We start from the raw sequence: 144179 nt of genomic DNA, 5'->3' as shown, positions 1-144179 counted from the left end.
ATAACATTACAGACAAACAAACGTGACAGTTTGACCACATTCATTGTAAACGATCATCGATCCATTACAACACATCCGCTATCCCCTGGATATAACTCCAACTAGCATTCTCAAAAGACAAAAGAAATATTTCCTCATCATCTACCTATAAACTGATATGCGTGCATTTTAAATTTAGCATGAATCTTACATTTATTTCTAAAACAAACGCCGTTTTATGCATAAAATAATGTGAATACTCGCAGTTGTTTTAATTCACATTTGTAGGATTCTCGTACTGACTGCATTGCTTTTATATGGCCCAAAGTCACCCCTAAAAAGAGTTATTTGCACTACAGCTCGAATTAATAAGTTTTTCATGCAAAATAGCATACAAAACCAAGAAAACTAATATTACTTCTCAAAACAACTACTCAATATATCTCTCTCTCTCTTCTTGGCGTAACGTCCTCACTGGAACAAAGCCTGCTTCTCAGCTTAGTGTTCTATGAGCACTTCCACAGTTATTAACTGAGAGCTTCCTCTGCCAATGACCATTTTGCATGTGTATATCGTGTGGCAGGCACGAAGATACTCTATGCCCAAGGAAGTCAAGGAAATTTCCTTTACGAAAAGATCCTGGACCGACCGGGAATCGAACCCGTCACCCTCAGCATGGTCATGCTGAATACCCGTGCGTTTACCGCCTCGGCTATATGGACCCTCAACTACTCAATATATCTACTGATAATAATGAAACAGCAGTTCATTACATATCCGATGTTCAGCTGTTTTCTAATGGGCATTTTAAAACAACGATTTTGTACAGTACGCTTAACCATGATATTCACATCACGTTTTCTTAATGGAAAATTACCAAAATGTGACATTTTTCTACAGCGGATGATCAACGCAAGTTATATTTACCATATGGTATCAGCTTTTTGATAATCACTTCATTAATGTTAGTATTTTGAGCGAAACATCTCGGCACCAACATTTCAAAAGGGCGTAACTGCATTTGGAAGTACTACCTTCTTTCAAAGCTGTAGGTCGTACTGCTTCCCTTACACTCAAACCACCGTGGTTGTTGGAAAGAGGAGAGTTTTTCCCATCTGGTACTTGTTGTGAAAAACGTGGAAATCATAACACATGATCCACAGCTTTAAAAGAAGGTGATGATTCCAAAAGCAGTTACGCCCTTTTGAAATGTTGGTGTCGATCTTTCTTGATTTTTGGCCCAAACTTACCCCCCAGGCCCAATGTCACCCCGACTGGCGGTACTCAAAAAAAAGGCAAAGAAATTTCCGATCCCGTCACTCTTAGCAAGGTCATTTTCTGTCATTCTGAATATTGCGGATTTTTTTAAAAATTTCCACTTTGCGGTAGCCGCCGAGTTCTACCGCAGCTGTCAAAGTCCTACCGCAGCCATGAAAATCATCATATCATTGAAACAGATGGCCTAATCAAAGTATGCTTGCAATGTAAATTGCTCTGGAAAGCAACAACAAACAATGATCATCGGCGTCGTATCCAAGGCATCCTTGACCCGATTGATGATAACTCGGTGAAAATCAGTAGTTTGACAGCTGCGGTAGCTTTTTCAATCTTCCGTAAAACGGAAATTTTTCTCTAAATTAGCAATACCCCATTTACTGTTTAGCTGGATAAAGCCTAGTTTCGTATTGAGGAGATCGAAGCAAGCCGTGGTGGCGTTCGGACGTGTTTTCGCTGCACCTGACGTGTAGCTATCGTTTTAATTGAAAAGCAAGTATGTAATTCTAGAAAAGCATCCAGAAAAGAAATGTTTCCTGTTGGCTGTCCTGTTCACTGCTGGGGATCTGAAACCGCCTTTCCTGGTTTTCCGGGATCAAAACTGTCGGAGGAAGTCCTGAAAAGCCGAGCATTTATTGCAGTCGGCTCCTGCACGCTACCACCGTGACGATTCAGGAAGACTTTCTCGAGCAAGGAAAAGCACCACGTTAAGGCTTTTTACGGCATCATCAGCATCGGCAGCCATGTTGGATATGAGCCTCAAAATTTCAAAGTGATAATTCTCTGCCACCAAAGCGAATATTCGTATGAAAAAGTATCATCCTATATGCTCACTCGCAGTGATTACGATGATACTTTTTCTGCTGCGTTGCTGCAGAATTGACAGTTTTTTATCACTTCAAAAATGCGAGGCAAACAATCATTGAAAAGCAAAAAGTCAATGATTCGTTTGCAAACTTAGTGATGCAGTAAGACACCTTAAGATAAGTATCTAATTCCATTACATATGTTTAAAAGGGGAAAGAAAAAGATATTGTTAACCGCAGCCAAACGTATAACGTAAAAAATTTCCTCGTATTCCACCCGTTAAGATTCTGGTTCTTAAAAGCTGTTTAGACTCAGTGTTAATACAGTATGGATCCGATTTTGTCAGCTACATTTTGCGATGCACTCAAGGACGCACTTCTTGAATCGAGTCTCCGTTTCTTGTGATTCGGCAGAATAATTACTTGAGATTACGCTACCCGGAATGCAATTCGCGAGTGAATATACAGTTTCATATCATTTTATGGGTAATAACGCATTTGAAATACGAATCGAGCTTGACACGATTTTTTGCGTGCGGTTCCCATGTTATCTTGGCAGATGGTTCATCATCTGTAGTGTGGAGTCTAGTGGGAAGGATGTTGCATGTTTCGTGATAGGTAGTGCTTTTTATGCTAGGGTAATTGTTCCTTTCGTTGTGGTAGTACCTAATGTTGCGGTAATGGCAATTAAGCATTTTTTGGACTGAAATGTTACCAAAAGGTGTTAATTTGTGTGCTTAAGATTTGCCCAAAAACCTATTAAAAAATATTTTCCTCAATATGTTTGCTGCTGTGTTCCTATTGTTGCGGTAGTGTTCCTTATGTTGCGGTATTCCTTATGATTTCAATGGGATACCGCAACAATAGGAACAAATGCCGCAACATTAGGAACACAATGTTCTTTTAGATAAAACCGAATAACATGCTCATAACAACCTCAAAGTGGCGATATTTTATTATTTTCCCGAAGATAAAGGATAGATTTTATTATTTTCAATTCAATCCATGTAAACAGTTTGCTTGAGGCAATACAATTGTGGTTTAAATATGAACCCTATGCTTAACTCCTCCATAATCGGATCAATTACCCTAGTGTCGGTTTGATCAACTCCAGTTTCTTGTTGGAAAACGCTGAAAAATTATAAGGTGTTTGCAGGTTCGACGAAGTGGTTCGCAGACATTTGAGGTAGTATTGGGTCAATTATTATGACAGGACATGTGGTGGTTTGGAAGGTTACGATAATGTTGGTGTGGAGATGCTGTGCACGAGTTTTAGTTTGGTCGGATCGGATGCGTTTTTTTTCATTGAGATGTGGCCTCGTGTATTACTATTGACCAATATGGATCCGATTATCAACATTCGGCCACGGGACGTTTTAGATTTCATTCCTCAAACGAAACCACGACGGCGGTGAGTGGGGAGAACGTTTCATGCTTATATCCGTTTACACAACATCTAATTCAGTCGCATAGCTTAATCATACTGCATTGCATACCATTCCCGTCCCAAAATCCTTTCTCCTTTCTATTTACGAGGGCGTCGGTGAGTCGCTGGCATCTCGATAAATAGAGAGCATCCCTTCCCTATTATCCCCTCCCATCCACATAACGTGTTTCTTATCGTTTCAGAGAGCGAGCAATGGCGCTTAAGCCTAGGCTTGTTAGCCAAGACACATGGTCCAAATGCCTGTGCCCCATCCCTGAAGTAAAATGGCCCATGGAGTGACAAAATCTCTTAGCTACGTCACTCCCAACGTTGGTGTTTAAATATAATAAAACACTTACACTCACACCAACACATCTACATGATCTACTCAAGTACACTTACACAATATGAATCTTGCCGCATCACTCGCTTATAGTGATTTCCCAATCATCCCATTCCAAATATCCAATTCCTTGACACTTATGGGGGCGTCGGTGAGTCGCTGACCTCACCTAAAGTAGGTGTCATATCATCACATCCTTTCCTATCCTCGTAACGGAGAAGATGGGCGTGGCCGGCAATGGAAGTTTTCATGTCTTTTTACTTCAACCTCTGATTGGATAGCTGTTCCTTCCCAAATAGCATTCCATAAGCAATCGGAATAGAAGTGTTAAGATATAACATGACAACTTTCAGTATGCAATCTACGAATTACTCCGTTACCACGCAACGCAACGCAACGCAACGCAATAAAGCCTAGTTTCGTATTGAAAATTAATCGCTCAAGAAAATTCTTGACCAATTCATATCAGAAACTTCCTACAGTGTCTGTCATCTGAGTTGTCATTTCTCAACAACCGCGTAGGGGAGATTGAGGAGACTTGATCCCTGGGGAGACTTGTTCCCCCCATTTTTTTTCGAAATCAAAACCAGATTTCTTCTAGCATATTTTTTTCAAAATTACTTTTGGACAAAGGACTTTGTTTAAGCTACAAGTTATTTTGTTTGCGCATTGCATTATTTTATAATGACTGATGGTTGGCTTTCAGTCCTTCAGAAATCTTTTTTGTGCAACTTGGCACTATAATATTGCATTTTATGGTTGCCGTTTTACTGCCACTACGGCCTACTTTTCCTTAAAAGCTAATTGCATTATGATTCATTATGATACTGATGGAAAAGATCATATTACAGTGATTATTTTTTCGCATTGCAAAATAGTCATTTATGTAACGAGTTGCAAAAAGTTGATTTTTTCAGCATGAGTCGTACATTTATCCAACGAGGTTTGCCGAGTTGGATTATAAAAAACACGGACAACGTCCTCAGCTTTCGGCTGTACAGACTGTTTTAAACTTAACATTAGACAACGGACAACGGAGCATGCACCAGTGGAAACGGGGAAGAAAATATTCTTACGAAAAGCTTCAACGCCCGAAGCGGGAATCGAACGCTCACCCCATAGCATGATGCGATTATAAGCTTGGTGACCCCAACCGCACGGCTACGAGGCTCCACTAAATAAATACGAAGAGTGCTGAAAAAATCGAGTTTTGTAACGAGTTCCATACAAAATGTTATGTAATGATTTTTTTCATAATACAACCCATTTGAGTTGCATAATGTTCATAATGCAACTCAAATGAGTTGCGTTATGAACATTAAACAACTATTTTTTATTATGCAACTCATTTTAGTTGCATAATGAACCCGTTCGGAAAAATGTGCCATTATGATACCAAAATGAGTTATATAAAATATAAATTATGATACTGAATTGCATAAAATGTTGTATGCAACTCGTTGCAAACTCGATTTTTACAACACTCGTCAATTTATCCAAAAATCATCATTTTGCAACTCGTTACATAAATAACTATTAGTCAATTCCGAAAAATCTTAAAAACTTTGTGAAAATTGAACCAAATCGTACCAAAATTTCACAGCACATAGTTCAAACAAAATACTATCAAACATGTTTGTCCAAATAAGGTTGTTATAAGAATGTTTTAAATAATGCCGCTTAGTGTACACAACAGTGACATGGGGAGACTTTATCCATTGAGAATTACACACACACACATTATATAGGGTAGAAGCTTCAGTTTTGGCCAGCCCGGAGTTTGGCCATAGTGCGGTATTCAGCCTGTTACGATCTAAATCGGCATAAATTTATTTTTTACTAGTAGATTCCAATATAATAGATGATTACAGCTGTGAAAACCATACATTATGATTAAAATCTGGAAGAAAAAAATAATTGTCCTTAAAAAATGAGCTCCCATATATCTATTTTGGCCAGGGTGCTTCTAATTTGGCCACTCCCATAAGAAATACACGTGATTGGCCAAAATAGAAACCAAAGCTGAGAATATGGCCAAAACTGCGGCAATGCTTCTATTTTGGCCAGTGCCACTTTTAATACAAAAATCAAGTATTAGCTTGATTTCTGCATTTTTCTAATAAAGTATAGATCGAAACCTTTCATATAACACATTGGTAGTTTTCATTGGATTTTTTGTTATTTTTATAAAAATGATTTCCCTTAGACTGGCCAAAACCGATGCTCGCACCCTATACGAAAAATAAAATTCCATTCGCAAGCCTCTGTTTGCTTGGAATTCTATTATAATCAGGGTGCGTAATTTTCATTTCAGTGATACGAAATATTTACGCTATTCTTACGCTAGCGAGATAGTTTATTTTCACTTTTTTGCATGAGGAACACTTTTTACTGAAAATAACTTCAACCAGAAGTGAGTGGACAATTCTTTTTCGTTCAGCCAAATTTTCACTCACAAAATTCTCACGAGAAGATTTTTAAAGCAAATTAACAAAATTGTGGTCACTACGGGATTTGAACCTGGAACATGAGACTAAAATCAAACGCGACACGCGCACTCTAACCACACTACCACGCTAACTACACAGAAGAGGGATAAAATTTGATCCATTAAAGCTACCATCGTTGTCGTCATAGGAGCTAAGAAAAAACACATGATCGAGCAATCGAAGCAATCGAAAATCTCGCAGCTCTGGGAGTGAGTGAAAATGTTTTTTCGTTCACCTCTTCGTATGGGAGACCAATTTTTTGCTGAAAACAGGCGTGAGGGAGGATTCGATTTATGTGAGGATGAGTGAGCATTACGAACGCTGATTATAATCAATGATAAAAAGCGTCAAATAATTATTACTTTAATACACATTATGAAAATGGAGATCAAGTCTCCCCATTTTCAAAATATTGCATATGTATTCTTACATATCTTATCAATTTGAAATACACTATATTCATCAAAAATCAAGAAGACTTGAATAAAAAATGAATAGCAAGCCTCTCAAGTTGTTTTCTCTTTAAATAAATTATATACTCAAAAGGGGATCAAGTGTGACCCAATTTTTAAAATACATCATAAGACATGCCTCCATTAAAACGAAATTTTCAAAACCTTAGCAATAATTTAAAGTCTTTCTGTTGTATATACAGTTGACTCTCCAGCTGTCGATATTGAAAGGACCAACGAGATAGGGAGAGATCGAACTGCAGAATCAATTTGTAATGCACACTTGATTGAAAAAATCTCCGTTGCTAGGAAAAACCAACAACTAACAGATGTCACTCTGCCTTCCCATCATGCTTTGCACCTACGAAACGAGGTCTAGTAACCTGTGAAAATGGGCATATCGGAGAGAGAATCTAGAACAAAAACGATCGAGATCGCATCGAGATAAGATGATATCGAGATAAGGAGATATCGAGATAAGGAGATATCGACATGTAGAGAGGAAAAATGTACGCAGACTGAAGGAACCAACGAGATAGGGAGAGATATCGAGTTGTAGAACATCGAGACAAGGAGAGTCGACTGTAAACTTGCAATAGATGTTAACCTACCATTCTGTGCAAAAAACGAGTCTAATTTTGAGTTTTACTCAAAGTTACAGGCAAGTTAAGAAAAAGGGATCAAGTCTACCCAATCTGCCCTACTGCGATCGAAGAAAAACGACTTTGTGAGCGTTTCCTAAGAGGAATTTCCCAAGCATCAAGGAAGGCCGAGAAATTCTTTTTGAACTGCAAACATCCTTGGGAAGAGGAAAGCAGCAAGACTTCCGTTCAATAATGGTATCCACATAGCGGTGTAGCCACTATAGACCACGAAGGGTTTCGGGAAATGACGTATGTACTTCCGGATACGTCCGAGATTCACTTTCCTTTACCTGAGGCTTCAAAGACCCGGTCATTTTGAGCGTGATAGCTCAAATAGTGTAGCAAAAGTAAGTTCGTGTACCAATAATGTAGTTAAACAGTTTATTTTTTGAGTTTCGTTCCATAGTGAATCAGAAAGAGTGTGCGTAGATATCTGTGTGCGATTGTGAAAAGTAGGAAGCTCAAGACAAGGTGAAAAATCGTGCTCTTGATGTGCTCGTTGTGCTGTCCCGCCAGCTGGGGATCTTCGCGCCCAAGTGCGACTAGTTTTTTTCCCCAACGGACGAAGAATCTCCGACAATCGCTAAGCAGCCGAAAGCGGACGGATCCGTTACCATATCGGTTCGAGAAGGCCCGGGCTTCAGAAGGACGTAGTCTGCAAGCTGGTCAACGGACCAGCCGGCCATCATCAATTGCCAGAATCCGCCATCGCATAGGGTAGAAATCTTTTTCGTCATATGCGCTGATTTCCGTCATATCAGACGGGAAATAGCCAATTATTACATCCAACTCACCTATGCCAATTGTCCATCAGATGGAAGCAAAAAGATGTTCTGTTTTCACTTGTTGAACCAACCTTCAATTCGCGCCCCACAAAAGCTCTGTGGCACAACAAAGCTGGCTTTCACTGCTGCAGAATGCAGAAAATGCTGTTTATTTATTACATCACTTTTTTTTGCCGTCAGTAAAATGTAAACAACAAGTTGCCTTCGTCTAGGAAGGATGCAAGAAAATGTGCATTAGGGTGACCCATACTTATATGAAAAACAAAAATTTAGAAAAATGTCAAGTCTTACTTCCTGAATCGGTTGTTTTGGACTCCCAGAATCTATGTTCAAAGTTTGAGCAAAATCGATTAAGCCTAAGGGGGCACTCAAAACGCTTGAAGTTTGTATGAATAAACTTGTTTGTGGAAGACCATATTTGTCTAAAAATCATTTGAAGGCGCTGAATGCATCTTTCCTCGTAAATCTGGTTCGTGGACCACTGTGCAGTGTCATACGGAAACTTGGTCCGTCGAGGATTAGCCAGCTAGCTTCTTTTCACTTGGAATTCTATTTTATTCAATGATTAAAGATGCCAGATTATGTTTGTTTCAGAACGGTAGAATTACGGCATTCTTTGAAATTTATGATAATTGCCTATCTTAAGGTGTTAATAGTGGTTGTTTTTTTTTTAATTTCTTTTTATTCGTCAATTTTAGATAATTTGTGTAAAAAAGTGTGAAAAAGCGGTTTAAAATATATTGAATCCAAAATAAAGAACATAACTTGTTATTTTTCAAATAAGACTACTGTGCTGAAAACGAATATTGTTCACTTGTATGATCAATGTTACCCCAGACCAACCTAATCGTAAATTTATTTAAAAAGCCTGAAATACAAACCCCTTTCAACCTGCTGAGCTTTGCCTATAAATCTTTCTATGCTGGCGCCCAAAACTGTCATCGAACCAAAAGAAGATGTAATAATTCACAACGGAAGCTTCCCAGACCCACCTTCTACATGTCCTACCGATTTATTTATTTATTTATGTTTGCAAGCCACCGAACAAATTAAAAATCGATAAAAATGATCAATGAGCTGGCTTGTTCTATTCCAAAACCCTACTTGGTGCTGCTGATATCTGATCGAAGGGACAAATGATAAACCATCCCATTTCCCATTCTTGTTCGTTCGATTTACAACCTTCTAAAGTGTGATTTATCACTGCTTTTCCTTTCGTTTGAAACCGAAATTCTTCGAACACCAAGCAACAGAAGTGAATCACGCTGCTCATGATGATCGAGAAAATAATCACATCGAATTTCATCGCTTTCGCGCTGCACTCGATGCCTACATTCAGGCGCATCCAGCAGGCCCTGATGGTGTTGATCGATTCTTTTTCATCGCATTTTCCTTGGCTGTACTGAGCGAAGCCACGCCTCTTTCTTCCACGTCACGTTTCCGACGCGACGCGTCGTCCATGATGATCGCCGAATCCCACGTTGTATCTAGCTAGATATGAATTAAGTCGGAGAAGTAGAATCTCACTTTTCTAATACTAAGCGATGAGACCACTACTCCACTTATTTCATATCGTGATTATTGATGGAGTTTTGTGAGCTGTAGGCTCCATGATGGATTTCCGCTGAAGTGGTTGCAACAGCCAAGCCACAGTTGTTGGGTATTAGTTAGATCTGACAGATTGACGTGTGTTCGAAACTACTTAAACAATACTGGGGAACAGCGCATTCAATCAATTTACTATGCCAAGGATCTAAAATACCCAGAACTGGAGCTGACTTCAGAGGTTCGCGTTCACAAGCGTCAAGCACCCATTTCCTGTTTGCTCAAAGCGCACACACTTGCCGTCGTCGATGAAACATTCAATTTCACAATCCGTAATCACTCATCGTATCACATCGTCAGGTGATAAAGTCATTTGCAACGCACATGTCTCATAAATGAGGCAATAAAAAAATCTACAAGTCACTTATTCACTGCTTCTAAAAAATAACATGTGTTCTCGAATTCTAATCTTGATCTGAATGTGCATTCACCGAATCACGATCGCAGTAATCCATGAGCCACGTTGTCACCACTTTTCGCCTACTTTGTCACGGATTTGATCACCGAATTTTGACCTCCATTTCTGAGCTGAATATTTCTTCTATAGTTAACTCCATCCGCACAACTGGGACACCTTCCGTCACGTACCGATCGATACTAATTAATAAAGAAAGTTTAAATTTGTCACTGCTTTTTATAACGAGTAAGGTACATCGCACTATCACATAACCGCCCCATTCGGCGGGGCGGACGTTGCCTAAATAGCAAGGTGTGGGGCATCGGAAAACGACCGCAGTCTTATCAATCTTCGACCGGCCGTATTTGGTTCGATTCCGTACGGCGCACCAATACCAAATCACACGCGCAACTGCCTCTCTAAGCTGTAGTCCAACCAGTCCAACGCAGCGCAGCGCGTCAAAGGTGAACTCGATTCTTCCAAACTGATATGATAGATAAGGATTCTTCGGTCTCTCGTTCGATATTTATACTCGTGTGTGCAACAATACCCGCCGCCGCCAGCCCAGCACACATTGACGTCGTCGGCCTACTGATAACGGAAATCCATCCAAGTAGACTGCGACCAACACACCTCTACGGGGCCAGTTTATTCTAACCAATTTCGACGAATTTCGATAAACTATCAATGATAAGTAAGCACACGGATCAGAGCTTCCCAATGATTTAGGTTGTTACGATTCATTATAGTTATTTATGCAACAAGTTACAAAATGATGATTTTTTCAGCACGAGTTGTACGTTTATCCAACGAGGCTTGCCGAGTTGGATAAATACGACGAGTGCTGAAAAAATCGAGTTTTGCAACGCGTTGCATACAAAGTTTTTTGTAATTGCAAAAATACCCGTATGGTATAATCTCTCTAGCCACACAAACGTGTATCAGCAGCAACCACGTGCGAGCCTCCATGCGCGACAGGACGTAGTGCATAGTATTTTCTTTGATCAGGTAGGCTATGGTAGGCTAACTGTCGCAAGTTTTTAAGCTCCCGTCGTCGTCATGCAGCATCATAAGCAAAAGCAAAAGTAGGTTCAGTTTATGTTTTTACGCCTGATTGGCAGTTCAAATCAGAATCTGAATCGTCCTGATTCGGATTCGAACTGCTCAGTGCATGTAGAAGCAGCAACTGTATCTACGGAAGTAGCGATACTTAACAAAAAGTGTGTGCTGGCAAAAGTGCCGAAAAGTACTACTTTTCAGCACTCTAAAGAGTGCCGAAAAGTACAACTTTTCGGCACCTTTGCTTAAGTGAAGAAAAGTAGGCCGTTTTAACATTGTTTTCGCGAGTGAAAAGTAGGGGAATTCGCAACGCAATTACAAAAAATCCTTTTTGCATCCCATTTTATGGATAATATTTTAATGCAATTCATTGCGTAGAACCCAAGGTACAACCGGCCCTTGGACACCGCAATTCGAATTTTAGCGTAAGTTTCTCCAATATTTGGTCGAGCACCTGATTGAACCAATCTATCGTCCAGCGTGGAGGTGCGCAGTTGAATTTGACTGGGTTAGTGGGTTGGCGTCAGGCCCTGCGAGTCAGCCGTAAAAAGCACCGAAAAATCAACAAGAGAAGGATGCGAACCGATACCAATGGCGACGACCTCAGCGACGAAAAGGGACTTGCGATTGGAAGCTCGGAACGTGGAACTGGAGATCTCTCAACTTCATCGGGAGCACCCGCATACTCGCCGATATACTGAAGGACCGCGGGTTCGGAGGTGTGGTGTGTTGGACAGGATCTATGGTGCGAACGTTTAGAGGTAATCATAGCATCTACCACAGTTGCGGCAACACATGTGAGCTGGGAACAGTTTTTATAGTGATGGGCGACATGGGGAGGCGCGTGATCGGTTGGTGGCCGATCGACGAAGGAATGTGCAGGTTGAGGATCAAGGGCCGATTCTTCAACATCAGCATAATAAACGTGCACAGCCCTCACTCCGGAAGCACTGATGATGACAAGGACGCATTTTACGCGCAGCTCGAACGCGAGTACGACCGCTGCCCAAACCACGACGTCAAGATCATCATAGGGGATCTAAACGCTCAGGTAGGCCAGGAGGAGGAATTCAGACCGACGATTGGAAAGTTCAGCGCCCACCAGCTGACGAACGAAAATGGCCTACGCCTCATCGATTTCGCCGCCTCCAAGAACATGGCCATTCGTAGCACCTTCTTCCAGCACAGCCTCCCGTATCGTTACACCTGGAGATCACCACAACAAACGGAATCGCAAATCGACCACGTTCTGATTGATGGACGGCATTTCTCCGACATTATCGACGTCAGGACCTATCGTGGCGCTAATATCGACTCTGATCACTACCTGGTGATGGTCAAACTGCGCCCAAAACTCTCCGTCATCAACAATGTACGGTACCGGCGACCGCCACGGTACAACCTAGAGCGACTGAAGCAATCGGATGTCGCCTCAGCATACGCGCAGAATCTCGAGGCAGCGTTGCCGGACGAGGGTGTGCTCGATATGGCCCCTCTAGAGGACTGCTGGGGTACAGTCAAAGCAGCCATCAACGACGCATCAGAGGGCACCATCGGGTACGTAGAACGGAGTCGACGAAACGATTGGTTCGACGAGGAGTGCAGAGCGGTTCTGGAGGAGAAGGATGCAGCGCGGGCGGTAATGCTGCAGCATGGAACCCGACAGAATGTGGAGCGATACAGGCAGAAGCGGAAGCAGCAGACCCGTCTCTTCCGGGAGGAAAATCGCCGCCTGGAAGAAGCAGAGTGCGAGGAAATGGAACTGCTGTGCCGTTCACAGGAAACACGCAAGTTCTACCAGAAGCTCAACGCATCCCGCAAAGGCTACGTGCCGCAAGCCGAAATCTGCAGGGATAAAGACGGGAGCCTCCTGACGGACAAACGTGAGGTGATCGAAAGGTGGAAGCAGCACTTCGACGAGCACCTGAATGGCGAAGAGAATGTAGGCACGGAGGACCAAGGCAGCGGAGGAAATGACTATGTTGGTGCAGCAGAGGACGGGAACGAACCAACTCCCACGCTGAGGGAAGTTAAGGATGCCATCCACCAGCTCAAAAACAACAAAGCGGCTGGTAAGGACGATATCGCAGCGGAACTCATCAAGATGGGCCCGGAAAAGTTGGCCACCTGTCTGCACCAGTTAGTTGTCAAGATCTGGGAAACCGAACAGCTACCGGAGGAGTGGAAGGAAGAGATAATCTGTCCCATCCACAAGAAAGGCGACAAGTGGATGTGTGAGAACTTCAGGGCGATCACTATTTTGAATGCCGCCTACAAAGTGCTATCCCAGATCATCTTCCGTCGTCTTTCACCTAAAGTAAATAAGTTCGTGGGAAGTTATCAAGCCGGCTTCATCGACGGCCGGTCGACAACGGACCAGATCTTCACCGTACGGCAAATCCTCCAGAAATGCCGTGAATACCAGGTCCCAACGCATCACCTGTTCATCGACTTCAAAGCGGCATACGACAGTATCGACCGCGCAGAGCTATGAAGAATCATGGACGAAAACGGCTTTCCTGGGAAGCTGACTAGACTGATAAGAGCAACGATGGACAGTGTGCAGAACAGCGTAAGGATTTCAGGTGAACTATCCAGTTCATTCGAATCTCGACGGGGACTACGAAAAGGTGATGGACTTTCCTGCCTACTATTCAATATCGCCCTGGAAGGTGTTATGCGACGAGAAGGCTAAACAGCCGGGGTACGATTTTAACGAAATCCGGCCAATTTGTGTGCTTTGCGGACGACATGGACTGTTGGGAATTGAGCGTTTGGGCGGTTCGGATCGCTTTTGAGCGAACTTCGTTTTTTAGTTTTGAAAGTTGCTAAAAGCTGTATAGTTTTATTAATATTCATTTCATGAAAAAACAAGTAATATCTACTTACATCGAGTCTAACCTCGCTCTTGTTCTCATCCCAACAAATCTTCTTGCTGTATATAAATCCTACAACCTTCAATGCATGATCATTAGTATAATTCCAGTAGTAGTTTAATAAGTTTTACTCACTATTCTTAAGGCAAACTTAGTTCAGTAAGTTCAGCATTTTAATTCACCGTAGAATATAAGTTTTAATCCTATTTTAGATTGTAGTTTTAAGTAGAAAATTCAATTTTTAATACTCTTCTATAGAACGTGTTTCTGTTTTTCTCCTGTCCAAACAATACGTTGCATCTCCCTATTCTTTATCAAATCCCTATGACCACGAGAGTGTAAATGATTAACGCTAGGTAGTCCCACATAGCGGTCGTTGTGAGTCAATCGGGGCGTATCGCTCAGTGATTCCCAAGTCGGCAACATTCCCCGGCCCGTAACTTGGTCCGGAACTGTTCTGGCCAACGTTACCTCCATCGATGTCCAGTCTTGCTAGTTTCGCCACCGGTCGACGAACTACTCCAGCAGATGTTTGCAGGATCGCCTGCCGTACTCTTCCATCGGATCCCTGAATCACTTCAAGGACCTTACCTCTTGTCCATCCATTCCGAGCTGCCTCGGTTACGATGATCACCAAATCTCCAACGTGTATCGGCTTCACATCTTTAAACCATCTAGTTCTCCGGGCAATCGTGGGTAGGTACTCGCGTATCCAACGGCGCCAGAACGAGTCCACCATGACCCGACATAGATTCCAGCTGCTCCTGCACGCCTGGGTGGCCTCCTCCAAAGCCTTCGCCGGCTGTGTTGCTCCGCTCGAACTCATCAACAAAAAATGATTTGGCGTTAAAGCCTCTTGCTGTCCTGGATCAACCGGGATGAAAGTGAGTGGGCGCGAGTTTACGACGGCTTCAGCTTCGACGATCAGTGTTGCGAAGGTTTCTTCATCCGGATTCCTTGTAGTGTACATAGCTTCCAGAGCCGTCTTGATAGATCGTACTAATCTCTCCCACGACCCGCCCATGTGAGGCGCTGCAGGCGGAATGAAACACCATTTCGTATTGGTGTTGGTGAACGTTTCTGCGAGTTCAGCGCTAGTGTTCTCCATTTCTCGTCGAAGTTCATTATTGGCACCAACAAAGTTGGTGCCATTGTCGCTGTGTATTTCCACTGGAGCGCCACGCCGGGCTACAAAACGACGAATGGCCATCTTGCAGGATTCCGTACTGAGAGAGTGGACTACTTCCAGGTGGACTGCCCGGATAGTCAAGCACGTAAACAGAGCAATCCACCTTTTCGCCGTCGCTCTGCCTACGCGCACCGCCAATGGACCGAAATAGTCCAGGCCTACGTAGGAAAAAGGTCGAACGTAAGCTTGGAGTCTTGCTGTTGGAAGCGGTGCCATTCGTGGTACAACGGGAGCAGCATTCCGAATCCGACATCGATTGCAGCGTTTCGTAATAGTACGTATCAGCGTTCGATGACCGGGAATGTGGAACCGCTGTCGCATCTCATTTAGCACCGTCTCGCCGTTCGCATGGAGGTATTTCCTATGATACGATTCCACGAGTAGCACTGTAACCGGGTTATCCTTGGGAAGTATTATGGGACACCTGGTGTCATATGACGCAAAATACGCCTTCTGAATGCGGCTCTCTGAGCGCAATACACCCGCGGCATCCAGGAAAGGCGATAGCTGACGTAGCTTGCTGTTCCGTTCCAATCGTGCTCGTACATTTTCTCGCTTCGCAGTCTCCAGTACTCGAAGTTCTTCTCCATAGGCTGCCTCTTGTACCTGTCGCCAAATGCAGGTTTCTGAAGCAATCAGCTCCTCTTGCGTCAACGTTCCGTATTGTAGAGGTTCGCCACGCACTTTCTTCCGCAGGTTGCTCAGGAATCTTTGCACGTACGCCACACTTCGCCACAGCCGCTTCCAGTTTGAAAAACGACTCCATTCGATCGTTTCCGTATTAGTGTCTTCCCGATGAACCAGGCATGCCCGAATTTCTTCCGATGTCTCATATTTGACTTGGTTGTCTACCGGCCATTCTTTTTCCGACCGGTACAGGAATTCAGGTCCTCGGAACCACCGACAAGCTGGCGAAAAGCAGGGTCCATTTCCCCACTTCGTAGCGTCATCCGCAACGTTTTCCTTCGTCGGAATCCAGCGCCATTCTCTCTCATTCGACTCGGTCAGTATCTCCCCGATCCTGACGGCCACGTACTGTCGATAGTTTCGGTGATCCGAGTTTATCCAGGCTAATACATTCTTGGAGTCCGTGTGGTAGAAACATTCGTCGATTGGTAAACTGTGCGCTTCGCGAATCATCTTCTTCAACCGTACACCCAGTATTGCGGCCTGCAACTCCAAACGAGGGATGGACAGGGACTTCAACGGTGCCACCTTGGATTTTGCCGCAACCAGCGCACATTCCACCTTTCCGCTGTACACAGCCCTGAAGTACGCTACGCAGGCGTAGGCTCCTTCACTCGCGTCTACAAAAACGTGAAGTTGTAGCGATTCTAAGTCTCCAGGACCACGATCCGGGAAATAACAACGGCCAATGCGAACACAGTTTAGCTGTTCACATAGCTTCGTCCACTGGAACCATCTTCGACATAATCTCTCCGGGATTGGCTCGTCCCAGTCCGTTTTTGCCCTCCAAATATCCTGTATGAGCACCTTGCCGTGGATGACAAAGAATGACATCAATCCTAATGGGTCAAACAGACTCATGACCGCTCGTAGAACTATGCGCTTAGTCGGTGGATGTGTGGTCACTTCCAAGGTCGTGGAGTAGGTAAATTCATCTTTATCGGGACACCACAGCATTCCCAGAATACGTTCCGTTACGCCGCTTTTATCCAGGGTCAGATGCTTTTTCGTAGCCGTACTGGGTTCCCCGACCCGTCGAAGAACTTCCTCTGAATTGGACATCCAGTTCCTGATATGGAAACCTCCTCTGGAATGAACGATTCGCACTTCCTCAGCCTTCTGCACTGCTTCGTCGATAGTGTCCGCGCTGTCCAGATAATCGTCGACATAATGTTTCTTGATAACAGCCTCCGCTGCCGCCGGAAACTCCGCTGCATGTTCGACAGCATTGATGTTTTTTACATACTGTGCCGAACAAGGGGAGCAGGTAGAACCGAAGGTAGCGACGTCCATAATGTAAACTGCTGGATCTTTGTCCGGGGAATCACGCCACAACAGTCGCTGAGCGTGCCGGTCTTCTTTCTTGATTCGGATCTGATGGAACATCTCCTTGATGTCGGCACAGAGGGCGTAGCGTCTCTCTCGGAACCCGAATAGAACGGCGGACAGAGAGCTCAGGAGATCTGGCCCCTTCAAAAGCATGGAGTTCAAAGATACTCCATCTACCATAGCCGCAGCATCACAGAATATTCGGATCTTCTCCGGTTTCTTGGGATTTAAGGCTACTCCTAAAGGGAGATACCAAGTCCTCCTTGGATCCGCTTCCTTCAATTCCGCTTCTGTCGCCCGGTGGATGTATCCTTTTTCCTGGTATTCGACCATCTGCTTCCTCACGCTTTCTCCTATAGTCGCATTCTTCGCCATGCGCCGCTCAAGACACACCATTCGTTTTACGGCCATCTGATAGCTATCCGGAAACTCAAACACGTCGAACCTCCAAAGCAAGCCGGTCTCGTAGCGCTGCCCGATCCGCTTCGTCGAACTCTCCAGTATGCGATTTGCCCTCTGGATCTCTCGTGACTGTGGACCGTCGACAATCTTCACCCCGAGGCTTTCCACAGAAAAATATTGCTTCACCAGCTCGTGAAGCGATGAATCCGATTCGCAGCTGCAGATGTGGAAGCTCAATGCGTTCTCACTGCTGCCTGGCACCGATCCGTAGATGGTCCACCCCAGACGTGTTTTTGCGGCGATGGGTTCTTGAGGATTGCCTTCGCGGATCTTCAACACGGCTGCAAGATGGGAATTATCGTTACCGATGAGGATCTTAGGAACAGCGTCTTCATAATCCTTGATTGGTAGTCCGCCCAAATAAGGGTACTTCTTCACCATTTCCGTGTAGCGGATTGACTGTCGAGGAAGGTCTAGACGGTTCACTGTTCGGACATCGACCAGCTGGTAGAGATGCTTCTTCTGTTCTCCGGAAATCTCCAGGCTAACCTTCATCGATTTTTTCTCGATTCTCTTAACATTCGCTGTCCACTGCAAGCACAGTGGATTCACTTCCCCTTCGTTTCCCAGGTACTTTACGACATCCTCTTCAATCAGGGTCCTCGACGATCCGTCGTCAAGGAAGGCGTACACCATGATAGAGCGGTTGTTGGCATACAGCGTCACCGGTAGAATTCGGAAAAGACTCGAACGATCAACGAAGTGGTGATTGGTGATTCCGTGCGCAGTTTCTGGTTCCCCTTGGTTACCATGTGTATGAAGGAGAGAATGATGTCTCGCTTGACACCCGTCCACGTCACACAGTTTCTTGGACTTGCATGGTCGTTTTCCGTGCGCGCCAATGCATGTTCGGCAAAGTGAATGGGTTTGAACAGCTTTCCAGCGATTCTCCACGGTCATGTCCGCAAACTTTTTGCATTCCCTAACCTTGTGGCCAGGTTCCTTGCACACGAGGCACGTAACGAAATTCTCCGACCGAGTTGACTGGCCTACAGGAACGTCTGACTTTGTAGGATACTCCGTTCTTCTCGCTCCGCTGTGTGCTCCCAAAAAATTCTTTTCCCTCGATTTCTCCGGCTTTCCACGCTGCGTCGTTCTCGGATCCATGTGGAGCGTAACATCTGCCGCAGCAGTTACCAGCCTTGACATAAACTGCGCAAATGTTCGCAAGTTGGTGATCGGAGCTTGCTGCTTGAACATCGCCCAATCCAGCTTCAAATTGGCCGGTAGCTTGTCCACCAGCTCGTACAGAAGAGTAGGGTTGTTGAGGTGTGCCACTTGTTGTCCCATCTCCACGTGATCGCACAGGTTTTGCACTGCCATTCCGAAGCCGATCAGGGTCTCCAGCTTGTCCGGTCTCGGTGCTGGAACTTCTCGAACCTTTTTGAGTAGCATGAAAATCAGGTGTTCCGGCTTCCCATACAATGTCTCCAAAGTAGCGATTACATGGGGAACTGCCGCAGGAAACAGTAAGCGACTTTTAACAGCCTCCAACGCTGGTCCCTTGAGACATCGCTGCAAACGTATTAAGTTTTCAGCGTCCGTATATCCACAGGCCTGGGAAGAGTTGGCGAACGAGCTGATGAATACTGGCCAATCTTCCGGGTTCCCAGAAAACATCGGCAAATCTCTTGGCATTACTTGCCGGGCTGCTAGCTGAGTTGAAGAAGGCCCGTCGACTTGATGACGTATGCTGGATTGAACATGTGTCGCTGGTTGCCTCTCGGGATGGCTGGATGTGACGAACGACGATGATCCCTGTCCCGCACTGGCATTCTGACTTGGCTGTTGAACTTCAAAGCTGTTCCCCCATTGTGAATCGCTCATCGGTGGGTCCGATCTCATCCCCGGAAGTCCTAGAGATGAACCGCACGCTGTGTGCTGTGCTGGTATCACCGGCGCTGGTCGAATCGTCGTCACCGTTTCGGGTCCAAATCCTGCCTCGCCAACGAGAAACTCATTACGGTACCGTTCAGGAACAACTTGATTGGGCTGCGAAGTTACAATCACTGCTTCACCACATACACTTGTATCAAACATCACTCGCGGTGGCTTCGGCCGGGCGATTGTATGGCCGAGCGTTGACTGTCGCCAAGAAACGATCGGACGCGAAAAACAAATTGACATGGGTTCCCCCAAATCATTTGAAGGGCGAGAGGAACCTTCAACACAATGTGGTAGAGAAGCAAATGTGCTTTCCAAGGGGCGTGTATGCAATGATTGGGTTTGTCTAACCGTGTTTGAAGAGAGAGGAGGGAATTTGCTCTGAGGAACGCCTAAACCTGACTCTGATCTGGTGGTTACAAAGCTATTGTGACCTGGCCTGCTAGTCCCTACACTGAAGCTATCGTGGGCTGATACAGCTATTGTAGTATGCGGGTTTACCACTCCAGAGGGGTTCATTTGCTTTGCACTTACCGGAGCCGCCGGAGGGGGTGGGAAAGAGTTTACCGTTTCGCCTTTGTGTGCGCTGTTCGATGGCTGCTTGCGAACCGTCCCGATTCCGGAACCCGTTGCCATCCTCGCTACTGAGTGCGTCGCTGTTTCAATGCCAGAGTCGCCGGCTGGTTGCCTACCGCTGGTTTCACCACCGGTGCCGCTTACCGTAGTAATGCGTACCACAGATGTCGTAGTAGTCGTCGTCGTGGCAGTCGGTGCTTCACGATCGCCCAGAACCTCGTTCGCTGCAGGGGATTGCATCGTCGAACAGGCTCCGCCGAGTTGCACTTGACTTCTCCACTGTCGTACCTTACTATTACTGCTCTGCTGGGAACGTAGACTTCTATCAGCAGCATCAAGCAGCTCTTCCTCCATCAGACGTAGCTTCTCTTCCTCGTAATCTCGTTGTATCTCCAGTTTCCTGCGTTCCAATTCTCCCTCCTTCTGCATGCGGGCGAGTTCGAGCTTCCTCTCTTGTTCCCGTAGCTCCAGGTTAAGCATTTTCTCGGCGAGAACTTTCCTAACTTCGAGCCTCTCTAGATTTAGCCGAGCTCGAGCGCTCGCATTCGAGATCGACGACCTTTTGGATGACACAGACATGGTATCGATGGGTGGTAATCGCAAATCCTCATTATGATGCGGCGGCGGTGGTGGGGGAGTAGTGTTGAAGCATTTCGTGCAGATGAAGCTCTTCTCGCTGATGCTGTCACTCACTCCGACGCACCCGAAGTGCCACCAAGAATCGCATCGGTCACACTGGACCAAGGAATCGTCCGTCTGATTACCGCATGCCTCACACGTGTCCATTTCGTGGTCGAAATTGATCGATTCGCCTCGATCTTTTAGATTGTTGGGAATTGAGCGTTTGGGCGGTTCGGATCGCTTTTGAGCGAACTTCGTTTTTTAGTTTTGAAAGTTGCTAAAAGCTGTATAGTTTTATTAATATTCATTTCATGAAAAAAACAAGTAATATCTACTTACATCGAGTCTAACCTCGCTCTTGTTCTCATCCCAACAAATCTTCTTGCTGTATATAAATCCTACAACCTTCAATGCATGATCATTAGTATAATTCCAGTAGTAGTTTAATAAGTTTTACTCACTATTCTTAAGGCAAACTTAGTTCAGTAAGTTCAGCATTTTAATTCACCGTAGAATATAAGTTTTAATCCTATTTTAGATTGTAGTTTTAAGTAGAAAATTCAATTTTTAATACTCTTCTATAGAACGTGTTTCTGTTTTTCTCCTGTCCAAACAATACGTTGCATCTCCCTATTCTTTATCAAATCCCTATGACCACGAGAGTGTAAATGATTAACGCTAGGTAGTCCCACATAGCGGTCGTTGTGAGTCAATCGGGGCGTATCGCTCAGTGATTCCCAAGTCGGCAACATGGACATTATCGCTACATTTGGAACGGCGGCAGAACTGTACACTCGCCTGAAACGCGAAGCAGCAAAGGTCGGACTGGTGCTGAATGCGGCTAAGACAAAGTGCATGCTGGTAGGTGGGATTGAGCGAGACAGGATAAGCCTTGGCAGCAATGTTACGATAGACGGGGATACTTTCGAGGTGGTAGAAGAATTTGTCTACCTCGGTTCCTTGCTAACTGCTGACAATAACGTGAGCCGTGAAATACAAAGGCGCATCGTTAGTGGAAGTCGTGCCTACTACGAGCTCCAGAAGAAATTGCGGTCAAAAAAGATTCACCCCGCACCAAATGTACCATGTACAAGACGCTAATAAGACCAGTGGTTCTCTACGGACACGAGACATGGACGATGCTCGTGGAGGACCTGCAGGCACTCGGAGCTTTCGAGGGACGGGTGCTAAGGACGATCTTCGGCGGCGTGCAGGAGAACGGTGTGTGGCGGAGAAGGATGAACCACGAGCTCGCTGCACTCTACGGTGAACCCAACATCCTGAAAGTGGCCAAAGCTGGACGGATACGGTGGGCAGGGCATGTTGCAAGAATGCCGGACAACAGCTCTGCAAAGTTGGTGTTTGCTAACCATCTGGTTGGTACACGAAGACGTGGGGCGCAGAGAGTACGATGAGTGGACCAGGTGGAGCGTGATCTGGCGAGCGTTGGGCGTGACCGACGTTGGAGAGCTGCAGTTGCATATCGAGTATTAAAGGGTGATACGGTCAAAATTTGGTCACACATTTTTATTCATAACTTTAGACTGCGTACACCAAAACAGCTGATTTTTGGACCAGTAATGCTACATTATATGTAGCTTATACCATAAAATTTTCATCAAAATCGATTGAGTATTGGTTGATATATAGACAAAACCATCGACCTACCTTTTAAAAATTTTGTACAAAGGCGCTCCATAGTAAATTTCAGAAATTTAAGGTCAATAAAGCACAATTTTGATTATAGAACTACCAATACTGCTCCGATTTTTATCAAAATTTTACAGTATAGTACTATTATGCAAATACGTTCTTAGTAAAATTTTGAGCCATTTTGTATGAATACTTTCAAAGTTGTAGCAGTTTGAATATGAAAAAAACTGACCGGGTGCCACTTAAGCAAATATAACTTTGTAACGGCTGGATCAAATTGAATGAAATTTTTACACAACATTTTGATATGCATACTTCGCATACAGAAAAGTTTTCATTGAAATCGGTTCAGTATTTCTGGTTCTATAAAAAAAAAGAGTAAAAATGTGTTCTTATTTTTTAATCCTCTTTGTACAAAATTTTAAAATTGCAGTTTTCAGGATTCACAATATCTCCGCAAATACTAAACCGATTTTGATAAAAAATTTATGGTATAAGCTACATATAATGTACCATTACTGGTCAAAAACTCAGCTGTTTTGGTGTACGCAGTCTCAAGTTATGTAACAAATTGTGTGACCAAATTTTGACCGTATCACCCTTTATGGCGGCAATATGTTGATTCGGTCTTATCATGAATTTGATGTTGAACGAAATAAAACAAAAATTGTGGCGCGATATCACAGTGGTTAAGGTTAATTTGTACTACCTACCGGACATCGCCTGTTTGAACGCTGGACACTTTGGGCCACCAGTGCAGTGGTCCCTGCGCCCCTCATTTTCACTGCTGATACACTTCGGTGGCTTCTTCCTGTCTTGTGCTTTATGGCCACCCTCTCCGCATCTCCTGCACAGTTTCAATCTATCTGGTCCCCGGCAGTTTCGTGGTAGATGTCAAAACTACACGTAGTGAACATACTGAAAACCCGAACTTCACTTTGCCAACTCGCAATGCCTTGTTGGCTGCATCCACCCGGAGCTTGATAACCGCATCCTGCGTCCCGCAAGGTCCCTTTCGCAGTCGGACAGATATTCCCACATCTTTTATCTCCATCTGCTCCATTATTTCAGTTTGTACTTCTTCCGCCGTAGTGATCTCATCTACATAGGTCGACGCATTGAAGAACCTCTTCCGGCGTCACAGCTCGGACCTTCACCGTGTCTCCCACGACCTTCTCTGTAAGCTCTTTATACGAAGAGCTCCTGTTCTTCGAGTTCTTTTTCAACTCGAAGATCATTTCTCCAGACCGTGTACGCCTGACTCCTTGTACGTCCACGCCAAAGTCCTTCAGTTCCGGAGCCGTTCGTATGGTACGTAGAACCTCAAGGTAGCCTTCCTCGTTGGTCTTTATCACAATGGCTTCACCCTTCTTATTGATGCTTCTCTTAACAGATTCCGTTCTTCCGCCTGCGTTCGTCTGCTTATTCTTTGTACAGTCTGCCACTGGGTCTCTCTGTCATCGGCCTGCCGTGCCTAAGCAGCGGCCATTCGCTTACGCAGAATGTCTCTCTGCGTTTTAGAGCCTCCTGGCCATTCATCTCCTGGCGAGGATTTGTGTCTCTTTGTCGCAGAGATCTGCGTATTTTACGTCAGCGCTAGTTCTTTCTTCTTGCCGATGTTTCCCGGGACTGCTGTAGGTGTTTGCTGTTGCAGTGTTTTAGCAGCAAAGGCGTGTTTCGTCGATGCCGATTCGCTTTCAGCTATTTCCACTCTCTGTAACACTTTGGGCCACTCTTTAACGACTGATCCGAGAGCTCTCCGGATCTTCAACACCAGCTCCCTGTACTTGTGCACATTGTGCTTCTTGTGACGAATTCGTGGAGCTCGTCCACCCAGTTCTTTGCCGCTTGAACCTTCGGCTGTTGCTAGGACACGCTCCATCCACTATTCGTCAGCAGCTGCTGCAGCATTCCTTCACGCTGCTGTTGCACTTGGCCACTTGGGCCACAATTTGCTGCTGGTGCTGTTGCTTTTGTTGTACACTGTGGTTATGTTCGTGTACCGCGCTTCGCTGCTTCTTGTTGCTGTTCTGCTTCTTCTGTTGGCTAAGGTGGAGACCTCATCAATCCTCTTCTGGCGAACGGATTCGTCACCTTTTCGCTGTTATTTTCGATTTCTCCCTCCATGTTGTTGGGTGCCCCCTCCAAGCCGCTGCAGTGTAGACTGTACGAAATCGTTTTCGTTATAATCTTGGTTGTCTATAAATCAGGAAAGCCAAGCGAGGGTTGAATACGTACCTTCATGGGGCTCGTGTCCAGAGCTAGATCAGCGTAAGTCGGGAATGTTACATCCGAGCCTAGTACGCATCACAGTTGATGAACAGATGATGAACGTATCCGGAGGCCTGTCAAGGTTTTACCGGGACGGAAGCAGACGCGCCATTAGCCCACTTGCCGTTTCAAGTAAGTGTCACCCTTCCTTACTCATAGAGCAGAATGGAACAAGTGTCAGCCCATCGTCGAAATCCGATCAGTATTCCGTTATCGTTCGCGTTGACCAGTATGCAATAATCAGGATGTTACTGGCATCGATGCTGAAGTGCCGGGTGGTTGGGCTAAGGCACTTTGGAAGCGGTACCAGGTCGCTTGTACGGAATTGCTTGCAGATATGTGGCTTTAATGGGAATCCAACAGAGCCTACTGTTTAAACCCCGCCACATCCTAGGCATCCTCTGCTTGAACTGACTAGAAACCAGAAGTTCCGTCACTTCCCGAAGGAAGAGTCGAAGGTGGTAATCTACACGGATGTGTGAACGGTTTTCACTCAGGAAGGATTCTCAAGCTTCCACCTGTTTCGCAGAGGAACGAGGGGGGGGGGGGGGTTCGTCAAGCCCCTGTCCCTGCTGACCCGTTGTGCACATGTGATTGTGTGTATGTGTGGACAAGAAAACTGCCCATGATCGCATATGAGTCCCATCTTTGCTGGGTTTCCTATTCATATGGGACAATTATGCGATCATAGGCAGAAAACTCTCAGGGGCCATCCATTAAGTACGTCACGGTCCTAGGGAGGAGGGGGGGGTTTGTGAAAGTGTGACAAGCAATGTATTAAGTATAGAAAAAACCCGTACGAAGGGGGGAGGGGGGGTCGAAAATTCCCAATTTTAGCGTGACGTACTTAATGGATGCTCCCTCATCACTTTTTTGGACCGGTATCCCAGGAAGGGGTTAGATATGAAAACGCTACAAACCCATGCATGCGACATATCAAACCACGGCAGTGTTCTGGGACCGGTTCCAGGTGTCCCGCTGGAAGTGGTCAAATACAAAATTGAACCAAACCCATACATACGACACATAAAATGGCTGCTCTTCAGGTAACCTGATGAGCGGTGAGCAAGAAAATAGTTTCAGACCATATTTGGGACAACCGATAGTGTTCCGGAACCGGTTCCGGGTATCCTTCCGGAAGTTGTCAAATGTAGAAGGAAACCAAACCCATGCATGCAGGACATTAAATAGTGGCTGTTGCGGTAACGTGATGAACGGTCAGCAACAAAATAGGCTCAGACCACATTTAAGACTACCGGTAGTCCGATTCCGGTTGTCCCACCGGAATTGGTCGAATGCAAAAATGAACCAAACCCATGCATGCGACATATCAAACCGCGGCATTTTCAATAACCTGATGAACGACTAGCAGGAAAACAGTCTCAGACCATATGAACCGGTTGTGTTCCGGAGCCGGTTCCGGGTCTCCCACCGGAAGTGGCCAAATATAAAAGTGAACCAAACCCATGCATGTGACCCATCAAATTGCGCCTTTCTCGATAACCTGATGAACGGTTAGCAAGAAAATAGGCTCAGACCACATTAGAAACTACCGGTAGCGTTCCGGAACCGATTCCGGGTGTCCCGTCGTGACCAAGTATAAAGTGAACCAAACCCATACATGCGACACATCAAAGCGCGGCTCTTTACGTAATCTGATATACGGTTAGTAAGAAAAAAAGTTTCAGACCATATTTGGGACAACCAATAATGTTCCGGGACCTGTTTCGGAAGTAATCAAATGTAGAAGGGAACAAAACTACATATGCATGCGGCAAATTAAATAGCGGTTTTTCGGTAACGTGATGAACGGTTAGCAAGAAAATTGGCTCAGAGACCACATTTAAAACTACCGGTAGTATTCCAGAATTCGGTGTCCCACCAAAAGTGACCGCATACAAAAGTAAACAAAACCCATGCATGCGACACATCAAACTGCGGCTTTTTGATAACCTGAGGAACGATTAGCAAGAAAATAGGCACCGACCATATTAGAGATTACTGGTATTGATGCAGAACAAGCGATGGGTGCTTCTCCGGAACTACGAAAGTGAACAAAATCAATGTAAGCGATAAATATTAGCGTGGGTCATCGGAACCGTTTTCTCAGATCAAAGCTTATTTGGTTCCGTTTCGGGTTCTGAGTATCTGTGCAAAATTTGAGCACGATTGGTTGCGTCTACACTTTGCGCATTGCAATTGAAATTTGTATGGGATTTTGTATGGGAAAACATACTTTTTTTGCATTTTTGTCATAAGTTGAAAAAGTTTGTCTGAAACTTTTTAACCGATACTGTAAAATTATAGCCTAGGATGTTCTGAAAAACTTTGTTTAAGACCGCAAAGCGATCCGATGCTTGTGAAAATAGTTATAACCAACGAACCACATGCATGTGTTTATGTTTTAACATGTGAAGGAATAACAATAGCAACAAAATCATGCTGTTTCGCCAAGCAATTCCAACGCTATAACTTCTTTAATAAGCATCAGATCACTTCGCGGTCTTCGACAAAGTTTTTCAGGACATCCTAAGCTATGTTCTCCTTTTATCGGTTAAATGGTTTTAGTAAAATTCAAGCTTGTTATGAGAGAAATGCAAAAAAGGGTGTTTTCCCATGTAAAACCCCATACAAACTTCAAACGCGATGCGCAAAACGTAGACATAACCGATCCTGCCCAAATTTTGTACACATATTTGGGTCCTGAAATGGGATCGAAAAAGCTTTGATCTGATGGGATACCATTGAATTTTTCATTTTTCCATATAAACGATGACCCACTCTAAAAACATGTGTAAGAAAACAAAATCTTGACAAAACTTAAGCCTCATACACACAAACGCGCTCTACTCACTACTCTACTCGTTTTTGTTTTCAACGGTTGATTATTCGGTACATATTCGACGAGAAAGGCATTATCGCCACTAGATGGATTAATCTGTTTTTTTTTTCAATTTATTATTTTTGCATAAGATTCTCAAACGGTAAATCATTTGTCAAAAATATCTCCGCCAACAACCCACCTTTTTTGTAAAATTTGAATGGCAAAAATGAACGCATTCTTTTCGAATTCAGCCTTTTTAGTTTGGGAACCCCTGTCCTAGCCCAAAATGATTAGGGTGAGTGACACCAGCCATCCACCTAAAAAAAAATCTATCGGCGCAAAGTATGGATTGGGGCTGTGCCGTCGTTCTTCCATTGCGAAAGAGGCTTATCTATTTGCCACGGTGGAACTGCGTCCAAAACTCTGCGCCCCAAGCTGTGTATCGAAGCTTCCATGTGATTGTTAATCCCCAACCACCTCCGCTACACTGTTGCCCCTTCTTCGGAACACGTTTTCAGTGTAAATTCTCATTTTCTTCGAAAATTAAAAGATTTCAAATTCCTGGGAATTTATGGGATAGGTACCGAAGTAAGCCACCACACACCATCATCGCATCACAGCCTGCTTGGGTTGGGAAAATTTTATGACCAAACAGCAAGCGCAGGATTAGGTTCCTACGATGATGGCGGAATTTGATGTTGTTGCACAATCATCTTCGCATCAGCGTTCAGGAGGTGACACGTCTACATTGGGTACTGTGCGGTGATATGATGGTAACGTGGAATTCGAGGCCCGTTATCAGGTGGCAAATTAGGTTCGGGTACAGGTGATTCTAGCGGTGGCTTACGCGCGATTTCGGGGGATTTTCAGCCAGTATAAATGGGCTTGTGCAATTGTTTACTCTGCAGTCCAGTTGGATCTGAAATCAATCACGTTATGGGAGCAGGTTGTTGAGGTGATTCTCACATGATTGTTTGAGAATAGGTTTCATAGAAGTTGAGTAGGGTGTTCAAGGTAGGCCTTTTCGGGAGAGGTTCTGATTTAGAGATTTCGAATTATAAGACAGCCAATTGAAAACAAATGATATGATTTTTTGAATACGACCATATACAGATATTCTGTGTAAGCAAGTCGTGCAAATTCGAAGGTAGTGCAGTCCGAGACCACTGTTAAGATAATTGCCTCCTTCCCGTCCATTACCAAAGCACAGAGATTTGGAACTTATCATTGACTCTAAGACAAGATTAACGCAATCCTCCAATGGCTGAGTTCTGTCCTGGCCACGTCCTTGCGACAGCTGAGGGATGAGAAAGGAAGATTATTTGGACAGCTATGAAAGGTATGCAGAGACCTCTACGTTTGACGGCTGTTCGGGTTCGTTTGGAAGTTGACCATCAATGTTAACTTCTTTTCCCGATCAGCCTAGATAGCTGTGTAGTGTCGGTAGCGGTTGTCTCAATTGGCTAAGAATAACACTACGGATCGCCTGATCCAGTGGTAAGAGTCCACTAAACAGGTGACCCCTAATTCATGGTGTTATGCGGCTTTATGCTTACCGTGCCAAAGAATGAATGGTTAGGGGGGTCTAATAAAAACCTAACCACAAACGGAGCCTGTGGAGAATTGGGGCGTCCTCCACAGTATTACGCCCTTACTGCGCTAACCGGAGCAATGGTGCAGTGGACCTTGCGTTTCTCTGAGATAATCAGTTGCCCTTCTTAAGTTTCAAATTTGAGGCTAAATAAGGGCGGGGTTATTCAAATGTTGTTAATTAGCTTACATTACTGCCTATATGGGTTCGCTTAATGCGTTTTCGCCATTGGCGTTTTTCAATTGACCACAATTTGGTTCGTCGTTGATGTTTCCTTTTTGTGCTGTGATTGTGAAGTGCGTTATCCTGTCTAGTTTGGGTAGTGGCTACGGCAAGGAAACCTCAGATCAATTTTCAGCGTAAAAAGCGTATGTAGCCCAAGTGGATCTACTTCAAAAAGTTTATTTTCGTAGGGTAACTTCTGTTTAGGTTACCTTGTGAACCCAGCTTTGCTTTTTTCATTATAGATGAACTGTCGTGCCTCGAGCATGCTCTATTTTAGAATAACGTTAACAGTATGTTTCAACCTTTCCTTATGGATGCCTTCAAGCAAGCTCTTGTTTTCAGCATCTTTTCGCTGATATTTAGCATCTGAAGTAGCTCAAACATTGATTTGAGATGCTTCAGTTTGATGTAATACTTAGGTAGTACAGTTCATGGTTAACTTAACATAGAATTGCACCTAACCCAACTCTGCATGAGCAGAATTTGTCATGAGTTGACTAATTGGCATGTGTCAGATGAGGACTCTCTATTTGACCTTTTTGCACTTTGGAGTGTTCCTTCGCAAACTTTGCGTATTCAGGCGTCCCTGCTCAACAAGCTAGGGAACCTGTAATAATTGATTGCGATCACATTTTATGGATAACTCGCTTCCATTGCTACTCCAAGAGAGTTTCATTATGGTTTTGTTATTTATTTATTTTTATTTTATTTATTTATTGTTTCTCTTCATCTGATCTACTTGGATCTCAATGAAGTGTGGCTGGGAAAAGCCTTAACCAGGCATAAAAACCCGCATCTTTTGAAGTAGTACATGACAAATCATTACAATTAATTACATATACGGCACGACTTATCTAACTAATGCTAACATTATAAAAGAACAAAAAAAAATCTAACGAAACACATCAATGAAAGTCGAACTGTTCAAATACATTGTTAAAATTTAAAATCATAAACCTAATGGGATCATGTTGTCCGTATCGACTATTACGTGGATCCAAATGCAGGAAATTGCGGCGCCGTAGTGGTCGTTCTGGAACATATATTCGGAGCTCTGACAGTAAAGAAGGAGCATCAATCTCACCGTTCAAAAGTTTCCCAATGAAATTGGATTGCATTGACGATCTCCTACTCGCTAAAGTTTATTACAACGCCCTTCATTTTGGTATACCATAGCTACTGCTTTGAAAGAAGCTTGTCCTCTGCGGTCTGTGCGGACCGCAAGAGGTATTCCTGAATGGAACTCGGACCTGTTCAAGTTCTAAATATCTTCGGATAAACCAGTCTTTTGTATAGCTACGAATCTTTAGCTTCTACCCCGAGGATTGTAGCTATAGAACCGATTTAGTGAGCACTAAAAAGCTCTGCTTACTTCAAATCTCCTGGAGCAAATGGGGCTTTATCCTATTTTTCTCCAGAGGGATTTGAGTTTTTCAAACATGTTTTGAACTCTTGTAGTTTTCTATTTGGTATTTTCATGGCATGAAATTACTCTGTAGTTTTATCCCGAAAGGGTGCGTGCGTTGTAAAAAGAAGGAATAAGTTTCAGTTTTATCTGGTTACGTCGTTCTTTCTGAAATGCTCGAAACGCATTGTCGATTATCACATCTGTGATGTTCGTCTGGCTAACATGCCTGTTCATGTGAACTCACATGTCTCCCAATTTGGGATGTCCACAGTGACTCTTTTACATAAAGTTGTATACGTTTTCAAGAAAGCACTCGCTCAAACGTAGTTTTTGCTTGGGTGATTTCTTGAATATTGAGGATGCTTTTGATGACGTGCCTTTCTATGTCATATTGAAAGTCGCATGACGTCGCAAGCTACCTCCAATGAGCTATAGGCTCTTTGTGCGCTTATGCGTTTTACAGTGTCCTTTTCAGGGCACTGATTAACCCCGTTGTGGTATGAGCTATGAGCTCTCGTTGCGCTTATGCGTTCATTCCCTCTTCTAGGGCACCCCTTCCTATTTCATCACCTTTCCCTTTCCCAATTCCCATCCCTTGTCCCATTCTCCCTCAGGTAAATGATGAAATAGGCTCATATGTATGGCGATGGCACAAATGTCCCAAATGGAGGATAACGTGCCTCTGGAGCCGGCCTTCTGATACCTGATACCTGAAGACAAGATTAACGCAATCCTCCAATGGCTGAGTTCTGTCCTGGCCACGTCCTTGCGACAGCTGAGGGATGAGAAAGGAAGATTATTTGGACAGCTATGAAAGGTATGCAGAGACCTCTACGTCCTCTCAGGCCTAGGTGTCACACGGCAATTTAGGTATGCATTGTAAGTCCAAGTATACGTTTGGTCAACGTTTAGGCGATGCGATTGTAACGATATATAGAAACAGACTCACCAAATTATACGAATTCCAGTACTCTCGAGGCGAAATTTTTGACTTCCATTTGCGTGTCCCGGACATCGAGCAGCCATATCACCAAAAAGTACGTATCATGCGAATTCCGGCGACCCGAAGGGCATAAGACAAACTCTCATAACAATCGCGTCGGGGATCAAGCACTTTTCGAGGCAAAATTTGCAACTCCACCCGTCTCTCAATTCGGCCGGTCATAATCAAAACAACGCGGAACAAACAAAACGTGTGACAGTTTCGAAAACGCAGCCACTTGCGCGCACAGGCTGCTACGATCTTTCCATATACAGATATTCTGTGTATCTATCTATATATATAAAAATGAGTTTGTAGCTTCTTTGAGGCAACAAAACTCACGAACGGCCGAACCGATCAGCATGACTCTTGCACGGTTCGATTCGTAATCGTGATGGCTGTGTTTATATGCATAAAAAGTTACGAAAATCAACTAAAAAAGCAAGAAAATTGATAAATAACTGATTTTTCATGAGCTGGGAAATCAACACGATCGAAATGAAAGCAATCTAGAGTGCGGTGAAATTATGAGCTCAACAGTTGTCAAACCACACCAGCTTGGCAAGACATAGTTTGCCGGGACAGCTAGTATTAATAAAAAAAACTGGTTCAACGACGTTCATATCACATTTTGTTATTAGGAGATTCATATTACATTCATGTACACTGCCTCACAATTGAGATAACACATAATCAACAAAGGTATTCCACAAAATTCGGTTTGTGGCTTGTGCTCGCCAAATCACTCTCCACCTGGTCCACCCATAGTGCTCTCTCTACTCCACGCTTTTGTGTGTCAACTGAATCAGTAGTGAGCTCCAACGTTGCAGGGTTGTTGTCCGGCATTCTTGCACCGCATCCTTTCGGCTTTGGTCACCTTGACGATGCTGGGCTCGCACACCGTTCTCTTGCACACTGCCCCTTGAAACACCTTAAAAACTCTTAGATTGTCTTCATGAAAGCGCTCAGAAACTTCCCCTGTCATTCCCGTAGACATCCCTCAAATTCTACTGAAACCCCCAGAAATACCCTGACACCACATGCAGCCTCTCGAAATGCTCTGACACGCCTCGGAGTTCCTCGTAGACTTCCCTTTAACTATACTGAACCCCCTGGAAAAGCCCAAATACCCCCAGCAATTTCTAGAAACGCCTTGAAACCCGCGTAACTTCCCTCAAACTCTACTGATGGCCCCTCAGGGCCCTGATAGCTCTTTGAACCTCCTGAAATCCCCTGAAACTTCACGAAACACCTAGAAGCGCCTTGAATGCTCTAGAAAAACGACCTGAGACTCGCGTAGATTTTCTTGAAATCTTAAACAAACTCATGAACAATGCTCTAATTACCTGGATTAAAAATTTCAAAAATTTTATTATTGCATTATAATCGAAGCGCTTTGCATTTTTTTAAGCATTTTGTCAGTCAGTCGGGAAAGGATAGGGATGTTTGAGTGTGAAGGAGAAGTGGCACAGTTCGCATGGTTGCATAACTTGTAGGCGTTATATGATAGTTTGACACTGTGCTGTGAATGTTTGAAGGAAGGGAAACGGCTTCATTCAACCCGTTTCTGTTCTAGCGATGGCTATGAACTTATGAATAAATATACATGCGTTGTATATGTAGAGAAGAGAAAGAGAGAAAATAGTTAGAAAGAAACAAAGTAGGAGGAAAGGAGCTGGCCCAGGATCTTCTGCATACGAATTAGAAGCGGTAGCCACTAGACCACCAATCTCGTCTACTATACACTACGGAAATATTCCCAATTTGTGTTATAAATATAGGGATTATTCTATTATAATAATTTATCATTTTCATTATGGTTTTTTCGTTTTAATTCAATTTATTTTTCAACATAAAAGGAGCAGCAGCAACAAAAGCTGACAAATTTATTATCGTTTTATCCTGCATTTGAAGATCTCTACAAGAAAGGAAGTGCAACAAGTTTTAAGAAAAATTCAACTTTCCAAGAGCATCTATGGATCAGCCACTTTGGTCTTATGGCGAATTTATGGTTTACAAGTGTAGAAGTAATCTTAAAACTCAATTTTGTTACTTGGGAGGCCTTAATCACCTACATAGACATGCCTTAAAAACCATCAGAAATATCTCCTGATGCCTCAGTAGACTACCCTCACTACTCTGCTAAAGCTACTGAAATACCTCTCGAAACGCCTTGAAGAGGCATAAGGGGCCTCAGGCTTGCTTAATGAGGTCTCAGGGGATCCCCGAAGCGATTCAAAAGGCCCCAGGGGGGTCCAGAGGTTCTCCAGGGCGCTTCAAGGGGTATCAGGGGGTTCCAATAGCGTTTCAAAGGGTCTCAGGGTAGTTCTAGGGGATTTACGGGGGTGTCAGGGGATACAAGGAACTCTCAAGTGTGTCTCAAGGGGGGCAATAGTGTTTCCGTGGGCACCAGAAGATCTGAGAGACGTTCCAGGGGGTGTTATGGAGCTTCGGGAGGTTTCAGGGTACTTCAGGGAAGTTCCATGTGGTCTCTGATGTGCTTTAGGGGTTTCAGAGACGTTCCAGGTGCATTTTACGGGGTGCTTCAGGGAGCCCGGGAAGTTCCAGAGACGTTCTAGGAGACCCTAGGGGGTTTCAGGGGGTCTTAAAGGTGCTTTGGGAAATTCATAGGGCTTCCAGGAGATCTCAGGGTCGTTTTTGAGGGGACTCCAACGGGTTTTAGAGGAGTATCTGGTGGTCAGGGGTGTTTGAAGCGGCCTTAGGGGGTACATGGAGGTCTCGGGGGCATAGTTCCAAGGCGCTTCAGGAAGTTTCAGGGGTGTTTTACGGAAGCTCAATGATGGTTCAGGGAGTCCGAGGGGGTTTCACGAGTAGCTGGTTTTTAGAAGATCTCTGGGTACTCCAGGGGGTACAGGGTAGTTTGAAGCGTTCGCAATGTGTTTTAGAGGGGTATCTGGAGGTCTCGGGGCCCCTGAAATGCCCGTATTATCTTTGCAATACCTTTGGACACCCTGCGATGGCTCCTGACATCCAATGAAACCCTCTGAAATGCCTTGAAATTACCTCAAAAGGTTCCTGAGCCCTCTTCAGCAAAGAAACCCTTGACACGCCCCTGAAATGTCTTGAAGCGCTCCTAAAACATCTATTATCCCATTAAAACGCTTTTAAATCCCCGTAATAAATTCGAAGGTTCTGTCACATTCACCCGAAAACCACACGCCCGAATTCCAAATGCCCGAATGACAAACGCCCGAAACGACCATTCACCCGAATGTAGCAAACGCCCGAAAACAATTTTAAAAACAATTTTCTCATATTTATTTTGCCTTTTGACTTGATACACCCCGGTCGAATGTAGTTTGGGTGAGATTAGATCCTTAAGTCAATGGGTGTAACGGTAACTTCTTTCATTATACAAAGCAACAATTTGTAATCTATCATGCCCAGTAAGTCTTCTGAAAGTTCAACAGACATTATCAGATCAGTCGAGGATATGGTCATCCAAACTGTTCTTGAAAATCTACGGATGTAACGGTAACTTCTTTCATTATACAAAGCTACGATTTGTAATCTATCATGTCCAGTAAGTCTTCTGACAGGTTAATGGACAATATCAGATCAGTCAGGATATCCTAGGTTATCCAAACTATTCTTGAGTTTACATCCTGAAGTCTACGGGTCTAACGATAACTTCTTTCATTATACAAAGCAACGATTTGTAATCTATCATGCCCAGTAAGTCTTCTGAAAGGTTAATAGACAATATCAGATCAGTCGGGATATCCTAGGTCATCCAAACTGTTCTTGAGTGTAGATCCTAAAGTCTGCAGGGATAACGGTAACTTCTTTCATTATACAATGCTACGATTTGTTATTTATCATGTCCAGTAATTCTTCTGAAAGGGCAGTAGACAATATCAGATCAGTCGGGATATCCCAGGTCATCCAAACTGTTCTTTAGATCCTAAAGTCTGCGGGTGTAACGGTAACTTTTTTATACAAAACTACTATTTGTAATCTATCATGTTCAGTAACTGTTCTGAAAGGGCAGTAGACAATATCATATAAGTCGGGATATCTCAGGTCATCCAAACTGTTCTTGAGTTTAGATCCTAAAGTCTACGAGTGCAACAGTAACTGTTTTATACAAAGCTGCGATTTGTAATCTATCATGTACAGTAAATCTTCTGAAAGTTACAGTGATTGTTTTCGTCAACTAAGCTTCATAACAGTAAGAAAGCCCATAATATCCCAAAAATGTATAACAATGCTTATTGTTCCTCTAACTGTATTGGCAAGCACAGTGGATCGATGTAATACTACTTAACATAGTGGCAAAAGCTATTATCACAAAAGTAGACCTAAAGCTATGGTCTTCGGAGTAGTGTTGTTGATCTGCAATATCTCAACACTATCTTGAAATGACTCATGATATACCAGGGGGATTACAGATTACAGTTTAAAGTTTATTGTGAGAATAACTACTGTTACTATAAAGAGCTAAACTTCAGGATAGTTTGGACGACCCTCCACGTCCCAAAGGTTCATAATAATATATAGTGGAATCCAGATTGGACCAGTCACCGCGATTGATTATGAAACGTTACTCAGTATGTCAGATATAGCTGATATTACGAGTGTAGACCTGAATTTCTGAACTCAATGGATGACCTGGAACATTTCCATATTGTCTCTAAATGACATTTGATATTACAAGAGCTTCGCGGATCCCAGCAGATTATGCAATACTATTATTTATGGCGAAAACACATATAGTTTTTTTTGTAGATTTGAAGGACTTCATTATAGAACAATTTGGACGACCCTGAATGTCCCAAAGGTTTATAATAAGATAGTAAACTTCAGATTGCTCCAGTAACTGCGGTTGATTATGCAACGTTACTCAGTATAACAGATATGGCTACTGTTACGAGTGTAGACCTGAAGTTCTGAACTCCAAAGTAGTTTGGCTGACCTGGAATATCCCTATGGTATCTATAAATGGCATTGTAGAAGTCAGGGGCTTCACGGATCCCAGTAGGTTATGCAATGCTATTATTTGTGGCGAAATACATAAAATCACCAATGTAGATTTGAAGGACTTCCCTATAGGACAGTTTGGAACACCTAGAACATCCCAGAATATAAAACACCTTTTGATATGCTTGACGAAGGCTAAATGAATACATATAAACGTAGCCCACATCCAAGTTCAGCTTTTAGAACAACTGGTATGTCAACTATTTCGTTTTTCCAAATTTTATGGTGTTCAGGATGTTCTAGGTTATCAATGAAGTCCCACCTGGAACACCGATGAAATCCCTCGAACGCCCCGGAAACTGCTTGAAAATGTGTCGAATACCTCTGAAGCTTACTGAAAATCTGAAAAACTGAAAAACTTGGCACAGAATGGTGATGGATTCGTGAATAAGGGAGTGTTCATGGTGTGGGCTCGGATTCGTTTTGGTTTTTTATTCCACAGAATCATTAGCTGTTCTGTAGCTTTGTTAGTTAAAGCACCGATGCAGTGAATACGGAGTCGTGAGTTCGAATCCCACTAGTTTCACAAATTCATCTTTCGATTTGTCAATTAACAACATTCTGGGCCTTCGAATCACAAGTTCTTCAATTGTTTCAGACATACCAGCAAATCTGGGAAATACCAGTAAAGGACGATGTACATCATTGCACCGCTGAAACCAAACCCCAACCCCCACCCCCCCAAGAACGCCCCTCATACCCCTGAAAAGCCCTTGCGACCCCTTGAAAACCCCTGGAATACCCTTTAAACCCCCCCCCCGGTACTCCCCTGAAATTTCCTAAAAACCCCCAGAAATCCCTTGGTACTCCTTGAAACGCTCAAGAGCGCATCCCAAACCTCTTGGATAACCTTGAAACCTCCTGGAATACCACTAGCACTCCTGGAACGCCACTGTAATCATCTAGAACAAGGGGTTCCGAACAAATTTTTAAGTGACAAGTAATCATAAATAATCCGAAGTAATCAATGGTAATCAGATGTAATCAATAATAATCAGATGTAATCAATGGTAATCAAATGTACTCAACTAGGTTATCAACAGTATAACCAAACAAAGTAATCATGAGTAATTAGTTATAATCATATGATAATCATTGGTAATCTGAGTAGTCAGTAGAAATCTTAAGTAATCAAAAGTAATCTTGGTAATCAATAAGTAATCATAAGTAATCAAGGTAATCACAAGTAATGATGGTTATCAGAAGTAGTCTTTAATAATCTGAGTAATCTTGAGTAATCAATAGTAATCTTGATAATCAATAAGTAATCATAAGTAATCAAGGTAATCGCAAGTAATCATGGTACTCAGAAGTAATCATTAATCACCTGAGTAATCTTGAGTAATCAATAGTAATCTCGGTAATCAATAAGTAATCATAAGTAATTAAGGGTATCACAAGTAATCATGGTAATCAGAAGTAATCAATGGTAATCAACGGGATAACCAAACAAAATAGGCATGAGAAATCATATAATAATCATAGGTAATCTGTGTAATCAGTAGTAATTTTGAGTAATCAATGGTAATCTTGGTAATCAATAAGTAATCACAAGTAATCAAGGTAATCACAAGTAATCATGGTAATCAGAAGTAATCTGAGTAATCTGTAGTAATCTTGAGTAATCAATAGTAATCACAGTAATCAATGTGACAAGTAATCAATTTAGTTGGAAACCCCAAGATCTAGAACGCCCAAAGTCGAGCACTCGACACTGAAAAAGTCTGTAAGTTGCAGACGAAATAGACCTAACTGTCCGAAGATAAGCAAAGTAAGGGAATTAAAAGGAATCTGTTCGTTCTTTTCTATTTTCAGTGGAATGCTTTGCTTGCTTTGATTGCTCTGATTGCTTTGCCTTGCTTTGCCTTGCTTTGCCTTGCTTTGCCTTGCTTTGCCTTGCTTTGCCTTGCTTTGCCTTGCTTTGCCTTGCTTTGCCTTGCTTTACCTTGCTTTGCCTTGCTTTGCCTTGCTTTGCCTTGCTTTGCCTTGCTTTGCCTTGCTTTGCCTTGCTTTGCCTTGCTTTGCCTTGCTTTGCCTTGCTTTGCCTTGCTTTGCCTTGCTTTGCCTTGCTTTGCCTTGCTTTGCCTTGCTTTGCCTTGCTTTGCCTTGCTTTGCCTTGCTTTGCCTTGCTTTGCCTTGCTTTGCCTTGCTTTGCCTTGCTTTGCCTTGCTTTGCCTTGCTTTGAAATGGCTTTGGATTGGCATTTGATAGGCTTTGGATTGACTTTGGATTGGCTTTGGATTGGATTTGAAATCGCTCTGGATTGGCTTTGGATTGGCATAAGATAAGCTTTGGATTGGCTTTTGATTGGTTTTTGATTTGCTTTGAATCAAGATTGACTTTGGATTTGCTTTGAATTTGCTTTGGATTGGCTATGGGCTGGCTTTGGATTGACTTTGGATTGGCTTTGGGTTGGCTTTGGATTGCCTTTGCATTGGCTTTGGATTGGCTTAGGATTGGCTTTGGATTGATTTTTAATTGGCCATGGATCGGCTTTGAATTGGCTTTGAATTGGCTTTGAATTGACTTTGAATTGGCTTTGTATTGGCTTTAGATTGGCTTTGGAATGGTTTTGGATTGGCTTTGGATTGCCTTTGCATTGGCTTTGGAATGGTTTTTGGAATGGCTTTGGATTGGCATTTGATAGGCTTTGGATTGACTTTGGATTGGCTTTGGATTGGCGTTGAAATGGCTCTGGATTTGCTTTGGATTGGCTCTAGATAAGGATTGGATTGACTTTTGATTGGTTTTTGATTGACTTTGAATTTGCTTTGGATTGACTTTGAATTGGCTTTGGGTTGGCTTTGGATTGCCTTTGCATTGGCTATGAATTGGCTTTGGATTGGCTTTGGATTGGCTTTGGATTGCCTTTGCATTGGCTTTGGATTGGCTTTGGATTGGCTTTGGATTGGCTTTGGATTGATTTTCAATTGGCCATGGATCGGCTTTGAATTGGCTTTGAATTGGCTTTGAATTGGCTTTGGATTGGCTTTGAAATGGCTCTGGATTTGCTTTGGATTGGCTCTAGATAAGGATTGGATTGACTTTTGATTGGTTTTAGATTGACTTTGAATTTGCTTTGGATTGACTTTGAATTGGCTTTGGATTGGCTTTGGATTGGCTTCGGATTGGTTTTGAATTGGCTTTGAAGTGGCTTTGAATTTGCTTTGAAGTGGCTATGCATTGTCTTTGGATTGGCTTTGGAATGGTTTTGAATTGGTTTTGAATTTGCTTTAAAGAGGCTCTAGATTAGTTTTGGATTAGCTTTGCATTGACTGTGGATTGGCTTTGAATTAGCTTGGATTTCATCTTTTAGCATAACGATTAAAAAACTTTCTTCTCGAAATAAAGCAAATTGTGTTTCAAACATACTTAGGATCATCATTCTACTTAACATCTGATCAACTTTTCATTTTTGCTTGCTTTGCTTGCTAATGTTATGAGTGAACGATCATTTCGCATATAAACTCAGTGAACTTTCAAGAAGAAACTACGTTCAGGGAGCTCTCTAGTTTTCTTCGCACGATTCTTCAAATTCCACAAAATCCTAAGCAAACGATCGATTTATGGTGAAACGGGACGCCGTGTTATTTTTCCTATCTTGCCTCTCTTTCTAACAATTTGCCTCGCGATTTTGAAGATGGTAATCTCGAGTTCTATCGCACTGAAGATGCTGAAAAACAATCAGCATATGCACTGCAAGTGAGCATACACAGTGATAGGTTTTTGTTGCAAAATATGAAGTAGAATCTGAGATTACCATCTTAGTAGCAACAGAGCAATGGCGGATATTTCCCCGACCGTCCCGTCCGCCCTTATGGTAGACCGCAATCGAGTGAAAGAAGAAGTTATGTCGAAATAGTGTCATCGAACGATCGAACCAAAAACGGAGGAAAGCCAAGCCGTAGAGGTTACGTTATCTGTGCTTTACCACATTCGGAGTCAATATTGATACAGAAAGAAAAGGAGGTTCGTCACCTCAACTATACCACGTCGCGTCGGTCTGACGAAATGGGAACACCGTCATCGATCGTCGGGCAAAGGGGGTGCAATAGTTTTTTGCGAAATCGGGTCAGAGAACTCCTAAACGCCACGCGGTTCATAAGTTTTCGCAACTCAGTAGGCGACTTGAATGAAGCTTGGTCGCATCAGACCCAGAAAATAGAATTCCCATCATCGCAGCCTACTTGATTCGGAGTCGAGCATTGATCGAGCCAAGAAGACTATCGAAAAAACAACACGTCTACTTTGATGGTGTTCTTGGTGTTACTGCTGTTGGTCGGTTCGCGTTCGGTACCGTTATAGTTGGTGGACAGATAAGATAGCAAGGGCCCACTTCTTCGCCTTCACCTTCGGCGCAGCTCCCATCATGTTCATGTAGATACCTAGTTCTGTGTGTTTGAGGAATTTCAAACCAAGAATCGATAGAGAGTGCGCTTCTGGTCTGGACTGTTCCCACGACGGGGCTTCTGGGACAGTCACTGCACAGCACAGGTAACCATGGTGCGGTAACGTGCGAATTACACCGATTGCTTTGTTTTTCACGCGCGGTCTCCAAAAATAATCAGCTTAGGCTTACGCTGGGTATGCGCAACCTTGTTTCGCTTATCAAGCTTAGTTATCTTGCTTTGCTGCTACACTGACTGTGGGGTTTCCGATAACAGTCGCAGCAGAACCACCGATTCGTTTGATGGATTTATGAACTGATTATAGATGAGATTTGTGTCACACGGAGACGATTTTTCTAGCAAATGAAATTGGCTTCTTCTTTTTGCTTTGTTGGGAGGGGTTACGTGTCTTAAGCCCCCGGGGCCCACCTAGAACCATGTAACTGTAACCAATGACGCAAAAGTAAGAGAAAGCGATAGATCACAATGGCCCACCCTAATCAACACTTGGCATGGAATGACACAACTCCTTCATGAATTGACGATCAGACGTACATAATTATTTCGTAGGTTTTGCCCATAATTCGAAACTCTGAAGAAGAATCGATAAGAGTCGGTATGGTTTACGAAACTATATATGTACAAATGCCGCAAGTGACGCTGACTAATAAGACGGATGATAAGGAAAGGCTTTTCTTCAAAATGAATGTGCAATCATGTCGAAATTCTGTCTGACTTTATTCAGATCCTATGGGAAACTACTCGACGGCAGATGTGTACAGCATCTTGCGAATCTTTGGCACGGTACTTTATAGTTGCGTCATGAAAATTACACTTCTCCTGCACTTTCAACTTGTACTTGGTACATTTACATCAAACATTTTACTTATCTAAGGTTGAGATAGCTCCTTCGCTGTTGTAATACTAGACTGTAGACATGGTTTAGGCATTTCAGCACTTACTCACTGGGATCCTTTGCGGTCCGGTTCCAAGAACCCTAGGCTTCTACTCTTCTTCAGTTCATCACTTCGTTCGTTGCTCTTGCGAAATCGATTGCATATCGCTTGTACGCTTCCCGACTTCTTGAGCGATTCGCCTCCTCCTCCTCCACCATCGCTCGAACTGTGTCCAAGATTCTGTGCACTGCCCATCTTGATCGCTTCGCCGCTTATGTCAACCATCAAACTCTGCCGGCACAGCGTCGAGATGGTTTGCATCTTGCTGAGATCCTTACTGCTTCTCCTCAATTTCACCTTCCTCAACTTGGATGCCAAATTCGACAGCCCGAACCGGCTGCTTTGAACACTTGTATTCCTCGACGATACTTCATCATCGCCCGCAACCGCCGACACAGTCAGTATGCACGGTGGCAGTGACTCGTACAGACTCTCCTGTTGGCTGTCTTCACCTTCTGCCGATCGACTATCGATCACCCCTGCACTTGCACTCTTCATTATCAGGTTATTGTCATCCGCGCTTGTCGCACTAGCCATGCTTATTTGACTGATCCGATTGTTCCACACCTGCTGCCGCTGCTCCACTCGAGCTGCCGACGAACTCTGCAGAAATTCCTCCTTTGCCTTCTTCAACTTCAAAGCCCGTTGACTCATTGGCAGCACTCCCTTGTCCTCCTCCAGCGGCGTAGTAGGCGCTGATCGAGGTGAGTCATGATCCACCACAATCTTCTTCCTTACAGTCAGTCGAGGACTCGGTGGTTTACCATGAACTCTCTTCACATCCTCCTCCTGTCCGCGATCGCTCACCATATCCTCTCCCGGCACGGAGCGACACCTCGTGTACTTCTCCCTCGGAACCTTCCTAATGGCTCCCTTACTCGCTCCTTGAGGAGAATCCGTCCGCTTCTTGTACAATCGCTGCTTCCTTAGCGTATCCATCTTCCCGGAACCCGACCCACTATCTTCCGCATCTCTCCTCTCCACGCGTGACAACGTGTCCTTCCTTCGTAAGCTATCATACGCCAAAAACGATATCTTTGGCGAATCGCTGTTATCTCCTTCATCCTCCACCGCTCCCTCGCTCATCTTCCTACCACCCTCGATCATCCCCGCGCTTGATGACTTCAAAACCTTCACACACCCATCCTCCACACCTTCTTCCTCCTCTCCACCCTCTCGCCGTTGCGACTTCTGAGCCGCCTCCAACTGCTTCAAAGACTTTCTCAAACTTCCTGCACTGGCCGACTTCGACAGCTGTATAGTTTCCTGATACTTTTCCGTTTGCTTCTTAACCCGCCGATCCAACACTGGCGATCGCCACGCCACGGGCGAACACGATCCCGAACTATGCGGCGAATTGCCGCTTCGTTCCGACGACAACCGCTGATTGTACTTGGCGATCATCAGCCGGATGTTGGGCGACAGTTCCTTCGTCGGAGCGGCCTTCTCCATTCGCCTTTGCATGCCGGGGGACTGCGGGAGTGGCGGCAGATTGGTGATGATCTTCTGGTCCGGTTTCACCGGTTGTTCCTGTTGATCGTTACGATCGGACGTGCTGGAGGATTCCACGTCACGGCTGACTACGAGCGAGGTGTTGTTTGCCGACGATTCGCCCTCCAGGGTGGTGAAGATCCTTCGTTTCGTCTTCACCAGAATGCTTGCGCTACAATTGTTGATGGAACCCGAGCTGCCTTGGTTCTCCAGCAGTTCCACGCAGGTTTCTGTTGGGGAAATGAGAACTTCTTCTGTTACGCTCACGGATGTCGAAGGTAGGGCAAGCGGTCGCTCCGGTTGCTCCGCCTTCTGTCCGGGTTTGATCTTCAACACGTAGACTACGTCCTCCGGTTGTTGGTGCGGCACCGTCGCCAGCTTCTCTGACGAGTCGGAAGGCTTCTTAGCTCGACTGGTTTTACGCTTCGTTTTGCGAGGTACTTCCAAGACGTAATTCGGTGGACTGTCATCGCTGTCGCTTTCCGTTTTGCTGTTCTGCCTGGAACCCATCCGCTTGATACGGGTCTTCTTCCGCGATCCGTTACTCAGATTACGTGCTACCTTCTTACTGTCCCTATCTTCAACTGGATTTCCACCAACATGCGCGGACGAATCCGGAGAGTGGGAGGACGTCAGTGGAACCGGATCCGATTCCGAGCTCATCGGAAAATGCCTAACTTGAGGAGTGTTTACCCGGACTGCGTTACACACGAAGGTCGGCGTAACATTGATCGTAGCCATGCTCCGCAGATTGTCGTTCGACTTCTGTATCGAACTGGTGGCCTGTGCGCCCATGGCCGGCGTAATACTTATCTTCGGGATGTCCTCCTCGTTACGCACCGCTGCCGTAGCGTACTTCATGTAGGAATGCAGCGATTTCTTCAGATCGGCTACCTGGCCGTTGATCGCCTGGACGTTTTCCAGAATATCCGGAGCGCCCTTCAGGGAGCCGTCTTCAAAGCGGATCAAATGCCGTTGGATATCCTGGGCGAGATCCTTCATGTAGGCGAAAAATGCAATACTATCACGGGAACCGGACTCCACGAACTCCGGCAGGGTCGCGACCAACGCGCGAAGAACGATCTTCAGCCGGCGAACCTCGTCCCGATCGACGGAGTCTTGCTCGCTCAGCCGGATCAGCAGCTTGGTGGAATCCTTCAGCAGGGTACTGCTGTTGCTCGAGGGACGTGAGCTGCGGTCAGGTCTAGAAAGAGAATAGAGTTTAGAAGATTTGAAAGATTCCAAGGTATAGATTTGTACATACTCTGCTTTGCTCTGACCACCGGACGGATCCACCTTCGGACCGACGGCCAACGGATTGGCCACCTCGTGGATGTCATCCTCGACTTCGACTAGCACGGCTCCGAGCTCGTCACGTTCAACGGACAGTTCCAGCTCCGGATTGGAGGAAACTCTCCGATTGGAAATGGTGTCCTTTTCGTTGTTTTTGCTGAGTTCATCGGCATCGTTCAGCGATAGACTGGACGGTTGATGTGAGATTGACGGTGCCGAAGGGTTCGGCGAAATGCTATCCATCGACAGTGATCGTACAAGACCGGGAGATTTTTCTCCTGTTGGGTAGAAAACGAAATAATTAAACATTACAATAACCGGCCCGGCTAAATGTGCCACTTGGCCAATCGTGCCACTTGGCCAATCGTGCCACTTGGCCAATCGTGCCACTTGGCCAATCGTGCCACTTGGCCAATCGTGCCACTTGGCCAATCGTGCCACTTGGCCAATCGTGCCACTTGGCCAATCGTGCCACTTGGCCAATCGTGCCACTTGGCCAATCGTGCCACTTGGCCAATCGTGCCACTTGGCCTATCGTGCCACTTGGCCAATCGTGCCACTTGGCCAATCGTGCCACTTGGCCAATCGTGCCACTTGGCCTATCGTGCCACTTGGCCAATCGTGCCACTTGGTCAATCGCGCCACTTGGCCAATCGTGGCACTTGGCCAATCGTGCCACTTGGCTAATCGTGCCACTTGGCTAATCGTGCCACTTGGTCAATCGCGCCACTTGGCCTATCGTGCCACTTGGTCAATCGTGCCACTTGGCCAATCGTGCCACTTGGCCAATTGAGTTTATACACTGTCACCAACTCACGTTTTGCTTCGAAAACATCGCCAGCGTTCTCGACGACCACCGGTGCGTATCCGGGATGCAGCAGCGCAATCGTTGACGCCTCCGGACCGATCCCCTTCGCCTTTTCCCACTCGAACAACCGTCGCGTGAACTTCCGGGAGATTCCTTCAAACTTGATGAACCCTTTCGTCGTCTGCACGACCAGTTCCTTCTTCGGTGGATCCGTGCTGACCAGCGCCTTCAACTTCGACAGCCCTTCGCCCGTCTTGTGACCTTCTCCTTTGTGAGCTTCGTGCGGTACATGACCAGGAGGTTTCTTGTGCTGTTGTCGCTTCATCGACGCTTCGCTCGCCGTCGAACATTGGGTGCTGTACGATGGAACCTTGTTCGCTGCCTTCATCTGTTTCCATTCAGCTGTTGAGAGATCAACATTAGAAAATTTCGTGATGAAGATCTAACGTACAACTTACATAGTTTCTTCTGGAAGTCCTCCGGTAAATCCTTAGCATTCGGCAACTGCGTGAGACCCTGACCTTCCAGTTTGACCTGACCCGTTTTCCACAGCTGCCAGTCGGTCACTGGCTTCTTCTTGCCATCTGTGGGAGAATCCTTCGACGATCCCGGTTGCGATTGATCCTTTTTCGATGGTGGCTGATGCTGTGAAGTAGGATCAGTTAATGCTGCGACAAGTCTTAAGGTACCGCATTTCACCTTACCTTGATTCGCCACTCATCCAGCTTCTTCTTGAAGTCCGGTGAAAGATTCTCCTCCACCACAATCTGCGACGGTTGGTCACGCTTCGGGCTGGCCGGGGAATCGTCCCTCAGAAACTGGTTTACTAGAAGGAAAACTTAAAAATATAATAAATTTTATATTCATACCCCTCTTGAGACTTACTTGGGCTGTTGGTGAGCAGTAGTGTCGCAGGCCTTATCCGTTCCCATTCCTGCTGCTTGGCGTCGAACTCCCGCTGGAGCTTCTTCTGCAGTTCCATGTAGCGCCGTTCGATGTCCTCCCTCTGGCGTAGAAGATGCTTGGTCTTCGGAGACGCTCTCCGATGAGGAGTGTTCTGATCTGAAACCTCCTCACTCGAGAAGTCCTCCAACTCTCCTCCGAAGAACTCGTACGGCTTACAGGGGCTTTCAGGAGCTGAAGTTTCATCGCCACCGTAGCTCTTCCGTTTCGGTGAGGACTTGGATTGCGATCCCGGTGACGACAACGAATGATCTCCGTAGGTTTCGACATCCAGGGCTTCTTGCCTTAGACTCAGAGGTTTCGGAGGAGACTTTCGGATGCGGGCTGTGGGCGGGGTATCGATAGGAACTCCCTCAGGTACGGACTCAATCTCAGGTATGTGTCTGCTTTTCCGGGAGCCCCAAATCCCTCCGGTATCCTTGGACGGTGGAAGTCCCCTTTCACCACTGCCACTTCGACCCAGCTTACACTCCGAAGGCTTCCACTCGTTATCGTCACTAGAGAAGATGGCCGGAAGTGACCCACAGGGTGAATTCGGACAGCTGTTGTTGTCCCCGGAAGGCAGGGCCAGTAGGGTCGGAGTATTATTCCTATGGCTGGGGGAAGTCTGGTTCGAGGAAAACGAATCCGATCGTTCCCGTTGAAGTTCGCAGGGTTCCATGGACTCGCAGGGACTGGCTTCACGGCTGCAGCCAACGCTGTTGGACGATTTGGCACTCCGTCGCTGGGATCCGTTGGACTTGAGCGATCCCCGGTGGTTCTTCACGATTCCCTTCACCTTACTCCACGCCGATTTGTTCTTGTTCTGGAAAGATGGAGATCGAGATAGCTGATCAGGTCATCTCCGGAACGAACCGGGACTAGATGAATTACCTTGTCCATTTGCCGGATCGGATCGAGAATGGCGTCTCCGTCCAGCGATTTGCTTCGTCGTGCTTCCTCATCGTAGACTCGCGGACGATCCGTACTCTTGACCGAGTCTCTTTTACCCGCTGGAAAGATAGAAGAGCGTGAAAAAGTTAGAATCATCTACTAGCCAGACACGTTACAGGAATTTCGCTAAAAATAGAGATTGGACTCGGATTGGTTTTGAATTGGCTTTGGAATGGCTTTGAATTAGCTTTGGATTGACCTTGAGCTGGCCTTTGATTGACTTTGGATTGGCATTGCATTGGCTTTGGATTAGCTTCGCATTGTCTTTGAATTGGTTTTTGATTGGCTTTGTACTGGTTTTGGATTGGCTTTGGGTTGGCTTTGGATTGGCTTTGGATTGCCTTAGGATTAGCTTTGTATTGGCTTTGAATTGGCTTTAGATTGGCTTTAGATTAGCTTTGGATTGGCTTTATATTGGATTTGGATGCACTTTGGATTGGTTTTATATTGGCTTAGGATTGATTATTGATTGGCTTTGGATTGGCTTTGGATTGGTTTTGGATTGTCTTTGGATTGGCATTGGATTGGCTTTAGATTGGCTTTGGATTGGCTTTGGGTTGGCTTTGGATTGGCTTTGGATTGGCTTTGGATTGGCTTTGGATTGGCTTTGGATTGGCTTTGGATTGGCTTTGGATTGGCTTTGGCTTGGCTTTGGATTGGCTTTGGATTGGCCCTGGATTGGCTTTGGATTTGCTTTTGATTGGCTTTGGATTGGCTTTGGATTGGCTTTGGATTGGCTTAAGATTGGTTTTGGATTGGCTTTGGATTGGCTTTGGATTGGCTTTAGATTGGCTTTAGATTGGTTTTCGATTGGCTTTGGATTGGCTTTGGATTGGCTTTGGATTGGCTTTGGATTGACTTTGGATTGGCTTCAGATTGACTTTGGATTGGCTTTAGATTAGCTTTGGATTGGCATTAGATTTGCTTTGGATTGGCTTTGAATTGGTTTTGGATGCGCTTTGGATGCGCTTTGGATTGGCTTTGGATTGGCTTTGGATTCGCTTTGGATTCGCTTTGGATTGGCTTTGGATTGACTTTGGATTGGCTTTGGATGGGCTTTGGATTGGCTTTAGGTTGGCTTTGCATTGGCTTTAGATAGGCTTTGGATTAGCTTTGGATTGGCTTTAGATTGGATTTGGATTCACTTTGGATTGGCTTTAGATTAGCTTTTGATTGGCTTTAGATTGGCTTTGGATTCACTTTGGATTGGTTCTCGATTGGCTTAGGATTGATTTTTGATTGGCTTTGGATTCACTTTGGATTGGCTTTGGATTAACTTTGGATTGGCTTTGGATTGGCTTTGGATTGGCTTTGGATTGGCTTTGGATTGGCTTTGGATTGGCTTTGGATTGGCTTTGGATTGGCTTTGGATTGGCTTTGGATTGGCTTTGGATTGGCTTTGGATTGGCTTTGGATTGGCTTTGGATTGGCTTTGGATTGGCTTTGGATTGGCTTCGGATTGGCTTTGGATTGGCTTTGGCTTGGCTTTAGATTGGCTTTGGATTGGCTCTGGATTGGCTTTGGTTTTGCTTTGGATTGGCTTTGGATTGGCTTTGGCTTTAGATTGGCTTTGGATTGGCTCTGGATTGGCTTTGGATTGGTTCTCGATTGGCTTAGGATTGGTTTTTGATTGGCTTTGGATTCACTTTGGATTGGCTTTGGATTGACTTTGGATTGGCTTTGGATTGGCTTTGGATTGGCTTTGGATTGGCTTTGGATTGGCTTTGGATTGGCTTTGGATTGGCTTTGGATTGGCTTTTGATTGGCTTTGGATTGGCTTTGGATTGGCTTTGGATTGGCTTAAGATTGGTTTTGGATTGGCTTTGGATTGGCTTTAGATTGGCTTTAGATTGGTTTTGGAGTGGCTTTGGATTGACTTTGGATTGGCTTTGAATTGGCTTTGGATAGGCTTTGGATTAGCTTTGGATTGGCTTTAGATTGGCTGTGGATTCACTTTGGATTGGTTTTCGATTGGCTTAGGATTGGTTTTGGATTGGCTTTAGATTGGCTTTGGATTCACTTTGGATTGATTTTGGATTGGCTTTGGATTGTCTTTGGATTGGCATTAGATTGGCTTTGGATTAGCATTGGATTGGCTTTGGAATAGCTTTGGATTGGCTTTTATTTGGCTTTGGATTATTATCTTTTAACAAATCGATGGAGAAACATTTTTCTCGAAATAAAGCAAATTGTGTTTCAAACATACTTAGGATCATCATTCTACTCAACATCTGATCAACATTTCAGACGTGCTGATGTTGCTGAAAATAAAATCGATAACCCCCGTGATGTTATTTTTAGACAAGATGCGATTGAAATATTTTCAATAAATTTCTCAAAATACACACACCTCTCCTCATTGGCACGTTCGAATACTTCTTGCTCTTGTGCACTTACGTACGACGACGTAACGCATCGCAACGTGCTCTCACGTGGCAAAGTCTCACACGTTTCAGTCAGTAACTAAGGCTACATATCTCTCGCTCATGGCACACTGCGTCGTGGTGGGTGGATCGCGTCTGACGACGTGTAGCTAGTTTTATTTCATTAAGAAGGTACTGCTGATTTGACGTCACGCAAGCTCCTTAAATCAAAGCAAGCTAATGTTACCGCTTGAATATCATGTAAATTGCTTGTAGTGTAGTGGTTCAGGTAGAATTAATCACACAGTAAAATTTTCAGTGTTAAACAACACAGCGGGAATTGGCAGTGTTCTATTTCAGGTTTTATGATGTTTCTTATGTTTTTCTTTTATGATTTGTTTACCATAACGTTCTCCTTCTGCTCATAGATTATATGTAGTACAAAAATTGTTCACGCAAATTTTTCAGAAGTCAATGGCCTACATAAACTGGCTAGTCAGCGAAGCGTCTGAACAATCTCACAAATCACCATGCGCCTACTTTCTCTCTCCAACACCGCCGTATATCAAGTCGTCCTAGGTTTACTTTGATCAGCTTACTAACAACGCAGTGACAGCCAAAACCAAAAGTCAGTATGTAGTGGGTGGGATGACAGAGTACGGTGTCAAATTGCATCTCAGCAGGCTGGAGCGAACATGTTGTCTTCCTACACAGCCAGCCGAGGCTTGGTAGACACTACCAGTATAGGGTCATCGTACGCCGATAGGGAACTCAGAAAGAACCTTCAAACTAGAAAATGGAACATTCACAACAGCCTCACATCACAGGAAGAATTATAAAGGCGACTTCAAGGTACATAAGTGAAGAAGGAGGCGCACGGTTGTTCATCTCCGTTGCGTAGTGAGCTGACATGGAAGTTCCGACACAGCCGGCTGCGATCGGAGCGTGAACAATGAACCTAGTCCTCCCTACAGGAGACAAACTCCTTCACAGCAGCCTGCTGCGTTTTTTTTGTCGTTCAGTTGTCACAAGTCATACTGATGCGAAACATGACGTTCTCATGCAAGACATCTGTAAACTAGAGAACCCACCGTAGACCGCCCGTCGCATCTAGATCTCACGTATGCAGTGACGATGAACAGGTGATTCAGCTTATTCCTGCGTTTGACACGCGGCCCGCGGGTAGCGTGTCGTTGTTGGGCCGCTGCTTTGGGTTTCCGAAGAAATGGGTCAACCCCATGGCTACCGCCACCTCCATCGCACCGGTAGAGTTCGCAGACATCTCCGCCGATGACGAACCGCGGCGGTTACGAAATCGCGCGGAGATCATTTTTGGTTCGCTGTTTCCGTAATGGGCGCACAAAACGCACGCGATTTGTTTATAGTTTCAAAGTTCGCTTTCCGTTCTAAGTGTGTGTCGATACAGTGACAGACACTCGTTTAGCCCATTACCCAAACATTTAAAAAATGCCGGATTTTTTTGTATAAAAAACCTTTAGTTAAATATTAGATCATATGTGATCTTGATTTACAGCATACATATACTAAAATGCACGGTGACGTCACAAAGAAATCGTTTTCTTTCTCTCCTAAAGAAAACTTGAACACAACAGCACCTTTCAAATTTGACAGGTACTGGTCCTGTTGTTTTCGAATTTTCTTAAGGAACGAAAGAGATAGATTTTCGCCTTATGCAAATCGTAGACCAGAAATCCTTCTGTCGTAGTATTACTCTCAACTGACTAACTCAAAAGTTAGGGTTAAAACCTTGGCACAAACCCTTCAGTAGGTATATTCGCGCTGTTCTATTTTTTTTTGCAATTTCTCATCGTAATAGGCTGTTTTACCTCACGCAAATCTGACAGGAAAAGGCCTACTTTCCCACACCAAACTAACAGTGCTGTAATGGTTCAATACAGCACTGATTGGCGTTGCGTAATGAACCATTACAGCACTGTTTTCAGTTTTGATCAACTTCTTGATGCTTTCTGGACGCAGTTTTGAAAAATTGTGACAACTGCACAGTATAACCTTCTATGATCAGATTTTCTTAAAATTAACTATGATCATCAGTGTGCAGTTAGATGCAAAAGTTTTGTTGAAAACTATCCTCAAGCGGTAATTTATGAACTTGCAAAAAACGTTGTACGCAACTCGGTGCAGAACTCGTCAGTCTGCACCTTGTTGCGTAAACTACTATTACAACACGTTCAAAAAAAACTTGGGATCTGTGTTAATAATTTTTTTCCGAAATGATGAACGGGACGCGAAGTGTTGTTTGCATCGTTCCAGACAGCAGATGACAGAAAATGGTACTGTAGCGGTCAGCAAAGGAGCAATGAATTGGTGAGCTCGTTTCATGCTATTTTATTGTGTGTAAATCTAAAAATGAATTTCTGTCTGTCTGATCTTCATAGATTCGGAAACTACTGAATCGATCGAAGTGAAATTTGGTAATGCGGGAGGGTTCTTAGCATAGTGTGAGACTCCTCCCCCCACAGGAAGCGGGGCTCCCACACGAATGAAGAAGCGGGGCACTAGTCTATGGAGCTTTATGTCAAAAAACACAGTAGGCAGGCAATACGATGTTTGCCGAGACAGCTAGTTTAAATATAAAAATGTCTACTGTGATGTTCGTAGATTTGGAACGTTCTTGCTATTATTAACAAACATTGTGCAGATCGTCACAACAATAGTCGGCATAGAAATGGGGTTTGTTGAACGCAATTTTTGAAATATTTTATACCTGCTTCTCTTACAATATTCCGTATCTCAGAAAATCTCTGATAGGAGAGACCGCCCAGAACCATAGTTTAAGAAATGAGGGGCCCTGAATCACAGGGGTGTAAGTGACCATTTTGTAGATTTTGAGCAGAGGATATCATAAAATTCTTCAGATTTCAAGCTTTCAGGAACTTTTTTAAGATTGTTTCTACGATAATTGGAAAAATTACAATAAAACAGAGAAAATTGGGTTGATTTTGAAACTCCATACATTTTGTATGGAATGAAAAATTGGTCAAAAACTTTAAACCTCATTTACTCGAAAGTGGGGTTTTGTCACTTACACCCCTTTGCTTCTAACCCCCTCAAATATTAGTGTGCTCTAGATTCGAGGTATGTCGCAGGTAGTCAAAAAAATCTTTTAGGAGTTTGAGAAAACATTTTTCCATCATTTATAAAGGAAATTAGAAAATCGGCCTACTGATCCGTTCGGCCTTATGAACTTCGGCCCGACATACTTTGTCCCAAAAACCTCATACTTGTAGGATCGTAGCAATCTGTTAATACTGAGTGCAATACCCTATTCTTTTCAACACTAAAGCATTATTACAATAGCCTATGAAGTCTACTGTTAAGAAGTTTCAGGTCGACAATAATATACAGATACTGAATATTTCAATGTAAAGTTGAGAAAGCAAAGAAAATTTTAATGGAAATTAGGACTTAAACAAATTCGTCAGCTTTCCATGGGTGTGGTTGATTGAGTTCGAAATGTGGGGTTCACGTACGTGAGAAAGTGTGCTGATTTATGGCTTCCTGGTGGCATCCCTCCAGGAAATCCTTTCGCGGTTGTGAAATTCCTCTAAGAGTACCTCGATATCTCCAGAAATTTGTTTTGAGATTGCCCCAGCAATGATTCATGTAGGTGTTTAGTTTATTCTGTTATTCTTCAGAAAGCTCCAACTGAGATTCTTCCAGGATTCTGAGGTTCCTTCTGAGACTTCAAGGGATTCATTCCGGAATTTCGCCATGAACTGTTTCCGAGATTTTCCTAATATCCTAATAGTTTTTTAAATGTCTTCAGAAGTTTTTTTTTTTCTGGATTCCCTGAAAGATTCATAAGGAATTACACTCCATCTCAGGAACAATCTGGGAAATTTAGAAAGTGGACTTCCGGAGGAATTTCAGAGTGATCTGCACGAATTCCAAAAGGATCACTTGGAAGTATCCAGAACAGAGTTCTTAAAAGAATCTTGGAAAAAGTTTCTGAAAAAGTGCCGTAATTGGTTTTTGAAACCAATTAGTTCCCAAAAATGAGTTCCCGGAGGAATTCCAGAAGAAGTTCCTTGTGGGATCCCTGAAGAGGTTCTTGGACGAATCCTGGAAAAACTTCCCGGAGGAATCCGAGAAGGAAGTTCTGGAGGAATCCCGCAAAGAGTTCTTGAAACAATACCGGCCAAGTCGGTGCTTGTAGGATTTGTTGCATATGAAATTCTCGAAGTTGTCCGGGGGAAGGAAACGGCATCTGAAATGTGAAAAGCTCTCTTTCAAGCCAAAGTTTGCTGAGAAAGCAATTGGCCCGGCTGCGCAAGAAGGAGGGAACGTCCATGCGAGCTCATTTCAATGTAATCGATGACCTAGTCCGGCAACTCAAGTCCACTGGAGCCCAGTTATTCCTCCCTCTACCCGATAGCTACGATCGCCTGGTGACGGCACCCAAGAATCTAGCGGAGAAGGACCTGAAGTTAAGGACAGTCAAGCAGCGGCTGCTGGCTGAAGAGAGCATGCGGTCAAAACGCCTGGATGACTCGGGTGAAGATATCGGAGCAGCGTTCGTAGGGGGTACTAAGAAGAACCCCTGGAAGAACCCAAAGAAGTTTGCTGGCTAGGCCTACCGGTGCAGTAAAACCGGGCACAAGAAGAAACCGCGGAAGGTAATGCAACTGCAACCTTGACTTGGGATGCAGCGATCACTGCGTGAACGATGGGAGTTATTTGAAGTCCATGCGAAAGTTGAAGGATTCATTCGTTATCGATGTGGTCGGGAAGTATGCCGGATAAATAAAAGGTATGTCGAACAAAGGAATCGAATTCCATATTCAGAACGTTTTGCGCCTACCGGATTTACGAGAAAACCTACTCTCGGTCACTGGTCGTGGAGGTCATAATCGCGCGGAGTTCGGGAAGGACGGAAGAAGTTGTGATCCGATCAACCAGATTTCCTCCGGTACTGAATCTACGAATCTGCGGGACACGCGGTGCTCCGATCTGGCCCAGGAAGACTGGCGGAAACTGAGCCATCGTTGTGCCACACGCCACGGGTACTGGTAACCGTAGTCATTGAAGTGAGGGCAATAGTGAGGTCCGGCTGGTTTACCCCGCTCACTATCACCCAAAATCCAATGTGTTGCCCGCCTTGTCCGCGAGTGCTCAGACGTCGGTTGATCAGTCATCGTTGACCCACTTGGCCAGTGAAATTTAGTCCTCCGAACGCCACTGGACAAGTCGAACACCAAGGACCCCCCTCCCAACACCGCCAGAAGCACAGGATTGTCCGACTCCCCAGTGGCCAACAATATCAAGTCCTCCAGACACCGTGTACAAAGTGCCGCCAACACATCATGTGCCCAGGAGTGCAAGGACTTCAGGACTACGACCGAACAAGCCTCATCAACCCGCCGTCAGGCCAGGTGAGCATCTCACGCACCAAAAACGTCCCACGTGGTTAGAAGTGCAGGACGCCAGATTACATACACAGTCAGGAGTTCCAAGCCAAGCTGCACGATCGGTGTTCAGGCCAGGTAGCCAGAGAAGCAGTTGAATCATTGGCGTAGCTAGAGGGTGGGCCTGGGGCCAGCCCCTCCCTCCCAGAATCCATCAGACCCCCCCCCCTAAAAGGAGAAATTCTAGAGCAATTATGGGAGCAATCACTGGAGAAATTTCTGAAGAATTCATTTGAGAAATCCCTAAAGGAGTTCCTACATAAATTTCTGGACGAATCATTGGAAGAGCTTCTGGACGAGTTCCAGGATCTAGGAATTCTTGGAGAAACCCCTGGAGGAATTTCTGAAAGTATACCCGGAAGAGTTCCTGGAGAAATCACTAGAGGAATTCTTGCAGGAATCCCTGGAGGAATTTCTGAAACAATATTTTGAGGGTTTCCTGGAGGCATCCTTGTAGAAATTCCTGGACGAATGCCTGGAGTAATCCCTGGATAAATTCCTAGATCAATCCCTAGTGGAATTTCTAGAGGACTTCTGGGAGGTAGAACTCCGGAGCAATCTCTATATGAAAAATTCCTAGAGAAATCTCTGGAGGAATTCCTGGTTGAATTCTTGGAGAATTCCCTAGAGGAAATCTGGGAGGAATCCCTGGAGAAATTTCAGAAGAAACCTCTTGAGGAATTCCTGGAGGAATCCTTAGAAAAATTTCTGAAGAAATTCTTGGAATTCTTGAGGGAATACATGGAAAAATTTCTGGAGAAATTCCTGGAGGAACCCCTGAAGCCATTCCTGAACGAATCTCAGGAGGAATGTCTGGAGGATCTTCTGGACAAATTCTGGCGGAACTCCAGGAGCAATTCCTGGAGAAATCCCTTGAGAAATTCTTGGAGAAATTCCGTGGAACTATCCCTGGAGGAAACCCTGAATGAATCTGGGAGGAATTCCAGGAGAAATCCCTGGGGAAATTTCTGAAAAAAAATCCTAAATAAATTTACTAGAGGATTTTGTGAAGGAATTTTTGGAGGAATTCCTGGAGGAATTCTTGGAGGTACTTCTGGAGGAATAATCGGAGATATTCCTGGAAGAATCTGTGGAAAATCCTAAGAGGAATCCCTAGAGAAATTTCTAAAGAAATTTCTGAAGGAATCTCTTGTAGAAAAAAAAATCGGATAAACTCCTGGAGGAAATCCTGGAAGAATTCACGGAGCAATCCCTGGAAAAATTTTAGCAGGAATCCCTGAATAAAATCCCGAAATAATTTCTGAAAGAATCCATGGAGGATTTCCCGTAGGTTTTTTTTTTTTTTGGAATTTCCGAGAGAATTCCTTGATAAATTTCTGGAGGAATATCTGAAGAAATACCTGGTGTTACCACCACCGCTGGGCACGTCGACGGTGAAATGTCATCGTTTGAGGTCGTCTGAGAACACTGCCACTGACAACCAAAATTAGAAGAAGATTTTGTTTATACTTGGTCAAAAAGAAGTGCAGATTATTAATCTACCACGTTTTGAATTATTCTAAGTGAATTTGTAATATTAAACCTATAATTCGATCATCCTAAATATTATAAAAGTAAAGATCACGTAAGTAAATATCTAGCTATTGCAGAAGGCTTGAATTGTGAATTTGTCTAGTTTACAGATCGGGTTGTAGTTGATTTCGCGGCGAATTGATTTGTTCCACCAAAGTCGAATTAAGAGAAAGTCATTGATGTAAGTAATCCTGTATTCCAAACATAAATCTAAAATTAAATAAATATATTTTGCAGTTTTCAGCTGTACGACTGATTCGTCTGCTGTGAAAAGACTTTTTACTTTTGGTGAGAACACCTGGGGTAATTCCTGATAGAACTCCAGGAGGAGTTCCTGGAGAATTTCCTGGACGAAATCATGGAGGAATGCCTGGAGGAAAACCTGGAATAATTCCTAGACAAATTCAGAGAGAAATTCCTGGGGGAATTTCTGAAGGATTTTTTGGAGGATTCCTGAAGAAACCCTTGAAGGAATTCCTGGAGGGATCTCGAGAGAAATTCATGCAGGAATCCCTGAATGAATTCTTGGAATAATTCTTGAATAAATTCCGGGAGAAATTTCTGAAGGAATCCTAAGAGGACTTCCTGGAGGAATTGTTGTAGTTATCTCTGAAAGAATTATTGGAGGAATATGTGAAGGAATTCCTGGAGTTATTCCTGGTGAAATTCTTGACTCCAGGAGGAGTCCCTTAATGAATTCCTAGAGGAATTCCTATATAAATCCCTGGAAGAACTCTTGGAGGAATGCCTGTAGGAATTCCTGGCAGAATCTCTAGATACTTGCCTTGAGAAATCTCTAGAGGAATTCCTGGAGAAATCACTGTATAAATTCCAAGAGGAATCCCTGGAGAAATCCCTAGAGAAGTCCCTGGACGAATCCCTGTAGGATCTTTTAGAGGAATCCACGCAGGAATTCCCAGAGTAATCCTGGATGAACTCCTGGAGGAATTTTTGGAAGAACCCCTGGAAGAATTCTTGGAGGAATCCCAGGAAGAATTCCTGAAATAATCCAAGGATCAATTTATGATGCAATTCCAGGAGAAGTTTCTGAAGAAATTCCACGAGGAAGTACTGAAGAAATTGAAACTATGAAGACCGTTAAAATTTCTGAGAAAATTCTGAAGGAAAGAGTACGTAGAGGAACTCTTGGAGGAATCCCTGTAGCAGTTCCTGAAGGGAGTGTAGAATTAGCAAACGTTAAAATACTCAAAAATAAAAATAAAAAAAAAAGTTCCTAAAGGAATCCCTGGATGAGTTCCTGAAAAAAAAACAGGAGGAATCTCGGAGGCAATCCCAAGATTATTTCTTAAGGGAATCTCCAAACAGTTCCTTGAAGAAGTCTTGGATTAATTCTTGAAGAAGTTTTTGAATGAATTCCAGGAGGAATTCTGAAGGAATCCCAAGAAGAGTTTTTGGATTCTTGAAGTTGTTCCTGAAAGAAGGAATTCCCGGGTGAATCCCTGGAGGAATTCTTGGAGGAATTTGCGATGAATCCTCATGATGAATCCCGGAAGCAATCCCAAGATGAATTCCATAGGGAATTTTAGGAGAGATTTCTTAGCGAATTCCTGGAAGAATTTCTGAAAAAGTCCCTGGATAAAAAATCTGAAGAAATCCATGTCTGCAATAATTTGTGGACGAATCATCGAAGGAATACTTGGATGGACTCCTAAAGGATTTTTGTACAACATTTTTAAGAAATTTCTGATTTAATTTTTGAAAAATCTCTAGTAAAATATGTAGCGGAATTCCCGAAGGAATATATGCAGAAATCCCTGAATAAATTCCTGAAGGAAACCTCGCAAACAGCATTTGAACAATCACTGGAGGAACCTCCAAAGATATCCCAGGACAAATCCCCAAATAAATGCGTGGTTGAATCCCTAGATAAATTCTTGAAGGAATCTCTGGAGGAATTCATGATGGAATCATTGCAGCAAGCTATGGAAAAATCATGGAGGAATTGTTCATACTCATATAGTTAACGAAACTAGAAACAAATCAAACCAATCATCCTCAAAACTTCAATGCCGATTTGCATATATACATATCGGGTGCCCATGCCGCTTAAAAGTCATCTCAAGTCAGACACCCCACCCCACCCCCCTGGCCCCCTCCAGAAAAAAAATCCTAGCTACGCCAATGCAATTGATCCGCATACATCGGGAGCGTAACTGGAAGATAGTCCGGAGACGGTGAAATAGATGGCAAGTAACCTCTAAATGTAAAGCGATACCTCTCTCTCCCTCACGCATGAAGTCTATACGCCCTATCAGGACCAAATGTTGCGTATCGGCCGCAGCGACTCCTCCTTTTCTCTTTGTAAAAAGTTAAGATAATAAAGATGTTTAAGCTTATTTGTATTGTTTTGTGCCACCTTATTTCATGGAGAACGTCCTTGGTTTCTCTCGTACTTGGTCAGTCCATTATATCGTTGGTTCCGTTGGGTAAAGGTGAGTGCCCCTGAGTAAGCAGCCGCCGACCCTCGAGAAGGTTTAGCCGTGGGGCTAGCCGTAATTGGCATTGGACAACTTGTGACATATGAAAAGCATGACGGAGAACCATTTGCTGCAAATCACCCACCGGTTCTCACTGACGCAACAGCTTTTTTTAGCACGGTTACGTGTTGACCCTCGGAAGTATCGTCCTTACGTCCAGGTCAGAACTACGTAGATCTTGTCTGAATCATCGGTATAGGAATGGCGCTGGGTACCCAGATCGCAGATGAGGCTACCAGATGGAGCACCCGTGCCATTTTTGATGTTCAGAATAAATGATATCCTGAACCAGATGTTTTCTGGAAACCGGTAAGTGAATAGACAACGATAGAAATGGTGGCTCCAGAGAGGATGATTGAACCAACGGAAGAATTTAAAACCTGTACCGTTGTCAATCGCTATTCATCCAAGCAATCTATCCCTTCAAAATCTCGCCTGACAACATTAACACGCTAAGTCTTTCGTATCGACAAAAACAGGTTTGTGGCGGATGACCCAGAAATTGGGGAGAGAAAATTTCTGTCTCAAAATCCGAACCTACGAACGAAAACGAAGGAATCCACGCCTAGCGATATCAGACTCATCAGCAAAATTCCGCTCCGTTGTAAAGAATACCATCAGATAGGATGAAATTGGGAGCACTTTGCCCTAGTGAAGATAACCGAAATGGTTCCAGAACCTAAAAAGATTCTACATATATTGCATACAGTTTTAAAACATGAGGATAAAAGTATTCGGCTAATCGAATGCTCACCACTGTACAGGAAAGCCAATTTCGAGATTCCATAAACAAACGCTAAATAAGTGATCGCGCGCGCAAAAATCGTCTCTGGAAAGTCTCAATTCACACTTTGCTTGCGCGCGCGCTCTCTCCGCTGATGCTGCAGGCAGGTTTCAGAGGGTTGGCTTGGCCGCTGCTGCTGCTACTCTTTCCCGGCGTTGATTAGAGAAATGGTCCATCCTTTCTGCAGTCGGTCGGGGAAAGATTATTGCCGCATAAAAGTAATAGTAAATAAAGGCTATTTTTAAACCCGCGGAAAAGGCATAACGTGCTCCATTTTGCAGCGCAGACGATGATGCTGCAGCAGCAGCAGATCTGTAACTTGCTTCGTGGCGAGTGGCGAAGTAGGCGGCGAATGGGAGACGCGATCAGGGTTGGCGGCGGCCGCCACCAGGAATAGAAAATCTTGGAGATCTTGTGTTCTTTGCGCCAGAGAGGGGCATAGCGCTGGAGTGCCATTTTATCGAAATGAAACATCTGCCGCTTTCAACAAAGATTTTGCCGCTTTGCAGCAGCAGATCAGGTATGTAGTATTTCATATGGGGATCGATAACATTTGGCTGTGGGAGAGGATTTGATGCTCCAATGAATGTCTGCTATTTTTATCATGCTTAAAAACGATCCTGTAGGGAACATGAGGGATAATAAATATAGGATAAGAATATAATCCTCTTTAAGAAACTATGCATAAGCAAATGCATCAAGGAGTAGAGATGATGTCAAGTCAATTGTGAAGACCATCATCGTCATCGAGAAAAGTTGTATCACAGTAGGCATATAATCAGGATTCGAATGTGAATGTTAGTTTGTTGGTTAGCTTTCGCGATAATAAACGTGTTCCAAAGGAAAATGTGAAGTGTTTTGAATTGAAAACGAAATAATTAACGAAAATGATCCAAGAACATTTCAATCACTACAGATCCCTCAAGAGCTTTTAGTCTTAACTTTCTTGTGTATTAAAAAATGCCAATTTTTGACGAACAAATCCAATCGGTTCATTTGCGGAAGAAATTCCTATGCCGAACCTGTTTGTGGCCAACTTCGATCGGAATTAGAGACTTACGCCCGTGAGCGAACCGTGTTTTTGTTATTTCTTGGCCATGCTTCAAATTTTTCAATTTTAATGTGCTAGAACGGAGCGAATGTCGCCGCAGCAGGTCGCATAGCAGCGGGGCGTTCCTCTTTCGCGGTGCAATCACTTGGTATGATGGCGGCGCGGTTTATGTGTTTGGTTGCGGCTCGGCTCGCCGAGAAAAAGAAAGCAAAAGTGGAACTCGGCGGTGCAACGTGCGTCATCACCGCCAAACCAGCATCAAGTGGTTGGTTTTTTATTTAAATTTACCTATACGTTTTTTTATGCAAAACTGTTCTAAAACGGTGTCGGTGAAAATAGCTAACAATAGCAGATTTAAAAATAGACCGACATGAATAAAAATCATGTTTTTTCAAGCATTACATAAAACAATTCGTTATTAGGGCCAGTCACATTCAACTATATGCCCTGTTAGCAAAAAGGAACTGCAGCAAATAAATACCATGCACCTCCATGTTTCGCTGTTCAACCATGACAGCGCCTACTTGATTGGCATGGGCGTTCCTTCGAGCGCTATACAATTCGTGATTGCTGTGAAAATTTGCCAAGAAATTTGCGCAGCTAGTGCGCCCTTTTCCTTCGCCTGGAAGTCCCAAAAGTGACGTACGTGCACTTACTTACAGACGCAGACGGAACACGCTGAAAACAATTAGTTTTATTGTTATTGAAACATTCGAATTGAGGCAATGTTTATTTACACATATTTCACACGACCACCAACGGTGGTGGGAGGCGGTGTGCGAGCAAATCGCTCACGAACCGAGAGTGAGTGGCAGGCAGCAGCGGTGAAATTTAGATTAGTGCAACCGAGCCCCAAGCCAAGAGAGAGGGGGTGGTGGTGGATTGGCGGTGTTTGGTTAGCTAGCGGTCGCGGGTGCATGACCTAATGGCCGCATCATACCGCCGCCCCGTAGCCGCAGCGTTTTGGCAAAATCCCGCGAGGTGATTTCCTACGTCAGAGCTGATCTACAAAGCTCGCTGCTGGCAGTGGGGCATTCATTATTCGTGCGCGGCTAGATGAGTGAGTGAAAATTAATTTTAGATAAATCAGATTTATTGTAGCGCGTCTCAAGCGTTGATGTTAGTCCTGTTTCTAAAGCATTGCACAGGCCACGACTACAAAAAAACAAACTGCCAGACTGTCTTGAGGAGGTTGGACACATTTTGTTGTCAACAACAATATATCGAAGTGTGCTAAAAAATTGAAGATTTTCCAGGATATAGCCCAGTTTCGCTCAAGAAACTTCTTGAGCGATTCCTGACAAAAGCTTTCTACGGTATTCTATTTGAAAGCTCTCAGTCTTCTGAGTAACTTTTCCCAAGACAGTATTCTTCTAAGTGGTCCAGAAAACGAGATATACGACGTTCAGACTGAACTGGAAACTCCTAAGAACACTAGCGCCACGCAGTGAGTGATTCTCGACCTAAATTGTTTCCTATGTGAATGCTCTTAGTATTCTGGGCAACTTTGCCGAAGACAGTATCCTTCTAGGTGGTCCAGAACACGAGATATACGACATTCAAATTGAACTGCAAGCTCTTAAGAACACTAGCGCTACGCAGCGAGTGATTCTCGAACTAAAATGTTTTCTATGCCAAAGCTTTTAGTGTTCTGAGCAACTTTGCCGAAGACAGTATCCTTCTAAGTAGTCCAAAACACGAGATATACGACGTTCAGACTGAACTGGAAGCTCCTAAGAACACTAGCGCCACGCAGTGAGTGATTCTCGAACTAAATTGTATTCTATTTGAAAGCTCTCAGTCTGCTGAGTAACTTTTCGCAAGATAGTATCCTTCTAAGTGGTCCAGAGCACGAGATATACGACGTTAAGACTGAACTGGAAGCTTCTAAGAACACTAGCGCCACACAGTGAGTGATACTTGAACTAAATTATTTTCCATGCGAAGGCTCTTAGGCGTCTGAGCAACTTTGCCGAAGACAGAATCGTTCTAAGTGGTCCAAAACGCGAGATATTCCACAACTACTGACAAAATGTAGTGCTATCCTACATATCCGACATGGTGCCCTGTGTAGCAGATTCCCGGTGGCCAATGTTCCCGGAACCACTATTTTAACATATCAACACATTCTTGACGAAATTATCTATCAAATAAGGCTTTGGTCATTTGAATTGGTGAATAAAATCATCATTCTATAAGAGTTTGATTTTCTGGGTCATAATGACCCCAAACGGTGTCAAAATTTCGATTATTATCGAACATTTATGTACATTGGATTTTTCTTCGCATATGACTAGTATTTGGGCTATATATTCATAATCGGAAAACTAGAAAATATTTCATCGGCGAAAATTTTTCCATACATTTTTGTGTGGGATGTTTTTGGGCTAAAATGATAATTATTGATTTTTAGTATGGAAAATAGTCAGAGCTAGAGAAGTTTGAAATTTTACTTGACAAAGAGCGCCACCTAGCGGCGAAATCACCAACTTAATGTTGAATCACACGATTGTTCTTGACTTCCTGGAGAACTTTGCCGAAGACGACCCTCTTCTATCTGCTATGGATCCCGAAATAAAGAAGTTTGAAACTTTACTTGACAATTAGCGCCACCTAGCGGCGAAATCACAAACTACATAATTGTTAATTCACTAAATAGTTCTTGACTTCCTGTAAAACTTTGCCGAAGACGACACTTTTCAATCTGCTCTGAATAGCGAGTCAGAGAAGTTTAAAATGTTACTTGACAAATAGCGTCACCTAGCGGTGAAATCACAAACAAAATGTTATTTAATTAGATAGCTCTTGACTTCCTGAAGAACTTTGCCGAAGACAACACTTTTCTATCTGCTCTGGATCGCGAGCTAGAGAAGTTTAAAATTTCACTTAAAAACTAGCGTCACCAAGTGGCGAAACCATCAACTAAATGTTGAATCACCACTGAGGTTTTGAATTCCTAAAACTTTGCTAAAGACGACACTTTTCTATCTGCTCTGGATCGCGAGCTAGAGAAGTTTGAAACTTTACTTGACAACTAACACCACCTAGCGGTGAAATCGCCAACTAAATGTTGAATCACCAGATAGGTTTTTAGTTCCTGAAAAACTCTGACGAAAACGGCACTTTTCTATCTGATCTAGATCGCGAGCTATAGAAGTTTGAAACTTTACTTGACAACTAGCGTCACGTAGCGGCGAAATTACAAACTAAATGTTAAGTCATTAGATAGCTTTTGACTTCCTGAAGAACTTTGCCGAAGACGATACTTTTCGATCTGCTTTGAATCCCGAGATAGCGGAGTTTGAAACTTTATTTGACAACTAGTGCCACCGAGTGGCGAAATCACCAACTAATTGTTACATCACAAGATTGTTCTTGACTTCCTGAAGATCTTTGCCGAAGACGACTCTCTTCTATCTGCTCTGGATCGCGAGCTAGAGAAGTTTGAAACTTTACTTTACAACTAGCGTTACCTAGCGGCGAAATTACAGACCAAGTGTTAAGTCATTAGATAGCTCTTGACTTCCTGAAGAACTTAGCCGAAGACGATACTTTTATATCTGATCTGGATCCCGAGATAGCGGAGTTTGAAACTTTACATGACAACTAGTGCCACCTAGCGGCGAAATCACCAACTAATTGTTACATCACAAGATTGTTCGTGACTTCCTGAAGAACTTAGAAGAAGGCGATACTTTTCTATCTGCTCTGGATCGCGAGCTAAAGAAGTTTAAAATTTTACTTAACAACTAGTGGCACCTAGCGGCGAAATCACCAACTAAATGTTGAATCACCAGATAAGTTTTTACTTCCTGAAAAACTCTGACGAAGACGGCACTTTTCTATCTGATCTGGATCGCGAGCTAAAGAAGTTTGAAACTTTACTTGATAACTAGCGTCACGTAGCCGCGAAATTACAAACTAAGTGTTTAGTCATTAGATAGCTCTTGACTTCCTGAAGAACTTAGCCGAAGACGATACTTTTCTATCTGATCTGGATCGCGAGCTATCGAAGTTTGAAACTTTACTTGCCAACTAGCGCCACCTAGCGGCGAAATCACAAACTAATTGGTTAACCACCAGATTGTTTTTGACCTACTGAACAACTTTGCCGAAGACAGCATTGTTCCAAATCAAGTAGATCTTGAGATATCGCAAGCGATTACTTATGAGTGCTTCTACTGGCGAGTGAACATAAGCAACCACTTCTACATAGCGCCTCTATCGGCCAAATTGCCAACTAATTGGATGTTAGTTCGCATTGTGTGGTAGATCTATTCTAGTACTACAACTTTGCCAAAGAAAGTATGGTGCTATCTTGTAATACTCCTGATATATTCGCTCACACCCCCAATTAGGCGAAATCCCATAAGCTCTGGGATTCCTACAACACGGATTCCTACTGCACCCCCGAACTAACCGTGTAGTAGGAGTCTAGTCTGTATTCCGTTCGTCACTGGATAGCCCGTGGTCCAGCCAACAAATTTGTCGAAGACACCACCTACTTAAATTATCACGTTATTGAGATACACACATATACGTTTGTACTTTTGCATCCAGTTTGTATGCAAACTAGCGCCACCTATCGGTTGAATTCCTACTTACTTGGTTCGTCACTGGATAGCCCGTGGCCCAGCCAACAACTTCGTCGAAGACACCACACAGTTAAATTATCACGTTATTGAGATACACGCATATACGTTAATACTTTTGCATGCAGTTTGTATGCACACTAGCGCCGCCCAGCGATGGATTTGCCAATGATTTAGTCATCACTGGACAGCTCTTGACCATGCCAACAACTTTGCCGAAGATACCAAGTTTTTATAGAGCAATATCGCTAGAATATTTACAATCCTAACTATCTCATTTTTATCAGGTACTTGCGTCTCCATCCAGCGACGGGTGGTGACACCGCAGATGGCTGTTACCACCCTCTTCAACACGCAAAACGTGCAGTGATGCCAATTAAAGAAGTTAGAAATCATGCGAATAAAATGTCCATTGTTTCGAAATTTAATAACGCCCTTATCTTAAGTGCAACTATAAAGTTGTCTTCTAACAAAATGTTCCCTAATATATGCACTAAATCTTCAGGGGGGAGCGGATTTTTAGAGTTGCTTTAATGTGCCTTTTTCTTCAAAAGTTTGAAAAGTTGGATTTCCCCATACTGAAAAATTAAAATTCCCATATAAAACTTCAAGTCGATTGCGGACTAGCTTACCGATTTTTTAGAATTTTTAAATTTTGCAGGGCTTTATTTGGGTCCATTTGCAACCACTTGTGACTATTCGGGATTGTGTATTCGCAATTTTGCAAAAATCGACACGGCCTAATGGACATACACAATAACGTTATTTACATAAATGTCCCAAAAAATATAAAAAGTTCTTGAATTCATTCAGGGATTTCTTTGAAACAGTTTCCAATGATGTATCCTGGAATTTCTTTACGAATGGATCATTAAAATAACTGAAACGGCCGCTATGGAATGAACAGATAGCGCCACAGTAGCCTTGTGTGTTTGACATAACTCGGGTGCTGTCACAATGTTTAGGTCCATATGCGGTGGCGCCTTTGTTTTGATGCGGCAAAACCTAACAAACTTGGCTTCATTGATCCATTGCTGCAAAAATTCCTCCAGGGATCCCTTCAGAAATTCCTCATTGGTTCCTTCGGAAGATTCGCGACAAGTACTCGATAGAGCGTAGTTTGGTTACTGGTTATGCTGTATTTGCTCAACAATCTTTCGTTTCGCTGCAATTCCCAGTATTTTCAACTTTATTGCGACGGTTTCCGAAGAAAACTTTCCAAATCAAATCATCTTGTTACAGATTATTTCAGAAAATCGTCCATATGCGCCAACTTGTAACGTAGTTGGAGAGGGTGGGGCTGAGGTCTCTCAAAATCAAATGAATCCGAAATATATTAACGCAGTCAACGCAGTTCATCTAAATTAGGCAAATTTACGTGAAAATTAGTGCATTGAGATGGAAAAAGTATAATTTTGTCCAATTTTTTTTTTCTTCAAGGGCACATCCATTAAGTACGTCACGATAAAATTGGTAATTTTTGACCCACACCCCCATCCCCCCTTCGTACGGGTTACAAGGATTTCTTCAGATATTTTACAGATTCTTTCAGAGATTCTTATGAGGATTCTTACGGAAAGGCTGGAAGATGTTCTTGCAGAGATTCCTGAAGTTCACACAGAGATTTCATGAAATTCCTCCAGGATTTCCTCCAAGCGTACCTCTATCTATTTCTCTATGGATTCATCCAAGAATTCATTGAAACAATTGATTAGGATTTTATAAATGTTTTTTTTTTTCAATATTTTTTTTTCAAAAATATCTCAAGAGGTTTTGTTAGGTGTTCCACCAGGAGTTTCCGGGTATTTCTTAACACTGCTTATACCAACAGGGTTTTTGTAACGTAAAGTTCCGACAGGCAAAAAAACGTGGAACTAATTTTTTTGCACATCCATATCTCAGCAGTTAGTGAACCAAATTTCAATCTTTTTGCGTTAACGGAATCCTACACTATCCTAGAGAGGTGTGGTGAAAGCCGATTGGAATTTCATGCAGCTTCCGGTGAGAACCAGGCGAAAACATTAGTTCCACATTTTTAACTTCTTCCGGTTCCGTTATGTTCCCGGATTGGTTGTGAGTACCATGTCTTTGTAGCGAGTTCTTTCGGAACCTCAACAAGATAGCAACATTCTGTCTTCGGCAAAGTTGTTCAGAACAACAACCACTTCCTGGTGATGGATGTCTTAGTTCCGAATTTCACCACCACGTGGCGCTGGTGTACATAGTAACTTCCGGTACGACTTTGGTGGGATATAGCACGAGATTGAAGCCAGATAGGAAGATGCGATCTTCGGCAAAGTTGTTCAGTACTACGAGTACTCCCAGGTGATGAAGAGCATAGTTTAAAATTTCACCACTACGTGGCGCTAGTGTACATAGTGACTTTCGGTACGACTTTGGTGGGATATAGCACGAGATTGAAGCCAGATAGGAAGATGCGATCTTCGGCAAAGTTGTTCAGGACCACGAGTACTTCCAGGCCATGTAGAGCATAGTTCGGAATTTCACCACCACGTGGCGCTGGTGTACATAGCTACTTCCGGTATGATTTTGGAGGGATATAGCACGAGATTGAAGCCAGATAGGAAGATGCGGTCTTCGGCAAAGTTGTTCAGGACTACGAGTACTTCCAGGTGATGAAGAGCATAGTTCAGAATTCCACCACCACGTGGCGCTAGTGTACATAGTGACTTCCGGTACGACGTTGGTGGGATATAGCACGAGATTGAAGCCAGATAGGAAGATGCGGTCTTTGGCAAAGTTGTTCAGGACTACGAGTACTTCCAGGCCATGTAGAGCATAGTTCGGAATTTCATCACCAAGTGGCGCTAGTGTACATAGCTATTTCCAGTACGAATTTGGAGGGATATAGCACGAGATTAAAGCCAGATAGGAAGATGCGATCTTCGACAAAGTTGTTCAGGACAACGAGTATTTCTAGGCCATGAAGAGCATAGTTCCGAATTTCACAATCACGTGGCGCTACTGTACATAGCTAGTACCGGTATGATCTTGGTGGGATATAGCACGAGATTGAAGCCAGATAGGAAGGTGCGATCTTAGGCAAAGTTGTTCAGGACTATTAGGTGATGAAAAACATATTTCGGAATTTCACCCCTATGAGGCGCTAGTGTACATAGTTACAGTCGAGTCTCTTACTAAACGAATTCCTATTAAACGGACTCCTATTAAACGAACTCCTACTAGACAGGGGTGAGCGTAATAGGAGAAGAGCTTATGGGATTTCGGCATTTTGGGGGTTTGGCCTATTATCTCGGGTGTGTTAAGAGTTAACGCAATACTTTCTTCGGCAAAGTTTTAGGGCTTGATAAGATCTACCATTTGGAACTTTGGTTCATATGATCAATTGGCAACTTGGCCGCTAGAGGGATCATTAACAGTTTGATGCAAAATTGCACTACAGGAACTATATCAGGTTGTCAAGCAAACGTTACGATATGCGACAGCTCAAGACCCTGATAATTTGGAAGGATAGTGTCTTCGGAAAACTTGTTGGGTACACCAATAACTTACTGACGATGTGATGCGAAGTTCGAAATTCCTCCACTGGGCGGCGCTAGTAAGCAAGTAAATTTTCAAAACCTCATATCTCAGAATCCCGATAACTTGGAAAGTTGGTGTCTTTGGCAAAGTTGATCAGTATGACATAAACTTACATAAAAATAAACACTTGTTTTGCAATTCTGCCACTAGGCAACGCTAGTGAACATACAAATTTTAGAAATCTCATAGCTCAGAATCCTGATAACTTAGAAAGTTGGTGTCTTCGGCAAAGTTGATCAGTATGACATAAACATATATAAAAATAAACACTTGTTTCAAAATTCTGCCACTAGGAGGCGCTAGTGAACTTGCAAATTTTAGAAATCTCATAGCTCAGAATTCTGATAACTTAGGAAGTTGGTGTTTTCGGCAAAGTTGATCAGTATGACATAAACTTACATAAAAATTAACACTTGTTTCGAAATTCTGCCACTAGGCGACGTTTAACGGGTTTTTTCGTCTTTTTTTCGACTTTTTGGGGTTTTTCAGCTTGGCAAAACTAGTGTCGCTCCCCACGATAACTTAGAAAGTTGGTGTCTTCGGAAAAGTTGATCAGTATGACATGAACTAACATAAAAATAAACACTTGTTTCAAAATTCTGCCACTAGGAGGCGCTAGTAAACTTGCAAATTTTAAAAATCTCAATGCTCAGAATCCTGATAACTTAGGAAGTTGGTGTCTTCGGCAAAGTTGATCAGTATGACATAAACTTACACAAAAATAAACACTTGGTTCAAAATTCTGCCACTAGGAGGCGCTAGTGAACTTGCAAATTTTAGAAATCTCATAGCTCAGAATCCTGATAACTTAGGAAGTTGGTGTTTTCGGCAAAGTTGATCAGTATGACATAAACTTACATAAAAATAAACACTTGTTTCAAAATTCTGCCCCTAGGTGGCGTTTACCGTTTTCTTTTCATCTTTTTTCGACTTTTTTGGGGTTTTTCGGCTTGGCAAAACTAGTGTCGCTCCCCCCGATAACTTGGAAAGTTGGTATCTTCGGCAAAGTTGATCAGCATGACATAAACTTACATAAAAATTAAGGCTTGCTTTGCAATTCTGCCACTAGGCGGCGCTAGTAAACTTGCAAATTTTAGAAATCTCAGTATGACATAAACTTACATGAAAATAAACACTTGTTTCAAAATTCTGCCACTTGGAGGCGCTAGTGAACTTGCAAATTTTAGAAATCTCATAGCTCAGAATCCTGATAACTTATTTACTTGTTTATTTTTATGTAAGTTTATGTTATACTGATCAACTTTGCGAAAACACCAACTTCCTAAGTTATCGGGATTTTAAGATATGAGGTTTTGAAAATTTACATGCTCACTAGCGCCGTCTAGTGGCAGAATTGCGAAAGAAGTGTTTATTTTTATGTAAGTTTATGTCATACTGATCAACTTTGCCGAAGACACCAACTTTCTAAGTTATCAGGATTTTGAGCTATGAGATTTCTAAAATTACATGTTCACTAGCGCCGCCTAGTGGCAGAATAGTGAAACAAGTGTTTATTTTTATGTTAGTTTATGTCATACTGATCAACTTTGCCGAAGACACCAACTTCCTAAGTTATCGGGATTCTGAGATATGAGGTTTTGAAAACTTACTTGCTCACTAGCGCCGCCCAGTGGAGGAATTTCGAATTTCACAACTCATCGTCAGTAAGTTATTGGCGTACCCAACAAGTTTTCCGAAGACACTATCCTTCCAAATTATCAGGGTCTTGAGCTGTCGCATATCGTAACGATTGCTTGACAACCTAATATGGTTCCTGTAGTGCAATTTGGCATCAAATTGTTGATGGTCCCTCTAGCGGCCAAATTGCCAAATAATCATATGAACCAAAGTTCTAAATTGTAGATCTTATCAAGCCCTAAAACTTTGCCGAAGAAAGTATTGCGTTAACTCTTAACACACCCGAGATAATAGGCCACATCCCCAAAATGCCGAAATCCCATAAGCTCTTAGTCTCCTATTGAGCGGATTCCTATTGCGCCTCCCGACCAGTGATCTTATAAGAGTCTCGACTGTACTTCCGGTACGACTTTAGTGAGATAAATCACAAGATTGAAGCCAGATAGGAAAGTACGATCTTCGACAAAAATGTTCAGGATTACGATTACTTCCAGGTCGTGAAGAGCATAGTTCAAAATTTCACCACCACGTAGCGCTAGTGTACATAGCTACTTCCGGTACGACTTTGGTGGGACATAGCACGAGATTGAAGCCAGATAGGAAGATGTGATCTTCGGCAAAGTTGTTCAGGACTACGAGTACTTCCAGGTCATGAAGAGCATAGTTCAGAATTTTACCACCACGTGGCGCTAGTGTACATAATGACTTCCAGTACGACTTTGATGAGATATATCCCAAGATTGAAGCCAGATAGGAAGGTATCATCTTCGACGAAGTTGTTCAGGACTACGAGTACTTCTAGGTCATGAAGAGCATAGTTTTGAATTGCACCACCACGTGCCACTAGTGTACATAGTTACTTCCGGTACGACTTTGGTGGGATATATCACGAGATTGAAGGCAGATAGTAAGGAACAATCTTCGACAAAGTTGTTTAGGACTACGAGTACTTCCAGGTCATGAAGAGCATAGTTCAGAATTTAACCACCACGTGGCGCTAGTGCTGGCGCGATATATCACAAGATTGAAGCCAGATAGGAAAGTACGATCTTCGACAAAAATGTTCAGGATTTCGTTAACTTCCAGGTCATGAAGAGCGTAGTTCAAAATTTCACTACCACGTGGCGCTAGTGTACATAGCTACTTCCGGTACGACCTTGGTGGGATATAGCACGAGATTTAAGCCAGACAGAAAGGTGCGATGTTCGGCAAAGTGGCGCTATATCATTAGAATGAAGCCAGATAGGAAGGTGTGATCTACGGAAATGTTGTTCATGACTACGAGTACTTCCAGGTCAAGAAGAACATAGTTCCGAATTCTACCACAACGTGATGCCAGTGTACATAGTGACTTCCGATACGTCTTTAGTGAGATGTTTCACAAGATTGAAGCCAGATGATACAAAGGTACGAGTCTAGCTCCCACGTTCGAGGATCAAGGAGCAAGGATCATTTCAGGGCCACTTGGAGAGTATGAATTCCTGGAAGAATATTTCAAAAAAAAAAAAAAATCCAGAAGCAATTCCTTTACTGGAAGAAATTCAGCTGGAATCTCTGGAGGGAAACCTGAAGGGTGTCCGTGAGGAATTTTAGTAATAACGACTGCATAAATTCCTTTGGGAATTCCACGAATGAATATTCACAGGAATCCTTGGAGGAGGAATTTCTTGATCAATATTTTGAGAAATTCCCGGAGGAATGCTTTGAAAAATATACGGAGGAATTCCTGGAGACACAATGAATAGGTGAGTTTATTCCAGAAGAATCACTGGAGAAATGCTTGAATAAAATTCTAAAGAAATTCCAGTAGGAATCTGTGGAACAAAAATCCCTAATAAAATTCTCAAATACATCATTGAAAAAAATCCCAGGACCATTGAAAAAAAATCCCAATCCTGAGGAAATTCCTTGCGGGATTCCAATACGAATAGCTAGATAAATTGTCAGAACAATCCTTCGAGTTAGTCAGAGAAGTCCCAATTTGGTGTGACGTGGTGGTGACGTTCGGAACTGGAAGTACTTGAAGTCCTGATCAACTTTGCCGAAGATCGTACTTTCCTGTCGGGCTTCAATCTCGTGCTATATCCCACCAAAGTCGTACCGGAAGTAACTATGTACACTAGCGTCCGTGATGTTGGAATTTGGAACTATGCTCTTCATGACCTGGAAGTACTCGTAGTCCTGAACAACTTTGCCGAAGATCGCATCTTCCTATCTGGCTTCAATCTTGTGCTATATCCCTCCAAAATCATACCGGAAGTAGCTATGTACACCAGCGCCACGTGGTGGTGAAATTCCGAACTATGCTCTACATGGCCTGGAAGTACTCGTAGTTCTGAACAACTTAGCCGAAGATCGCATCTTCCTATCTGACTTCAATCTCGTGCTATATCCCACCAAAGTCGTACCGGAAGTTACTATGTACACCAGCGCCACGTGGTGGTGAAATTCCGAACTATGCTATACATGGCCTGGAAGTACTCGTAGTCCTGAACAACTTTGCCGAAGACCGCATCTTCCTATCTGGCTTCAATCTCGTGCTATATCCCACCAACGTCGTACCGGAAGTCACTATGTACACTAGCGCCACGTGGTGGTGGAATTCTGAACTATGCTCTTCATCACCTGGAAGTTCTCGTAGTCCTGAACAACTTTGCCGAAGACCGCATCTTCCTATCTGGCTTCAATCTCGTGCTATATCCCTCCAAAATCATACCGGAAGTAGCTATGTACACCAGCGCCACGTGGTGGTGAAATTCCGAACTATGCTATACATGGCCTGGAAGTACTCGTGGTCCTGAACAACTTTGCCGAAGATCGCATCTTCCTAACTGGCTTCAATCTCGTGCTATATCCCACCAAAGTCGTACCGGAAGTTACTATGTACACTAGCGCCACGTGGTGGGGAAATTCGGAACTAAGAAATCCATCACCAGGAAGTGGTTGTTGTTCTGAACAACTTTGCCGAAGACAGAATGTTGCTATCTTGTTGAGGTTCCGAAAGAACTCGCTACAAAGACATGGTACTCACAACCAATCCGGGAACATAACGGAACCGGAAGAAGTTAAAAATGTGGAACTAATGTTTTCGCCTGGTTCTCACCGGAAGCTGCATGAAATTCCAATCGGCTTTCACCACACCTCTCTAGGATAGTGTAGGATTCCGTTAACGCAAAAAGATTGAAATTTGGTTCACTAACTGCTGAGATATGGATGTGCAAAAAAACAGTTCCACGTTTTTTTGCCTGTCGGTACTTAGCGTGTTAAGGTATTCCTCCTGGAATTTCCTCAGAAAATGCATCTATGGATTCTTAAACTATTCATGTTTTTTTCAGAAATTCTTTCAGCAATTCATTTAGAATTTTCTTCTGATTTTTTTTAAATTTCATTTGAAATTTATTTAGCAATTCTACTTAAGATTTCCAGTAGAATCTAAGTGAATTTTTCGCTCAGTGTATGATGTTTCCAACTCGTGCATTCTGGCGATGTTGTTACACTACGCAGTGTTTTGTGCAAAATGCTGCAACTTGCTGCTATGAGAGAATTCTTGAAATAATTCCCGAAGAAATCTCTGAAAGATTCCATTACAGATTCTTGACAGGAATCTTTTAAGGAACTCCGGAAGCTTTTGTTTAGCTGATTTCTGCCGATATTTTTGATGGACACTTGGAGTATTCACCAAAACATCACTTGACAAGCCTCCATATATTTCCGAAACTTCATTTGAAACTTCTTCCAAATTTTTATTTTAAAATTCCTGCTGGATTTTGAAAAGTAATTTTTAGAAAATTAATCAAAATGCGGCAATTCAACAAAAGATTTGCTTTAAAAGTTGTTTCAAGGATTTCTTCAAGAATTTCTCAAGAAGTTTCTTCAAGGATTCATCCAGAAGTTACTTTGTTGTTGCTACTTTAAAAGGCAGAAATTAACCCTAAGTGTAGAATTAGCATAAGTTAAAATACACTTTAATAAAAACACAAAAAAAAACAGCAGAAATTCACTGATACCTGTCCGAGGTTTTGATTTAGAATTTTTACATAATTTTTTTAGACGTTCCTCCGAGGATTCCTCCAGAAATTTTCCAATATTTTTAACTCCCAGAAATTCGTGGGATAATTAGCATGAACTCATCCGAGGGATAATTAAGAAGCTCTATCTTATGTTTGCGAGAATTCCACCTCCAGAAGCTCACCCTAGGATTCGTCGGCGAGGATTCCTCTAAAGTTTTTCCTTCAGAAATTTGTATTAATTCATTTCAAAGGAACCTCTATGAAATTTCTGTAAGGCATCCTCCAGAAGTTCCTCCAAGGGTTTTTTTCGGATATTGTCCACAAGAGTGCTTCTAAATTACCCAAGAGAATGACACCAGAAGTCGCTCCACCGATTACTCTAGAAGTTCCTATGATGATAATTCCAGAAATGCCTCCAAAGACTCTTTCTGAATGTTGTTCCAAGTACTGATTGTGGAATGGACCTCGTATGATGATTAAAGCACGTGACCATCATGCCGAGAGCATATGTTCGTGGGATTCGACAAAATCGCTAAATCAGAGTTCATCATTAGGAAGCAAAGCATGGGTCTCGAGATCAACTAGCTTAGGGCCCGTAAATACAGACAAAAAAAGTGGTTCATGGAGAAGTTTACATTAAAATTCCCGGAACTCTAAGGCAATATTTTGTAAAATATTATCAAAAATATTATTTTTCCAGGAGACTGAAGCAGGGTGTGCGCGCGAGCGGCTGCGTTTTCAAAACTGTCACGCGTTTTCTCTGCTTCGCGTTGTTTTGAAGATGGCCGGCCGAATTAAGAAACGACTGGTGGTGCCATGCCTTCCGCAAATTTTACCTCGGAAAGTTCATTTAAATTGAAATTCGGATCATAGTTCTCTTACCTGACTGAAAAATTGAACTAAAAACCTGGAGTGTTAACCGGGTCCTTTGTAGAAGTCTTCCACTGATTGTTTCTGCTAGAAAATACTAAATCGATCCCGAAAGTTCCCGAGATTTAGTATTTTATAGCAGGAACAATCAGTTGAAGACTTCATCAGGCTCTACAAAGGACCCGGTTAACAAGGCTGGTGTTTACAAAATCAGTTGCTTCCCATGAATCTGGAGGTTAGATTCAGGGAACATATGGCGAAGGTAGGAAAGGCACAGAGGACGGTGAGTAGAGGTTTGGAATACGATTTCAGGTCGAAAGTTGCTGAACATGTCTTTGAGGAGGGTCACCCTGTCACTACAGAGGACATTCAGGTTTTGCGAAATGTTACTTGGAAATTGGACGTTGCTGAGAGTCTAGAGATCCTAAGATGTATAAAACGTGTAGGATGCGGTGAATATCTTCAGTTGAATCAAGTACATGACACTGAAGACGACCTACAGTTTAGATCGAAATACGTATCTGTCAAAGGATGCAAATTCTTAGTGGAATTCAAAAGAACAGTACTTAACACGATTTTCTTTTTACTTACAGATATTCCCCTAACAATCCCAGCACAGATAAACAGACGTAACACTCTGATAATTCCCATCGTACACCGATTTGACGTTTTGCCTTTCTCGTACACCAAAGTGTACCGAAAGGCTATATGTTCACTCCAAAAACGAAAATTTGATAGAGCCCCCGGAGGGGTCAAGTGTTATATACCAATCGACTCAGCTCGACGAGTTGAGATGATGTCTGTGTGTATGTATGTGTGTGTGTGTGTGTGTGTGTGTGTGTGTGTGTGTGTGTGTGTATGTGTACAAAAAGGTCACCTCTTTTTTAGATAGTAAATATGAACCGATTTCAACGACCGATGGTTCATTCGACGCGATATATTACCCCATTGTTTCCTATTGAAAATGGTTCAGATCGGTCCAGCCGTTCCGGAGTTATGGCCATTTAGGTGTTCCGGACCGGTACCCCAGGAAGGGGCCAGATATGAAAATGCAACAAACCCATGCATGCGACCCATCAAACCACTGCATTTTCGATTATCTGATGAACGGGAAGTAGAAAAATAGTCTCAGACTATATCTGAACCGGTAGTGCTTCAGAACCGGTTCCGGGTGTCCCGCCGGAAGTGGCCAAATTTAAAAGTGAACATAACCCATGCATGCAAGCGGCATTTTCGATAACCAGTTGAATGGTGAGCAGGAAAGTAGTTTCAGACCATATTTGAACCGGTGGTATTCCGTAACCGGTTCCAGGTGTCCCGCCGGAAGTGGCCAACTAAAAAAGTGAACCAAACCCATGCATGCGACACATCAAACAGCGGCTTTTCCGATAACCTGATGAACGGTAAGCAGGAGAATAGTTTCAAACCATATCTGAACCGGTTGTGTTCCGGAACCAGTTCCAGGTGTCCCGCCGGAAGTGGCCAATCAAAAAAGTGAACCAATCCCAGGCATGCGACACACCAAATAGCGGCTGTATCGATAACAAGATGAACGGTAAGCAGGAAAATAGTTTCAGACCATATCTGAACCGGTTGTGTTCCGGAACCAGTTCCAGGTGTCCCGCCGGAAGTAGCCAATCAAAAAAGTGAACCAATCCCAGGCATGCGACACACCAAATAGCGGCTGTATCGATAACAAGATGAACGGTAAGCAGGAAAATAGTTTCAGACCATATCTGAACCGGTTGTGTTCCGGAACCGGTTCCAGGTGTCCCGCTGGAAGTAGTCAATTAAAAAAAAGAACCAAACCCAGGCATGCGACACATCGAACTGTGGCTTTTGCGATAACCTGATGAACGGTAAGCAGGAAAGTAGTTTCAGACTATATTTGAACCAGTAGCGTTTTAGAACCGATTCCAGGTATCCCGCCGGAAGTGGCTAACTAAAAAAGCGAACCAAACCCATGCATGCGACACATCAAACAGCGGTTTTTTCGGTAACAAGATGAACGATAAGCAGGAGAATAGTTTGAGACCTTATCTGAACCGATTGTGTACCGGAACCGATTCCAGGTTTCCCGCCGGAAGCGGCCAACTAAAAAAAGTGAATGAAACCATTGCATGCGACACATCAAAGAGCGGCTTTTTCGATAACCAGATGAGCGGTAACAGTAAGATTGTTTCAGTCCATATCTGAACCATTGTGTTCGGGAACCGGTTCCAGGTGTCCCGCCGGAAGTTCGATAGCCAGATAAACGGGCAGCAGTAAAATAGTCTTTGACCCAAGCTCTGACCACACCTAAGATTAAAATTTGAGCGATCTTGTCTAATCCCACCATTTTCCTGAGGCGTAATTATACAGTAGGATGAATCAACAATGTATGGGAAAATTTTAATTTTATAGCATCAATCTCCTTTTGATTGCCGGGGCACGTGGCGCAGTGGCTACACGTTCGCTTCATAAGCGGATGGTCATGGCTTCGATCCCAGCCCCGGCACTTCGTCAGTTGCACTTCCCCCCTAGAGCGGCTGGCACTTGACCCTCTTCTGAGCTTTCATTGCTAAAACGGACCCGGATAATTGGATATCGATGAATGGCAACACATAATGGACGATCCCCAATTGGACTGGAAAAGGAACAACAGCCATACATCATTTCATCATCGTGCTCATCATTCTACCAAGGACAGGGTGGAAAAGTGAAAGCAGCACAAAGGCAAACCAGTTCGATATAGTTGAATAAGACTATAATAGAATACATTTAGGCGCTGCACAAGTGTTAGTGCAGCCGCCAATTGGAATCGCTCACGTAGTGCCTAGTGGAAAAAAAGAGCTGTAAAATAGGTTAAGTGGTTAAGAATAAAAACAATCCCTTTTACTACTTAAATTACTGCGCACAATTTTGATGCAACTGGTTGAGCCATCGCGCTCTGTAACACGGTTGAAATTTGAATGGGTTTTATTATGGAAAATTTTACTTGCTTGCACTTTTTTTGTCAAATTTTACATGAATCTTATACTGCCGTTCCACGCCCAATTGTCCCATGTTATATGGGAATCCCGTATAACATGGGATAATCATGCGTAGAACGGCAGTATAACCAATAATAATAAAGTAAAGGTTAAACTGTGTAGAAAAAAATTGCTGAAATGTCTTGATAATGTTCGGCATCCAGTGCTAGTGAAGGTGGTCAAGCAGTCAATTGAGAGGTTTAATATTATTCAGCTCTGTTTATACGTTTAACATAATACATAACATAGGAATATGAGCCATCAATAAGTTTACAAATTCGATTATGGCTTTGATAAGGTTCTTGCTTTTCTGAACAAGGCTGACACAAATTTCGTGTCAAGAAGGGTCCCCGTGGAAATTTTGGGTCGGATTCAACATTTAATTGTTTGAGTATTTTTTTTTTCATCAAATACATTTATTATTTATCAACTCCACCCCCTCATTGACGAACAGGCACTGTTACAAAAGAAGAAAATGATATTTGTTCCAATATAGAGTATTTTCAGGATTCAGGAACACTTCGGCTTATGGCGACGGAAATATATTAGAGTACATATTCGACGAGAAAGGCGCTATCACCACTAGGTGGATTAATCAGGGTTTTTTTTTTTTTTAATTTGATTATTGGCCAACTGCCCAACCGTGGCGCTCGCATAATTTTTGTTCGAGTTTGACGTTCGCTCACTACCGCCACCTAGTTGGTGGTCGGCCAAACAGAGTCCTTTTAGCATTGGGCGAATGTGTTTCCGTGACTATGATTTGAATCAAAAAATGTTCGAAGTGTTACGTCTGTTTGTCTGTGATCCCAGGTTCATCATCATATTTTTGGAGTTTTTTAAAGGTTTTTGCCTTTCTCGTACACCAAGGTGTACCGAAAGGCTATATGTTCACTCCAAAAATGAAATTTTGATAGAGCCCCCGGAGGGGTAAGTTTCATATACCAATCGACTCAACTCGACGAGTTGAGATGATGTCTGTGTGTGTGTGTATGTATGTGTGTGTGTATGTGTACAAAAAAAAGGTCACCTCACTTTTAGATAGTAAATATCAACCGATTTTAACGATCAACGGCTCATTCGACGCGGAATCTGGTCCCATTGTTTTCTATTGAAAATGGTTCGGATCGGTCTAGCCGTTCCGGAGTTATGGCCATTTAGGTGTTCCGGATCGGTACCCCTGGAAGGGGCCAGACATGAAAATGCACCAAACCCATGCATGCGACCCATCAAACCACGGCATTTACGATTATCTGATGAACGGTGAGCAGGAAAATAGTCTCAGGCCATATCTGAACCGGTAATGTTCTGGAACCGGTTCTGGGTTTCCTGCCGGAAGTGGGCAAATATCAAATTGAACATAACTCATGTATGCGACACATCAAACCACGGCATTTACGATTATCTGATGAACGGTAAGCAGGAAAACAATATCAGACCACATCTGAACCGGTAGTTTCCGGAACCGGTTCCGGATGTTCCACCGGATGTGGCCAAATATAAAAGAGTACCAAACTCATGCATGCGACACATCAAACAGCGGCATTTTCGATAACCCGATGAACGGTTAGCAGGAAAACAATATCAGACCATATCTGAACCGGTAGTGTTCCGGAATCGGTTCCGGATGTCCCACCGGATGTGGCCAAATATGTTATATACAGCGCGAGCGCGATGCAGTTTCAGCTGCTTGATGGCGCGCGTCCTGTAAGGTTAAAATCGCGGCTGTTTAATGGAGTTTTAGGGTCCTGAAACAATGCATTATTGGTATACTTGGTATGGGAATGATGTCTGGATTCCAAAAATTACGACTATAATATCCAAGATGTTGGTCCGAAATCCAAGATGGCGGCTCCAAATTCAAGATGGCGGCTGTTTAATGAAGTATATTTTTCGTAGGGAAGATGCCTGGACGCCAAAAATGGCGACCAAAACATCCAAGATGGCATTCTTAAATCCTAAATGGCGGCTTCAAATTCAAGATAGCGTCTTTTTCTTAAGAGTTTGAGGCTCAAACATTAAAAGTCAGATAAACGATATGATTTCTGGTATCATGAAATGGATTTCTGTTAATTGTATGAAAGTGCGATATACATCAACATTTCGTTTGAGTTTTATTGAAATGGGGTTTCGAAGGCACGAGAAAGGCGCCATCACCGCTAGGTGGATTAATTAGGGTTTTTTTTTTTTTGAAAAAAGTTCTGGAAAAACTCTTCAAGTAATTTTTGAAGCAATGTTTAAAAAATTGGATCACGGTAAAATTCTAAAAAAAAATCCCTGGAAAAGTTAAAACATTTTTTTTTTTATGAGATGCCAGATGAAGTTACTGGCTGAAAAAAAGATTCAAATTTTATGAAATTATCCTTCTAGCCCTGCACATCGCTCCTTAGTACTCCAGTACTATATTATTACAACAAACCTTCAGTGACTTTAATGACAGAATTTAAATATTGACAATATTGACGGCCTTTGTACAAAAAAAATCTAAACAGATATTTAAGAAATGGGAATTCTGGCAAACTTTCTAGAGAATTTGAAAATTCCAAAAGCAAATTGAAAAGACTCACTCAAGTCACATTAATGAGTTTGAAGACATGTGCAGACAGTTTGATGTGCCTTGTAAATTGTGATCATTTGAAAATTTCACCTGGCAACCCTACCAACAGCACAAATCAATCAATATCAAAATATGTAGCATTCGTGTAGCCGTCACTGTCATTTGAACTCAATTTGGATAGTATAATATACTAGCCTACTTGTACCAAACCTGTGCAGTGAAAATCAGACGTACATTTCCGGCTGCACTAATTGGCGCAAAATCGACTGTAGGTGGGAGCGAAGCGAACCTATACTGCAGGCGCCAGGTATCCAGAATGTTTGTGCTCCGGCTAGCTGGCTGACTGGCTGGCCATTTCGCCTTTCACAGTTTCACACATCATTCCAGATCCAGCCGCATCACAACCCGGCCGCATCTCACCTTACATCGTCAGCAGAGCAGACGAACCGACTCGAGACGATGAATGTCTGGATAATTTTATTCCCCACTCTATAATGATGGGGATTACAAAGGTGAACATCGCGAAGAAAATCCGCTAGCCGGGGGGGTTTTCTTGTGTTTACAAAATAATATCGCCTTTTATAAATTGCTCTCTGCGGTTCGGGCAGGCAGGCAGAAGCACACGTTTCAATCGATGGATATCTATGCCCAACCAAATGGAACACTTATTTTCTCCCATATTTTGAAACGAATCCAATTTTCCCGAACAGAAAATGTAGCTTTTTGGCAGTTTTAGCCGTGGCGTGGCGTGGATATCAAAGCAATCGGCGCCAGCAGCCAGCCGTTGGCATCCGAAAACCATGCCAGGAATTTTGCGTAGCCTACTGGTTGGTGTACGGCGGCGGCGATGACAAATGGCGCATGAATTCGTTCCAATTTGACCGGGGGTTTGAGGAAGAATCGCGCCCCTCGCACCAGCCCTCTTAGTTCAATAAGCACACTTCAAGTGGTGCTCTTCCCATACAAAAGTTTTCCCTCAACGCTTGTTTTTGTATTCATATCTCAAACAGTTTTCCGCGCGCGAGAATCCTCCTGTTCCGCGCATCCCACAATAACCGCCACGCCAGGCAGAGGCAAGCGCGCAATGTGCCCGCGGGAATGCTTCCTCCGGTCGCCGCCTCCTTCGCTTTAAACCGGGGAGCGGTGTGTGAAAATATGTTATGACATAATCGCTTTATTTTTAAATCAACTTCGTTTTCGTTGCGCTTACTTCGCTCTCGCCGTACACTCCGGCACGCTGTATCTTTTCCCAAATCGCTCCTCATCGATCGCGTTGGCTATGGGGGATGGTTGATGGGTATAATCATTGGAGAGGATGGTTGAAATAGCCCTGTTTTAGTTTTTCATATTGAAAATATATGAGTTCTTAGTTTGAAGTTTTAGCGATGCTGTATTCATCGAAAACGAATTCATTTCTATGTCCACCTAGATAACACAGCTGCGCTTAAAACTCAAGAAATGGACGATATCGGAACTTTCTACGGTCTCCGTAACTAGCTAATACTGAATGTTTAAATGACAAAGTTTTCCTTCCTTTTAAAATAGGATATAAATAACTATTTCTGGAAATTCTTTCGAATTTCACTGAAAAAGTTATCTATGTAATGAGTTGCAAAATGTTGATTTATTCAGCACGAGTCGTACATTTATCCAACGAGGCTTGTCGAGTTCCATACAAAATTTTAAGCATTGATTTTTTTCATTATAAAACTCATTTGGGTTGCATTACATTATTCAACTGTTTTTCATTATGCAACTCCTTTTAGTTACATAATGATCAGTGCGGAAAAGATGGCCATTATGATACTGAAATGAGTTGTATAAAATTGAAATTATGAAACTGAATTGCATAAAATAGTTTTTGACACTAATTATTGAAAACGGTAAAAACCATTTAAAAGACTAGCTTGGTGGTCTGGTGGCTACCGCTACTGATTCGTATGCAGCAGGTCTTGGATTCAATCCCTGGCTCGTCCCTTTTCTGCTACTTTGTATATTTCTACCAACGTTTTCTCTTTCTCTTCTCTACATATACAGGGGGTGGCCAAAATGTTTGGGATAGGCAATTTTTTTCTCTCTCACAAAAAAGTTCAACATGCTGTAACTTTTCAAGAAGTGCATCAAAAATTCTCAAATTTTGACTGTTTGTCAAACTTTTATATGTGCATGATTGGTGCAATTCGAGCTCGATTGGTTAATCTTTCGCAAAGCTGGAATCGTTTCCGTAAAACACAATTTTTCAGACAGCTTATTTTTGAACTGTCATATCTCAGAAACCAGGGAACCGAATTGAATGAAATTTTGAACGATTATCAACATTGCTCCTGGGAATTTGAGGTGTGACTAAGTGGGTTTCCAGGTAGTTCCCAGAGAGTCCAAAAAGGGGGTTCCAAGGAAATTCAGGGGCGTTTTAAAGGGTTGTTTCAAGGGATTCGAGGAGCCTTTTAAGGGCGTACTGTCAAGATTTGTTGGCGTTTTAATGAATTCACAGGTATCTCAATAATATTAAGTAGGTTTCAAGGACGTTTCGAGGGGTTTTAAGGGCAATTCAAGGGATCTCAGAAAAGCTTCTTAAAGGGCGTTGCAAGGGGTTTGAGGGGCGTTTCAAGGTATTTCAGAGTCATTTAAGAGAGTTAAGGGTGTTTCAGTAACATTTTAAGAGCGTTCCTAGAGGTTTCAGGGGCGTTTGATAGCATTTCCGGGGCGTTACACGGGGTTTTCATGTGCGTTTCAAGGGGTCTATGGTCCCTATTAAAGGCGTCCAAATGGGTTTCAGAGGCATTTCAAACTGATTATGATGATTTCTAGGGCGTTTCAATGGGATTACGGAGGTTCAGGGACGTTTCGAGGCATTTTAGGTCAGGGTCGTATCAGGTGGTTTCAAGAACACCTTTAAATCAAAGGGTATTTCAGGGACGTTTCAAAAGATAATATGATGGGGTCTCTCAAAATACTCTAAAACTTCTTGAAATGCCTCCAAGATCCCCCTGAAACCCCCTCGGACCCAATGTAGCACACCTGAGATCGTCCAAAATCCTCAAAACCTCTTCCACAACGCTTCCGTAACTCCTCTGAATCCCGCCGAAAATGCTCTGAAACTTCCTGAAATTCCTCCAAAATCCTTTTTAAACACCCCCTCGAACCCCATGGAATGCATCTCAGATCCTCCAAAACCCCCGAACGCTTCCGTAACGCCTCTGATACCCTCCGAAAGTGCTCTGAAATTTCCTGAAATGCCTCTAAAGTCCACCTTAAATCCCCTCGGACCCATGTAACGCTCTAAGGCCCTCCGAAACTCCCGGAAACGCCTGCGTGACTCCTCTGACTCCCACTGGCTCTTAAACTTCCTGAAATGCCTTCGAAATCCCTCTAAAACCCCCTCGGAACCTATGTAACATATGTAAATATTAACCAATCAAATTGGGTAAAACGGTTAAACAGTGGTAAAATTAACAACCGGGGGAAGAGTGCACATATTTTTCCCCAAGTTTCACCACTACATCTACACAAGAGACACACACACACACACACACATTTGAACGTAATTACCACTATGGCACCATGATTTACAACACAAATCAAGATGATGGGAGTACGTAATAGCAGTTTTGAAATTTCGAGCTGGAGTTCCAGTGGTTCCGAAAACTGCGAAAGAAACATGCGGATAACTTGAGCTAGAGGGTTCCAGGAGCGTTACCCGAGCAGGAATGAATAACTGACACATACTTGAGCATATCAAACTAAGGTATCATACCAAAGCTAGGTATTGGTCGGTTATCCAGGTATTGAAAATAACTTATTTTGGTATTTTGTGGGTATTGATATAATACCTCAACGAGTTATTGGTTTGGTGTTGAGGACTGCTTGAGGTATTATTCAATTATGGAAAAAATGCTATCTGTATGGAAAAATCGCCGATTATTATTCAGGTATTACTATACCTGATGTCATTATTCACGTGTTATGCGCAGAATATGAACCAGTTATTATTTTAGATATTTTACCTCTTATGCAGGGCTTCTTAATACCTCATTCAGGTTGTAGGTATTCGGTTTTCCATGCCTGAGTTTGGTATTCCTCAGCTATTTTCTTCTGCTCGGGTACTGGGGTCTGGGGGGGGAGTAATTTAGAAAGATTTCGGAGGTGTTTCAGTAAGTTTCAGAGGATTTTCGGCGGATTTCAGAGACATTACGAAGGCGTTACATGGCATTTTCAGGGGTTTCGGAGAGTCTCAGGTACGTTACATGGGGTCCGAAGGGGTTTGGGCGGATTTCAGAGACATTCTAAGAATTTCAGAGAAGTTACGGAGGCATTACATAAGCATTTGGGGGTCTCGGAAGGTCTAAGGTGCGTTACATGAGGTTTCGGGGCGTCTAAGGGGGATTTAGGAGGTATTTCAAGCAGCTTCAGAGCATTTTCAGTGAGTTTCAGAGACGTTACGGAAGCGTTACATAGCATAGTGGTTCCATTTGTTCAGGGAAGCGGTCATAAATCATTTTCTTCATTTTTTGAAGGGCAGAATCATTATAAGTGACCAGAAATAGCATGTTATGACCAAAAAAGTATATTCCAGTACATTTTCATGACCATCACTTAAAAATATGAACTTTGAACATTTTTATTTATGATACATGAAAATATCAATAAAAAACCTTTATTCTGCAAAGAAATATGTAATCAAATATTTTAAACTATTATGAAGAATGGGTTGAATTCTGAGGAATTTCTGCTAAGTATTACACGTTAGAACATGTATAGCACGACAGTATCATAATAGATTCTTGTGAATGGAATCAGTATTAGCATTATAATTGTGGTTTTATTAGTAGTTTTTATTTCTGTTGCAATAAAATAAATATATGAAACTGAAGATTTTTTCTCAGAAATAAGGTAGTTTACAATGTCGAAACACAGAAAAATCATCATAAATCGAATTAATATGTATAACTACAGTACCTAATGTGCAAAAGTAATAATTCTGAAACAATAGTAACAATAGTGCAATTACAGAATCAACTTCTAAATTATTTTAAACAAATATTCAGGATTAATTCACAAAACGTACGTAAAAGGGAATTTTTTATCCATAAAAATATTGCTTTACACCTCCCTGCGTTTTGCACAATGAAAAATATTCAAGTATTTGTCCAGTCATATTTGTTCCTTCAATTGCATTGGAACTGCTATCCAATAATGTAGTACATGGAATTTTAATGAAATATAGCTCTACCCAATAAAAAATATATATACAAATACCCGTCCTCATTGCAATATATTCGACGCCTGCAATAGTATCAAAGAAATCAATTTGTATACTAAGATTTAACGTTGATAAATTGATCAAATATTCCGATTTGGGAAGGGAATATGAAGAGTTATGTCCAGTAAATATTACTTAAAGAACGTATTTACTCCTTCTTCTTCCAGCACTACAGTTTCAGGTATTGGATGGATTTTAAGGATTTTTTGTAAAATTTGGCAACCGATGCAAAATTTCTTATCAAATTCAACAATTACAGATGTAAGTTTTGACGAGGCCAAATGAAAATGGTTGTTATGCAACTATTCATACATCAAGTCATACCTCCAGAAGTGTATTTTGTGTTCAGAATTCAAAAAAAATCATTTTCAAAGTTCGTTTTCAAAAAAAATATCCCTCAATTATTGTAAAAGGCATTGAAATATCTCCTGTAAAAATTTCAGTCATTTGGTACGCATTTGAGACAATACAGAAATACTAGTATATGTATATAAGTTTGTAGTTATTTCAATATATATTTTTTTATAAAAATAAACTTCCAATACATCCTGCAAACTTATATGCAGATATTTGCAGCTACAACCTTCACAGATTGATTCTCCTACTCAAATCTGATCATTTACTGGCAGACGATTGATTAAATGTGGTTAAGAACATGTATGAAATGTTACATGAATTTTTATTATGTATATATTCTATAGGTGAAATTATGTGCCTATTAATCACATCCCCATTGGTCCAAAAACATCCAGTTCCGCTTTTTGGCGCTTCGAATTGGAAGACAAACATCTATTCTGATTCACTGCGTTGAAAACTAATTGAAAATTTACTTGGTTTTGTTATACGAAGACGCGGTGTACAACTCAAAAGTCATGTGATTTTTTCGACAAATTTGGAGAATGTAAAATTGCATAACAGTACCCACGCTCTCAAGCAAAATATGCAACAGAAACTTACATAAAAATGGCTTTTCTGCATTCTTGGGAACATAATTGATTTATAAAAATTATACAAAATCATGAAATACAAAATCAGTTTTTCGATTTTTGGCCTATGGCGGTACCACTGTGCATAGGCGTTTTCGAGGGTTTTTGAGGATCTAAGGTGCGTTACATGGGGTTTCAGGGGCTTTAGGGGGATTGCAATTTCGAGGATTTCAGGGGGTCTAAGGTGCGTTACATGGGGTCCGAGGCAGCTTCAGAGCATTTTCAGTGGATTTCAGAAACGTTTTGGAGGCGTTACATTGGAGTTTTCGGGGGCTTCGGAGAATCTAAGGTGCGTTACATGGGTCCGAGGGGGTTTTGGGGGGATTTCGGAGGTATTTCAAGAAGTATTAGAGGATTTTCGGTGGGTTTCAGAGTCGTTACACAGACGTTTTTGAGGATTTCGGAAACCCCCAGTAGTGCCCCTATATTGTCCCCAAGACCCCAAGCGCAATCTTTAATTCCAAAATGGCCTTGGATATCGGGTTCCAACATCAACTCAATGAGCCAAGTCCGAAAATATCCATATGGCATGAGTCTTTCTGATTTATTAGATGTGGGCCGTAACTATTCAGTTGGGAGCCACTGACTCTTGTTCCACTGCTCCAGTGGTGATTATGACTCTCGGATCGCATAATCCGAAAACCTTTGTCTCCGCTTCTTCACACTTCCGTTTCCTAAGTTATACGCATGTCCCATTCGCAGTTTTCGGAAGCACTTAGATTTCATTAGTTCACTCACCCAGTCAACCAGTGATCGTATAAGATGTTGAATAAGATGCTAAAGTGGAGGCGATATGCGTACATTTTACACGCGCCTAAATGGAGGCATGCACGTATATGGCCTCCAATTTATCATCTTATGCTACATCTTATACGCATACTGGTTGTCTGGGCAATTTGCCAATCCACTACATTTTTGTTGTGAATAAAAAAAAAAATGTCACAGCACCCATGATTGTTTCATCTGGTCATGCGGAATGTTTTTGTTGCATGACAGTCAAGATCATTCACCTACGATTATCATGCAAACTACAGTTTTTGACAGTACATTTTGGATCAATGTTTGTACTTGAATCTCCAAAATCATGTTTTAGCTTTAAAACCTATTCCCAGCCCCTGAAGTACATTGGAATTACTATAAGAACCAAAGCAACACACATGGTTACAAAACAGCCACCACAGCGTATGTAAGGGCTGTGCAGTAAGTCACAATGACTTCTGTACAACCCTTACATACGCTTCCGTAACCACTAGCTTCTTATCGAAAACCTTCAATGTCTCCTATCCTTTTCTTTTGTATTGTTTATATTCAGTTTTATGTGATGATAGTTTTTTTTTTTTCTACATTCGGGCACCTACACCCAGAACTTTAGAAAAGGTGGGTAGCAAGGAGATTGTAGGGGGTGGCCATGCAGGGCTTCAAAGGGATATGAGTAGATTTCAGGAGGGTTCCAAGAGGGATTCAATGAGGAATTTCAGGGGTATTCTGGGAGTTTTAGAAAGTATCGGAGAGACTATAGGTTAGGCCTGTCCAACTTTTCAAAAATGTTCTCTGATTCTCAAGTCCACCCCCATATTTTGATTGGCATCCTAAAAGAAGTAACTGGTCAAAATTTCAAAATAGTGGATTTCAAATAGTTTCAGTAAGGCGCTTTGCGGGGTGTCAAGAATCAAGATACCTCAGAACATTTCATGATGTGTAACATGCATACCATCTGTTACCATATTACACAGCATAAACTTCGCACTGCGGTCTTAAATTTATGCGAACTTTGGCGCGCGCACTTTCTGGCGGACAGTAAGTTGGCCAATGACACCGCATCGGACCGTACCCGGTCCGGATTGCTCATGTATCTATTTATGTCATGCACGGTTAAAAATAGTGCACACTGTGTTTCTTCAAGATGCAACGCAACACATCTGATTCGGTTACGTACCTCCTTACCCATGTAAATATATGTAGTTTGAGAGGAATCCCACAATAGTTGACCAAAGCAGGGAAGACACATGGATACATAATGCGTACGTCAGCAACGTGCTGAAGCGTCATTTTGGTATCGGAAGAACAGTGCCAGCGCAGCATACGGTACAGCGTACCGGCAAAGTAGGCTAGTAATTTCGTGGCTGGTAATGTGCATCGTCGCCATCCGGTGCAAAAGGAATCGCCTACTTGTTGAAATGCGTTCCGCATTGTATGCGGTGACGACCGCATGTGTGATGATGACGTTGATAGGAACCTTTAGGTTGGGTTGCACTACTATGCACTGTTGACGCAGCAGAGCTCTGGTTAAAGGTGACCAAAGAAAATTTCGAGAACCAAATTCCTGCGGGATCTGGGGTGGAAATTTGCGAGAATCGCACTTTTTATATGACAAGTTGTGCTTCAATGTAAACGATTTACGTGTCCTAAATTCTTAAAATAACATTATATGTATTGTATGTATTGTAAATTTTCGAAACGGTATTCCTAGTTCAGCTTTTGCAATCTCATTATGTTCTTGGAATCATATCGATGGAGACGCATGGTTGGTCTTTCTCTCAACAGAACATACAAAGCAGTAGATTGTAAAACTTGTTCAGTGAAGTAAAGTACCTTGGAGCCATTTATTTGTCACGCTGTTAAACGTCAAAATCCCATAAAGTTGGTATGTGCCTTCAACTGCTACCTTCATCATCTAGTCTAACACACACAGGAATGAAACGTCCATTTATCTGTGCATCCAATGAAAGTCCAACTCCAAACGATTTTTCCTGTGTTTATTTATCAAACTGGCCTGCTGGGATTGGTGATGGGTGCTTGCAATTGCTCAAAGAACAGCACGTCCCATATCTGCCAAAACTCGGCACCAAGAGCGGTTCTCAAAAGAGTAGCGCTGGCTACTAGATGATTGCTATTTTAAGTGCTCTCGCTCGACCGCTGGAATCTCATTGTTTGGAAAGTTGGAACATTTCTTTTGATACGTGGCGAGGGATAGGGTGGGGTTGATTATAAAAAATCTATTGGGGTTTTTTGAGGAATAGTAGAAAATGATCTCCGGATTAGTATATGCGATATTCAAGATTGATATTCAAGGGTGGCATAATAGCTATTTACAGCACGAGTCGAACATTTATCCAACGAGGCTTGCTGAGGAGCAAGTCAAAAAAAATTCCATTACAAAAATTTTTTGAAGCGACCAGGAATCAAACCCGGCCCTTACCATCACATACTGGGTAGATTTTTCAAAATAAACCCCACCCTAATTTCGAGACCACGGCGGCAGCGGTGCGGGCTACTGCGTTCGTTATTCATTTTTCCAATGAAAATACCCTCCCGAACAAGGCGCGGCCAGAAACGCGCAATGCACCGACGACGCTGAAATAACAAACACTTTTACGACGGCCTTTCCTTTCTGCGCTCGAGATGGAATTACGGCGAAAATATGATTTACACGGTTCGAATGGATAATTTCAATCCGACCTGCTCGCTCTCGGACGGACGGATAGACGCATTGCGTCGAAACGTTCCAGATCGCATTTGAGGAGAGTTTTCATCATAAAACAGGAATACTCACTTCGTGCTCCTCGGCTGTCATCGACCATATCGGCGGCGGTAAGATCTTCAGCGGAACTGGCCAAACTGTTCTCGCCGGGGGTTCCCGGCGCGGAACCGCCACTCATAACGATACCGGACGATGAGCTGAACACCGAATCGCCGGAACTTCCCACACAGGGCACCGACGGTACCCGGAGATAGCTGAGGGGTGGACGAAACAAAATAGATTGGATGAGTGAGGATAATTGTTTAAGAAACTATCGGAGTAGGCTAAAAAACCACTCATCGCTTTTGAATCATAGTAGTAACTGGTACTCCGGTCTACTACGATATCACGCCACGTTGATGTCGTATTCCCTTACCGTGCCACTTCATTATTAACCGGAATCATCATCGCCTCCGAAGTTTTGATTTCGCTGGCCGCCGGCAGTGCGCTAGTTTTCTCCCACTTGAAGGCAGCCTTCACTTTGGTCCACTTGGACACCTTCGGCTTGAAATCGGAAATGGCACTTTGCCGCCGAAGAGGATAGTTGCGGCCACTTTCCTTGCTGCCACCGCTGGCACTCATGCTCAAGCTCTGGTAGATGCCGGAGATCTCCTCGTTGATGACGGATTTGCTGCGTTCCCTAGGTGATGGAAAAAAGGAGTAAGTGTGAGCTGCAGAATATCGAATTTGTAGTCGTTTTACTTAGAATTATTAAATTTTTTTATTAAAGCGATAGTATTCTAACTAGGTATCGGATGCAGCCGAAAAGATATCCCGTACAGGAAATAGTGTATCGCGCGACAAAGGGATTCGTCAACGCCAGCGGCATCTACAACATAGCTGCTACGCACCCCAACGTTGGACGATATATCGGTTGAATCACGTAATCGATCGAATAATGAAGAAACTTGGACGAAACTCAATGCCTGGGCTGTAGAGTGGGGTCGTTGACTCACGAACCCCAGAGGTTGGGCTTGCTGCACAGAATAGATATGCATCTTAGAACAAACCTGAAGTTTCGAGGTGGAAGACGTAAAATTGTCGATGGGACTACTAGATTGGAACGAAATTCTATGGAGAAATAAAAAAAATCATCAAAGCGTGCTACGCCGTCCGCCCTATGCTAGTTGTGTACACAAAAGCTTGTCTTCCACCACCAGGTTCGCTAGTGTTCACCAATGAAACGAGCAGCACTTTTCGCGATGAACATTTACCCCCGTGCTTGCTGGAAACCTTGTCTAGACTAATCGTAGTCCTAGTCAGCGAAGGCTAAACAACCACTTAAAGCAATGATATACATTCTATCATCATTGTAACGTTCTGTAACCCTGCTTTAGCGAGAAGCACGAATTGGACAGTCTGTGAAGACTATACCGCAGCTGACGCTGTTGAACGCATTCTTCGCGTCTAGCGTAACGACCGCAAAATATCGGATTCGCCTTCGCTTCTCTTGGAGCGCTATCTCAGCCGTGTTGAATACAGCCCTAAAAGCGTCCAACGTCGATCGGTTTTGCTGGAAGCCGAACTGGTAATCCGAAAGCCCAAAGTCGTCTTGTTTCTCGATATATCTCGGTATCCAAACGAACTGTCAAAATCTGTATCCAAACGAGCATGACGTCATGATTCCAACAACACCAATGGGGCGCATGACGTCATTTTCAACCGTCGCACTCTTGAAAAATACTATTCACACGCTTGAAACATTTCACTCAGCGATGTCCGCGAATCTATGTTTACTCTACTATCTATACTAGGCACATATGCATAGCCATTCTGAACATGTCAGGGCCCGCCTCGATAGCCACCTTAAGGGCTACTGTGGGCATACCATCCGGATTCGAAGCCTTGTTCAACCTTCAACTTGAGTGACCTCGCTATGGATTACTGCACGAATTTATACTGGCCTGCTTACTCTCACACGAAATTTGACGTCTGCACCTCTCAAACGTCAAATTTTCTGTGAGGGTAAGCAGGCCAGCGTAAGTTCGTGCAGTGGACCATTGCGATGAGCTCGTCATTTGTCACCGGGGCACGTCGCTCTGGTCGGTTTGGTCATAGAAGACGGGGCACATGGTCTAGTATCGCAGTGCAAGAACAACGTTTCCACGATCTTCTGGAGCATCTCAGCGGAGCATTCCGGGGATCAGTCTTGTTAGAGATCACAGTCATTGACACCTTTTTGTCGATATTCGGCTGCCTTTGTTTCCGACATTCGCTACACAAGCAATCGTACTACTGCACGAAACAAAAATGTCAAACGAATGTACTTGACCACGACAGCGTCTTCGGGAGACGGTTTGGCTTTTGTTTTTCCTGTCGTCTTCCATAATAAAAGCTGTTTTGGCCATATGTGTGTTGAATACAATTTAGCAAGCAAGAATAAATGTGACAGGGTTGCATAGCACCCTGGATTCTTTCAGGAATTCCTCCAGAGATTCCTCCAGAAATTCTTCCAGAGATTGTTCCAGGGATTCCTCCAGAGATTCCTTCAGGGATTCTTCCAAGGATTCTTCCAGGAATTCCTCCAGGAATTCCTCCAGGAATTCCTCCAGGGATTCTTCCAGGAATTTTTCCAGAGATTCCTCCACGAATTCTTCCCGAGGATCCTTCAGGAATTCCTCCAGATTTTTTTCAGGAATTCCTCCTGGAATTCCTTCCCGAATTCGTCCAGGAATTTCTTCAGGGATTCCTCCAAGAATTCCTCGAAGGATTCCTCCAAGAACTCCTCCAGGGATTCTTCCAGGAATTTCTCTAGGGATTTCTCCAGGGATTCCTCCAGAAATTTCTCAAGGGATTCCTCCAGGAATTTCTCCAGGGGTTCCTCCAAGAATTTCTCCAGGCATTCCTCCAGGAATTTCTCCAGGGATTCCTGCAGGAATTTCCCCAGAGATTTCTTCAGGAATTTCTCCAGAGATTCCTCCAGGAATTTCTCCAGGGATTCCTCCAGGAATTTCTCCAGGGATTCCTGCAGGAATTTCCCCAGAGATTTCTTCAGGAATTTCTCCAGAGATTCCTCCAGGAATTTCTCCAGGGATTCCTCCAGGAATTTCTCCAGGGATACCTCTAGGAAAATTCCATCGAGAGTTTCTTCAGAAGTTCCAACAGGAAATTTCTTTGGTAGTTTCTTCGAGAAATATTCCATGAGGTCTCACAGGATATTTGTTTGTCAAAAGTTTCTTCTCAGGAAGTTTTTGATGAGTTTTTATCTTCTGGGAGTTTATTTGGGATTCCTTCAGAATCTTTTTTAGAATTTCCCTCTGGGGTTCTTCCAGGAGTTTCTCCTGAGATTCCTTCAAGAGCTCTTGACAGGATTCCTCAAGGAAGTACTCCCGAGATTCTTCTAGAGACTTTATCTGGGATTTGTTAAGAAATACCTTCTGGGATTACTTCAAGAGTTCCTACATTCCCTCTGTTCCGTCGGAGGAACAGACACACAGGACCGGTAGCTCGATAGGAAGGAGGGACACTTAGCCTTCAGAAAGGCTGTGGCTTCCACTGGGGAGGAAAAGGCGGTTGTCTACTAAAAACTGCTTAACTACTATATTTCTTGACTGTACAGGTTGGTGGTTGAAAAAAGACTCTTTTATGTTCGCGCACGCAATCTTCTTGAAGGACGGGTAGCAACTGAATGGAGGTAGAAAATTTGTTGCTTGCGCTGCGCTGTGGCGATGGTGGAAACTTCCATTTACATAGGCGGTGGTGCGATGGTTAGGTCGTCGTCGTCGGCTGGCACATAAGGACACGCGGCCACGCGTGGTTGGTCGGTCGATCCTTGCATGATCAATCATTACGTCGTCGCTCGGTGGGCAGACACAAACGACGTGGTGTGTGTGAGGGTGATAGGGGATTGTTAGTGGGTTTGGAGCCGTAAATTACTCGCGGCGACTCGAGGTTAGTTTGGTTGGGGAAACAGGGTCAAAATCTAAATAATACTTCGCGTTGGGAGCGAACATACTCCCCGGCCGGAAAAGGTGGAAATTGCTAGGATGGTTAGATCAGGGAGGCAACTTATCTTAGGAGGACTAACAATCAGGAGACTTTCAAAAACATGGCTAAATGATATCTTCAGAGGGACAACAAGGAACTTGCAAATGGTCTTTTAGGAGGATCAATCCTTCACGGGGATTCCTAGAACAGTACAACTTAGGTAACTTGAGATGGACTTGCAGGCTTGACTGAACAATGGACCTGACTCTTCTGGAACGCTATGAGTTCTGGAGGATAAAACTTCTTTGTAGGTTTGGGATATATCTGTCTTGAGGTAGGAAATTCAAGGCGTAGGAAATCTTTCTGTTAACTTTTGGAAAAAACTAGAAGGGCTATCAATGACAAATTCATGCTTCATGTTGGAAATTCAAATTCTACGAGAGTGGACTGTATATTGGGTTCTTGGCTATCTTGGTAGGATTTGGAGCTTAGGGTACATGAATTTCATTCAAGGATAAGCAATCTGACTTGTTTGGCAAAGGGACTTAAGGAAAGGCATTAGATGGATTCAATCTTATAAACTTAGGAGACTTGGCTGGATTCTCTGACTTAAGGATTGGAGGCTTCAAACTTACTTAGGATACAGAGGAAGAAATCATGGTACATTGGAAGAACAAGTGGAATTGTGGGGCAGGGCCACATCTTAGATTCTTTAGTAGGGTCTTCATCTTTAATGGAATAGGAAATTAAAAGGCAATCAGATTCGGATTATAGTATGGGCTCTAGGTTACTAGGAGGTTCAAGGGACACAAACTTCAAGGGGATCTTTCTATTCACAGGAACTTCATTCTGGGCTAGGCAAGGTTAGATAACTCAAAGACAGTACAAGAACGGGACTTGTTATTTCGTTAGGGGTTTTCAATGGAGGACTGGGGGAACCACGTAAAGCCAGGATAGGGAATGCACACACCACAGATCGAATGTTTGCTCACCTGTGGCGTCTGGCTCGTCTTTCTTCGGGTCGTTCGGTGGACGCGTTCGGGTCACGCGCTCTGAAATGGCTTCGCTGGGTCGGGATCGCTTGGATGGTTCATCGGGTGGCTTCCTCGGCCACGGGTCGAAATGGAGTTGCTTATATTCACCAGTCAGGCTGACCGGCGTCGGCTCCAGTGGTGGTTGGTTCACCGTCGAGAACACCACGATCCACTTCTTCTTCTTCTCGGGAGGTTCTCTAACTCCCGGACGGGTTCCGGCTATCTTCGGGCTTGGGACTCGTTCTTCCAGGCTCTGGATCTGCTTGAGTGCCGGATGGATTCCGACTGTCGGTGGGCTTCGCTTTCTGGTTAGACACATCTCAATCTTCGGAATGGGCTTCGCAATTCGCGGGATGCCGGCTGACATCACAAGAAGGAGCACCGGCGGGTTCACTGTAGAATTGCCTGTTGACATCAGGTTTGAGTTGGTCACCGGACGGGTACCGGCAGGCTTCGGGACGGGTTTGTCCACTGGACGGCTTCCAGCGAACATAAGCGATGGCTTGGTTACCGGGTAGAGACCGGTTGACACTATGTAGGGCTTCGCTGCCGGACTGCTACCGGCGGACGTCTCGGTCGGCTTCACCACTAGACTTGTTCCAGTGGACTTCGGAAACGGCTTGGGCTTGATCATCGGACTGGTGCCGACGAGCTTCAGGAACGTCGTGGCCATCGGGCAGGTACCGACGGACTTCGAGGACATTTTGACCACCGAACAGGTACCGATGGTTATCATGATGGACTTCGTCACCGGTCGGGCACCGGCAGACGTCAGGATTCGTTTTCGTACTGGACTGGTACCAGCGTGTTCAGGAAGTGGCTTGACCACCGGAAAGGAACCGGCGGACTTGACCACCGGACGGGCACCGATGGGCATCAGCTTCGGTTTGGTTGCCGGACAGGAACCGGCGGACTTGAGGGCGAAATTGTCTACTGGACAGGTTCCAGCAGACCTCGGGATTAGTTTGACCATCGAACGGGAACCGACGGACATCGGATCGGAATTGCCCACCGGACTGTTTCCAGTGGACATCAGAATCGGCGTGGCTACCGGAGGAGGACCGGCGAACATCTTGGGCGTCTTGGCCGCCGAACTGGCATCGACGGTTGCCTCGCCTACCGGACTGGTACCGCTAGACGGTGGGCGCAGGATCGGCTTGTCCACCGGACAGGAACCGGCAGACATCTCGAATGACTTGACCATCGGACGGGAACCGACAGACATCTTGCTCTTCTTGGCCGTCGAATGGGTATCGACGGTTGGATTGACTACCGGACTGGCACCGATAGACGATGAACGCAGGCTAGGCTTGCCCACTGGACTGGCACCAGCGGACATCAGGAGTAACTTGTCCACCGGACAGGAACCGGCAGACACCTGGATGGAATTGACCACCGGACGGGAACCGGTAGGCATCTCGTTGGACTTGACCATCGGACGGGCACCGATGGGCATCTTAGTTGGTTTGACCGTCGGACTGGAACCGACGAACATCATATCGGAGTTATTCACCGGACGGGTACCGGTAGAATTCTTGATCGTCTTGGCCGCCGAACGGGTATCGACGGGCATCAGGGCGGAATCGACCACCGGACTGGCTCCGGTAGACCTTAGGATCGGATTGGTTGCCGAATGGGATTCGGTCGCACGCTGGAACTGCTGGGGTACCGGATGGGAACCGGTCGTAGACTCGAACTGCGGGGTTACCGAACGGGATTCGGTCACGAACTGCAGCTTCTGGGATACCGGATAGGAACCGGTCGTAGACTGGAACGGCTGGGATACCGGAAGGACACCAGTCGGATTCTGTTGCGGTTGGAATGCCGGAAAGGATCCGGCCTTAGACTGGAGCGACGGGGGTACCGATCGGAATTCGGTCACGGACTGCAACTGTTGGGGTACCGGAAGGAGACCGGTCGGAGTTCGTTGCTGCTGGTTTGCCGGAAGGGAACCGGCCTTGCACTGGGGCGGCTGTGGTACCGGAAAGGATCCGGTCGGACTCTGGGACACCGGAGGCAATCCGGTTGGCCTCGGGTTCCACTTGGACTTGGGATGGAATCCTGGTGGCGGTCGGAACGACTTCAGCACCGGATGGAATCCGGTAGGAATCGTTGACAGCTTCGGATGAACTCCACTCGGGTCGAATGGAGTTGGGAACGGGTTCGCCACAGGGTTGGTTCCAGAGGGCGCTTTGCTTGACGTCGGTGTCTTGGGATCTTCGGATGGAATGTCGACAAACTTGGCTGGCTCGTTGCCGACAAGGAAGTCCTCCTGGCTCGTCGAAGGATTCTCGAAGGCAACGGTTGTCACCTTTTCTTCACGCTTGACTGCTTCTTCGGCCGGCGGGGCTGCCGACTCAGGAATAGTGACCTCGACGAAATCACTCTCGGATGGGACCTCGGCCGGTCCACGCAAAAGCGTCTTCTTCTTGTCGGAATCCTCGCCGCGTCGCGGCTTCTCGGTCTGGATTGGATTGGAAACACTCGTACTCACCTCTTTCGGCAATGACGAGCGTGACCTCTCAAACACGTCAGGACTCGGAACGGACTGTTCCGTCGTTGGACCCGGTGACTGGCTTCTTCGGATTGGAGGGCTGGACCAGCGTGAAGTGGTCGCATCGAAGCAGGTGGATGTGGACTTTAGCTTGGTTAACCTGTCACTGGTGGTCGGGCAAGAAATCAACAGGGTTTCCACCAGAACACAGGCTTCGTTGTGGGTATCTTCGAAGCGCCAGTAATCTTCATCTAATTCCTCGAATCTTTTAACTGGGAGAAGGGACAAAAGTTCCCCATACACTTTCTGATACTTCTGATAGTAGCACTGGAGTTCACTTTCAAATTTCTTCATTTGCAGGAAATCAGGTTGGATGCCACTATCACATCGGATCTGTTCTCGCAGCCTGTTCACTCTTGCCTCAACTTGGCTACGTTGGGCGAACAGCTTTTCTAATTCGGTCATTTTGCGGTTGGGAACCGCTGGTGATTGGGAACCACTACACACGCGCGCGATTCACTTTCGGGTGGAATGGTTTCGGACTTTTTCACTCACTTCACTTTTGCTTTTTGGCAACGCTTTCACTCCGCCAATGAAAGCCACGGGAAATCACACAAATCTCTGGAATCGAACTACCGGGGCGGGAACACCAGCAACCCTCTCGGTAGGATTGCTGTATGCTGTCGGCGACAGCAATGGAAGGAATTGTCCCAATCGGCTGATTGGCGACAACGCAGCTGCGGTTGCAGCTTCTTGAGGCACTGGATCCTTTATCCGGTTCGCTAGGACCAAATGTTCCGTCGGAGGAACAGACACACAGGACCGGTAGCTCGATAGGAAGGAGGGACACTTAGCCTTCAGAAAGGCTGTGGCTTCCACTGGGGAGGAAAAGGCGGTTGTCTACTAAAAACTGCTTAACTACTATATTTCTTGACTGTACAGGTTGGTGGTTGAAAAAAGACTCTTTTATGTTCGCGCACGCAATCTTCTTGAAGGACGGGTAGCAACTGAATGGAGGTAGAAAATTTGTTGCTTGCGCTGCGCTGTGGCGATGGTGGAAACTTCCATTTACATAGGCGGTGGTGCGATGGTTAGGTCGTCGTCGTCGGCTGGCACATAAGGACACGCGGCCACGCGTGGTTGGTCGGTCGATCCTTGCATGATCAATCATTACGTCGTCGCTCGGTGGGCAGACACAAACGACGTGGTGTGTGTGAGGGTGATAGGGGATTGTTAGTGGGTTTGGAGCCGTAAATTACTCGCGGCGACTCGAGGTTAGTTTGGTTGGGGAAACAGGGTCAAAATCTAAATAATACTTCGCGTTGGGAGCGAACATACTCCCCGGCCGGAAAAGGTGGAAATTGCTAGGATGGTTAGATCAGGGAGGCAACTTATCTTAGGAGGACTAACAATCAGGAGACTTTCAAAAACATGGCTAAATGATATCTTCAGAGGGACAACAAGGAACTTGCAAATGGTCTTTTAGGAGGATCAATCCTTCACGGGGATTCCTAGAACAGTACAACTTAGGTAACTTGAGATGGACTTGCAGGCTTGACTGAACAATGGACCTGACTCTTCTGGAACGCTATGAGTTCTGGAGGATAAAACTTCTTTGTAGGTTTGGGATATATCTGTCTTGAGGTAGGAAATTCAAGGCGTAGGAAATCTTTCTGTTAACTTTTGGAAAAAACTAGAAGGGCTATCAATGACAAATTCATGCTTCATGTTGGAAATTCAAATTCTACGAGAGTGGACTGTATATTGGGTTCTTGGCTATCTTGGTAGGATTTGGAGCTTAGGGTACATGAATTTCATTCAAGGATAAGCAATCTGACTTGTTTGGCAAAGGGACTTAAGGAAAGGCATTAGATGGATTCAATCTTATAAACTTAGGAGACTTGGCTGGATTCTCTGACTTAAGGATTGGAGGCTTCAAACTTACTTAGGATACAGAGGAAGAAATCATGGTACATTGGAAGAACAAGTGGAATTGTGGGGCAGGGCCACATCTTAGATTCTTTAGTAGGGTCTTCATCTTTAATGGAATAGGAAATTAAAAGGCAATCAGATTCGGATTATAGTATGGGCTCTAGGTTACTAGGAGGTTCAAGGGACACAAACTTCAAGGGGATCTTTCTATTCACAGGAACTTCATTCTGGGCTAGGCAAGGTTAGATAACTCAAAGACAGTACAAGAACGGGACTTGTTATTTCGTTAGGGGTTTTCAATGGAGGACTGGGGGAACCACGTAAAGCCAGGATAGGGAATGCACACACCACAGATCGAATGTTTGCTCACCTGTGGCGTCTGGCTCGTCTTTCTTCGGGTCGTTCGGTGGACGCGTTCGGGTCACGCGCTCTGAAATGGCTTCGCTGGGTCGGGATCGCTTGGATGGTTCATCGGGTGGCTTCCTCGGCCACGGGTCGAAATGGAGTTGCTTATATTCACCAGTCAGGCTGACCGGCGTCGGCTCCAGTGGTGGTTGGTTCACCGTCGAGAACACCACGATCCACTTCTTCTTCTTCTCGGGAGGTTCTCTAACTCCCGGACGGGTTCCGGCTATCTTCGGGCTTGGGACTCGTTCTTCCAGGCTCTGGATCTGCTTGAGTGCCGGATGGATTCCGACTGTCGGTGGGCTTCGCTTTCTGGTTAGACACATCTCAATCTTCGGAATGGGCTTCGCAATTCGCGGGATGCCGGCTGACATCACAAGAAGGAGCACCGGCGGGTTCACTGTAGAATTGCCTGTTGACATCAGGTTTGAGTTGGTCACCGGACGGGTACCGGCAGGCTTCGGGACGGGTTTGTCCACTGGACGGCTTCCAGCGAACATAAGCGATGGCTTGGTTACCGGGTAGAGACCGGTTGACACTATGTAGGGCTTCGCTGCCGGACTGCTACCGGCGGACGTCTCGGTCGGCTTCACCACTAGACTTGTTCCAGTGGACTTCGGAAACGGCTTGGGCTTGATCATCGGACTGGTGCCGACGAGCTTCAGGAACGTCGTGGCCATCGGGCAGGTACCGACGGACTTCGAGGACATTTTGACCACCGAACAGGTACCGATGGTTATCATGATGGACTTCGTCACCGGTCGGGCACCGGCAGACGTCAGGATTCGTTTTCGTACTGGACTGGTACCAGCGTGTTCAGGAAGTGGCTTGACCACCGGAAAGGAACCGGCGGACTTGACCACCGGACGGGCACCGATGGGCATCAGCTTCGGTTTGGTTGCCGGACAGGAACCGGCGGACTTGAGGGCGAAATTGTCTACTGGACAGGTTCCAGCAGACCTCGGGATTAGTTTGACCATCGAACGGGAACCGACGGACATCGGATCGGAATTGCCCACCGGACTGTTTCCAGTGGACATCAGAATCGGCGTGGCTACCGGAGGAGGACCGGCGAACATCTTGGGCGTCTTGGCCGCCGAACTGGCATCGACGGTTGCCTCGCCTACCGGACTGGTACCGCTAGACGGTGGGCGCAGGATCGGCTTGTCCACCGGACAGGAACCGGCAGACATCTCGAATGACTTGACCATCGGACGGGAACCGACAGACATCTTGCTCTTCTTGGCCGTCGAATGGGTATCGACGGTTGGATTGACTACCGGACTGGCACCGATAGACGATGAACGCAGGCTAGGCTTGCCCACTGGACTGGCACCAGCGGACATCAGGAGTAACTTGTCCACCGGACAGGAACCGGCAGACACCTGGATGGAATTGACCACCGGACGGGAACCGGTAGGCATCTCGTTGGACTTGACCATCGGACGGGCACCGATGGGCATCTTAGTTGGTTTGACCGTCGGACTGGAACCGACGAACATCATATCGGAGTTATTCACCGGACGGGTACCGGTAGAATTCTTGATCGTCTTGGCCGCCGAACGGGTATCGACGGGCATCAGGGCGGAATCGACCACCGGACTGGCTCCGGTAGACCTTAGGATCGGATTGGTTGCCGAATGGGATTCGGTCGCACGCTGGAACTGCTGGGGTACCGGATGGGAACCGGTCGTAGACTCGAACTGCGGGGTTACCGAACGGGATTCGGTCACGAACTGCAGCTTCTGGGATACCGGATAGGAACCGGTCGTAGACTGGAACGGCTGGGATACCGGAAGGACACCAGTCGGATTCTGTTGCGGTTGGAATGCCGGAAAGGATCCGGCCTTAGACTGGAGCGACGGGGGTACCGATCGGAATTCGGTCACGGACTGCAACTGTTGGGGTACCGGAAGGAGACCGGTCGGAGTTCGTTGCTGCTGGTTTGCCGGAAGGGAACCGGCCTTGCACTGGGGCGGCTGTGGTACCGGAAAGGATCCGGTCGGACTCTGGGACACCGGAGGCAATCCGGTTGGCCTCGGGTTCCACTTGGACTTGGGATGGAATCCTGGTGGCGGTCGGAACGACTTCAGCACCGGATGGAATCCGGTAGGAATCGTTGACAGCTTCGGATGAACTCCACTCGGGTCGAATGGAGTTGGGAACGGGTTCGCCACAGGGTTGGTTCCAGAGGGCGCTTTGCTTGACGTCGGTGTCTTGGGATCTTCGGATGGAATGTCGACAAACTTGGCTGGCTCGTTGCCGACAAGGAAGTCCTCCTGGCTCGTCGAAGGATTCTCGAAGGCAACGGTTGTCACCTTTTCTTCACGCTTGACTGCTTCTTCGGCCGGCGGGGCTGCCGACTCAGGAATAGTGACCTCGACGAAATCACTCTCGGATGGGACCTCGGCCGGTCCACGCAAAAGCGTCTTCTTCTTGTCGGAATCCTCGCCGCGTCGCGGCTTCTCGGTCTGGATTGGATTGGAAACACTCGTACTCACCTCTTTCGGCAATGACGAGCGTGACCTCTCAAACACGTCAGGACTCGGAACGGACTGTTCCGTCGTTGGACCCGGTGACTGGCTTCTTCGGATTGGAGGGCTGGACCAGCGTGAAGTGGTCGCATCGAAGCAGGTGGATGTGGACTTTAGCTTGGTTAACCTGTCACTGGTGGTCGGGCAAGAAATCAACAGGGTTTCCACCAGAACACAGGCTTCGTTGTGGGTATCTTCGAAGCGCCAGTAATCTTCATCTAATTCCTCGAATCTTTTAACTGGGAGAAGGGACAAAAGTTCCCCATACACTTTCTGATACTTCTGATAGTAGCACTGGAGTTCACTTTCAAATTTCTTCATTTGCAGGAAATCAGGTTGGATGCCACTATCACATCGGATCTGTTCTCGCAGCCTGTTCACTCTTGCCTCAACTTGGCTACGTTGGGCGAACAGCTTTTCTAATTCGGTCATTTTGCGGTTGGGAACCGCTGGTGATTGGGAACCACTACACACGCGCGCGATTCACTTTCGGGTGGAATGGTTTCGGACTTTTTCACTCACTTCACTTTTGCTTTTTGGCAACGCTTTCACTCCGCCAATGAAAGCCACGGGAAATCACACAAATCTCTGGAATCGAACTACCGGGGCGGGAACACCAGCAACCCTCTCGGTAGGATTGCTGTATGCTGTCGGCGACAGCAATGGAAGGAATTGTCCCAATCGGCTGATTGGCGACAACGCAGCTGCGGTTGCAGCTTCTTGAGGCACTGGATCCTTTATCCGGTTCGCTAGGACCAAATGTTCCGTCGGAGGAACAGACACACAGGACCGGTAGCTCGATAGGAAGGAGGGACACTTAGCCTTCAGAAAGGCTGTGGCTTCCACTGGGGAGGAAAAGGCGGTTGTCTACTAAAAACTGCTTAACTACTATATTTCTTGACTGTACAGGTTGGTGGTTGAAAAAAGACTCTTTTATGTTCGCGCACGCAATCTTCTTGAAGGACGGGTAGCAACTGAATGGAGGTAGAAAATTTGTTGCTTGCGCTGCGCTGTGGCGATGGTGGAAACTTCCATTTACATAGGCGGTGGTGCGATGGTTAGGTCGTCGTCGTCGGCTGGCACATAAGGACACGCGGCCACGCGTGGTTGGTCGGTCGATCCTTGCATGATCAATCATTACGTCGTCGCTCGGTGGGCAGACACAAACGACGTGGTGTGTGTGAGGGTGATAGGGGATTGTTAGTGGGTTTGGAGCCGTAAATTACTCGCGGCGACTCGAGGTTAGTTTGGTTGGGGAAACAGGGTCAAAATCTAAATAATACTTCGCGTTGGGAGCGAACACCCTCAAACTGCCTTCCAAAATTTCTCTATAAATTAATTCCGCTCCATCTGTTTTTTTTTTTCTGAGACCTCTAGAACGTTCTTCCAGGAACTGCTTTCAAAAGGAGCGTACCTGGTATGGTTCTTAAGCACGTGAATATCACACCGAGGACCTGGGATCGAATCCCACTCCCGACAAACTCACAAAATATGAGTTCTTCCTTCGGGAGGGAAGTAAAGCGTGGGTCCCGAGATAAACTAGCCTAGAGCTAAAATCTCATTATTTCAGATTTAAAAAAAAAAAACTTCTTTCAGGATTCCTTCAGATATTCCTTCTGGGACTTCCAGGGATTTGTTCCTGGATTTCTACAGGAGTTCCGGGAATCCTCCAGATTCTTAATAGTTTCTTTTGGAAACTCTTTATAAGTGTTTTGCTTCCAAAATTTATTCCAACTAAAATATGCCTGGGAACTCCAGCAATTTCACCCGGGATTTTATTCCAGATTCCTCCAGTAGTTCTATCTTCAGGAATATCTTCCAAGATTCCCGCAGAAAATCCTTCCAAAATTCCGTCTGGGATTCCTTGCAGGTATTTCATGCGAGATTCATCCCGGAGTTTTTCCTGGTTTTTCTTCAGGAATTCTTTCTGAGATCTTTCTAGGAATCCTACAAGTAGTATTCCTATTCCTCAGAAAACTTCTCCAGGATTCTTCCAGGAGTTTCTGTTGGAATTCTTTGAGTACTCAGTACCGTCTACCCCCGTTGGTTTGAACGACACCTCATGCAAACCAACGGGGTTCATTTTTTAATTTGAACTTCTAGTAACCCTGTGGGCATCGAAAAACAAACTGATGGTAACCCTTTTTGCTGTTTTGTTTTGATTGATGATTTTTGAACAATTTTTAGTTTGAACGATGTGCAGATTAACGGGGGTCAAATTAAAAAGTGTTCAAATTAGATGCGGTCAAACCAACGGGGGTAGACGGTACTCAAAACTTTTTGGATTGCTTCAAGAAATCCTGTTATTTCTTCTGGGATTCTGTCAGGAACTGCTTCTGGAGTATCTTCAGGAGCTCTTTCATGGATTCCTTCGGGAACCTGTTTCGGGATTCCTATGAGAACTCTTGTCGGAATTCTTCCAGGATTTCTTCAGGAACTCTTCCCCGGATTCGTCTAGGAACTCTTTTTTGGTTTCCTCCAAAGGTTTCGTTTAGAATTCCTGCTGATCCTTCTGAATTCTGGAAATCTATTAGATATTTCTAATTGACATCGTCCAAGAGTTAATTAGGGAGAATTTTGAGCAATTCCTCCAGAACTTTTAACGAATCTCAGAAGAAATTAGGAATCCTAGAAGAAGAAAAGATTCCTAAGTAAACCCTCGGAAAAATCTCATCAAGAACTCTTTGAAAATCTCAACAGAAACTCCTGGAGGAGTTCTGAAACAAATTTGTTGGTGGAATCTCGGATGGAATTTGTGTGGAATGCCAGAAAAAACCTCCTGGAGGGGTTCCACCGTGCATCAAGTCATAAATCAGTATACTTTCCCACACACACGTACTTCACAAATTAAATTGAACCACCCATGAAAAGCAGGCGAATTTTTTTTTAAGTACGAAAACTGACAAGTCCGAATCGTAAACAACAAGGCCACGAAATTTTACAGATTTAAAAAAATTATCTTAGCAACCGCAGCATAAAGTGCCCTGATAGAATTTATAGGGCACTGCATTGTTATGATTTTGTATGGAATTTTGACGTTTCTTGGCCTTGTTGTTTACAAAATTTCTGTAAGAGTGAAAGAGATGGAGAGAGTTTCATGCAGTGCCCTATAGGGCACTGCATGCCATGGTTGCTATGGGATTTTTTTTCTAAATATTTGACGTTTGGTGGCCTTGTTGTTTACAATTTGGACTTTCGTTCAGCTCCCTATAGGTGTTTTGATTTGAATCAACATGTGAGGTTCACGGGCTTACCAAAGTGTGCTGATTTATGCCTAGCTTGTGGAACCCCTCCAGAAGCTTCTTCTTCTTAGAATTTCACATCTTCCGAGAATTCCTTCGCGTTTCCTTCCATTTTTTGTGGGACTTCTTCAGGAGTTTCTTCTGGGATTCCCAGGAAGTTGCTTAAAAGATTTTTTCGGGTGTTTATGAATAAATTCCTAAAAAGTTCTATCTGGAACCCGTCCAGGACTTTTTCTGAAATTCCTAATGCGGTTCCATCTGGGATTCCTTCACGAAGTACTCCTGGGATTCTTCCGGATATCATGAGGAACGCCTTCCGAAATTCGTCCAAGAGTTCCTGGATCCTTCTAGAAATTGCTTCCGAAATGTCTGGAATGTATTCCAACACTTTTCCAAATCTAGGCAATTTTTCCTGGGAATTCACCAGGAATTTCTACCATGGTTTCTCCAAGATTGTTCCAGAAGTTCCTTCTGTGATTTTTCAGGAAGCTTAATCTGACATCTTTATTCATTAAGTTTTTTCTGAAGTTTCCTCTGGGAGTTTTCTAGGATTTCAGGGGAATTCCATTCGGGATTCTTCCAAGAATTGCTTCGTGGATTCCTTTGCAAATTTCTTCTTATTTTTGTATATTAGCATAAACGTCTGTTATCTGTGGGATTACTTTAGAAGTCCCATCGCGAGCTCTTCCAGGAGTTTCTTCTAAAATTAATTAAGCAGTTCCATCTTGAATGAGAATTACTCCATGGGTACTCCTGCGATCCTTTCCGGATATTTTAACGAACAAATGCTCTTTGGGATTCTTCCAGCAGTTCCTGAATTCCTCTAGAAACTTTTTCCGTAATATCTGAAATTCATTCCGAAATTTCTCCAACAATTCCTTTTGGAATTACCCAAGCAATTTTTCCTGGGACTCCACCAAGAATTTCTTTCGTGTTTTTTTTTTCAGACCTTTTCCTTTTCAGAACTCCATTTGGAGATATATCTTTAGGTTTTTTTCTGGGATTCTTCCAGGAGTTTCTTCTTAGATGCCTAAGTAGGTTCTATCTGGGATTCCTCTAGGAATCCAGAATTCCTTCTAAGATTACTTCTGGGACTTCAAAGGATCCTTTCTCCGATTTCTCTAGGAGCTCCAGGAATCCCTTCCGAGATTTTCTTAGTCCATATTTTTTTTAAACCCGGAAGTGCAAAGCACTGCTGAAGAAATTTCTGATATTCTTGGAGGAATACATCAAGAAGGGTTTTCTAGGAAATTCTAGAATAATTCCACAAGGAAATGCATAACTCTTAGAGGAATTCATTAAAATACTTCTAAGAACCTCTAGGAAGATTTCCATCAGGAACAAGTTCCCAGAGGAATATCAGAAAGATCTCTGAAGCAACCCCGCAAGAACCTTTGGAGGAATCCCGAAAAGAAGCTCTTGAAGGAATCTCAGAAGAATCTCCTATAGGAACTCAGAAAGGAGTTCCTGAAGAAATCGTGGAAGCAAGTTCTGAAAAAATCCCGGAAGAAGATCCCAGAGGTGTTCCGAAAGGAGTTCTCAGATGATTCCTCAAAGGGGCCTCCGGAAGAATCCTGGAAGGAGTCCCCCAAAGAATCCACATATATGCCAAAGTCGTGAAAAGTCGCTTTCATAGCTCATAACATAACACATAGGTATGTGTTTGCGACCCTTTAATACTTAATTTGGCAAACTTTTCAGCTACAACGTAAAAGTCATTCATACACTATTTTCAATGCCATACATCTCAGCTCAGATAACAAATAATCCCAAGTAACATTTTCTTCTGCTCTATAAAAGATCTTCATGACCAATTTTATAAAACTTGCAATAAAACTGATTTATCCATCAAAATCTCTTGACAACCTCTTTAAGAGCATCTTCCACTCTCGGAGAGGTTTTGCAAACCACAATAAGAGTAGCAATAAAACTGTTTTCAAACCTAGTTGAAAAAATTTCCATTCACGAAAACAGGTTATGATGATTGTTGTTTTCAACATAAACTATGACACCTCAAGATGCAGAAAAGTTTTTTTCGGTGGCACGTGAAGTTCAGGAGGACACATCATTCGTAAGTAGAAAGCGATCATTTCGAAGAAATATTTTAGTAGTTATTGTGGTGGTAGGCTTATGCGCATTCAATTTTACCGTGAATATTGGGGTTGCAGAAACATAAAATTAATGCGCTTCGAAAATAATGAACATTATCATCTTGGAATGAAATGAATCAATTTGTTTATTTCGCAAAACTATCTCGAATCGCAAGAAAACTCAGCTGAGAGAGTTTGTTTATATGAGCATGTTATGGAAACGGCGGCAAACTATCAATTCATTGCTTATTTGAGAAAATTGACTATTTTCCATTCACGTCAGCTAATTCTTCAATATGGCGACGACCAAAATTAACGAAAATAAAACGAAAGCAAGTTTACTTTTATGATGACCGCAATAAACCTAGCAGTGTTGTAGTTTCTGCTTTTCCACCAACAGATGTCGTTACTAATCGAACGGACCGCCATCTGTTGAGAGTTTGAAAAGTTTTATTGTGATAATAATGGATGCCAGAAGGTTTATGTCGTGACCGCTGCGGCTATTCTTACAGCTACAACACCGACCGCAGAGAGGAAACTCTTTAAAACCTCTCTGTGGTGGACTGCTGTGTACTGCAAATGCCATTGCTGATGCCTTTTGGTGCGTCCGTTCGTATCCACTATCGTCTATCAACTGACTTGAATCCACGATGCGCAGCTCTTTTTGTATGTTCGCTTTTGTTGTTCATTCTAGCTTTCCACTGAGTCGGCCAATCAGAAGGCGCAAATTTTTCGCTTCAATCATTCTCTTCTCTGTCTCTATTACTACAGTTTACATATCGGAGAGTTTTGTTTTCTCTTAAAATCTGGCTTTATGAATATCTCCAAGTATACTATAAAACATTTCACCAATGGTTTTCATTAAAGTAATCATAAAACTGTGAGTTTTGATTATTGCTGTGATAAAACCCTAATAAAAATCAAACAAAACCAATCAGCGATGGAATTGTTACTTGGGATTGGATCTCTTTGCAAGTGAGTGTTCCCATCACTAATTGGAGTTTATGGAATATCAAATATGATATGCCTAGGATTATCCAAACTGAACTACGAGTCAGAATATGGTATCTACAGTTGTAACAAAATTTATTATTGCATTGAGTTACGCAACATTCTCAACCTTAAGGGTTACGTTTCCCGGAAGCTGAAGAGACATTATAAGCTAATCTTGGGTTCAGAACTAGAAGGCCATGTTATCAATATTTTCATCGTACAATGCTGCGAAATGTATTTTTTTTTAATTTTTTTAAGATCAGATCATCAAAGAAATTATGACGTAGCTATACTAGAATATGAATATATAATCTACAAAGGCGCACAGAGAATACACTAACGAATTCGTGTGTAACCAAGAACCAATGAGAGTATATTACAGGTGAGGAAGAAGAAGAGATGGCTGTGTATTAGTAAACAAAGAAAAATGTAAACACAAATAGTGACGTCACTATTTGACACGCGTTCTTATGGGAGCTCGCTTTGCTTGTAGTGGTGACATGTTTTGCACCAGACACGGATCTCACGCACACGAAGTATCTTCTTCCCCACCTTTAATAGACTCTCATTGACCAAGAACTCGCTATAATTCGTTCAATATTTTTCAAGAGCATCCCTACACAAGCTATATCTAGGCACTTACCTCTTCGAGCTACTCCGCTTACTACTGGCACTGTTCCCGGCAGCCAGGATCGTTTCCAACAGCGCCAGATTGTGCTCGATTTCACTGTCCAGCAGATCGTTATCCGAATTGTCCTCTTGCTGCAGGGCGCCAGCCAAAAACGCCTCCGGATCTTTATTGATCTGCAATGATCGAGTTTTGAAACAAAACTTACCATTTGAACAATCCCAAAATCTCACCGAGTTTTGCATCAACTTCAGCTTTCGAATCATCTCCACGTTCCTCAGCTGCCAGTGCATGCGCATGTTTTGTTCTTGGAGTGTGAGCAGCTGCTTGATCAGATCATGCAACCGATCGAGCTGATCGAGGGCTCCTTTGGTTGATAGGGCCGCCGCGACCGAAGGGCCCGTTCGGTTCAGCAACATGAGGAATTCATTGGGCGAATCGAATGCTGCCGCCTCGGAACCCTCGATCTTTAGGGTCGGCGGTGGTACGGAAGATCCCGTCCCACTTGAGTCCCCCTCCCCTCCACTACCGCCCACCGGCGAATGCAGTATCCTGTTTAGACTAGAACTGGTATCACTATCACATAGCAGTTTCAGAAACAAACTTTCCCGTTCGTTGTACGTGAAGAGTCGTTTGAAGGGATCGGTTTCTAAACTGGTGTCCCCGAGCGGTTCCAGAGAGGGATCTCCTCCGGTAGGCGAAGGCATCGCAGTTCCCAACGTGGGATCAGGCGGTGGCGTCGGCAGATTTTCCCGCTTACACTCCGACGATCGTTTCCGATGGGCTCGCACCTTCTCCACCTTTTCCTTCTCCATGGTAACGGTCTTGATCACGCTTATCGCAACCCCCCTCGACGATTTCAATTCAAAATGCTTAGTAGGCACTGACTGGGCTTCTCTATTTCGACAGATTTTCCAACCATACACAGAGCTCGCTTGGATTGGGACGATTGGATCACGTTTCACATTTTCCAGCTGTCTTGGATATCGGTTTCCTCTGGATCACTGATCGATTGATAGGCACTTCGATTCCGGAGAAACAGAAGCACGCGCAGCTACGATAAACACACGCATATTCATATTCTTAGACACGAGTCTCGCTGGATTCTTCGCTGTAATAACATCAACAACAGTAGTAGTAAATAATGAAGCTGATCGATCGATCGACTGACCAGTATGCGATGCACATGGCGACGACTGGTTTCGCGTCGCGTAACTATACACCTACGGGAGCTCTATGACGACGATGACCAGGCGAGCGTCCGGACAGACGATCAACCGCCAGCGACGACGACGACGACGACGGCGTGCTTGCTGATATCGGGCAAAAATTTGCATATGTCATGTGTTTTTTGCTGCTCTCGCCTACGAGGTTTTATAATTTTCTTACATACAGTGGCGGGTAAAATATGTGGGATATGACATGCAGATTTACTATTACAAGGAGAGATGCCCGAAATCTTGATTTGTTACAAACTACGAAAGGTAACTATTCTTTACTTTTCGTAGTTATTGCTTATTTTGCTACTTCTTGGAATTGACTGACTGAGGCATACAAGAACGAGTACAGTATTGCTCCGATTTTATCACACCCCTTTTCAAACATACTTTTAAATATTCTACAAAATATATACGCATTTTCAATATTTTTAACGTTGCAGAACGCGCCTTCAACATGCATCTTAAAGAAGAGGGGAAACACTTGCTTTCAAATGTAACAGCAAATGAATAAAAAAAAAGAACGACTGACGCGCGGATGCCGTGATAAAATCGAAACATTACTGTATAAGCATTTCTAACAATATTCCAAATGCTTTTGCAGGGGAATTTACACAGCTCGAATCCCAGGAAAGATAATCTCATGTTCTACCTAGGGGCTAGACCTAGAGGCAAGAAAAAGATAACGAGAGAAAATCTGCGTTAGAAGTGTTGCTGAGAATTCCTCACAATTCCTCACATTTTCTCCCATTTATACCAAAGTGTGATCTGGCACCAATGCCAAACTGCAGTTTTGGGGATATCTTTCAACAAATTTCGCCGATCATTGATAAAAAGAGTAACTCAGAATTTCTCAGAGTTGCTCTCGTTGGCATAGTGTCTTGCCCCTAGCCTGGCATCAGTTTAAAATCGAATAGTGTTGCATGTACTGAAGGAAAATAATGAAATCCAATGGAAATATTTCAAATGTTTTAAATAGAGCTGCACAGAATTTCTCTGAATTGCTCCCGTTTGCACATTGTCTTGCCCCAAGGGCTAGACAGATATAACGTGAGGAAATCTGCGTTCGAAGTGTTGCTCAGCATTCCTCACAATTCCTCAGATTTGCACCAAAGTGTAACCAGGTATCAATTTAAAATCAGATAGTGTTACCTGTGCTGAATGAACACAACGGAATACAAAGGAAATTTCAAGGAGAGTTATTTAGAATTTCTCAGAGTTGCTCCAATTTGCTCAGTATGTTACAATTTGCCCCTAGTATACTCAAATAACATTTTGATGACCTAATCTTGTAGAGATTTTGAGACCCGTCATAAAACATGATTCCTTTTATTTAGGTTTAATGTTTGTTCTAAGAACCTCTTCAAGCCTATTTGACTTAAAAAATGTTTCTTGGGTAGAATGTTTTGGTAAATTGATGGTTTGTTTGCTTACATACAATGAATAATCGACTTAATTTTCAGTTAGATTAATCCAATGGATGTTGATATTTGAATCCCCAAAGTATGGAGACGAATGTCAATGAAAGAGACGGGAGATAATATAAATATCACATCCTTCCGTATCACCTCAAAATTTGAAATTGATGCCTTCGGCACAGTGGTTCATGACGAAGAGGTTTAAAATGTTAGAAATGATCGCACTAGATGTCACTGATGTGTGGTCGATTTATAAAATGGAATTTCCCCAAGATTTTTTTCAGGGGTTACTCCCGGAATTCCTGGAATTCCTTCAGAGATTTCTCCTAAGATTTCTTCAGATTTTTTCCCGGGATTTCTACAGAGAGTCTTTCCGGAATATCTTAAGGGATTCTTTCATTGATTCCCATCGGGATTTCTTCTGAAATTTCTCCCAGATCCCCTTTAGGGATTCCTCTCAAAATTTCTTCAAGGATTCTCCAGTGATTACGGGATTCTTTCATTGAATCCATCCAAATTCTATTGGCGGTTTCTTCCATGGATTTCTCCCAGATTTTCTTCATTAATTCCAACCGGAATCCCTTCAGGGAATCTTTCTTGAATTTCTGCCTGAATTTATTGCGGGATTCTTTCCAGGATTTCTTCATTAATTTCTCTAGGGATTCTTTTATGGATTTCTCCTCAGATTTCCTCAAAGATTCCTCACTCGACTCCTTCAGAGATTTCTCCCGGGATTCCTTCAGAAATTTCGGCTGGAATTCCTTGAGGGATTTCTCCTGGGATTCCTTCAGGGATTCATTCATTGAGAGATCCTTTCAGGGATACTTTTTCAGGGAGGTTCCTCCCTGATTTCCTTTTAAGGGCTTTTTGTGCGATTACTTCAGAGATTTCTAACACGATTCCTTCAGATGTTTCTCTTGGGATTCCTTCAGGGATTCCTCCCAGAATGTTTTCAAAGATTTTTCCTAAGATTCTCTCTGCGATTTCTTCCGGGATTATTTGAGAAATTTGTCCCGGGATTCCTTCAGTATGTTATTCATTGATGCATCCCAAGATTCCTTGAGATATTATTCCTCGGATTCCTTCTGGGATTTCTCCCGGGATTCCTCCGGGAACTCCTCCGGGCTTTCCTTTAGAGATTTCTCCTGGCATGATTCCAAGGATTCCTTCATGAATTCCTCCGTTGATTCTTTCAGAGATTAATTAAACAATTACTTCCTTTATTGATTCCTACCGGGATTTTCTTTCAAGAATTCTTTCAGATATACCTACCATGAATTCTCCAGGGATTTCCAAAAGGATTCCTTCCGGGATTCTTCCAGGAGTCTATTACTGGATTTCTTTAGAATTTTCTCCCGGAATTCTTTCAGGTTACCCCGAAGACTTTTCCAGATATTCCTATTGTGTGGTATATATCTGACAATGAGAATCTTTCAGTGTGTTTAGAGTCTTGCCCCTCAATATGTCAACAGGCAATTGATAACTCACGCACATTCCCCACCCACCTACGCTATCGAGTGACAGTTGCTGACGCGATCACAGCAGGCCACTTCTTCATTCTCGAATTCCTCCTGGGATTTCTTCATGGACTTCTTCCAACACTCGTTAAGGGATTTTTACAGGATTATGTTAGAGATTCTTCTCAGAATTTATTCGGGTAATTTCCTAGGTTTCCTTCCGGAATGCTTCCAGAGATTCCTTCCGAGATTCCTTGAATGATGTGTACCGAGATTTTCCAGGGATGTATTCAAGAATTCTTTCAGGGAAACCTCCCTAGACTCCTTCAGGGATTTTCCCCGGGCATTTTTCAGGGAATCCTCCAAGACTCTTTCAGCTTTTCCAATCGAGATTCTTTCAGGGACTCCTCCTGGACTCTTTGCGGGATTTCTCTCGGAATTCTTTCCGGGATTCCTTGCGGGATTCCTGCGATTTCTCGTAGGACTCCTTCAGGACTCTTTCAGAGATTCCTACCGAGATTCGATCAGAGGAGCTTTTCGCAGATTCCAGCAGGGGCTGTTCCCGGAAATCCTTCAGTGATTTCTCATGGGATTTATTTGTGAATTCTTAACTCTATCAGGAATTCTTCCAAAACTCTATCAGGAATTCCTCCAGGGATTCATTTTGTGATGCCTTCAGAAATTCCTTGCGAGAATCCTCCTGAGGTTTCTGCGGAGATTTCTTCTGGGATTGATCACGTTATTCATTTGGGTATTCCTCCTGGAATTTCCCCAGAGACTGCAATCATGGTGGCTGTTCTTTAGATTTATAGATGTATAGAGAATAGTGGCATGATCTCTTAGTTCATCAATCATTTTTCGGTCGAACAGCATTCGACCAAATAATTAAATGACCAGCATGGCATGCAGTGCTCTGCATGAAATTTTCTCCTTCTCTTCCACTCTTACAGAAATATTGTAAACAACATGGCCAAGAAACGTCAAAATCCCATACAAAATCAAAACAATGCACGCCGCGGCCATGCCAAACTTTTCTAAGCCTTTGATATTTTGTGGCCTTATTGTTTACGAATTCTGGGAGAACTTTTAATGGTATTGCACCGTGAACTAGGGTGGGATGCTTTATATAAATTCCGGCAAGATTGTGGTTCGAACAAGTTATGCTGGGAGGAATTATTCTGGAACCGTCACGGTAGCTTTGTGGAGTTCTAAGTGGAAGAAGTGATACTGTGAGAAAGCTTTTTTTAATTTCTTTGTATTTGTGAATTTTAACTTAATGCTAATTCTTCACACTGTGCGAAAGCTGTACACGTGAAATTTGATGGGTATTCAATGGAGATCCACGAAATCTTTCAAGAACCTCTTGAAACTCTTTCAATAATCCCACCGGAAATCTCACCAGGAGTTCACCGGTGGTTCTCATAAAACTTTTTTGAGATCTTCATTAGAAGATCTAGAAGAAATCCCTCCATGAGTTCTCTCTAATGTTCTTCTAGGAATTAATGCATAGGATCTTCCAGGAGTTTTTTAGACTCTCTCTTATAATTTGAACCGGGATTTCTCGGGTTTTCCTTCCCGGGTTCACTCAGATATTTATTCCGAGATTTCCGCAGAAATCCCTTCCGGGATTATTTAAAGAATTCCTCATGGGATTTCTCCAGGAAGTCATTCTAAGATTCGTCCACGAGTTCATCCAGTGATTCTTTCAGGAGTTCTTTCTAAGAAGCATCCAGGAGTTCCTTTTGGGATAACTCCAGCAGTTTTTATTCCTCAAGAAGTTTCTTCTGAGATTTCCAGGAATTCTTCATCCTTCCTCTAGCAACTTCTTCCGGGATTACTCCAGGAACTCCTTCCAAGACTCCTCCAGATATAACTTCACGGGCTCCTGCCATAATTCCTTCTGGGATTACTTCAGTATTTTCCTCTCAAATTACACCAGGAGTGGCATCTTGGATCCCTCCTGAAATTTCACCTGGTATATCTTCCAGGATTTTTTTTTTTCGGATTTTCTTTCCGGGATTGCCTCAGGACTTCCTTCCGGGAATCCTTCGGAAATCCTCTTTAAATGTAATTCAAGATTCTTCCAGAAGTTCCTTCTAAGATTTGTCCAAGTTTTTTTTCTGTAATATACTTTAGGGGTTCGTCTAAAAGCGTCTTCTGGGGCGCTTCTAGAAAGCTTCATCATTTCCTTCGGGGATTTCTTTCTTCATCCCTTCCGTGATTCCTGCAAGATTTTATTATGCAGATTATGCTGGAAATTCTATGGAAGTTCATTCTGGGGTTATCTCATATCTCATATCTCATAAAAACCATCCATAAGTCTTTTTTTCTTAATTCCTTATGCAAGCATTCCATGACCTGCAACCTCTTAAGTTCCTTATGAAACTCCTAAAGCATTTCATTGCAGAATTCTTCCAACAATTTCTTTTTGAACATCTCCAGCAGTTTTGTAGGGGATTTCTACAGGAGCTCTCTCTGAGATTCCTACAATAGTTCCTTCCAAGAAAAACAAAAAAAAATCTGAAGACATTCCAAAAGCAACTGGATGTATCAAAGAAAAAACTCGTAAAGGAATCCCTGAAGGAACTTCTACAGGAATTTAATAGGGAACTCTTGGAAGAATTTTTGAAGAAATCCTGGAAGTAATCTCTGAAGGAATCCCATAAGGAGTTATACGAATATAATACTGAAAAGAAATCCTGGATGAGTCACATATTGAAACTTCTGATCAAAACCTGAATAATCTCATGGGAGAATCTCTGAAGGAACTCCATGAGAAACTCCCAGTGGAATCCCAGAAAGAGCGCCTGGAGCCATCCTGGAGAAATTTCAGGAGAAATCATGAAAGAAATTTCTGGAGGAATCCAAAGGAAAAATTCTGGGGGAATCCCAGAAGGAATTCTTGTAGGGCAGGGATCTCGGAATTTCTGGAAATCTAAAAGATTTTCTGGAGAAATCCCGGAAGAATGTCCGGTTCAAATTCTTGAAGATATGTTCGAGGAAACTCCTGGCGGAACTTCAGTAGAGGACCCTAGAGGATACCCTGATAGAAGTCCTGGGAGAATGCATGAATAACCTGCTGGGGGGGCCTTAAAAGATACTCCTGAAGGAACTTCTGGAGGAATCTTGAAGAAGAGATCCTTAGAAGGAGAAATTTAGAACGAACTCTTGGAGGAGTCCCAGATGGGACAATTCTCAATAAAAGCCAGAAGAAACACCTTAAGAAATATTGCAGCTCTTGTAGACATTCAATAATGAACTGCTGGAGACCAGAAGAAACCCCTGGAGGATCCCTCGAAGGAACGATGTTTAACGGTGATTTTTATTCAAATAAAACCAACTTGATTAGCTAACTTGGTAGATTTTTTAGTAATTATTAGTAATCATGTTGTTTTCAACTAACATCTTTAAAAAATCTTCATGATACATACATATGATATTAATCTGTTATGTAATAGGAACACCAACTTCCTGTTCTTCGACAGCAACCATAACGATGGGTGGTTCACTAGGTCCTGATCTTTGTCTTGATTGGCACCTAGGCACCTTGATCCTGAGAGGTTCCATTTGAGATTCCCCCAATAGCTATTTCCAGGATTCCTTCTGAGATTACATCTGGGACTTCAAGGTAGTACTTCCAAGATTTCTCATGGAGTACAAGGAATCCTCCAGGAACTCCATGCGAGATTCTCCAAATTGCTTCTTTTGGAATGTTTTCTGAAGTTTTTTTTTTTCGACTTCCAGAAGGTATTCCTGGAAAAATGGAATCCCAAAAAGAACTGTTGGAGGAAAACCAGAAGGAAAATGCTGAAGGATTTTCTCAAGGAAATCTCCATGAGGAATTCCATAAACAAAAACTGCACGAGGAATTTCCTAATATACTCCCTAATAAACTCTTGGAGGATTTTCATTTGAACCATCTGAAGAAGTTCCAAAACGAGTTTTCGGAGGAATGCCAAAAAGATCTGCAAGAATTCCAAACGGAACTCTTGGAGGAAACCGGGGTTCCTGAAGAAATTCCGGAAGTAGTTTCTGAAAGAACTCCAGAAAAACTTTCCAAAAGAATTCTTGAAGAAGTTCCAAGAGGGATACCCTTTGAGAGTTCCCAAAACCATAAAAGAATTCCTGAAGAAATTCCAGGATCAATTCCTGGTAGAAGTCCAAAAGGAGTTCCCAAAGAAATCCTAAAGGAAGTAGTTTCTGGAGGAATCCCGGAAGAGGTTATTGGAAGAACTCCAGGTGGAATTATTATCGCTGGAATCCCGGAAGTAATTATTGAAGCAATCCCAGAAGTAGTTCCAGAAAGAATTTTTGAAGAAGTTCCTGGAAGAATCGGCGAGAAGTTTTTGGAGCTACTGAAAGAAGTTAGGATCATTGGAAGGTTCTCTGAAAGAAATAATGAAGAAATCTCAGAATTAGAATTGCTGGAGGATTCCTGGAACTCGTTGAGAAATCCCGAAAGAAACTCCTCGAAGTCCCTGAAGCAAGCTTTGAAGGAATCCTGGAAGGAGGAAGAATTTCCTATGGAGCTCTCTGAAGAATCACAAAAGGAAATCCTAGAATAATTTTATGGAGAAACAATGGAAGAAATTCCTGGAGGAAACGCAGGATAAACTGCTGAGGCAATCCTAGGAGGAATTCCTGGAGTCTCAGAATCAATTTCTAGAGAAATTTCGGAAAAAAAATGAAGGAATCTAGGAACTCCTTATGTAATCTCAGAAGGTATTCCTTAAGAAATTCTAGAAAAATATCTGAAAGAGTCCCGGGACTACTTCCTGGAGGAATCCTGGCAGATGCTATGAAAGAATCCCAGACAGAATTCCTTTGGGAATGTCAGGGTCAGAAAAAACTCCTAGAACCCCAGAGGGAACTTCTGAAAGAATCATAAATTAACCCCCGTTAAAATCTCATCAAAAACTCCCTGGGAATCCCGCAAGAAACTCTTGAAGGAGTCCTGGAACAAAGTTGTAGAGAAACCGCGAAGGATTTTCTGGAGAAATCCCGGAATTCCTGTGGAATCCCCGTTCAAATCATAAACAACAAGACCAGGAAACGTCAAAGAATTAGATAAATTGACCTTAGCAAGTGCGGTATGCTGTGCCCACGGCATGCAATATCACAAGACAGGCTAGTTACCTATGTAAGCATCAACTTTGGACGTAAACATGTGACGTCGTTCTTATCGTCCTTTCACGTTGATCATATTGAGGTGGAGTACTAGATCATTTTGTTGACGCCTTTGAACGTCATCAAAAAAACTGTCAGATTTAGGGAATACATATCCCTTTCGGGACGAACCAGCACAATCGTGCTGTTTTTCGGCAATGGTTTTACACATTTGTTTCAATTGTTTTTCCCTCAAAATATGTGATGTACATATTTTTTATCGAGTTATTACTCTAACTTGTATTTCTGAGCCTCAGCTTTGGTCGGAATTGTTTATGAAAAACCCCACAATAAGTTAAACAAAAAGTAAACAATCACCTTAGAAGTTGAAAAAGTTTTATCTGTCGTATTTTTATAAATATTTGTTTAATCCAGGTATGCAGAGGTAAAAATTAGTAGAAAAAGAGTAGTTCTGCAAAACGGCAAAGAAAAAGTGGTGCTTTGTTGAAAAGCACAAGATTTCTGGGTGGTCAAAGTGGGACCAGCACAATTGTGCTATTCTGTCCCCAAAGCGGTCCAAGTTCCATCGGAAATTGCCTATTCTTAGGCGTTTCATGGTATTGAAGATTGATTTTAATTATTAAATCACTACAAAGTGATAGTTTGTAAAAACTTAGACGTATAATTTCATTTCAAGGAACACGATATCAGCTTTTACGAGTTTTTTAAAGAACTTTGAATACTTGGGTGTATAATATTACTCCATATTATCGAAATCATGAATTAGATTGGAACAGGGATCTGCTGTTCTCATTATCTTCTTCTTATTCACTTCTATGGTTTGAATACCCTGTCAAGCTGGTCTCGTGTTCCTAGATTTGAAATTATACGTCTAATTTTCTACAAACTGACACTTTGCAGTGATTTAATAATTACAATAAATCTTCTGTACCATAAAACGCCTAAAAGTAGGCAATTTTTGGCAATTACTTAGAGAACATCGACCGGCTTGAGGACGGACCAGCACAATTGTGCTGGTCCTAATTTGACCCCAAAAAGTGCATAGGTGGATAAAGTAGCCGAAGTAAAGAATGTTTTATTCTAGAAGACGTTAAGTTTATAAGAGAAAATTAGAGATAATAATTCTTTTATGGTCCGTCACGAAAGGGATATATCACCGTGTATACCGTGTACTATACACTGTGGCGTGGCAGTGCCCTATTGCTGTTGAAAGTAAGAAGCTAGACATTTTCTAAATTTGACACTCTACAAGGCATCAAACAAAATACAACGACTTTGTCATTTTTGCTCGTTGACAAATATGTTTGTACCAAATGATTCTACAATTTTGTCCGTCACTGTAATTATGCGCACAGCAGGCGCGTCATGCACGCGCTTAGTATTTATTAAAACTGGTCCCCTGTGCTCGAGTGCTGTGATGTGGCGTGATTGAAAAGTGCAGTTTCAGGAATTTGGTTTACATTCGTCGTACATGATAGCATTTTCGTAAACTAGCTGTAAAATTTCGCATATCGATTGAAGCAGGCTTGTCAATGGGCGAAGTTTTCTTTTTGTGTCTAACATAAGATCCACCAGTCTGCTTTGATCAGCTCGGTTGGCGAAGCAATCGGTTGGCTGGCATCTTGATCCATCCCATCGCATCGTGTCAGAGCACAATATTTCGCAATGGAGACGCATGGTTCATCACTAAACCAAGAGTGCCGCTCCGCTTAAATAAAACAAACCAAAGAACAAAACGACCAGAAAGCCATACATTATACAGAAACAAATTTATGGCAAAATTTCAAGGACGTTCGCCGCAGCCAGCCTTCTGGCAATTCTGGTGGTGGGAAATGACTCAGACTACTAGACTGAGAAAATTTCAGTCCGCCGATACGTCTGGCAACCACAATCCATAGAACCGCGCGCGGACATTTGAAAGCATCTGCAAAATTTTCCATGTCAAAATGATACCAAAATCCAGCGGACAGTCTGTAGACTCTTCTTCCCCCTCTTTGAGGCGATGCCGGCGGATGAAAAATCACCATCGGAAAATGTGTGATTTTCGCCCGATTTAGATAAATGGGGTTCTATTTTTCTCCTGATCGCGCTCCGTTGGCGAACGTAGGCGAGGGAGTCCGCAGGGAATCACTTTCGAGTGCGAGGTGGACCACGTTGGCATTTGAAAAACGTAAAATATGCCGCTCGGTTAATGTTGGACTACATTTAATTAACTTTATGATCTAACCACCAATGCCGTCCGCACAGGAACCGTCCGTCGTCATCGCTCTGTCGGTGTCGTCAAAAACCTAAGCTAAAAACAAAATCAGCGCGATGGAAAACCGACATTCCATCACGACACGAGAAATTGTTGGTCAGAGTAGGCTAGGTTCTACGGATACCACCGACCACCGCTACCAGATCGAAGCAATCGTCTCCATCCATGGCGGTGGTGGATCATTGCGGGCCATCTATAATTTGGTGACGACAGCCAAAAAGTCTCGTGACAGTCAGCCGTGACACCCAATTAAGCGCTCTTAACCTTTTCGCGGCTCGAGGCGAGTGAGTTTTCCTGTGCTGTCCAACCGGAGGGGTGGACATTTTTTAGCGAATAAAACTAGGGTATCGCGCCACTTGGGCGGTGGCTTCTATATTCATCTGTTTTCCACTATAACTCAGTCAATTTTGAACCAATTGACTTGAAATGTTGTACACGGGTAGATACTATGCCTATCTCACCACATTCCAAAAGTTGTGCCACCGCCCAAGGATAACTGACACTGAAAAAGATTACAAGTGGTAGTCGAAATACGCGTATCTGTCAAAGGATAAGCAACATAGGGCGGAATTAAAAGGTACGAAACTGATTACACTCATTCGTATAGTCTACGGTACTCAAAAAGCCTCACAGCACCCCCAAGAATTTTCATGGTACTTGAACTGAGTTATCTAGGTCATCCAAACTACTCTGGAATTCATTTTCTGAAGATCTACTGAATCTTCCATCATTTATGTTCACTCTGCTCACGGTGTACAATATTTAGAAGGTGATACCTTCCGGAAATCTGACAGATTTTGGATGACGTAATTCAAATCGTTCATAGGCGTGAACACAATGATCTAGTACTCCTCACCCATTTGATCATCGTAAAACGATAAGAACGACGTCATATGTTTACATCCAAAAATGATGTTTACATAGGTTACTAGCTTCTTCTTCTTCTTCTTGGCGTAACGTCCTCACTGGGACAAAGCCTACTTCTCAGCTTAGTGTTCTATGAGCACTTCCACAGTTATTAAATGAGAGCTTCCTCTGCCAATGACCATTTTGCATGTGTATATCTCGTGTGGCAGGCACGAAGATACTCTATGCCCAAGGAAGTCAAGGAAATTTCCTTTACGGAAAGATCCTGGACCGACCGGGAATCGAACCCGTCACCCTCAGCATGGTCATGCTGAATACCCGTGCGTTTACCGCCACGGCTAAATGGGCCCTAATAGGTTACTAGCCTGCCTTGTGATATTTATGCCGTGACTCTGTTCAATAGATTTAGTCACGTTGATGTCCATTAGACCTCGCAATGCTACGAGCAACGCCGTATTATGGTAGTTGGACATTCCGTGAAATACAAGTGGCCTCCAATACACTTCGAAGATTGGGTTACGATATCTACATACTGTATCATGCTTTAATTGTAAAAAATATACGTGGAAAGTTAACTATACTGCTGATGGAGCCTCACTGCACAACTATGATGCTTTTGGTAATTCATGGGTTATTCCAGGCTTTCCAAACTATTCTGGAATCAGGGCCTTCAAGGTCTACAGGCTCTACTCTTGTTTCTCTTCACTCTATCGGCATAATTCTTTCAAGAATGTGTCTGTTGCACCTCGTAATATTACGAGTATCTTTATGTGTTGCTAGTTGGGTGTCCACTGGCATATTGATGGACCCCAATGTATTTTGAAGTATGGGTCGGAATATCTGTAAATCTTTGGATATTTTTATTGTAGCGAATGCTTGCGGAATATAATCTGCGCTACTCTTAACTAGGCAACATTCACTTGGTGATCTAGGTCATCCAAACTATTCTGGAATTAAGACCTTCAAGCTCTTGTATCTCTTTACTTTATCGATGTAATTCTGTCACGATTATTTCTGTGTGTTCTCATAATATTTTGAGTATCTCTTTGTGTAATTTGTGCGTCCACTGGCATACAAATGATCTTTATGGTATTTTGGAGTGTGCGTCGCCAAATCTGTATATTCTAATGACCTGACATTTTTTACTGTTTTCCTATAGGGATTCTACCAGGAACTCCGCAACGAATACAACCGGAAATGCTGTTAGGAATTCCATCACCAGGAATTCCTTCAGGGACTTTTCAAGAAATTCATCAAGGGATTCTTCCAAGGTTTCCGCTAGGATTTCCTCATGGAACTCCTTCAAAAATTCCTCAACTAATTTCTCCAAAGATTCCTCCATAAATTCTACCCGTAACAGCTACAAGAAATTCCAGAGAGATTCTTCCAAGAATTCTTCCAGAACTCCTTCATGAATTCCCCCAAGAAATCCTCGAAAAATTCTTCTAGGAATTCCATAAGCCATTTCTCAAGGAATTCCGCCAGTAAATAATCCAGGAATTCCTTCAGGAATTACTCCAGGAATTCCTCCAGGACTTCTTCCTGAAATTCCTCCAGGAATTTCCCCAGAAACTACTCTACGAATTCATCCAGAAATAATTACATTAATTCCTCTAGGAATTGTTTCGGGAAATACTCCACGAATTCCTACAAGAAATTTTCCACAAATTTCTACAGAAATATTCCAGAAAAATGCTACATGATTTCTTCCAAGAATTATTCCAGGAAATCCTCCAGAAATTACTCTAGGGAATTCTACAGGAAATCTTCCAAGAAATATTCCAGGAATTGATCCGAGAAATACTTCAGAAATTTCTCCTGGAAATATTCCAGAAATTCCTCCAGTAATTATTTTAGGAATTTCTCCAGAAATAACTTCACTAATTCGTACTGGACATACTCCAGGAAACCCTTTCTGAATTTCTCCGAAATTTCCTCTGAAAAATAAAAATTTAAAAAAATACTTAAAAAATATCTTCTAGGAATTCCTCGAAAAGAATTCCCCCAGGAAATTCTTTAAAAATTCCATCACAATTTACTACATGAATTCTTCCAAAAGTGCTCCAGGAATTCCTCGAGTTTTTCCTCCAGAATTTTTTTCAAGAAATTGTTGAAGAAATTCCTGAAAGTATTGTTGTAGGAAATCTTGGAGAAATTCCTGAAAGAATTCTGCATGAAATTCCTCAAAAAATCCTGGAGAGATTCTTGGTGGAATTCTTGGAAGAAATCTTGGAGGTATTCCTGAATTATTAGAAGAGAATTCTAAAAGCGATTGTTGGAGGAATTCCTGGAGGAACTCTTGGAGGATTTCCTGAAGAAATTCTTGGAGGAATTGCTGAAGGAATTCTTGGATGAATTCCTGGATGAATTCCTGGGGGGAATCCTGTAGGCGTTTCTGAAGGATTTTGTGCAAGAATTTCTGAAGATATTTATTGAAAAGTTCCTGTACGTATTCCTAGAGAAATTCATAAAGAAATTCCTGGTCAAATTTCAGGAGGAATTTTTGACAGAAATATTGGACCAGGTCTTGGAGAAATTCTTCTTAGAGTTCCTGTAAAAATTCATGAAAGAATTTCTAAAGAATCCATCCAAGAATCCATCCAGGAATTTCTCCAGAGATTCTTTCAGTAAATCCTCCATGTATGATATTTTTTTCTGGGAACTTCTTCGTAGGTTTTACCAAGATTTCATTGCCTGCATAAATTCTTCTCTACAAAAAATCCTCTAGAGATTTCTGCAAAGTTCTTTTTGGAGTTCCTACAGAGATTCTTGCCGGAATTCCACCAGAGACTCAGTACCGTAAACCGGGTCAAATTGATCTCCGAGTTGAAATTGATCAGACGTTTTTCAGTTTGATAAGGCATACTTTCAATAGTTTTCTGTGTCGAGCTGTTGGAATCAGATATGGACGAAAAGATATTTGTAAGGAAGCTATGTAAAGCATGCTTCATCTAGTGGAAAATCGTCTGATCCATTTCGACCCGAAGATCAATTTGACTCCAGTTTACGGCACCAGAATTTGAACATGGATTCGTCCGAGAACTCTTGCAAGAAAATTTCCAGAGCTTCTTCTAGGTTCATGTATTTCTACTGGAATTCGAGATTTTTTGTGAGAATCTCTCCACCTTCCAAAGTTCTTGGAGTCCTCCAGTCATTCCTTAATGATTTTTAAAAAGAATTATTTTAAAAACTTAACCAGAAATTATTGCTTGGCATTTCATTGGAAGTTTCTCTAGAAAATTATCAAGAAATTTTTCTACCTGGGAATTCAGCATAAATTCGTACTTCCGAAACTACTCTCTCAGATATCCCTTGATTTCTTTCATCCCTTGGAATGCTTCAAGAAATTCTTCTGAGAATTCTTCCAGGGATTCTTATCGAACATTTTCCAGATATTCCTTCAGATATTCTTTCAGGAATTCTTCCAAGAATTCCTCCATGCATTCTTTTTTAAATTTCTGCAGAGTTCCCTGCAAGAATTCCTCCAGGTAAACATTTCAGAAATGGCTTCAGGATGTTTTGTCCAACAATCTCGCTGAAATGGCATCAGGGAATCTCCTAAAAAATCTTGAAGAAATTCTTTGAAAAATTTCTTAAGAATTGACTGATGAAGAAACGATTTCCTTTCATAAATACTTCAGCACTTTTTCAAAAAAAAAAAAAAAAGAAAACATCTCTCCAGGAATTTCTTCAGGTCTTCTTTCAAGGAATCCAACAGAGATTGTCCAGGAATTCCTCCAGCTATATCTTCAAAACACTTCAAAAACTTCTCCCGCGATCCTTTCTGGAATTCGACCAGGGATTTAAAAAAAAATCATTCACGGGTTCTATCAAAAATCCTCCAAAATTCTCAACATATTTTTCAAAAAATACTCCTGGGATTCCTTTGAAAATCGCTTCAGGTATTCGTCTAGATACTTAAGTAAAAATCCCTCCGAAAATCCTTTTTCCATTTCTCCATGAATGCTTCGATCCTTTTTTAGGAATTATTATATCTTTCTATGGATTTTCGACCCAAAACGTATTACCTGAGCGTTTGAAACCGTTAAATAAAGGAATAATATTCAAAACCATTTGAAAATAACTAATTCATTCACCATATAAAAAAAGTTTTTAAATATTGAAAAATATGTAGATTTTTAAATTAGAGCATCTTTTTTGAACCACTATGTTATTTTTGCAGATTTTTTTGAACTTCATTTTCAAAAGGCGAATTAATAAAAAATCCCTTTGAAATTGATTTAAGGTATCAAAATAAAGGATTAAAAATCTGAAAAAACAGTGATTTGCAAATAGTTTATCTTTCACATAAAACTTAAAAATCAATAAGTTTTTCGAAAATAAAAACCCCATTCCTCTAGATAGATTCAAGTATTTCTCCAGGAATTGCTTCATGAATTCCTCCGAAATGTTGTTAATATTATTTTTCAGGAATTCTTTTCGCAATTCCTCTAGAGATTCTCTCAAGAATTTCTGCAGGAATCTATCTATAAATTCTCCTGAGAATTCTCTCAAAGGTTTTACAAGAAATCTTCCAGGTATTCTTCCAAAAAAAACATCCAGGAATTCCTTCAGATATCTTCAAGAATTTCTCCTCAAAATAGTTCTACAGAAATTTCTTCTGATTTTTTAAAGAAATTCTCCTTAGAATCCTTTTAGAGATTTTTCCAGGATTTCTCTCAAAAAATTCTCCATGAATTTCTTCAATTTTTTTCAGGAGTTCTTTAAAAAAATCCTTAAAATTTCCTTTCTAGAATTCCTTCAGGGATTACTTTAGAAATTCATTCATGGATTTTTGGTAGAAATATCTTCACGGACTTTTTCAAATATTCCTACAGAATTTTTTTTTTTTTTTTATCTGTATTAACGAGATTTTTAGCCCTAGGCTAGTTCATCTCGGGACCCACGCTTTACTTCCCTTCCGAAGGAAGAACCCACATTTCGTGAGTTTGTCGGGAGTGGGATTCGATCCTACAGAAATTCCATTTCGTGGAATTTCATCATTTTTTATTTTTTTTACGAAATCTTCCAGAAATTCTTCTGAAAATTGCGTCTTCCAGGATTTCCTTCTGGAAATCCTCTAGGAGTTCCCAAATTCCTTCAAAAAATCCTACAGAGATATCATTAAATGAATGTTTTCCAAAATTCAACCAGAGATTCTTTCAAAAACTCATCCAAGGGTTCGTCTAGGAATTCTTCCATGAACTTTTCTCTGAAATTTCTCCACGACCTCCTTTTTTTCTCAAGAAATTCATCTAGAAAATGTTTCTAAGATTCCTTCAAAAAATGCTTCAGATATTATCCAGAAATTCCTCCAGGTATTCCTGCAGGGATTGTTCCATTGCTTCAATAGATTTTTCTAGAAGTATTTTCTGGGAATTTTCCAGAAGTTCGACGAGGTATTCCTCAAGGAATTGCTTTATAAACTTCTGGAATGTATTATTTTTTTTCAGAAATTTCTCCGAAAACCTTTCGTAAACTCCTCCAGAGTGTTTACAGAAATGTCTGAATATTTCTTACAGACATTTCTTCAGAAATTTCTCCTTGCCATTTGTAAAGTAATGTTTCAAGAAATTCTTGTAAGTATTCATCCAGAGGGACATCCAGGAGTTCTTCCAGTAATTCCTCCATGGATTCAAGAATTTCTGCAAGGTTTCCTTAAAATATTTCTCCAGGGATTACCACATTAATCGCCTCAGGGGATTTCTCCAGATATTTGTTAGGATTTTTTTCTAGGAACTCTTCTAGAGATTTCTCCAGGAATTCCTTCAGAATATCTTTCAACAAACTCTTCAGAAAAGTTTCCAGGGATTTCTTCATGAATTTCTTCATAAAATTCTCAGAGATTTTAGGCTGCAAGTTATGCAGCGATGCCTGCAAATAAACCCTTTCATATATTGCTTCAAAAATTCCTCCACGGATTACGACGAAAAATCCTTCAGAGATTTTCTATCAGGAATTCCTGCAGAATCGCTTCCACGGTTTTCTTCTAAACTCTTCCAAGGATTCATTCTGGAGTGCCTATAAGAATTCTTTCAGAATTTTCTTCATGGATTTGTTGAGAAATTCTTGCAGAAATTCTTCCAGAGGTTTTGGCAGAAAATCTTTCAGAGGTGTTTGCAGCGAATCCTCCACAAATTCCTACAGGAATGCTACTAGAGATTCCTGTGCAAAGATTCTTGCAGAAATGCATTCCTCCATTGATTCTTCCAAGAATTCCCAGATTCTTTCATCTCTCTCGTACGTCTTCCAACCTCACCACTCGGATGTCTTCACGACCTAGTTCTTCAATATTTCATGGCACCACATATATCCTGATAGTAGTTGTAAAAAATGAGTAGTCATCAATCTCAATTCAAGGTAATTTACCTTTTTTTTTTTAATCTTTAAAAGATTTCGATTAATTTCAAAATTTCGCAACACTGCACTCAACGAGTTGGGTTTAAGAAGTGTTAGAAAATAAGCGTCTAAATAAGTCTGCATTAGAGTGGCCCAAAAACACAAAACTCGAAATATGCAAAGTCTTACACCCTAAATCAGTTGTTTTGAACTCACAGAAGCTACGTTCAAAATTTGAGCGAAATCGATTATAAAAATTTGGTAAAATAGAGCAAAACGAATGCAGAAATTATAAGTTTTCGATTTTTGCCACTCGTCGGATCACATTGCAGTCTTCAGATGACTTTTCAAGAAATAACCTCAAGAAGTGCCTTCACAAAAATCTCAATAAGTTCCGTTATACTTTCTACAGAATCTTCTCCAGAAGTTTTTTTAGGAAGTACTGAAGCTGTTCCAAGAGCTCATCAAGGAATTCCGCCAGGAGTTTCTCCAAAAGCATCTCGAAGCATTCCTCCAGCAATTTCTCCAGGGCTGCTCAAAGGGATTCTGCTAGAATTTCTGGTGGAGTTCTTTGAGGTATTCCACCGGATGTTAAAAACACTCTATGTCCTCAAGACAAACGTTCATATTTGTGGAAATTCGAAAATAATTACTTTAGTTTCTCAGGAATTTTCTCCAGCTCCGACTTTGGGTTTTTTAAGAATTGTTTTTTATTGAGAATTCCTCCAGATGTTTATCTAAGTTATCACAGGGAATTTATTCTTTTCCTACACGAATTCCACAAAAAGTTTCTGCAGAAATTCTATCAATTATAAGAAAGTCTTCCAGGAGTTAAACTAGGAGTTACAGTTGAAACTATTTTAGGTATTTTTCTACTGAATACTCTAAACATTCATTCAGCAATTCATTGTTGATTTACTTCTGGAATTCCTCCAGGAATCTTTATAAGATTTTTTTCTCTGCAGAAATATCCCTCTTTAGGAGTTCCTTCAAGAATTGTACCAGTAGTTTCTTGAAAAAATCCATCAACAGCTCTCCACAAAATTTTCCAGGAGTTCCTTCAAAAAATCTTGCAGAAATTGCTCCGGGAGATTTTCTAGGAATTCTTTTTTAAGAAACCACCCCAGAAGAAAAAATCGATTAAGAAAGACGTGAAGTTAAACAATATGAAAAAAATTTCCGAAGAAATTCCAACCAAATGATTTTTCCAAATTTATAGAGAAATTTCTAAAGGTCCTCCTAGACCAGTCTCTAAAGTATTTCTTAGAGGAACTCAAGGAAGAACTCCTGGAGCAATTTCCAAAGAATTTAATCGAGAAATTTTTAGGTGAATTTCCAGAGAGATTATTTCAAGAACTGTTGGAGAAATTCCTAAATAACCTCTTAATCTCATTCGTATCATTCCATAAGGTACTCCAGATGATTTTTTTTTTGAGGATTTCTTCAGGGAGTTCCTCCAGAATTCCCCGTAAAAAATCCCTGCTGAAGTTTATCTATGAGTTTTTGAACAATCGTTCAAGCAGTTCCTTTGAAAATTCCTCCAGGAATTTCTCTAGTTTTTTAAGAAATTTCTCTAATTCTTGCTGTTTCGGTAGTTTTTCAGGATTTTTGTTTTAGAAATTCCTCCAGGGAAATAAGTTGATTTATAATAACATGGTGAAATTTTAAAAAAGTATGGAAGGAATTTCCGAAAAATAATAAAAAAAACTTTCCCAACACTTAATGAAATTTCCGAAGGAACCTTGAAGAGTGTCTACTAAAGTATCTCTTCAGTATTGCTCCAGGACCAGTGAATCAAAATACAACCATCGCGCAACAATAATAACAATGTCGCAACCTGTATTTGTTGCGACAAAACAACCCATGCGACATGAGTTTGTCCCAACTTGAAAATAATGGGATTAACATCGTACACCATGAGTTTAGAGATTTTTAAGCCTTGCATTGCGATTTCCGGTAAACAGTAAACAGGCGAGTCGGTAAACACTGCAACTCTGGTGAAGCTCTATCATCAAACAGTTTTGACTTTGGGTTAGTAATAATTGATTATTCACGAGTTGAAAAGTACGCAACAAATTCAGCTTCCGTTTTGTCTGCAACAAAAAAATTCGAGATCATGTCATTATATGTCACCAGTAGGGATAAAGACTAATCGTCGCACCTTCTTTGTTGCTTGTTTTGTGCCTCTTTTGTCTGACAATTCTCTTCACTGTCAAGGACAAATTATGGAGGTACTCCTAGAGAAATTATTGAATAAATTTCCGCCCAGGGAGGTTATTTCAAAGACTCCTAAAGCTCCTTTAGAAATCCGGAATTAATTCCTAGAAAAAGTGCTCATCTAATCTCATCATTCCAGACGGGAATCCAGAAGAAATTCCTTGGAATTTCCTCAGGAAATTCCTCCTGAATGCCCAGGAAGAATTTGTCCTGCAGAAGTTTCTGTAAGAGTTCTTTCAGTAATTGTTCCAGTAGTTCTTTCAAAAATGTCTTAAGGAGGTTTTCTAAATTTCTTTTCAGACATTCCTCTTATAATTCTTGAACGAAAATCTGCGGGAGTTTTTTTTTTTTGAAAATCATTCATCAGAAATTTACCCAGGAGAAAAAATCTATTGAGAAACACATGATAAAATTTAAAAAAGTAGGAATTTCTGAAGCAATATAAAAGAATTGCTCCGAAATCTTAGAAAAAATACTGAATTATCTCCTAGAGAAGTATTTGAAGTATCTCTTAGTGGAACTCCAGGAGTGATTTCTAAAGAAACTCCTAGGGATTTTTTTAAGAAAATTTCATAGATTATTTAAAAAACTCCTGGAGAAATTCCTACATGAACTCATCGAGGACATCCTGAATAAACTAGAACAAGTTCACATCTCTTGAAGGAAGTCCTGCAGTAGTTTCTGAATTCCTTGATAAATATCTGTAGGAACTAATGGAAGCATATCTGCAGAAACTCTGGGAAACACATCTGCAGGAACTCCTAGAGAAAATCATGTTTTGTTACTAAAGAACCTTCTGGAGTTATTTTGCCAAAAAAAATCATTAAAAACTCCCTGAATCAGAAAGAACTTTTGAAGCAACTCGTGGAAGTATTTCTAGAGGAACTGTTGGAACTATTTCTAAAGAAAATCCTGGAGTGATAGCTGAAGCAACTTCTTCAGGAATCCTTGAATAAATTCCCAAATCTATAAAAAAATCCGGACCAATTCATAAAGGAACTTTTGGAAGAATTTCTGAAGAAATTTATAAAGGGATTCTTGCAGAAATTTCTAAAATGATTCCTGAAACAATTCCCGGCGAAAGTTCTCAAGAAATTTCTTGATGAATTCTTGGAATAATTTGTAAAGAAACTTCTTGAGGGGTTCAAACTGTAACACTCACTTTCAAATATTTAAAACATAGTTTTTATTGAACTCCTAGAAAACATTTTAATAATTTACCGGAGATTTGAAGATATAATTTCTGGTATTTCTGAACGTAAATAATAAAGTTTGACAAGATTTCAGCAGATAAAAAGGTAAACAAAAGATGTTTTCATTACCAACAATCCGCGCCTACTAATATAACGGATTCACATATCACCTCATGTTTCGAGTAGCAGACCAAACAAAAATAAATCGTCTCTTAAACGAACGTAGTAAAATGAAGCATCAGTTTTTTTTCCTTCGTCCGCCAATTCATCAACACCCGATCATATCGCCCAATGGGGGAGCAAAAAATAATACAGACCAGACCAGAACGCGCAGAGTGCAGGCAGACAACGTAGAATTGTCGCCACGCAAAAGGTGTCTGTCACGCGGAAAAGCGGAGGCCAAAACAAACACACCCGAAAAAAAATAAGTTTTCCCGTTTTTCCACACCGCGCGCAACGCACCGACCGGATCAGAGTAGGTGGTGGAAAAGCAGTCGGTTCCATCCATATTGCTTCATTTTGGTGACACTCCCAAACTGCCGTAGCCGCAGGCTACTGCGATCGGCGATCGTCTGCGTTTTTCTTTTGCTCCGACTCGCCCGTCATCGTCGTCATCGCAAGCGCGAACTCTCGAGTCTCGATCATCCACACCGTGTCGTGCCAGACACTTTGTCCTCTGGCGTGTGAAACTTTTGAACGAAAACGCGAAAAAAAATGCACACGGGACCACTTTACCGTCGTAATATTTCCACTTTCTTCGAGGTTTCTTCGATTATTCTTCTTTTTTTTTTCTCTCGCTTCGTCTAGGACTTTTGTGCAATACTTCTCTTCTGCCACTGCGGTTTGATTTCTTCGGAAAATTGTTACACTTTTCCTAAATTTCGTTTTCACTTCAATGGACACTTGATCGCCTAGATCGAGGTCGTTGCTTTCGTTCGTCAGTGGACGAAAAACAGAAAAAAAAACTGAAAATGTCACTTGCTTCGATTGAATATCATATCAGATGATCATCACACTTCACTGTTCACGATCGTACATTCGAATGGGAAAAAAGATTAAATGCAATTCAGTGCCCGTCGTTATAGCTGAGGTTGAGAAAGATAGAGTCCAGAGACCGGTTATGCTAATTTCGCAGCGGAAAATTAAAAAAGAACCCAGAACAGCAAGCGGAAAACTGTTCAAAGCGATCGCGATCGCGGCTCGGTGAAAACTGCTACACGCATCACGAACGCCTCGGTCCAACACGCGAACTGCACTTGTGCCAAATGAAAGGAAAACCAATCCATACACGCAGACACAGACAGCCACAGCCGGAAAAACGGAGCAGGCTATGAAGCCTCTTCGGTGGAAAATGCGATCCCCATCACGAACACCAACCGAGCGAAGATCGCCACTGTGTTGGGATGTTACGCACTTTCAGCACTCGACAGCCGACTAGATTTTCCTCGATCGTCCCGAGCGAGCACTCACAAGCAAACAAGTGGAAAACTGCTCGTACACGAATACACATCACATCGTCGCCACCTCGTCCGTTCTTAGTAGGCGAAGTCGAAGGGTTTGACCGCGCGCGCGCACCGGACGATGATGGGTGGTGGTTGCCATGGGCGACCACTTGTACGGGATTTTAAAAACACGTCCGCACCTCGAAACTGCTCACGATCGACTGTTTGTGGCGGCGGCAGTTTGCATCAACTAGAGTGATCGGACTTTTTAGTGACTGTTGTGGTAAATTTGGAGATCACGATCGCGGCGTGAATGTCCACTTTCGTGAAATCTGGTCAAACGATCGCTGGTGAGGACCGGTGTGTGAGTTATTCTGATCACACAAGTGAGAGAGATCGGCACTGCCTCATGCAAACACGTAAGGGTTTCTCTGTTAATTATCATAGAAGACCATGCGTCTCCATTGGAAACTGTATTGTACTAGACTTACCCGAAAATGAATAAGATTGAAATCGAAAATGCACATTTACATACAAATTATCGACTATAAGCTAGTCAACAAACAGTGTAGTTCTCTAGACCACAGTGATCTATCTGTCGCTCTTTACACCTAAGCGTTTACTCCTCAATGGTCTCTCTTCCGCTCTCAACGCTTTATGGTCTGTCTGCCGCTCTATACGCCTCAATGATCTGTCTTTTACTCTTTACGCTTTAGTGGTCTCTCTGTCGCTCTGTACGCTTCAGTAGTCTCTCTATTGCTCTCTACTCCTCAGTGGTCTCTCTGTCGCTCTTCACATTTCAGTGATCTCTCTGTCTCTCTACTCCTCAGTGATCTCTCTGTCGCTCTCTACGCCTCAGTAGTCTCTCTGTTGCTCTCTACGCTTCAGTGGTCTCTATTGAGCGTATAGAACGCTTCACTGGTCTCTCTGTCGCTCTCTACTCCTTAGTGATCTCTCTGCCGCTCTCTACATTTAAGTGGTCTCTCTGTTGCTCTCTACATTCTAGTGGGCTCTCTGTCGCTCTCTACTCCTCAGTGGCCTCTCTGTCGCTGTCTACTCCTCAAGTGGCCTCTCTGTCGCTCTGTACGCTTCAGAAGTCTCTCTGTCGCTTTCTACGCCTCAGTAAACTATCTGTCGCTCTCTACGCTTCAGTAGTCTCTCTACGCGTCAGTGGTCTCTCTGTCGCTCGCTACGCTGCAGTGGTCTCTCTGTCGCTCTGTACGCTTAAGTAGTCTCTCTGTCGCTCGCTAAATACTCCTCAGTGGTCTCTCTGTTGCTCTCTACATTTCAGTGGCCTCTCTGTCGCTCTCTATTCCTCAGTAGTCTCTATGTCTCTGTCTCTCTGTCTCACTACGCCTCAGTAGTCTCTATGTCGATCGCTACGGTTCAGTGGTCTCTCTGTCGCTCATTACGTCTCAGTGGTCTCTCCGTCGCACTCTACGCTCGAAGGGACAGCAGAAGGATTGTTTCAAGAAATCCCTGGAGAAATTTCCAAAAGAATGTGCTCTGGCTCTGATTCTGGATTTTGGCTGTGGCTCTGTCTCTGGCTCTTGCTTTTGATCTGGCTCTGGTTCTGGCTTTAGGTTTGGCTCTTGCTCTGGCTCTGATTCTGGATTTGGCTTTGGCTCTGGCTCTGACTCTTGCTCTAGCTCTGGCTCTGGCTCTGTCTCTGATCTGGCTTTATCTGGCCCTGGCCCTGGCCCTGGCCCTGGATCTGGCTCTGGCTGTGGCTGTGGCTGTGGTTCTGACTCTGGCTCTGGCTCTGAGTCTGGCTCTGGGTCTGCCTCTGGGTCTGGCTCTGGGTCTGGCTCTGGCTCTGGCTCTAGCTCTGGCTCTGGCTCTGGCTCTGGCTCTGGCTCTGGCTCTGGCTCTGGCTCTGGCTATGGCTCTAGCTCTGGCTCTGGCTCTGGCTGAGGCTCTAGCTCTGATTCTAGCTATGTCTCTGACTCTGGCTCTGACTTTCTGGATCTGGCTTTGGCTCTTCCTCTGGTTCTAGCTCTGGCTCTGGCTTTGGGTCTGGCTCTGGCTCTGGGTCTGGCTCTGGTTCTGGCTCTGGCTCTGGTTCTGGATCTGGCTCTGGCTGTGGCTCTGGCTGTGTCTCTGGCTGTGACTCTGGCTCTGACACTGGCTCTGGCTCTGCAGAAGAATTGTTTTAAGGAATCCCTGGAGAAATTTCTAAAAGAATATTGTGCAGAATTTCTGGAGGATCTAAAAAAAACTGGTTCTGCTCTGGCCTCGGCTCTGGCTTGTGGCTCTGGCTCTGACTCTGGCTCTGGCTCTGGCTCTGGTTCTGGCCTTGGCTTTGGCTTTGGCTCTGGCTCTAGCTCTAGCTGTGGCTCTAGCTCTGGCTCTGGCTCTGGTTGTGCTTTGGCTCTGACTCTGGCTCTGACTTTTGCTCTGGCTCCGGATTTGACTCTGGCTTTGTGGAACGAGTAGTAGCGCGAAACAGAGCGAGTCCCAAGGAAGCAAGCGGGGGGTTGCATTCATGAATCAGCGAGTGCTCACACCAAACTCGAACGGCAGCATAGCTCAAGAAACGAGCTTGATCGAGGTGACGAGAAAGGTGAACGAGCATAACGTTCATCTGAAGATCAAGCAACTGGTGACGAGCATCAGGTCTGCCGTTGCAGTTGAGGAATGCGATCAGAAGGCGGAAACAACCGAGAAGTCTCTGGCGGATGCCACGGATCGAGCCTATGGCAGAACAGAGTCTGGAGACGCCGAAGAGTCACCGGAATACTCGCTCAGAGAAACAGAGCAGCGACATGCCAGAAGAAGAGGAAGATCCGAAAACATAACTAGAGAAGCGAACAGGAGTGCGTCAGCAATCGGAGTTATGATGGATGGCGCACTGTGGAGAGTAAGCAGACGAAGAAGAAGAAAGAACAGAAGAAGAAAATCGCCGGCCCCGTAGGGAGAGGAGGAAGAGCGATGCATTGATCGCCGTGGCGAACGACAAGACGACGTACGCAGCGATTCTTAGACGAGTGTGAGAAGGCTCAGAGTTGAAGGAGCTGGGCGAAAACGTGGTGAAGATCAGACGCATCCAAAAGAGAGAGAGACGCTGTTCGAGCTCAAAAAGGATCCGACGATTAAGAGCTTGGCGTTCAGAGAGCTTGTTGCCAAGAAATCCGACCGAAGAAGAGCTGAAGTATGCATTGATCGAGCAGTCAGTGCTACGTCGAACGGCCCATGGTGATTTGGATTAGGAAGTCGAATGGAGACACCCAGACGGCGGCATTCCGATTGCCGGTGGATACTGCCAACAAGCTGGTGGTAACTCAAGCACAACCATTGCAACACCGCACAGCAACTGTTGTGGCAGTCGACAACAGAGATTAGGTGTATCGGGTACCACAGCCACAGCCGGGACGCTGGAGTCGCTCTTAAACGTGAGACAAGGCAGAGAAAGTCGAGCTGGTACAAAGAGTTGTCCCGTTTTGGCCGACTACTCCATACTGTAGAAGAACCCACCGAAAGGGACTCTAGATCAGGAAAGCTCCCGGTCCAGATGGGATCCCCAACGTAGCAGTTAGAACGGCGATACTGGCGTATCCTCCGGACATGATCAGGATGCTATTATGTACATAAATGCCAGAATGAAGGCTACTTCCCAGACAGATAGAAGGTTCAGAGGTTTGTGCTGGGACACTCAGGGTCGTACAGACCGATGTGCCTGCTGGATATCCTAGGAAAATGGTTAGAGACGATCTTTCTTAGCAGGTTGACAGAATGTGCCGAAAGTGAGAGGGAGCTGTCAGCGGTGCAGTTTGGATTTCGCAAGGGAATATCGACGGTCGATGCGATTCGGGCAGTCGTTGGAAATGCCGAAAAAACGTCCAAGAAAAAGCGGAGAGGTTAACGGAAGCTTAACAGTGCCAGCTGAGAGACTACCGCCGTAGGGCTGCACAGCATGGACTTCTATGCCAGATTTTACGGAGCTGCTTCAAGAACAGGGCACTGGTCTATGAGACCAACGCAGGATAGAGTCTTAAGGAGTGACTGACAGCAGTTGTTTCATTTTTCTGAAAGGAATCGTCATCGTGAGCTGACGATGACGCTTGAAGAAGTGGACATGCTGGCGATGGAATCAATGATTGCACGGTTGAAAGATGGATGACTGACTGAGGTCAAGCTTCAGATTGCCCATCACAAAACGGAAGTTCTTCTGGTCTGCAACTGTAATGCAGTCCAAAGGATGGAAATCGTAGTCGGAGAGCACATAAGCGCATCAAAACGCGCTTTGAAGCACCTGCTAGGAGTGATGGTCGATGATCGGCTCAACTTCAAGGAGCACGTCGTCTACGCCTGTGGAAAGGCGGAGAAGGCTGTCAATGCTGTTAACGCTATAGCGACGATCATGCCAATTGTCGGGGACCTCGAAGCGTAGTAAGAGGCGTCGTCTGGCGATCATAACAGGCTCAATGCTCAGGTAGGGTGACTCAGCATGGACTGAAGCGCTGAGTAGGAAGCGTAATCGAAGAGTGCTAAACAGCGCATCCCGGATACCCCATGTACGAGGAAATTCGCGTTTTCCTACGCGATGTAACGGCGGACAATGTTGTCAAAGAGATGTCCGCGAAGAAGACAGGTAGACAGCTGTCGATAGCGCAGTAACGAGAATACTGTTCGAGTTGCAGAGGAAGTGACGCAAAAGTGGCGTAAAAACCAGAGGGAAGGAAGACGCGATCGAAGTAGGCTTGATTCACCGCCGAGGACATGATGACCGAGTCGGTTTTTGATTGTCGAGGCGCCTGTCATCCGGAAGCCAATCTCCAACCGGAATCGCAGGACAGACCTCGGCACCTGTTCGGGAAGAAACAGTTTCGGAGGAAGATCCAGGGCTACCCGAGTCGTTCGCGAGATGATGGATTTTTTATTTTATTTTTTTGTGTATTTTAACTAATGCTGATTCTACACTGCGAGATGATGGAGCTTCAAAGGGTGCACAGTCGAGATGATCTTCTTCGAAGGAATATTTTCCATGGATGTGATGTAGGCTCGAGAACTGTCCAGTGGAAGGGACTTGTGTACCGCATCAGCACGGAGGATCGCACTAACTGAGGTTAGACTGGAGCTAAAGGGCTCAGCACGGTGCATGAGGCCCTAGAAGTCGAAGGGCTCAGCACGTCGATCTTTCGCTCTCTACGCCTCAGTGATCTCTCTGTCGCTATATTCCAAGCCTCAGTGATCTCTCTGTCGCTCTCTACGCCTCAATACTCTCCTGTCATTCTGTACACCTTGGTAGTCTCTCGATCTCTCTCTACCCCTCAATGAGCCTCTGCACGAATTTGCCCTGTCCTGCTCACTCCCACAAAAAGTTTAAAAACAGCGCGCACAGTAAAAGTCAAATTTGACTTTTACTGTGCGCGCTGTTTTCAAACTTTCTGTGGGAGTGAGCAGTAGGCCAGATTCGTGCAAAGGCTCATAGTCTCGCTGTCGCTCTCTACGCCTTACTATCTTCGTAAACCTGTCACTCTCTACACCATTCAACGATCCTCATCACTTTCTATACCTTTCAGCTGCACTCTACGATCTATGCCTTTCTATACCTTTTTGTGTTTTCTCTGTCACTCACTACACGGTCGACTCTTCTCATTTATATCGCTCTATATACGTTTCCGTAGCTCTCTACACCATTCAACGACCCTCTATCATTGTCTTATGCCTTTCTGCCGCTCTCTCCGTTTCTACGCCCTTCCTTACACCTGTCTTCTCCTTTTTGTCACATTCTACTCCTTTTTATAGTTCTCTACGCCAATCTACGTCTCTCTCTTGCTTTTTGGCCTCTCTACTTCGCTCCTTAGACCTCTCCATGCCTTTCTACACCTTTCTGTTTCTCTCTACGCTGTTTATCCCTCCTAATTCGCTCTCTGTCGCTCTCTATCTCTCTTTGATGCTCTTTATGCCTTTCATAATATTTCTATCCCTGTCTACGCCTCTACCAATGTTTCTCTCTTTGCTATTCTTCTCAAATATATTACTATTCATTGCTCTCTGTCGCTCTCTACTCTTCTCTGTCGCATTATCGTTCTCAACTCTTCTTTGTCACGCCTACGCCTCTTAACGTTTCTCCACACTTTCTACGCCTCTTTGTGGTACTCTACACATATTTATCTCTGTCACTCTCTACGTTTCATTATTGCTTTCTATGATCTTCCATTGCTCTCTGTACCATTTCTATTTTGCTCAGTTGGTCAAGAAGCTTTCTATTTCTATGACAGATTCTGTGATTATTTTGCCATTGCTGGGGCTTTTTATTGAACATTAATACTCTTAATCTCTGAATACGATTCTCTACATAACAATGTTCTTCCTATCGCTATCTACTGTTCTACAGCACTATGCACAGCTCCGTTCTTTTTCGCTCTTTACTGTTTATATCGCTCATCGCGATCTATTTCGGCTCTCTGCGTTTGAACCAGACTCTCTTTGCTCGTTCACGATTGTCTATTCTTCTTCGCTCTTACCAGCTCTTTGTGAATCTCACCTGCTCTTTATCTCTCTCTGTGGTTCTCAAGCACCACTCAGTATTGTTCATCGATTTCTCTCTCACTCGATCACTATCTACGGATCTCATCCGTTTGTATGGCTTTCAATTCTCTCTTCATACGTCCTCCAACATTGTGAGTGCTATTACTAACGCTAGAAAATCCCACAAACATGTGACCTTGCGCAACACGATTCCTCCAAGGCTTTCTCTATCAATTTCTTACAGTGAAAAATAACACAATGGTCGTTTGTTTTTCGTTCAGGTGATACCCAATTGTGATTTTTTTAGGTGATAATAATGTTTATTGTGTTGCGTTAATCAGTTTTGGTATGATACGTTGAATTATTTTTTTAACATATGCACATTTGTTCCGTTTTTGGACAAGTCGGTATTTTCCCGTAATTCTATTTTAATTGATATCCGAACAATTGATGAAACATTTTCCGACTTTTTAGTCAATCAAACAATGAGATTTGAATAATACTTAGGAGTAGTCTTTGTGTACAAATCTAACAAAACAAAACGGCGTAACAGCACCAACAAATCACGACGAAACAAACAGTACCATAAAAACTTTTCATTTTCGCGGGATCAAACTGCAGTGCACATCTTTTCAGTTTGTGAACCATGTTAAAAGTTTTGATTTCTATACAATATAATGCTGTCTTTGTCTTCTATGCTTGCTTGGTGGTAGAAAGTCTCTAGCTAACGACTCTAGCTGCGTGCAATGACTGGCTATTGTCCTCGTTTTATCATCCGTAAAATCCCTCTATGGCATCCAAGTTTCAGTTGCAGTTAGTCACTTTTAATTATTATTATTAGGTGCACATGAGAATCACAATACTCCCCGTAAAATGTTGCGTGTTGTGTTGAGTTGCTTGCTATTCCGAATTTAAATAGTGTGTCTAAAATTGCACCCCAAAAGTTTGAAAATCGACTTCACTGTTCTCTCTAATGTGAATGTTACCTAAGGGTGGGTATCAGAATGGTTCATTCTTTTGCTACTGCTGATAAATAGTGTGGTTTATGTCTGTACTACTCTTATGGCTTCCAAAGATAGTTTTTTTTTCAATAGTGAAGGCATTCGATAGTCCTGATGCGCTCTATCCAGTGAGTGCCTGTTTGAATGGATTTTCTTTGGCCTGAGTTTACAGGTGCGATCAATGCATGTAGTGCCATTCGAAGCTGTGTTAGTTTTGTTCTTAATTGTCGAGATTCCTGGTTAGTGAATTGAAACAATAATTAGAATCACAGGAAGCGAAGAAGATGTCTGACTTTTGTTTATTTACACTTTGATTTACAGATTCTAACAAACGGTACCGCTGGAGAGCAGCGGTATTATAACTTAAGGAAAAACTGTAATTAGATTATAATGACCCATGCAGTTTCAATTAAGTTTACTCTACTGCCAAATGATGCGTTGATTTAAATCACGTGCAACAAAGCAAACTAGGATAAATTCAAATAGATCAAAGCAATCGTTGTAAGCTTGATTGTAACTATTCGAATGTCAAACAATTTTTCTTTAGTCTCTGTTTATTTATCAACCAAACTAGACGGTTTTTATTCCCACTGCTGCGCCCTGCAATAGTTTATGGATCTGCGAGAAAAATTTGTTCAGTTCTGGAAGCAAAATGAACGAAAACCGATTCAGCCTGCAAGACCTGAACAACGGCAATTTATTCAAACTGGTGCTTCAACGTGAAATTTCTGCTGGTCCGGGAAGAACTGTGGCGTTACGTGACACCAGGTGAGAAACCGGCAACGGAACCGGATGCAATTTGGTCCGATGGAGAGCCGTTGATCCGGTCATTGAAAACCGTGAAGGAAGCATGGAACGATCACCAGAAGGTTAGTCTCATGTCAAATGTCTCGCTGTGGAAGCGAATCTGCGACAAACGTTTTTCGGAAGGGGGAGATATGTAGGAGCTCCTGGCGAATGCAGGACAGTAGCTGGAGGAAAATCTCATGGTCGCGATGATCCTGAGAAGCCTGCCTAGCTCGTACGACACTCTGACTACCGCTCTCGAAAGCCGTTCGGACGCCGAACTAACCCTGGAACTTGTCAAGCGGAAACTTCTGGACGAAGCAGCAAAAAAGCAAGTTTTCGGCTCGAATTCCACTGATTCCAAACGAAACTGCAGATGGAATCAAGCCTTAGATCGTGGAATCGGGCGCGACAAACCACATCGTCGAGAGCCGAGACATTTTCCTGGAATTGCACGAGAGCGACGTCAACCACGTGACGATGGCCGACGGGAAGTAAGCGGGTGTGGAAGGAGATTGTTTCGGCGAGATCCAGTGCTACGAGGACACGGGTAAGAAAACCAAGGTCAGGCTGTCCAAAGCGTTGGCGATGAATCTTTCATCTGTTCCGTTGCTCGCGCAGAAAAACGCAACTGTTATTTTTTACATCAACGGTTGCCATGGCAACTATTGGAGGGCTGGCCGTAGAGCGTTAATAAAATGAACTAATCGGTTTGGCTCTCAGAATAGTAATGAACATTTTTTTTCTTTATTGATAACAGATAACAAAATAGGGTTGCTAAGGTTGCTAGGGTTGCTTGCCGCTACGCGTCACCATCGCCTACTTCCACACTCCTCCTCGATGGTAATATTCCAGCTGCTTCTCGGAACTTACGTAGCTTCACCGCATGAAGTGGCTTAGTTAACATGTCGGCAACCATTTCTTCGGTCGAACAGTATAGCGCTTGAATTTCTCCATTGGCCTGCATCTCTCGAATATAATGGTTCTTGGTTTCGACGTGTTTGGATCTGCGACTTACATTTGGTGATGATAGTTGCTTAATGCAAGATTGATTATCTTCAAAAATTGTAATGGGCAGGTTGACTGGCACAGAGAAATCTTCCAGGATCCGCAAAATCCATTGGACTTCCTGACAGCATACTGCAAGCGCTATGTACTCAGCTTCCGTACTGCTCAGTGAAACACATGTTTGCTTCTTGGAACTCCAAAATATTGAACCGCCATTCAGTTGCAGCATATATCCAGATGTCGATTTCCTGTCATTCGCGTCTCCGGCCCAATCCGCGTCAACGTATACGGTTAGTGGATCTGATTTGATGCTCAGTATCAGCTCATGGTCCAACGTGTGCTTCAAATAACGTAGAACCCGTTTCGCTTCTAGCCAGTCGGCTTGGGATGGGCAACTCACTTTTCGTCCCAGGATCGAAACGCTAGCAGCTATGTCGGGTCGGGTATTTACAGAAACATAAAGCAAACCACCAACTAGGCTGGCATACTGCGTGTTGTTTGGTAGCATCTCACTCGTCTCCTCCATGGTTTGCAAATATCCGGGATCCAACGGAATCTTGGATGGCTTCGCTTCCTCCATTCCGAAACGACTCAGCAGCTTCTTGATGTATGCGGTTTGATTCAACGAAATACAGTCATCAGTTCGTTTCACTTCAATGCCAAGGAAATAGCGAATGTTGCCCAATGACGTTACAGCGAAATGTTAGTTAAATCCTTTGATGATTCCGGAATACCCCTCCTCGGT

At 43.3% G+C, this 144179-nt stretch overlaps 3 protein-coding genes across 3 annotated transcripts; all 3 read right to left on the bottom strand.

Annotated features, from left to right (window-relative positions):
- Positions 1–14488: 14488 nt before the first annotated feature.
- Positions 14489–23600, bottom strand: LOC134284109 (uncharacterized). The gene is made up of 3 exons (XM_062842415.1): positions 23457–23600; positions 20222–21124; positions 14489–19795 (listed from the first exon to the last, which is right to left on the bottom strand). The coding sequence occupies exons 1-3, from the start codon at positions 23598–23600 to the stop codon at positions 14489–14491; spliced, it is 6354 nt and encodes a 2117-aa protein (XP_062698399.1).
- An 18346-nt stretch (positions 23601–41946) lies between these two features.
- LOC109432051 (uncharacterized) lies at positions 41947–111710 on the bottom strand. Its single transcript, XM_062842409.1, has 12 exons — positions 111697–111710; positions 110865–111627; positions 110647–110807; positions 91729–91992; positions 91386–91567; positions 47612–47730; positions 46661–47543; positions 46480–46601; positions 46234–46420; positions 45785–46177; positions 44939–45245; positions 41947–44878 (listed from the first exon to the last, which is right to left on the bottom strand). Exons 1-12 carry the CDS (start codon positions 111708–111710, stop codon positions 42190–42192), a joined length of 6084 nt encoding a protein of 2027 aa, XP_062698393.1. The 3' UTR covers positions 41947–42189.
- A 31105-nt stretch (positions 111711–142815) lies between these two features.
- Positions 142816–144014, bottom strand: LOC134284103 (uncharacterized). The gene is made up of 2 exons (XM_062842405.1): positions 143445–144014; positions 142816–142962 (listed from the first exon to the last, which is right to left on the bottom strand). The coding sequence occupies exons 1-2, from the start codon at positions 144012–144014 to the stop codon at positions 142816–142818; spliced, it is 717 nt and encodes a 238-aa protein (XP_062698389.1).
- Between the last annotated feature and the right edge of the window lie 165 nt (positions 144015–144179).

This window comes from Aedes albopictus, chromosome 1, assembly GCF_035046485.1.
Source record: "Aedes albopictus strain Foshan chromosome 1, AalbF5, whole genome shotgun sequence".
Taxonomy (NCBI): Eukaryota; Metazoa; Arthropoda; class Insecta; order Diptera; family Culicidae; genus Aedes; species Aedes albopictus.
The sequence above is the reverse complement of the archived record's forward strand: the minus strand, read 5'-3'. Positions and strand labels throughout refer to the sequence as shown.

Excerpts from the sequence above, each read along its gene's own strand:
- LOC134284109 (XM_062842415.1), bottom strand. The coding sequence starts at position 23,600 with ATGGAGCAGATGGAGATAAAAGATGTGGGAATATCTGTCCGACTGCGA. Across the intron at positions 21,125-23,456 it reads AAGTGAAGTTCGGGTTTTCA|CGATCCGAACCGCCCAAACG; the intron begins GTATGTTCACTA and ends TTCGCTCAAAAG. Across the intron at positions 19,796-20,221 it reads CACCCCCTCCGGCGGCTCCG|CCCAATCAAGTTGTTCCTGA; the intron begins GTAAGTGCAAAG and ends GTAACTTCGCAG.
- LOC109432051 (XM_062842409.1), bottom strand. Across the intron at positions 110,808-110,864 it reads TGAAGTTGATGCAAAACTCG|ATCAATAAAGATCCGGAGGC; the intron begins GTGAGATTTTGG and ends CGATCATTGCAG. Across the intron at positions 44,879-44,938 it reads GGTGGTCAGAGCAAAGCAGA|ACCTGACCGCAGCTCACGTC; the intron begins GTATGTACAAAT and ends TTCTCTTTCTAG.
- LOC134284103 (XM_062842405.1), bottom strand. The coding sequence starts at position 144,014 with ATGGAGGAAGCGAAGCCATCCAAGATTCCGTTGGATCCCGGATATTTG. Across the intron at positions 142,963-143,444 it reads AGCAACTATCATCACCAAAT|CACTGGATCTCGCCGAAACA; the intron begins GTAAGTCGCAGA and ends GTGTCCTCGTAG.